The 140,689-nt window shown below is 40.6% G+C and overlaps 6 protein-coding genes and 2 long non-coding RNA genes across 10 annotated transcripts; 5 read left to right on the top strand and 3 right to left on the bottom strand.

Moving 5' to 3' along the window:
• Positions 1–4,247: 4,247 nt before the first annotated feature.
• On the bottom strand, positions 4,248–11,076 carry LOC308671938 (uncharacterized protein C1orf232; the record flags this gene model as incomplete). Its single annotated transcript, XM_081334441.1, has 4 exons — positions 4,248–4,545; positions 7,153–7,250; positions 8,963–9,049; positions 10,990–11,076. The coding sequence occupies 4 exons, from the start codon at positions 11,074–11,076 to the stop codon at positions 4,248–4,250; spliced, it is 570 nt and encodes a 189-aa protein (XP_081190567.1).
• A 3,864-nt stretch (positions 11,077–14,940) lies between these two features.
• ZNF593 (zinc finger protein 593) lies at positions 14,941–19,246 on the top strand. The gene is made up of 3 exons (XM_081335005.1): positions 14,941–15,163; positions 16,383–16,445; positions 16,659–19,246. Exons 1-3 carry the CDS (start codon positions 14,967–14,969, stop codon positions 16,789–16,791), a joined length of 393 nt encoding a protein of 130 aa, XP_081191131.1. The 5' UTR covers positions 14,941–14,966; the 3' UTR covers positions 16,792–19,246.
• Positions 19,247–40,538: 21,292 nt separating this feature from the next.
• CNKSR1 (connector enhancer of kinase suppressor of Ras 1) lies at positions 40,539–67,733 on the top strand. Of its 3 annotated transcripts, XM_081335037.1 has the most exons (22): positions 40,685–40,704; positions 41,426–41,545; positions 42,830–42,987; positions 43,106–43,308; positions 44,327–44,411; positions 47,435–47,476; positions 48,441–48,560; positions 49,964–50,023; positions 50,553–50,621; positions 52,520–52,648; positions 53,664–53,740; positions 55,851–55,987; positions 56,359–56,543; positions 57,119–57,149; positions 57,815–57,987; positions 59,170–59,243; positions 60,079–60,150; positions 61,409–61,482; positions 61,944–62,008; positions 62,589–62,715; positions 63,707–63,888; positions 65,718–67,733. In XM_081335037.1, the coding sequence occupies exons 3-22, from the start codon at positions 42,928–42,930 to the stop codon at positions 65,916–65,918; spliced, it is 2,166 nt and encodes a 721-aa protein (XP_081191163.1). In that variant the 5' UTR covers positions 40,685–40,704; positions 41,426–41,545; positions 42,830–42,927; the 3' UTR covers positions 65,919–67,733. The 3 variants fall into 3 exon arrangements, with proteins under 3 accessions (XP_081191162.1, XP_081191161.1, XP_081191163.1); XM_081335036.1 differs by lacking the exon at positions 41,426–41,545 and having other exon boundaries at positions 40,539–40,704; positions 57,818–57,987; XM_081335035.1 differs by lacking the exon at positions 41,426–41,545 and having other exon boundaries at positions 40,539–40,704.
• Positions 67,734–70,453: 2,720 nt separating this feature from the next.
• On the top strand, positions 70,454–89,832 carry CEP85 (centrosomal protein 85). The gene is made up of 13 exons (XM_081335041.1): positions 70,454–70,542; positions 72,974–73,093; positions 74,809–75,491; positions 77,984–78,117; positions 78,764–78,881; positions 79,560–79,745; positions 80,235–80,387; positions 80,565–80,719; positions 82,563–82,680; positions 83,567–83,617; positions 83,714–83,821; positions 85,625–85,850; positions 86,498–89,832. Exons 2-13 carry the CDS (start codon positions 73,039–73,041, stop codon positions 86,659–86,661), a joined length of 2,151 nt encoding a protein of 716 aa, XP_081191167.1. The 5' UTR covers positions 70,454–70,542; positions 72,974–73,038; the 3' UTR covers positions 86,662–89,832.
• Positions 86,819–91,058, bottom strand: LOC308672275. Its single transcript, XR_014027381.1, has 3 exons — positions 90,919–91,058; positions 89,926–90,686; positions 86,819–86,920 (listed from the first exon to the last, which is right to left on the bottom strand). It is a non-coding gene; the product is annotated as an uncharacterized lncRNA (long non-coding RNA).
• A 52-nt stretch (positions 91,059–91,110) lies between these two features.
• Positions 91,111–95,926, top strand: SH3BGRL3 (SH3 domain binding glutamate rich protein like 3). The gene is made up of 3 exons (XM_081335044.1): positions 91,111–91,560; positions 92,268–92,435; positions 94,976–95,926. The coding sequence occupies exons 1-3, from the start codon at positions 91,126–91,128 to the stop codon at positions 95,039–95,041; spliced, it is 669 nt and encodes a 222-aa protein (XP_081191170.1). The 5' UTR covers positions 91,111–91,125; the 3' UTR covers positions 95,042–95,926.
• Positions 95,927–98,636: 2,710 nt separating this feature from the next.
• On the bottom strand, positions 98,637–130,247 carry UBXN11 (UBX domain protein 11). Its single transcript, XM_081335042.1, has 16 exons — positions 130,112–130,247; positions 128,852–128,905; positions 120,145–120,236; positions 119,655–119,692; positions 118,874–118,984; positions 118,325–118,425; positions 117,126–117,180; positions 116,661–116,749; positions 116,043–116,157; positions 114,691–114,908; positions 108,834–108,911; positions 103,146–103,272; positions 101,542–101,645; positions 101,082–101,152; positions 99,931–100,077; positions 98,637–99,217 (listed from the first exon to the last, which is right to left on the bottom strand). Exons 3-16 carry the CDS (start codon positions 120,207–120,209, stop codon positions 99,064–99,066), a joined length of 1,473 nt encoding a protein of 490 aa, XP_081191168.1. The 5' UTR covers positions 120,210–120,236; positions 128,852–128,905; positions 130,112–130,247; the 3' UTR covers positions 98,637–99,063.
• On the top strand, positions 127,995–135,268 carry LOC308672274. The gene is made up of 2 exons (XR_014027380.1): positions 127,995–128,215; positions 133,909–135,268. It is a non-coding gene; the product is annotated as an uncharacterized lncRNA (long non-coding RNA).
• Positions 135,269–140,689: the final 5,421 nt, after the last annotated feature.

Below are 140,689 nucleotides of genomic sequence, written 5' to 3'. Positions count from 1 at the left end.
CCCTCAAACACAGCCATGATGTCAAATAGGCTGGGCATCTAATTTCACTGCGACCTGGTAGCATTCATGCAGCTGGTCGGGCACAGCTCAGTGCAAACAGCGACACACAAATTGAAGTATATCTTATTGCATTTCTTGCAGCTTTGAGAATAAGGAACACCCTGAGATTCTGCAGCAACAGAATTCTCCCTTCACCTCCACAAAACAGAAAAGGGAACAAATAAATCAACACAAAGAAGTAGGAATATAGTCACAACTCTTGTCAATTTCATCCCTGCTTCATTGGGAAGCAGGGGGAGGATGCAAAGTTGTAAAACCATCATTACCCTTTATGGACCCACTAGAGTAATGGAAGTACAAAGAGCAATAGCTTTTAGGTTTATACAGTATACAGCCCCTTAGTGCTTTACCTCACTCTCTGGGCAGTTTACAATGTAAGCATTATTTGCATATTCTCCCCAACAATCTGGGTCTTCATTTTACCAAGTTCAGAAGAATGAAAGGCTGAGTCAACCTCATGATCAAACTCCAGGCTGTGGGCAGAGTTTGCCTGCAATATTGCACTTTAATCACTGGGCCACCAGGGCTCCTTACAAGTAGCCAGGAGAAGGGAAGACACAGGAATTCTGCTAATAGAAAAATGGCTTACTCTTGGGCTCTTCAAAGTTCCACAGTTTCCAGTGAAAAACTGATTTCAGAGCATTTTTTATTATTTCACAACAGAGCTGCAAACAACAACAAAAACCTCAGCACACCTGTCAAAGAGTCAGGAGTAAAGGTGTGGAGGTGATGCAGGAACTGTCTACATATCCTTTGTAGAACTGTCATGAATTACAACTGCCTGAGTTGGGCAGCCATATACGTTTCTCAAATAAGATCAAATAATTAAATAGTAAAGCGTCCTCTTCAATAATATGGATGCTCAAGATCTCAAATACCATTATGGTATCAGTTTGTGAAAGGTGACTTTTTAATAAATATATAACTGAAGGTTCATTTCAAAAGCAGTGTGCTTGCACAGATCTAATATGGATTCTAAGACAATTGATATTTTCCATTGAATGTACATGAAAAATTGCAGCCTACAATTAATGAATGCTGCTCAACAAACTCTGGATTATTGTTCTGTAGAAAATGAACAAGATTTTAATTTCTGAAGACAGTCCATCTGTTGCCATCTTGTGGTAGCTAGATATATCATAATAATCTAATAGAAAACCTACATTTACTGTGAACAGGCAATTTATTTTAGCCCATTCCGTGAAAATACAAGATTCCATTGAAATGAACAACTGAAGCTACATTTCCAAACCTTATAATTGCAAGCCTATATTTCAAAATGTGTGAATGTGGTCAGCGGCCATGAGCTGAAGACACGGTAGAACATTCCCTGTCCTTCAGGAACCCTATTTTAATGTCATGCTTTCCCCCTTAATGAGCAAAAACAGAATATTTGATCTGTAACATAGGTAACACTGCAAAATTATGCAAAATACCTACTTTCTTTAACTTGAGAATTGCTTATGCATGTCTTTGCTGTATTTGTGCAAAAGGTTTACAGATTATATTATAGTTTTAACTAAGGGAAAATAAGCAAGTTTCTCTCTGCCTCTAAGGCAGGGATTTTCAATCCCAGCAATGTTACGAAGTGTGGACCTCAATTCTCAGAATTTCCAGCCAGCATGCTGGGGCAGAAGAATTCTGGGAGTTAAAGTCCACACTTCTAACAGTTGTTGAGATGGAGAAACATTGCTCTAGGGCTGCATATCAAGAAAATCATGAGTATATTGTGGTGGATCTTGAGTATATGCGGCTGAACTAAGATATGGCTATAGCCACACTATGAGATCAATACGGATACAGATTCCTTTCCCTCTGATATTCTGCTGCCTCTCCTCCAAGCAGCAAGATGTAGGAAAGAGGCAGAGACTAAAAGCATGCACACAACCCAAGATCCGATTCAAATTATTCATTTAATTCAGTGAATTGAATTGATCCAAATTGTGGAATCTGAGTCCAACTATCTGCTCAGAGAAAGGTGCCTGTGGATGCATAAGAGAGTATTACATTGTTGAACTGATTCAGAGACATTGCTTTTCTGTGACTTCAGGAGAAAATAGCAATTTGATTCAATTATCCTATTCAAAGTGGTGATAAGATCTAATTGTCGTTAAACAGAATCTTCACTAAATTCTAACAGGTAGTTCTTTCCAGAAGTCTGAACCAAACTCTTGAATGGGAGAGTTAAAAATTGGCAAAGGACTGCCTAAAATTAGAATTATAACCACATTTAGCAGGTTATCCACGATTATCTATGAACTTACATTTCCATAACATAAAAGACAATGAACAATCTGAAGCTATTTCTGGCTATTAAAGTATTTAATTTTCAACATGCTTAAATTAAACATTACTTGGGGCTGACAGTTGGGGAAGGCAGAAGAGAAACAGAGGACACCGTGTTTGAACAGGCCTCTTCTCAAGCAGTGAAACACTAGACAGGTATCTAGAACATCCTAACAGATTAGGATATTTTTTTAATGATAGTCATCAGCAAAGATTTGAAAAAAAATGAAGATGTTAATGAGGTAGGTATGTCCAATGTCTGTTTGGGCTGTGGACTGGAAGTTCTTCAGAGAACTGCTGAACTCACATGTAGATAGTCTTACACAGCATGACAAACCAGCATTGTGAATCCAGGGATACTGTCTTCTTTAAAAATGATGCCAGCTTCAGCAGAAACATTTTGACAAAGCTTCTTCAATCTTTCTGTTGGTGAGTCTTGGTTCATAGAAGACAAGGATCTCACTAGATGCTTGAAGCTTTATTTTTCCCCATCATGCTGCACCAATAGTCATAAAGGTTTGGGCTGAGTAGTTAGAGACTAATTACACCCTGAAGGTTACCTGTTGTCCATGTGTGTTACAGAAGAAAAACATTTTTGTCCAGGAAGATAGAAGTGCCAGAAATAAGTGAAGGTTGTAGAAGAAACTTGAACACTCTGTGCTATAGTAGGTTTTGCAGCCTGAATTCTCTCTTATTCCACATTATCTAGCCAAATCAGTCTCCAAGCTATTTTCCTTGATACATTTTAGGATTATAATCCTTGTCTACCTGGACTACTAGCTTCCATAAGTTATGAACCTAGAAAGCTATCTTACCCTGATTTGGGACCTGTCTTCCATTATATGATCTGAAATCATCTTCTAAACCAGCCAACCTTGAAACAGGATTTACACTGGAATTTTCTCCAGCCCAGGGATTGAACTGGTAACCTTGTCTGCATACTAAGTATGCGCTTTGCCTCGTAACTATGTCCAGCAGGGATAAAGATCAAACCAGTCCTTTAATCCTTGGTCCTTGGTACCTTCTGTGTTGTTTAAGCAGACTTTCTGGGCTTTAGATCTTTCCCAGCCATTCCTGAGGTGCCAGGAATTGAACTTCACCTCTGGATGAGATGAGCAGCACATAAATCCTACAAATAAATAAATAAACTTGGAGATGACTGGAAAACAGAATTTCCAGGGTCTGACAGCACTGCAAACACCAGCATCAAACACCTTTGAGATCTCCTTGGCAAGCTCGGAATGCCTTTATGGGTTATGGGAAAGCATGAACAGATTTAACTACTTTTGGTAACCAACATTTGCATCATACTTTTCTTTCTGTGAGGAGTTTGGAATTTCCATGCGTGGAGCTCTCCCATTTTATCATCATAAGTCTGTGAGATCTCTTGCACAGGTCTCATCATGGCTGTGAGGGGATCTGCATCCAGGTGTTCTCCATCCAAGTCTATCAATTGCATCACGTTATCACAGAAACAGCTTGTAGGCAGCTATAGATTAGACTCTTGGATTAATCGTTCTGCGACCTCTGTTTTCTTAGAAAGTCATTGTTGGTGGCATCAAAATAAGTGAATGTGGAAAGAGAGAAGGAGATGCTCGTTTTTTGATAGGCAACAGTCTCTGGCAAGGGAGATTTTCCTACAGTAAGTGTCCATTAGCATTACATTTATTCGAAGAACTGTCTTATAAGGGGAAAAGGAGAGAAATGGAATGAAAGCATTGGAGACACGCACTCTGGGAAGGCTTCATAAAGTTACCATCCTTAACAACACTCATGCCTGGAACTGCACATTTCACATTAAGCCCAGAACTTTTTTCAGAAAGCTGTTGGAAAATAATAAATTATATTGTTATTACTGAGAAAGGGTCACTCATTCAAAGTCCTCCATTTCTGTGTCTGTCCTAGTTACTTTTGGGAATATTCTTGTTCTTCAGCTCAGCCAGTTTGCTGGTTAGGAAGCTCCACTTGAAGGCCACACCTTCAGCTTCTCGGAGATCATTGTCATGGCCAAGGTCACTGACTTCCTCGGCTGGCATCACCCCAGACCCCCCACTTCCCTCAACCATTTCCTCCCTGGGGTCCACCTTGGCAGTCATTTTTTCCAGAGCTGAAGTTTGCTGCCACTTAGTAGCAAAAACATCCCAAAGGCCAGCGGTCTTCTTCTCAGATGGTTCTTCTGCTGGTTTTACAGCTAGAGGACTAAAAGGAGAAAAGAATTTATAAAAGGACAGGTACTAAAGCTACACCGGATAGTGGGTTAATATAAGTCCCCCAAATTCTAAGAATAAAATCAGAAACACAGGAAGCTGCTTTAGGCCAAGCCAGATCTTCAATTTGCTCTTAGCGGAAAGTGGCTCACCAGAATTTCAGACATAGGTCATTCCCAGCCCTGCCCAAGAGTAATGGAAATTGAAATAGATGTTTCTCATGTAAAATATATTCTCTGATCTTCCCTAAAACAATATTGTAGTAGTTGATTTAGTTTCATAGGAGATGCTTACCTAAACTGTCATAGATGGAATGTACAGTAAAAAAAATCCTATTAAGTGGGAAACAATTTGCAAACAAATTAATCCAGACAACACGATGTTTATTAAGCACTAATTAAATGTAATAATAGAAAATTAATAAAATTTTCGTAAAAAAAGAGAAAAGAATGTAAGGCCAATAAAGTACTATCTGGACCATATCTTGAGTTTGGCATGTTTGGGAACCTAGCTGTGAATATGGTTATAGTACGATGTGCAAAAGAAGACCTTTCTGATAGTAGATCTCTCTCCTTTCTTATGTTGTTCTCCCTTGTGAGTTTTGAACACCAACTTAGTTATTTCCCCAAAGAGCACTTTTCCCAGTTAGATCTTCACTGTTATATCTGATATTGCTTTGCTGTCATAGTTTTAATAATTGTAGTTTTTACCATTTTAATCTTGTCTGAGCTTTTTAAATGATGAACGGAGGGTAATGGATACCATAAAAATAAGGAGCATATTTTCTAGAGTTCAGTTTAAACACCCATTGGAGTTGAGCAACTATAATAAATATGAATGAATGAATGAATGAATGAATGAATGAATGAATGAATGAATGAATGATGACTCTTGGAGGCTGAAGACTCCATTCAACTGTTGTGTGTCACGTTTTATCTGCCCACTGGAGGGCAGAAGGCCAAAAGGAACAGCTGACTGATTCTAGCTAGCTAGGCAAAGAGAGAGAACAAGGAATGATTGCGATTAGTTTGCAGGGACCCTGTTTTGCTGGGCACCTGAATGGCAAAACCCATATAGAATAATAGGTTGGAATGGACCTTGGAGGTCTTCTAGTCCACCCCCCTGCTTAAGCAGGAGATCCTGTACCATTCCGGACAAATGGCTGTCCAGTCTCTTCCTCAAACCTTCCAATGATGGAGCACCCACAGCTTCCAGAGGTAAGCTGTTCCACTGATTGATTGTTCTCACTGTCAGGAAATTTCTCCTTAATTCTAGGTTGAGTCTCTTTATAATGGTCTTCTACCTGTTGCTTCTTGGCTTGCATTGAAGTGCTTTGGAGAATAAGTTGACTTCCTCTTCTTTGTGACAGCCCCTTAAATACTGCTATCATATCACCCGTAGTCCTTCTCTTTGTTAGACTAAAGTTAAAGGTAAAGGTTCCCCCGCACATGCGTGCTAGTTGTTTCCGACTCATCTCCGTTTCAAAGCCGAAGAGCCAGCGCTTGTCCGAGGACGTCTCCATGGTCATGTGGCCAGCATGACTAGACGCCAAAGGCGCACGGAACGCTGTTACCTTCCCACCGTAGTGGTTCCTATTTTTCTACTTGCATTTTTACGTGCTTTCGAACTGCTAGGTTGGCAGAAGCTGGGACGAGTAATAGGCGCTCACTCTGCTACGCAGCACTCGGGATTCGACCCGCCAAACTGCCGACCTTCTGATCGACAAGCTCAGCGTCCTAACCCACTGAGCTACCGCGTCCCTTGTTAGACTAGACATACCTAATTCCCTTAATCATTTATTGTACAGTTTAGCCTCCAGACTCCTTACCATCTTTGTTCCTCTTCTCTGCACTTTTTCTAGGGTCTCAACATCTTTTTTATATCATAGTGACCAGAACTGAATGCAGTATTCCAAGGGTGGTCTCATATTTGTATGTAATTGCAAAAAGATGCAAAACCATCAACCACAATGCGACAAAAACCAAGCCAACAGTCCTTAATATCAATCTGGTTTTACAAGGTGGGCATGACTAGAAAACAAAAGGCTAAAACTTATTTCTAGACAAATGTAAGGAAGTTGAAGGCCCAGTGCATTTCCTTCCTGATTCTTTGGGCAACAATAGCTTTCTCTGCCAATTGTAGCCAAGAACAGCTCATATCAGAAAAAACATAAGGAAATGAAACCTTCAGGGTAGTTGTGGTTTTGAATGAAGTGCCAAGGATGTGAATTGATTGGTAAATGATATTTTTATTTTGGGGGGCACTCTTAGTTTGGAGGGAGAAGTTCTCCATAAGTGCCTGTTTGACTATAAAAACGAACAGGCATTCTGGGTAAAGGGATGATTCTGTGTACATGCTGTTTCTCTAAGACAGTGTTGGGAAACTTGACAACTTTAGGATATGTGGATTTCAACTCCCTTATATTTGTCTGTCTGGCTGGGGAATTCTGGGAGTTGGTCCACATATCTTAACGTTCTCAAGGTCTTTTATCCAAAGAGGATAAAAAATGATTGTCATTCTTATGAAGGGGTATATCTGCTCTATTCAAGCAATTTGAGAATTGTAATTAGTTAGGGGAAAAAGGAAAGGTATCTCTTACTGGTCTGCAGATGGTTCAGGAGCCAGCAACTGATCTTCATCCTCCCGACTGAACAAAGAAGACATGGTCCTCCAGCCTTTGACTCCAGCTCCCTGGACCTACATACCAAAATCAAAGAAGAGACAATTGGGTTGTGGGTAGACATCATGGTAAGGGGCTTCCTCAAATAAACTTCAGAGCTCTTTCATCAATGAAATTTCCTTCAAAGCATATTTATGATTGGGGGTTTTTTTTGGCTCTTTAATGGATAGTGTGCTGGAATTCCTCAACCCAACTGCTCAAAAAGAATCTATGGAGATTCTCAGTCATCCAGATCATGGTTGTTCCAAAGATGCTTTTTCAAAAGGTAACTAGACTTTCTTCTTTTTTTTCTTGAAGATGTCAGAACTGAAGAAGCTTCTTGGATGAGAAATGAAATGTCTTCAAGGAAAACAACAAGAAAATCCAGTTGTCTTTTGGGGGGAAAAAAAAACCCCTTGGGATGCTCAGTAAGAGATGACTTTTTTTCTTTGGGCTGAGTAAAAATCTCTGAGATGATGGTTAGTTTCTAAATCAGGTCTGAGTGACTCCCTTTGGGCCACAAGTGGTTTCCCCATCCCTCCTTTTTTTGGCCTCAAAGTCCACCAAGATGCTCATCTTCTGAAAACAAGATTGAAAAAAAAGGTCTTCTCCACTGATATGGAACTTGGTAGAAGACATTGGATTTCTGTAGTGATTTTTGCCTTTTTGTGTTATGCATTCCAAATAGTTTCATCCATTGGGTTAATTAAATAGTGAACTATTTTTGCAATTCAAGATATCCTCAACAAGTTTCTCCAGCACCACAATTCAAAGGCATCCACTTTATTTCATTCAGCTTTCTGATGGTGTAGCTTTTACAACGCCAGTTAAAACTGAGAAGTCCATGGCACTGATAATACCCAGCGTCATAATAATCATTGTGATGTCTCTGCCATTTAACAGTTTGAATAGATTTACAATACAATTTCTTTCAAGTAGGAGACATCCCTTTATTTTATGGCATCGGTTCTGAAATGTCCTTTATGTCAATATAAATCTGCACCGGAAACAAATTCCTTGTATGTAGAGCCACACTTGGTCAAATAAAGTATTCAATTCAATTCAATAAATTACCTGTCACTTGGAAGAAAACTACATTTTCACTTAATTTTTCCTCGCTGTGTCTCACTTCCTTCTAATGTGCTCAGCATCAAATGCATATTTTCATACCAGAGGATAAGTATCTCCTATTGGCCCAACTAGCAACTTTTCATTGACAATTTAAGATCCTTCCGACGTGATCTAAAGACCTATTTGTTTGAACAAGCCAGCCTGGTCTGATGGGTTTGGGTTTTATCACTGTTTTTATGTAATTTATTTGTTGTATTGGGCATTGGTTTAATCTCTTCTTAATTTTTGTATTTCTGTATTTTAGTATTTATTGCCCTGTTCACCTCCCTGAGTCCTTTGGGAGAAGGGCGGTATACAAATTAAATTAAATAAATAAATAAATAAAATAAATAAATATTTCTGCACAGTCTTTTTGAAAACTGTGCCGATTTTGGAAATATATTGATGCATTATTGTTATTGATAATCGTAGAGCCTACAGATTCCCCTCCCTTCAAGTTGCCCTCCCCTCAAAGGCTGAGCCAGCCATTTTATTCTCACAGGATGATACCTTTAGTCACAAGTTGCCTTTTGCTTGGACCTCAAAGGTTGCACAGGCATTTTTTATTTTGCTGTGCAATAGCAACTTCAGAAATCTAAAAGGAGGTTTAGCTCTGTATGAGGACAGTGACTTTTCTTACCCGCCGAGCCAACTGAGAAACGGAGTTCAGTCCCTCGTCTGACAGCAGTATGGAGTCTGTAGTTTCCACCAGTTGAGGATTCTCACTCTGAAATAAGAAATCATCTTTTAGGAATTGTTAGTGCAAGAGTAGGCTGGAAACTGTGGCTCCGTTCAGTAGAGAGAGCAGAATAAAGACAGCTGAGCTGCCTTACTCCATTTTGAAATCAAATGTTGCACATCGTCTTTCAACATCTCCCGTCTCGCTTCCCAAATATTATTATTATTATTATTATTATTATTATTATTATTATTATTATTATTATTATTATTATTATTATTATTATTATTATTACGGTCACAGACCAACATTGCAGATAAGAAACATAAAAATAAAATAAAAGTGAAGACAATATATTATAATTAGTGGTGGATTGTCAGTGGCCAGTCAGAGTCTGCCTCATTTTGCAGACAGTATAACAACTTTCTACATTCAAAGAGACTACATCAGACTGATAACAGCAGTTGAACATAAAACAGATTGGTGCACATAAAAAAAGATTAAAAGATTATTTAATGATTTGCAAAGGTGATCCCAGTATTGTCATTGGGCAGAATGGAGCAACTTCATTCCAGATTGGGATGGGTATCAAATTTCCTAAAGTTATGAAGTTTCCAATGCTTTTCTTACTTAAAGGGGTGGGGAGCGTGTTGTTTCTTTTCCTGCATGACTGGGAAATTAGTTCAGGCTTAGATAGGTTGGTAGATGATCAAAAAATCTGATTCAATGAATCAACAGAGATTTTTTAAATCAAGGGACATAACTGCATTTTCAATTAGGGTTGGGGAAGCTTTTGGTTTTAGTATAAAGCAGGGGTCCCCAACCCCCAGTCCGTGGACCAGTACCGGACCGCAGCATGCCAGCAACCAGTCTGCACAGACAAGCAAAGCCCCATCTATGGGATGCAGGCAGCACACAAAACCACATGCTGGCTATTGAGGAAACATTACCCATTCAGAAAAAGCTGCCACACTGAGGTTCACTACAAGTAGTTCTCTTAGCTTAGTGACCATTCAAAGTTGCCACAAACAATCCGAAAAGATATTTATGACCCAGTTCCAGAGTTCTGAGGGCAGCACACACACTCCCACACTGATGGTCACATGACCATGTTGCAGGCACTAGACATCCAGCTCACCATTATGGCCAGTTGCAGCAATCCATGGTTACATGACATGATTTACACATTTTTTTGCTGGAAATCAGACATTTTGGGCAGTTTCCACCAAAAAAATGCCCATTAATACCTCCACATTTGCTTAATGTCTGCCACAAAAAAGATATACTGTAAAATCAGGTCAGTGACATGGGTGCCTCATGTTACAACTCTTGTGATGGAAATTCTGGGCTCCATAAAGTTGAAAGTCAAGGACTATCTGTAGCCAGAAATAACCACTTGATCAGACGTCAGATTAGTTATTTGTTCTTTGCCACCTCTCTTAGCATCCTGTCTCAGGATGCTCCCTACCATCTCATCTTATCCTCGCAGGTTTTTTTACTGATCAAACAGAAAAAAGTCTCGTTTTGAAAGAATCAGTGGGGTAACAGCCTTCCATTGTTGTTCTTTCAAGATGAGACCTGTTATATGTGTGGTCCACCTCAAAGCATTGTTGAAGTTAAAGATGATGTTAGAAGTGATATCATTTTACAGCATCCCTTCTGCCCCTTATTTATTTTTTTAAAAAAATGCAAGAATTAGAATGCTAGTAGATAGTCACATATATCCCACTGTCTTGTTCCTATTCTGGGCTAAAGAATTGTTTCCCATAAAAAAATAGAAAGCAGAAGATATCTGGGATCTTCCCCACCACATTCAAGTTGTGTGGCCTTTACTCCCACCCACCCCCAGAATTTTTGTCAATGGCTTTGCCGGCTGAAAAATATTAGGAGTGAAGATCCCTCCCTTTGGAATGGGTGGGAAAGCTAATGAAGCCTATGTTGAATGACCAAGGAAAAAGAAGAGGTGTGATCATCATGGATTGCTCTACCTCATCTTGAAGCTCCTCTTCCTGAAGCTCTCCACCAAGGGCTTGCAGTACTTTTGTCTTGTAGACTCTCCAGAACCCCTGAGACATTATTGCAACAACCAGTTCAGCTTTTGTGGTCTCGGTTTCTTCAGGTACAAGAGAAGCTTTAAGCTTTACGGTTCTTTCTGCAGTTTCTGCATTGAGCGCTAAGCAAGTTAAGTTCCATTGGCCGTTGTGCCACAGCACTCAGCTGCTTTAGAGGCTCTGCGGGATATTAGTAGCTCAGCTAGAAGCTAGTGTGTCCTGCTACTTCACACCTGTTTCTAGCTGCCTCCTCCTTAGATCTGGTGTCTTCATTAACAATTCAGAAGCATCCAGCATTCATCTCAAAAAACAAAGTAGAATCAGATACGTGGCTGAGCCAGAATAATAATGGATGACAGCTCTTGGAAACAACAGGCATCCCACCCCCAGATAAGTTGTGCAAAAAATATGGTTGTCTTCTTCATCTCACACATGGAAAACTAATGCTTCTTGGCTACCCTTGTCCATTAAACTTTTCTTTATGGGCAAACCCCCTTTTTGTGTAGAAAGCCCCCTCGTCTTCAGCATGTGCCACTTGGCTTCACAAGTTCCCTAATCCCAAGCAGACTGTTTCTCCCACTTTGGAATCACAAGGAAATTGTAAAGGAAAGTGTTCCTAAGTTGCTGCATTACACCCCATTGTCTGCACCCTGTAACTGATCTCCTGCAAGAACGGGCTTTGGAATGTAGGAGCTAGGCAGCAGGCTTAAAATAGCTGCTGACAGATAAATTATTTTGTAGGGGCGATAGCTTGCAGACCAGCGTCTTCTCCTTCCTGGATTTAGTTTCTGCTTTAGGCAGAATGCCAATCTCTCCCCCCACTCTGCCAAATGTCCAAAGGGTGTCTTAAAACCTGCAAGGAAGCTGGTTTTCCAGATTATGCTTTAGCTGTTGAAGAGAAGGCAAGGAGGTGCTCTCTTTCCATCACCCAGCTTGCTTCAGCTGGGGCCCTTCTCCCCTTAGCTAATGACAGATGCCTGTCCATTGCCTTTAAATGTGGGTAAATGTCTTATTATTTCTGAGCCTTAATGAAGTGGCTACTCCTTTGTCTTGTGCTGGCAACCATATGCTAATGCCACAGACTCATTTGTGCTATGCTGCATATAGCCAATCTATATCAAACGTAGGTTCCTCACAAAGCTGAACCCTACTGGGAAGTGTGTTCAGATCCAAGAGTTGTAAAGTGAATTTTGTCTAAACTTAAACTTGGGATCAATTTATCTACTCACGTCTTTTATTCACCCAATGTTTAATGAGCATGACTGTGGCTCAGAGGTCACTGGGAATATTGTAAATCATGGCATTGAGAAATTCTGATGCTTCTTTGGAGATGGTGGGGTGTGGGTGGGGGGTGGGGGGAGATAGAAAACAATTTTCTAATGAACTGATTTGCAAGAAGGGAACGCCTCCTTCTAAAACTATCCTCTCTCCCAAACTGCCCCCAAAACCTGAGCCCTGCCCCTTCATTATATACCGCTACATGCATCTCAACCACTGGAGATTATGTGTGCGCACATGAGCACGTGTGGGTGCTGTATCCCAGCTTCAGAAATCTGTCCACTTCTGCCATAGGGATAAATACTCAGGGTAGTTAACCCATGGCAAGCTATTGAACAGATGGAAAAGTAGAGCATAAACGGACACTAAACTTGAGTGTTCGTGCAAATCTATTAATAAATAATTTGAAGTTCACTCACCTAAAGAGCATGTGGTGTCAAAATTTCACATCTTGAGTGATGCATGATACCCCATTGATTGCAACCTGTAATGGATCTAATTATATTATTTATAATATTTGGATTATCTCAATTCCTAAGATTTATGGGTTGCTAAGAAGGAAAAATCATGTATTTTTCCATACAATTTGTTTTTATCCCTTTGTATGTCATGGAGACAATGGTGTATTTTATTTTATTTTTTGTCATCACTTTAATGAATGGGGAAATGAATGGGGTCCTAATGCAGATTTTAATCAAGAAGGTCCAAGGCCATTAGGCCTTAATCTCCCAAGAGACGTTTTCATCATTCCATCCAAAAGGGAAATGCTACTCATAATTTTGCAGTTAGATCATCTTTCATGATTCTGCAATGCAAACTCCTTTCCCAGAGAAGTGTCATCTGTTGTAACATAAAGCAGTGTTCATATTATAGAACAGGAAACAGAATAGTGTGATCCACTTGAAAGGAAGAAAAACCTAGATCAATACAATGTAATGACCCCCAAATGAAACCTGATCAGGCCAGAGGGATTATTATCCTTTGCTTATAAAATATCTTGATGAGGAATCCTAAGGATGTGTATTTCCTTCACAGAGGATTAGCTAGACATTAGGAAAGCACATACACACAAACCACAATAGTGCCTTAGGTCAAAGGGTTACTTTTTGTGACTAAACATTAAGCAGTGGTGAACTACAACACAACCTCTTAATGGGATAGAATTACATTCTAATTATGTTCATCTTAAAGGTTTAAAGTGGAATTCCAAGGAAGGATAAAGAGCTGGAAAGTCACTGGCTTTTCTTTTCAAAGTACGGTAGAATCAGACCTACAAATCAGAACAGGAAATAGAGGCTGAAACTCTATTAGTTTTATTTTTAAAAAAATCCTCTGCATTACATTATATATAATACATAGTTGCTAACAACAGAAGTGTTACAAGAAACATGAAGTTTAACAAACAGCAACAGAGCAGAACTAAAAAATTCTACCTAGTATCAGTTTAACAACAATCTTTTTGTCAAAACAAATAAAATGTGAAAAGGATATAAATATAATAAATGCACTAAATAATCAGAAATGCATGCAGACATATCTATTGATAGATAGAGGAATTAGAAATATGTCTTTTCATGTGGAATGGAGGTAAGTAGATATCTGGTGGTGGTTCTCTGGACAGGACGCTAATATTCTTTCTTGCCTTCTTCTATTAAAAACAGTGGCGCTTTGGGGAATAATCTAGTCACTAGATTCTAGTGTATTACTGCCCTGAGCAAGACATTGGAGTAGATGACCTCTAAGATATCTTCCACATCATGCATTCTGAATCTTTAAAAAACTGATTGTAAGTGGATTTCAAATGGTTTTATGTGGAAATTGGAAATACTTGTGCTACGGAAATACTCTAGCATTGGGAGAACAGGGTCATATTAAGATATCCTGGAAAAAGACAGTGCAAAGCTAGTTCCATGATTCTGCCAAGGAAACCATATAGATGCAGTCACTTAAGTCAAGATGGCACCTTTATGTTTAAGAACACACCAGTATTTCCAATTAACACTATGTTAAATAAATGTAATTGCCAGCAGCTTTGAATGTTATTCTGTAGCAGAAATACAGTACATCTCTAAATCCAACAAACCAGTATGCTTTTCAGTCCTTTATTTTAGGTCATGTTGCTTGTTAATCCACTATAATTGTTTTTCCTTGAATTTGGTTAAATTGCAAGCTTTTGTATCTTTGTAAATGAGGCTTTGAATTGAAGTGCGCCATTAATATTTGATGTTAGGATAGTTCAGCGTTGTTCAAATTCAGCAACTTTAAGACATGTGCACTTCAACTCCCAAAATACCCCAGCCAGAGTCAACTCTGGGAATTAAAGTCCACACATCTTAAAATTGCCAAGTTTCGCAAACACTTAGTTAATTTATGTCATTTATTTTTCCAGCTATTACATTCAGATGAATTGTGGAAACTTGGAGGTGCATATTAAATATCTAGAAATATATTCGTAGAAGTTATGCTTCCTTGGTGCTTCATTCATAACCACGATTGGCTACTGAACTTCATCTTATCCATACTGAAATTATTTTGAAAACGCCCAGAGGATGGCGCCGTGAGATGACGTCACGCGCGCTTATAGGAAGCGGAAGGGAAGCTTCCTTTCTTTCTACGGCGAGCGTCGGAGTTGCAATATGGCTCCCAAGAGCTCCCGTCGAACGGGTTCGCATAAGGCGCATTCCTTGGCCCGCCAGTGGAAAACGAAGCGACGGCGACGAGATCTGGATCAGATCCACCACGACATGTTGCCCGAGAACGCGACGAAGCTACTGCGCCAAGAGCTGGATCCCGACCTGCCTGGCAATGCCCAGCATTACTGCCTGCATTGCGCGTGCGTCAACAGAGACAGGCGGTGGGGGGGGAAACGGGTTGGTCCCCGTGGAATACCCCTTGCATATAGAGATAAGAATTAGAACCGACCAACTTCCTCCGTTGTAGGATAGAAAACTTTATGTTCCTTCAGACCAGTGTTTCTTAGTCTTGACATTGGTAAGGTGTGGAATTCAACTCCTAAAGTTCCCCAGCTAGCATGGTTGTTTTTTTTTGAGGAATTCTGGAAGTTGAAGTCCTCGGCTTAAAGTAGCCAATTTTGAAAAATGCTACTTTGGACATAAATGAGAGTTGCCTATCAAAGTGTAAGATTTTAGCTGCAGAATGTATCCTGGAAAAGTGAAGAATCTGCTTTTTTCTCTTTCAAAGAAAGAGCTGAAGAAGTCCTATTTTGTGGGGTTAAAAATTAAACTAATTAGGATGCAAAAAACCCTTAGGCAGTTGCTAGGTGATAACAAAGAGCCAGAGATTTCTGCATTATTTTGCCATCCCAGCCAGATTTTTGCAATCCAAACCTGGAGCCCCAATTGTAGACAAAGGGAGCAAAGATGAAGCTGAGCTCTTATGTTTCCTTTCGGGTTTTTTAGAGGGGAGGGGAGAGAAAAGAAAAGAGGTTGTTTCTTAAACTGCAGCCCAAATCTGGTCACTATTTAAAAAAATTTATTTGATAGTCCTGTAGGGCTCATTATTTCCATTTTAGGACAAGCACTGGCTCTTCGGCTTTGAAACAGAGATGAGCACCGGCCCCTAGAGTCGGAAACGACTAGCACACATGTGCGGGGGAACCTTTACCTTTTACCTTTTTATGTAAGTGGGAGCAGCTCATGATAACCCTGTAGCACAGCTCTCTTTTAAGATTCAAAAGGCATAATTCTGCAAATTAATTAAGTCATGCACTAAAGAAAGACTGGAATGATGGGTCCTTACTGCTCTTTGAGCTTGAATATTGGCAGACATTTTATTACCCAAACTAGGTATCATCATCACAGCTAGCAGGGAGTGGGGTTTCCTCTCATTTTATATTCTAGTGGCTTGTCTTGTCAGTTTGGGTGGGAGTGGCAGAGGGTTGTTAACAGTTTGTTTGGCAGTTCCTTGATTGGGGTTTACTTCTAAAGAGTAGAATTCAGCTTTCCCTGCCCATAGCCCAACAACTTAATCGCTGGGCCCAACTGACTTTCCACCAGCTTCCAGCATGCTTTTTTCTTGTTCTCTCTTCTTAGGCGATATTTCATTGACTTAACAAGTATGAAGGATCATTTCAGATCAAAAGTTCACAAAAAGAGGTAATGTTAATTTTACTTATTTTGGGGGGGTGGGGGGGCCATCCTTTTCTTGTCTCTTCTGAATGTCCTACCTGTCGCATATATCTACCAACTGTATAATCAGAATGTCTTCCAATGCAAAGAAGATGGGATTCCATTAAGGTTTTGTGTCCTTCATCAGCTGGAATATCAGCATTTGCAAAACTTTTGGATTTGTTTCTGCTTTCTTTTCAGACTGAAACAGTTGAGTGAGGAGCCCTACACCCAAGAGGAAGCTGAGAGGGCTGCAGGAATGGGGTCCTACATTCCTCCCAAGAAAATTGAAGTCCACACACAACCTCTCGATGAGATGGATGAATGCAGCTAAGACACAAGGATGTTGTGTCCCCATCTGAAAAAATCTGGAGATAGTAAAAGCATCGGTATAATTAGGTGGTTTGGAGTATGCTATTTTTCAAGTTGTACTATTATTTATTGCATTAGGTTTGCAGTATTAATACTGAAATGTATATGCAGATGAGAAAGATCAACCCTCTTGGATGGAAAAAACATCTTACCCCTCGTTCGGTATGGATTAGAATTCAGCAGCACATCGGAGGCAGGAGCCATGCTGCTCAAATGAACTTGCTTTTGATTCTCTTAACAATGGTTTTAAATGTGACTGTGGACTTCAGCTTTTTGTTCTTAATGTTCCACTCTTCCATTGAGCCCACTTAATAAAGGAGCTGACAATAAGTTGGCTAATCCTTGCCTATTTTGCTTTGGGAGTTTGATTTGAATGTGTTGAAGGATGTTTTCTATAACTTGTAAGAAGAGGAGCAGCTGATGCCATTTTGACTTTTTTGGTTTGTTTGTTTGAACTTTTAAAAATCACATTGATGGCACGGATCAGAATTTCTCATTCAGCATGCCTAAAAACTGAAAAGTCCATTTTCTTTCCCTGTTTTAATTTGCACTTGTTGAAAGTAGAGTCAGGTTGTTCAGTGGGTGAATCCTCTAAATTGGAGCGTTACAAGTTTATGCTACTGATGAATCACTGAGGAAGGAAGACAAATTTGGTTCAGGGATAGAATATTGGTTCAGAATTATATTTTAAAACATAATGGTAGAGGTGAACCACCTCTTGATGACTGGGTAGCCATGATTAACACCTGGGAGAAGACGAGAGCCCTGCAGATAGTGTGAACCGAGTGGGCGGATCATGTCAGAATTTCATTTCCTTAGCTAACTCTTGAGACTTTTAAGCCACTACTATTAGCAATTACTCTAAGCAAATTAATTCCTCATTTCCCATACTAAGATTAAAACGCAGTAAATACACTTGATTCAAATGACTAAAATGGTGTTTCTCAATCTTGGAAACTTTAAGATGTATGGACTTCAATTCCCAGAATTCCCTATCCAGCCATGAAACATGTTCTCTTGCAATCTCCCTTAGTTAACTCACTGCTCACTCCAGGAGTTCTATTCCTTCAATCCTGACTGGCTCAAGGTTGACTCAGCCTTCCATCCTTCCGAGGTCGGTAAAATGAGAACTCAGATTGTTGGGGGAAATAGGCTGACTCTGTAAACCACTTAGGGCTGTAAAGCATTGTGAGGCAGAATATAAATCTAAATGCTATTGCTATTGTTGCTTTTCTCCATGATTTATTTAAACCATTGTTCTCACTTAGAGCAGAGAAATGAGTTAGATCCCAGTTTCCAATCCAGTCTTTGAAATTAGAGACAATGCAAAGTTATTTGGAAATAGGCAGTAAATGCGATTGCTTCCTGGAAATAATTTAACAAAACACAGTGCATCATGGCTAGAGATAAAAAGTGTAGGATATATGACCACACAATTCAGTTTAGGGTTAATAGGCTACAATTATAACTTTAGCAAAGTAAGTCGTCTTGTTTTGAATTTTACTTATCTCTAGTTCAGTGTTACCAGTTGCACATTTTGATCACCCTTTACCTACACAAAAATCTTTTCCTGCCAAAAGAAATTTACATTTTAATTTATATAACTTTTGCAGTTTGGTAATTCTATATCATTTTTCCTTGGAACACTTTCTCTAAAATCAATATTCTTAAGTTTTGTGGAAGTGAAGTATTTGGAGAATGTATTTTGAAATTTCTTTTTACAAAGTGGAGATATACAATGCCAACCTGGAGCAGGGAAGATAGATTCTGGGGTGCACTCACACATTTGCAACATGTTGAGTTTATTTCCTGACTACAAGTGGTTTATTTTCCAAGATGTGGGATGTGGAGATCTGCCAGGGCCAAACTTTCCCTTCATAAAGTTGTATTAAATTTGCTACCCATAACCATCTCAAATGAAGCTCTCACATGAAGCTTTCTCTTTATGAGTTGCATAAATAATTGCATTGTTTAGCATTTCCTATCCAGCTTCTGTTGCCTTGATTTTATATCTGGTTGGTCAATTCTGGGATCTGTAAAGGAATGAGCAAACCATTAAGGAGGACTTGACGATTAAACAGCCCAGAGAAAGAAGAAATGATGAGAAAGAAACTCAGCCAGACTTGGATTTTGTTTGATATAAGACTGAGATATTCTTGGACTGGCTTTCAAGATTCTGTTAATATACCTTAACAATGATACAGTAATATTCAATGAATCCTCTGTTTTTTATATGCTGGCTGGGGAATCCTGGGAGTTGAAGTTCCCAAGTTGCCAATTTTGGAGACCCCTGCTGTAGAAGTGCAGGCTGAGTTGGAAAGTGGGGTTAAACATGTCATAAATTTGGAGTCATTGCACTGCCACTAGATTCTTATATAGAAGTAGATGTAATAAACTCTTCTGTGCTTTGAACTGAACGAATGCTTCTGATTATTTGTGTCTGACACTTAGCCTGTCCTAGCTCAAAGAACTAACAGCATCCAAAGAAAAAAATAAAATAAAGATTCCACGTATTCCCCCCCTCCCCATTTCCCCAGGACATTCTTTCTATTCATTCACATTCTAGGCCATGTGGAAGTATTCTAGCAATTCCTGTGCTTGTTGTATTACCATAGTTATTCACAAATAACCGGTTTGATGTATTTTCTGCTGTGGTATGTTGAGCACTCTTAAGATACTTTTCAAATAACAGCCAGAGGAATGGATTTGCATAAGCCAAAAGCAAGCCAAATTATAGTTTAGATGAGTGATCTAGATCACATCTCACATTCCCATTGAATAGAGGATTTGTTCCATTAAAATATTTAGATGATCTAAACAACACACTGGGAACAAAATTAATCCTTGGCTACATTAGTCAGACATCACAGGGTGCACATTTAGCTGTTAACATCTGCTGAAGCAGCATATTGTTAGCTCTGAATCAGCGAAGCTATTTTTCTTTGGAAGAAGAGAGAAAAATGTTTTTCATCATTACTGCACTCCCCTTCCGCCGTGTGATTGAGACAAAGTGCTAAATTGAATTTTGGTTATTGCTTTCAGTGATTAATTCTGTTATCTCCCTCTACACTCCCAATATCCTGCATATTTGAATTTTCTGGTCCTCGTGGTTAAGAAATATTATTTCAGAGATAAAGGTATTTATTGCTAGTTGCTTTGGGGTAAATACACCAACCTATTGCATGAGATCCTTGGAAGATTTTGTAACCCTAAATATGCGTTCAGAGTGCATAATTATGTTCACATAATATGCTGTGCTCAAACCAAATATTTAAGATTTTGCTTGACACATCATGCTAAGACAAACCTATGTAGATTTTTTTTAGCTTAATCTGGCATTGCATAAATTATAAGTACAGCTTTTCTCTTGAAGGCTGTTGTACGCTGGCCTATATGGGTCCTTCTGTTAGAGGCTGCCCAGAAAGTAAAGCTGAAGCAAGCAGTAGGAGGGGCAGACCCAATACCTATTTGGGAACCCCCTTTCTGAGATATAAAGCTGGTTACAAGAGACAGGAGTTTAATCTGATTCCTTGAACAGGAAAAGTAGAATTAAATTACAGACCAGATAAGGAGAAACTTCCTGACAGAACAATTAACCAGTGGAACAACCTGCCTCCAGAAGCTGTGAATGCTCCAACACTGGAAGTTTTTAAGAAGAGACTGGACAGCCATTTGCCTGAAATGGTATAGGGTTTCCTGCCTGAGCAGGGGGTTGGACTAGATGACCTCCAAGGTCCCTTCCAACTTTTTATTTTTATTTTTATTTTTATTATTATTATTATTATTTTTTTTATTATTATTATTATTATTATTATTATTATTATTATTATTATTTTTATAATATTATATTATATTATTATATTATATTATATTATATTATATTAACATCAACTGACTATTATTAATGAACATTATTATTAAGGAAATGGCAGCATAAGACACTCAGCTAGGTGGCAGCAATGAAGCTTGTTTGTTCTCAAACTGCTAAACAGAATTTGACCTGGTTAGAAATCCATCAGGCTGAATGGATTGAGTTGCTGGCCAATTTGAGAATTTAACAAGAAGATATTTCATGTTTGTTTAATTATTTTATATCCCACCTTTATTATTTTTATGTAACTCAAAATGGCGAACATATCTAATGCTTATTTTCCCCACAACAACCCTGTGAGGTTGGGCTGAAAGAGGCTGACTAGCCCAAGATTACCGTGCCAGTTTTCATGTCTAAGGCAGGATTAGAATTCACACTCTCCAGGTTCCTAGCCTGGTGCCTTAAAACATGACTATTAAATCATCAAGAACCCAGTTCTTGATGATTTATATAAAAATGTATATAAAAAGTTTTATAGATGGCACTTAACCACCTGCGAAATTAGCAAAAATGTTTAAAAACATGTCTAGTAACTGTTAGAACTGCAATCAGGCATGTACTACCATCTTTGATGGATGTGCCCTAAAGCAAAAAAAAATGGACAAAAATATATGTCTGCTTAGAAAAGAGGTTAAGAAAACATGTAGATTTTAAACCGGAACTATTTTTATTAGGTATATTATCAGGAAAATATGATAAAGAAAGTGTATATTTAATGTTGCATGTATTAACAGCAGCAAGAATTGTATTTGCTCAGTATTGGAAAAATGAAGAAACACCATCTGAAGAAGAGATAATCAAGGAAATACTGGACTGCAGAAATGGATAGACTTACACTGAAGATTAAAGAAAAAACAGAAAATTTTCAAATATGGGATGCATTTTATCAGTGGCTGGAAAAACGAGGTAGAGATTAGGAATTTAATGTGTATTATTAAGTAAAACAAATGGACCAGACAACATGTTGTTTACTAAGCACTTAGGAATTGTAAAGATCTGGAAGGAAGGGATCAAAAGCATCATAAGTCTTGAATTCCTTAGTGCCCAAAAGAGATCTAAGTCCAGCCCACTTTGGATTCTATTGACTCTTATCTACCACCAATTTGCTTTGACTGTTAGTGCCCAAAAGAGATCTAAGTCCAGCCCACTTTGGATTCTATTGACTCTTATCTACCACCAATTTGCTTTGACTGTTAGTAGTTCAGATTATTGTAAAGAGCATAAGATTTTGCAATAAATCTTTATATTCCTTTGAACTGCCTGGACTTCGGATTTTCCTGCCCTTGACAGGTGGGTATGATCTATGTAAATTTTACTGGGCATGTTCCCTGTTGTGGAATTGGGGCCAGACAGGCAATTATAGCATGCTCTAAATGCCATTGTTTACCCTGCAGCATCAGATTAATGCAAAACTGAGTGCTCGGAATGTAACGTTCAAAACTTTGTTCGCTCTTGATTTTTGTTTTTCTTTGGTGCAAACTCAGAAAAACAAGGGTGTTCCAATTTTCCACTCCACATAGCTTTTGCTCAGAGTAAAATGCTTAGCATTTAGCTGTACAACAGAAAAATCCAACAGCCTGTATAAAGCGTTACATAACTTGTCTTCCCACATGTCCTATTAGCAATTCCTTTTTTTGTGAGTCATGAATTGAGACAGGCAAGGAATTACACAAGACAGAAAATCCCTGGTGTTAGCCTCTGCTTTAAAATATTTTATTAGGCATTTCAAACATTACTTTGTACTCACGTAAGTTAGAAAAAATATATATTAAAAATAGCTTTTAACAACTGCAATTCTTAGGGACACAAGTCAACATTTGTTGACCATGGTCAACAATCATGCAACAAAGGCTGGGTTAATTTCTGAGAGGTCCCCAAATGACACAGAATATTTAAAACAGATTTTTTGGTAAACTATAAGGGTAGAGACCTCTTACTGTAAGCAGGTGCAAAGTGCCCCATCTCAGTTTTTTGGTACTGGGTGCAGTAACCAAGCTGATGGTTGGGGCTGTGGGTTCTTGGGAATTTTGGCATGAATAGTAAGAGCCTGAGATGGAAAGATACAACAGGAGATCCTGCATGAAAGTGGTTTTTAGGAAGCAATCATACCTTTGATGAGAAAGCAATTGCTTTGCCTGACATGGAGATAGACTCGGTCCCCAGCAATTACATATTGAAAGGTAGCTCATCACTGCCGATAAAATAAACTATAATATTTGCAAAGATCTCTGGCTTGGCTGGACCCATTCAGTCATAGCTGACCTTGGATGTAATTGTCCTGATATGGGAGGTTTTTTAAAAAAATTCATGATAGGAGAAGAAACATACAGCCAACCTTCTGTTCATTCCCCTTCCCCCGTTGATGCATTATTCTAATTGAAAAAAGAATATTCTTCTGAATCCCCAGTCTCCATTCTAATCACTAGTTTAATGTTATTTAGGTCACAGATGTCTGGACACATGTTCTCTTATGCAATGCTGGCAGTCTGCAGTTTCCCATAAAGCAGCTTTTCTGCCTAGAGGCACAGGAACATTACACAATCACTTGCTCTGCTGTTCTAATATTCTCTTTCCCTTCTCCCAAAATTTCCCTTCATCACAGATTAGAAGGAAGGAAATGACCCATTGGAAACCTCTTTCTTTAGAACTCCACAAGGAGGTTTTCCTAGGAATTCTCTGTTTCCATCGGTAACACGGAACCCAGGCTTTATCTGATTTTATTTTCTAATTGTCCATCTTTTCCCCTTCTCAGTTCACATCGGATGATATTTCATGACCCTTTGCCTTTTACGTTAGCTACGCACGTTGACTAGAAAATAAAGAAAAATGCACCTAGAGGGCAAGAGATCAAGTAAAGCCACCTCCAAACAATCTCAAGGGAAGCCCAGAAGCACTGCTTTGGTCAAAACACCATTCATTGGATGGAGAGGTAGTTCCCAATCCACCTATTGAAGACTGCAGCGGCAAAGCAGCAATACAATCCAGTCAGCGTGTGTCTAAGTCACTGCTTCGAAAGATGCCCGTATAAGAGTTCCAGGTGAACTGGAGCAATGGGGGATTTGAGCTGGGAGCTGATTACACATGCAAATGGGAAAGTGGTTTGCTTCTTAAGGGCTTCTTTTTCCCACAAGAGGTGTCCAAGGTGTCAAGGTGATGGCTGTGACTCTGATCAAAGCCCTGCCCTCTCCCCCCCCCCACCATTTTTAATTAATATTGCACCTTCAATGCCTGTAGAAAATGCCTAGGGCTTGGATTGCATAATCATCATATTGATCTTTTGACACGCACCCCATAGATATCGTAATTTCCAGCCTTCGGAAATTCAAAACCAATTCCTCCCAATTTGACCATGCCTTTCCAATGACTTTTCTTTATAGCCTTCCAGGAATGAGTTTCAGGTTCTACCTGGGAAAATGGTCCTCCCTTAAAGTAAGATGACCCCTCTCTGAAAGTCATGGAGAGGCCTGGCAAGAGCCTCATGGAGGTTTTGGGCTGCCAGTACCAATTCAGGGTAGGATCCATCTTCTAAATGGGTTTGCATGCATTTAGCCCTTCTATATCAGCTCAGATTATTTCTGTAGGATGCTAATCTCCCATAATCTGAAGGCCCTTCTTCTCCTATTTGAGAGACAAGATGCTATATCCTATCTCCAGATTACTGAACAACAATTCCACTGTTCATGTCATACAACCTGCTAAGACAATTACTGGGTTTCCTCAAACTACTCAACTCTATTTCCCTCATCCTGGTTTTTTGTTTGTTTGTTTCTTTATCTATTTTAAAACTCCTTAGGGATTAAATTACCTGAAAGGTGATGCAGCCAGACAAAAAGAAAGCAGGGTGAGATCCAGGGAGTGCCTTGTGAACCAACCAGATCTTCAGCCAAGACAGTTGTGTGGAAGCCTGCAAGCTTGTAGGTGATGGCCCCACTTGAAGGGGATGGTGTAGGTTTGAAAACATTACGGTCTATCCTTTTGGGTGAGAATTCAGAAAAGCAAGCAAGCACAGAGGAAAAGAGTATCAAGGATTACCCTTCCATTATAGGAGAAGAATATAAAAGGTAATGCAATTGGAATGTGCCCAACTAAAGGCTGCATACAAACTCCACCCGAAATACGTTCATGAGTCCCCAGGTTGAATACAGTACCGGAGACTCTGCCATCTTCAATGGTCTGGGTCACTCCTGTTTGGTGGTAGCTGGGTCTAAAGGTTCTGGGGGAGGCTTGATCTCTTCAGACAGCTGCCGGACACTGTAGTAGGAAAGGCTCAATCCCATAACTGCTAAGATCAGGGCCAACTGATTCATCAGCCGATCTTCAGACTCCGATTCAGAGGCACTGGCCAGCTGCATCTGTAGGAAAATATATTCATGGAAAGTACATTAAAATTTAAAAATAGAAGGATGCAACCATTTGGGGACGGAATCTACCTGGTGCCCCAAATTACTTTTTGGGACTTTGAGAAAGCACATGATAGGCATAGTCTTCCACAGGCTGTCATGGTGTTTGTATGTATATATGCATTAGATTCAGTGTTGATTCCTGATGAATGCTTGGACTAGTTACTACAATTTTCAGAAGTGGTTTGCCATTGCTTTCTTCCTAGGCTAGGGCTGCATTGGCTTCCGGTTGCCCTCCGGGTGAGATTCAAGGTGCTGGTGATGACCTATAAAGCCCTGAATGGCTTGGGTCTGGGTTATTTGAGGGAACACCTGCTGCCAGCATCAAGTTCCCTTCGTCCAGTGCGCTCGCAGAGGGAGGGTCTTCTCAGGGTGCCGCCGGTAAAAGATTGCCGATGGATAACACCCAGGGAGAGGGCCTTTTCTGTGGGTGCACCTGCCCTCTGGAACCAGCTGCCCGTGGAGCTCAGGACTGCCCCTGACCTATGCTCATTCCGCCGAGACCTGAAGACTTGGCTCTTTGAGCTCTCTGACCCAGGCTGAGAATTTTAACTGGGGTTTTATTTTCAGGGATAATTTAAACTTTTAATTCTCTTTTAACTTTGTGTTTTATATTGATGTGATTTTAAAATGCCCTGTAAACCGCCCTGAGTCCTTCGGGAAAGGGCGGTATATAAATCTAATAAAATCTAAATCTAAGAGATAGCGACTGGCCCAAGCTGATGCAGCTGGCTTTGTGCCTAAGGCAGAAGCAGAACTCATGGTCTCCTGGGTTCTAGCCTGGCACCTTAAACCATTACGCCAATAATAATAATAATTGGAATAATTGCCTTACAAATGGCCTAAAGCTTGAGCAATTATGATTTTAATATCTTTGCATTAAAATACGAACAAGCGAGTTTTGCCTCCTTCTTATTAGGAAACATGTTTTACTGTACTCAGGGGAAACTACTCATAAGAAAACCAGGTTTGCGTTGCACATGGACTCTCTTCTGCAAGGATCAGTGGGATGCCCGTAGCACTTTCATAAGGCCCTAAAGACCTGGCTCCAAGTGTGTGCAGGGACCCACTTCCTCCTTGTATTATTGTTTATTTTCTCGACTGATGTATATTTTAATTTTTGTATTGTTACAATTGTTTTTACTTTAATTTTGTACTTGGCCCAAATTCACTCGTTAAGATGGGCAACCCTACAAAATGAATACAGGTAGTCCTCCAATTACGACCACAATTGAGCCCAAAATTTCTGTTGCTAAGTGAGACATTTATTAACTAAGTTTTGCCCCATTTTACAGCCTTTTTTCTGAACCTCTGCTCCGCTTATCTTCAAACTAGATTTAAATTTGATTTAAATGGGGAACTCCATCTAACAGCAAAGTGGTTTCCCCCCCCCCCACAAAACAACACATATTGGCACATGGCAGGTTCCACAGCAAAATGTTGCAGTGCAGAGAAGTCCCCGTTTTGAATTCCAGGGATTCCATCCTATCCCCTCTTTTCATGAGCTTTTCATTCCACTTTTAGATGTCAACCTTCCTTCACCACCAAGCCATCACTGCTTTCTTCCTGGTCTCTCCCCATAGCAATCCCTGAAGACTGTTTCTTCCTAAACATGTACTTAACCAGGTTTACCCTTCTACAAACCTTGGCCTTTCTATAGGTTTGAAGACTTTCCTCTTGTTCACGGATGTTTTAGGCTACAGTAGGATCTGTCCTTATAGCCTGAACATGAGAAAAAGAGGGAACCCTGCTAATTTTTTCCTTTGTCGTCTTTTCCTGGATTGCTAAGGCCCCTCTGAATTTCGACATCGGTTACTGAATAATTATTCAGGATTTTCCAGCAAGATAATTCCTATCTGTCTGCTGTCCTTCTATCGCTCTGATCTCTAACAGAAGAGGAAATTCTGCTTACCTGCAACAGCCGAAAGTATCCTGGGGTCAGACGTCGGAGGCGGAAGATCATAGCAGAATAAAACTCTGCTAAAGAGAACTCCCCTCCGTAACTCTCTTCTTGTGGGTTTTTGAGTTATTTAGGCAGAATCAAGCTGTAGAAGGAAAAGGAGAAGCTTAGGACATGACAGGAGGAAGGGAACCACAGAGAACATTCTTTGGTATCTGGCAGTGAAATGGTCTGCAGGACTTGACTGTGTAGACCACTGTTCTGGTGACCCCCCAAAGTTCTTCTGGCAAAAGACGTGACGTTAATTGCATGGGTTGTTGTTTGAGTTATTCATTAGTTTAATGAGTATCTCATGCTCATCCCTGTCTAAAACAGGGGAACTCCCTGAAATGTATGGTATGTGGAATGCCGCCATCACTCTCTCTGGTGGAACACGCTCCTTGGTTCCCTAGCGTTTTCAACCAATTTCAGCATTCTCCAGCTGGCTATCTTCTGTCTCTTATTTCTTCCTCCGATGTTAAGGCAATGGACATAAATGTACATACCGCTCAAGATCCCGGTCCTTGCGTATCATCTCCCAGCAATAACGCTGGACGATTGTGTGCAAGAGATTTTTTTTTTCATTTTGCCCTCCTCCCTTCCTGCCCAGTGATGAGCCTGCCACTGCTTGCCTTAGCAGCAGCTGTCACAAGGAATCAGCACTCCCTGCTCTGTTGACCGCACGCGATCCACACATCAAGAGGAACGTTTTTCCTGGCTTTCATTGGGGAAGCAAAATTTGGGAGCAAGGTACATCATGAGAACCTCAGTCTGTGAGAACTAGTTTCCAGTGTGATGTTGTAAAACAGACCTTCATGGAGAACCAGATATTCTAGATCACAGAGGACAATCCATAACTAAAAGAGTCTTTCACTGCAAGGGTAGTATAAATATGGAGGGAGGAGGAGGAGGAGGAGGAGGAGGAGGAGGAGGAGGAGGAGGAGGAGGAGGAGGAGAAGGAGAAGAAGAAGAAGAAGAAGAAGAAGAAGAAGAAGAAGAAGAAGAAGAAGAAGAAGAAGAAGAAGAAGAAGAAGAAGAAGAAGAAGAAGAAGAAGAAGAAGAAGAAGAATCTACCCAACCAACCAGACCAATCATTGGGCAACGTTGGAGCTGAAGTCCAACAACTAAAATCTCACTGCTGAAGTTCATTTGGAGGTCCATGATGGTGAGCAGTAATGCATTTCAATAAAATGATTATTTTTAGATATTCAACTCACAAGAAGATATGCAAATATTAAGTGCAGGAAAAGATGCAACTTTATTATTATTATTTTTTTAAAAAGTGGAAAGTATTTTCCCCCAAAAACATCATGGAAAAAGCATTCAAAAATATTATTAATTGCTTTTCAAAAACAAGCAATAACTTCAGAACGAATCAGAGAAAGAAGTTAATTGAGCAGCTTCAAGTTTTCTAGAAGAACATTTCCCCGTTTCTCCTTCCAGGGTCTCCTACCTGGAATAGCTTGGCCTCAAATTTCATGAAATATGTCTGAATTAGGATTTCACAGAACTCTGGGGCATAATTATATTGGGTTTGGCCAACACAACCTGAATCCAACCCTTGTGGTAATCAATGACATATTGCTTATAGTGCAGCTAACTGTGATTTAATCAACCAACCAGGCAAAACTACAAGGCATAATCCCAAATAGATCATCCCCTAGTTGTTTTCTATCAATTTTTGGTCCTTTCTCCTTTTCTTTCTTTTCTTTTTATTAAGCTTTTAGTAAAATTGTAAGAACGTCACACCAAAATAAAGATACAAAGAACAAAGTAAAATAAAATATAAAACCTGACTATAAGCATTGCGAAAAATGTTTCACCAATGTATTCTGCGTTTGTTTTCACAACTACTAACCACAACTTAAATATTTGTACTCTACACTGAGGGTTATTGCTAGTCTCTGTTCTATTTGTTTGTTTACATCCCATCTTTATTATTTTTATAAATAACCCAAAGCGGCACCCATACCTAGTGCTCCTGCCTCTTCCTCCTGTTTTCCCCACAACAGCAACTCTGTGTGGTGGGTTGGGATGAGAGAGTGCAATTGGTTCAAAGACACCCAGCCGGCTTTCGTGCCTAAGGCTGGACTAGAACTCACAGTCTCTAGTCTGGTGTCTTAACCACGAGATCAAACCAGCTCTCCAAATCTCATTTAAGTGATTTCATCTGTTGTTTTTTTTTATCTGTCTCATTTTTGTTCCCTACAAACCAAATTCCAAATGTCTAAAGTTACCTTGCTGTGTAAGGTGTAGTATATAAGGGAGCCATTCATGCTTAAATTTAGCCCAGGGGTAGGCAACCTTGGCTCTTTTATGACTCGTGGACTTCAACTCCCAGAATTCCTGAGCCAGTGTTGGCTCAGGAATTCTGGGAGTTGAAGTCCACTAGTCATAAAAGAGCCAAGGTTGCCTACCCCTGGTAGACTTTTCTTATAGCTGCATACTGCTAGTTTTACCATTGCTGCATTTTCTCCCATTTTAGCTCCCATGGAGCTATTTTCTACAACACATTTTATATCATTTTCCTTTAAATTATAACTTTGAGTAAATTTTATTACCTATTGCCCATTGTTGTGCTCTGATTACTTATTTGTTTTATGTCAATTTTATCATACAACTTTTGATTTGTTCCATCTTTACATGCTATTTCAACAATTTGTATATATATCCTAATAAGCATTTTTGGTTTTATATAAGTATTTCAAATTCTGTCATCCTTCTAAAATTGCTCTTTTCTTTAGATCACTTTTTCCCCCCCAGCAGTTTGTAAATACTGTACAACATCGTAAATTCCTACTTTAACTAAGCAGTTCTTACTGTGTGTTTAATCTATTTTCTGATTTTCACGTACCATACTGGCATAAGTGATTTGATTTTTCTTGCTGTAGTTATCCGTGAAATAAAAATAATTTATCAGTAAAGCTAATGGTGAGGTCACTGGACTTATTTCTTGTTTTTAAATGATTCCATATTTTTAAGAAACTTTGTTTTACAATTTTTCCTTCCTTCCTTCCTTCCTTCCTTCCTCCCTTCCTTCCTCCCTCCCTCCCTCCCTCCCTCCCTAAGTACCTATAAACTGGCTGCTTTTCGATATTTATCCTTTGTTTATAGATGTTTTTATGCTCTATATTTTATTCTCTCTATATATCAGTAATAATAAAAATTACCTTGCATTCTTTAAAACCATTTCTCTTTCTCTGGTTTTACTCTCAATGCTGATCACAGTTGGGATGGCTTTTAATAAGAAGTTAGACAAGAGGATAACAAATATAGAGAGAGGATAAAATTAATTATGTACAGGAATGTAGATATTTTTTCTATTCTCTGCCCTGACCTTCCCACTGTTCAGCTTCATTGGTTTGATGTGAAATGGAGAAAGCCTTTTTCCCCACCCATGTTTTCCATATCATGCATTATTTATCCCTCCGTTGTATCTCCCTCCTTTTTGTCTTTTTATTTATAACTTAGCAATCTTCAAAAGGCAGTGGTTCCTATTTTTTTTCCTTCATAAGGATCACATTATCATTGGATGCTTTGGAAGACCATGGCATACACCAGAGTTTGGCAGTGGATCATCTGCAGGTACATGTTCAAACAAAAGAGAATCTCTGTAGGTTATGGTGTCCTTGGTGTTCTCTAAGCCTGGTCATTTGCTTGTAGACATTTCATTACCTGACTAGGTAACATCATCAGCATTGCAATCCACATAGTACATTTGTCCACATCCCTAATGGTGTCTAATGGTCTAACGAAATGCAAATATCTAAATACAAGGTGAACTGCTGTAAATCAAGGTGTAACTGTCATTTTAAATTACAGAGATAGATTCCCCCAAGTGTGAAGACAGCCTGGTCTGATCTAGGTATATAGGAGAGAGTGAGGAATGTTGTTTTCCTCAACCCCACCCATCCAAGTCAGTTAAATAATTAAAATGGCAAAGCTCAATTAGTTTTTATTAATTTGTTTTCAGTGGCTTATAATATCATACAAAGGCCCTCTGGTTCCTTCAGAGTTCCATGCTGAGCGCAATCCTCAGAAATGGATTAATTCAACAACAGTGTGTTGAGTGAACCCAACTTTCAAAACAGACAGGAAATGGGTCTAAATTAACCCCTGGATGACGCTATCTGAGGAAGGAGATGAATTACTCTTGAAATTTCTAATTTCTACTTTTGGCTGTAGAATTCTTCAGGTTGTGGAAGCTTCTTCTGCATTCACTTTCCCTATCTTTCTTTGCATTGTACGCGTCTTATGTTTCTGAAATGTTCAGAAGGTTTTCAGCTTTTCTTTTTGGGCGTCCTTGATTCACTTCTAAACTGACAGGCACACAACTCCTGAAGTGGCTCTTAAGGACCTCACCTTACTCTCCCATTGTCTAGTAACAGATCTGTAAACCAGCAGAGATGGATTAGGTATGGAATTCCTTTCTGCTTTGTTTCCCTCTAGCGGTGGTGAAGGTTCACATCGGCATTTCCCATGCACGATGTACTGTTTTTCATGAATATGTCGCTGAGCCAATGCTTGGTCAGTCATTCTGAAAGCTGTAGTCCCGACAGGACTATAAATATTTATATTGGCAACGGCTATTGATGGTGTGCAAATATTTTTCTTTTAAACATATTAACATGTGCGTGCCTGCAGCTTTGAAAAGGGAGTTGCACAGGATCTTCTATCAGACTCATGAGTTTCCATTAGAGTGACTAAAACCCCAACATTGTTGTGCCTTGACAATGATGCATCATCATTGAATAATCTTTGCGCTGCAATGTGAGTGCTCTGGAATGCAGAATTCTTGTTTATTCTCTGGAACAGTATTTCCTAACCCTGTTCACATTTTTCTTTTGACTTGGAGGTTGTACAGGAAGTCTTCGAATTACGACCACAAACACACAAAAAGGTAAAGGGTCCCTGAAGATTTTACTCCACTGGTCCTTGCTGATTATAGGGGTCAGTGCTCATCTCCATTCCCAGGCCATTGAGCCAGCACTGTCCAAAGATGTTTCCGTGGTCATGTGGCCAGCATGTGCTGTTATCTTCCCACCAAAGTGGTACCTATTTTTCTACTTGATTTGTATGCTTTTGCACTGCTGGGTTGGCAGGAGCTGAGGTGAGGACAGGAACTCACCCCTTTGCATGGTGCTTGGGTCTCAAACCTGGGCTGCCAGCTTTCCAGCCAAGAAGCCCAACATCTTAATCGCTGAGCCACCGTGTTACCCACAGTGGGGACCGGAATTTCTGTTGCTAAGCAATTAAGTGACTCATGTCCAATTTTACAACCTTTTCTGCCCCAGTTGTTAAGCAAAATCCTGTAGTTGTTAAGTAAATCACACAGTAAGCAATCCCAGCTTCTCCTCTTGACTCTGCTTGTCAGAAGCCCCCTGGGGAAACTTCCGGTGGCGGCGCGGCGCCGAAGACAGCCTCCCCTGGCTGCCCGCGGCTCAGCTGTTTGTTTTTTCGCCCGAAACAGCGCCGATCAGCTGTTCGGGCGAAATTGAAGCCCCCTCCTCGGGAGAAGAGGAGGGGGTGAGGCCCCAGGTAGGGGTAGAGTTCTCCGAGGCCGCCTGAGCTTGGAGCTTGGGCGGCTGAAGGATCGAACTCCCCCGAAGCCTGGGTTGCTCCCAGCTGGCCGTCGTCTCTGCTCCGAATTTTTTGGAGCAGAGCCAGGCGTCTGCGAACCATCCCTGCCTGAAGAAAGGACTATGATTTAAAGGAGCAGGCAGAGCGGTACAAGAGGGAAAAAGGTGAAGAGGATTATTTTACTATACTCTCGAACTTGTTGGACTTTTTAAACTTTAATTAAAAGTGCGTCATAATTGAGGATTAAAAGATGGCGGCTAAACCTCCCTCTAAAACTCTCCGGAGTGGAGGATCCTCGCCGGTGCAACAATCATCATTACAGGCGTTGCACCCTCCTGAAGTGCTGACATCGAAGGATTTGCGAGATGCTCTGGATAAACATGCCCAGGTACTTTTGGAATCAATTAATCAATCAATTGCTGATAAATTTGCACAGATGGAGGAGAAATTGGAGAAATTCGAGGAAAGAATGGAAGAGAGGATGGAACAGAAGTATAGCGTGATGAGGGTAGACATTTTGACTTCAGTGCATAAAGTGGCGGAATGTGTGGAAGATTTAGATGAAAAAGTGGATGATTTGGCTCAAAGGAATGCTATATTAGAAGTAAAAGCACGGGAGAATGAAAATGTAAGAGGCAAATTGGAAAGGGAGTTAAGCCTTACCCAATATTACCAGATGCAGTTTGCTGTCAGAATTAGAGGTTTAAAAGAGAATGTTAAAGAAGATTTAAAGCAGCTGATCTCTGAGGCTCTCGAAGGGGTATTGAACCAGCCAGCATCTGAAATAAGAGCAGCTATGGACAAAGTGTTTCGGGTGAATTCATGGATTGCTAGACAGAGAAAATTGCCTAGAGATGTGGTGGTTTATTTTGCAAAAAGAGAAATTAGAGATCAAGTTATACAAGCTGCCTATGATGCTAAGGTCGTGATTGCTGAACAAGAAGTCTTGGTTTTAAAGGAAATTCCTCCAAGGATTTTAAGGGGAAGAAAGGACTATACATTTCTTGTGCAAGAGCTTAAGCAAAGAGATATAAGGTTCAGATGGGAGATTCCAGATGGGCTGATGGTGATGTATGAAGGTAAAAGGTACAGGTTGATTACTGTGAAACAAGCGCGTGATTTCTACAATAATGTCTTAAAAGCAACCCCATTAACGCTTCTGGAAGCTGGAAAGGGATCTGGAGAAGAAGAACAACAAGAGGAGGAAACAGAGGAAATTGGTGCTGGAGGAGATCAAGCTATAATTTCTTTGGATGATCCTAGAGAGCAAAGAGTGACACGTGCTGCTTTAAAACGAGCAAAGAAAATAAAAGAACAAGATCAGCAAAAGCCTTCAGATTCTTCACAACGCATTCATAGCCAAGCTGTGGGAGGAGCACGGCCTAAGGAAGCTAGTCCTATCAAAGCTGTGGTCCAAGAGCTTTTCGAGGATATACATGGCAACTAAATTTTTAACCTGGAATGTTAATGGACTAAACTCACCGCAGAAGAGGAAGAAAGTTTTTCAATATTTAAAACAATTTAAGATAGATGTTATATGCCTGCAAGAAACGCATATTAGAGTTTTGGATCAAAAGTACTTATTGAACTCGAGGCTGGGTACGCAATTTGTTGCTTCTGCAGAGAATAAGAAAAATGGAGTGGCTGTTTATGTCAAAAGTGCCTTAACAGCGGATCTAATCGAAGCAGATAAGCATGGAAGATATGTTATGATCGAGCTGTTGTTAGCAGGTAAAAAGACGCTTTTAGTTGGATTATATGCACCGAATCAACAACAAGCTGACTTTTTTAGTTTACTTCATACAAAGCTTACCCAGTTGGATTATAAATCCTTTATTTTTATGGGGGACTGGAATGGAGTTATGGATGTACAGTTGGATAAGGCTGGAGCCTTTAAGCGCATTCCAAGTCACGCTAGACTGCCTAAATCTTTTTTTGAAATGAAGGATGACCTGGAATTGCGAGATATTTGGCGTGAGAGACATCTGCAGGAGAAGGATTATACTTTTTATTCTGATAGACACCAATCTTTTTCGAGGATCGACTTTATTTTGTTGACTAATGATTTTATTTTGAGAACTAAAAAGGTGAAGATCTGCGCAAGAACTATCTCCGATCACAGTCCAGTGTGGTTGGAGATTGATAAGGAAAAAGGAGATAGGCGCTCATGGCGCGTAAATGAGAATTTGTTTAGAAATCAGAGAAATGTGGAAGAATGCAAACAGCGGATGAAGGATTTTTTTGAGATTAATATGAATAAGGGTACCTCTATGGATATGGTTTGGGATGCTAGCAAGGCCTATATGAGAGGGGTGTTGATATATATGAATAATAGACATAGACGTGCAGTGGAAACTAGAAGGAAAGAACTGGAGAATGAAATAAAGGAAAAAGAAAAGGCTTTGATTTTGAACCCAGAGGATGTGAAGATCAAGGAGGCTATTAGATTGTTAAGAGGACAATTTGATAAATTAATGGCTGATCAAGTGGCGACCAATCTGCGGTTTGCTAGGCATAATACTTTCTGCAATGCTAATAAACCAGGCAGATGGTTAGCTTATAGACTGAGGAAAAAACAAAGGGCATCTAATATAGATAAGATTGAGTATAAAGGAAGGGTTGTGTATCAACAGAATCTTATTAAGGATGCCTTTGTGGATTTTTACTCGAAATTATATACTAAAGAGGACATTAATGCAAAAGATATTGATAAGTATTTGGAGAAGGCTAGCATCCCGGTTCTTACGCAAGTACAAAAAGAGGGGATTAATCAACTGATTACAGAAGAAGAAATTTTTATAGCTATTAAGGAACTGAAGGTGGATAAAGCACCAGGCACGGATGGCTTGACTGCGGCCTATTATAAAAACTTACAATTAGAGATGATAAAACCGTTAAAGGAACTGTTCCAGACAATCCAGAGGGGGGGAAAGGTGCCTCCGTCTTGGAGAACAGCTTTTATCTCTTTGATTCCGAAGGAAGACCAGGATGCTACTTTAGTTAAAAATTACAGACCGATATCGCTTTTAAATACAGATTATAAGATATTTGCTAAGGTTTTGGCTAATAGACTGATGAGGGTTCTGCAACAGGTGATTCATGGGGATCAAACGGGGTTTATTAGTGGTAGGCAAATGAAAAATAATGTGAGACATATAGTTGATGTGTTAGAGTTTTTGGAAAGGCACAACCAGATCTCTGCAGCGCTAATTTTTTTAGATGCTGAAAAGGCCTTTGATCAATTGAATTGGCAATTTTTGTTGAAAGTTTTAGATAAAATGGATTTTGGGGAAAAATTTTTACAGCCGATTAGGGCATTATATCAAAAACAAACTGCCCGAATCATAGTTAACAATAGCCTGACAGTAGCATGTAATATTGAGAAGGGCACAAGGCAAGGGTGTCCGTTATCGCCCTTGTTATTTGTGTTAACATTAGAGATACTATTGGTTAAGATTCGGAACTCGGAAAAAATTAAAGGGATACAAGTTGGGGATCAGGACTATAGATTGAGAGCATTTGCAGATGATCTGGTTGTTACAGTGACCCAGCCAGAGAACTCTGTTGTGGACCTGATGGAGATAATAACACAATATGGGAAGGTTTCTGGATTTAAAGTAAATATACAGAAAACTAAAATTTTGGCTAGAAATATGACAGTTTCACAGAAGGCTCTCTTAGAAGGATTAACTGGATTTGAGATTGTTAAAAGGGTTAAATATCTGGGGGTGATTTTGTCGCCCTCTAATACAAAGCTATATAAAAATAATTATGAAAAACTATGGGGGAAAATTCAAAAGGAATTGGAGAGTTGGCAAAAATTGCAATTGTCTTTGCTGGGACGGATTGCAGCAGTGAAAATGAATGTCCTGCCCAAATTTTTATTTTTGTTTCAAATGATACCGATTCTTAAGAAAGATTCTAATCTGGAGGAATGGCAGCGAGGTATCAATAAATTTGTGTGGGCAGGGAAAAAGCCACGAGTTAAACTTAAGATTATGCAGGATACTCGTGAGAGAGGTGGCCTTAAACTGCCTAATCTTAAATTATATTATGAAGCTGCTGCATTAGTAGGAATAAGTGATTGGATTAATTTGACGCAATTGAGGTTATTAAATCTTGAGGGCCATGATTTGTTGTTTGGCTGGCATGCATATTTGTTGTATGATAAGAAGGTAGATACTGTGTTTAGGATGCATATTTTAAGACAGGCATTGCTGAGAGTTTGGAAGAAGTATAGACATAAGCTAAGCAGCAAGATACCATTGTGGGCAATTCCAAAACACGCAATAGAAAATATACATGCTGGTTTCAAACATGATGTGACTACGTACAAGGAAATTTTAAGCCTGGAAAGGAATGTTTGGTGTTTGAAATCATATAGCCTCTTGCGAGAAGAGAAGGTTGTTCAATCTTGGTTTCAATATATTCAATTACAGGCCAGGTGGAAAGAAGACCAGAAAAATGGATTTACAATGACTGATGGAAATTTGATAAAGCAGATTAGAAATCAGGGGTTAGCACATATTAAACGGATATACCTTGCATTGATAGAGATTGATTCGGAAACAGAGCTTGTTAAGGACTGTATGATAAAATGGGCCCAAAATATCCAGGAAGTTATTACAATGGACATGTGGGAAAAGATTTGGGTGAGGAACGTAAAATTTACACAAGCTCAAAATTTAAGAGAGAACTTTTACAAAATGTTTTATAGATGGCATCTAGATCCTAAAAAGCTTGCAAGTATGTATCCGAATTATCAGCCTAAGTGTTGGAGGTGTGGTGATGAAGATGCAACGTATTTCCACATATGGTGGACTTGTAAAAAGGTTAAGGCTTTTTGGATAAAAGTCTGGTGGAATATGCAGAAGATTTTTAAACAGAGGATAAAGTTTTGTCCGCAACTTTTTTTGTTGGGAATAATTGCAGACGCTACAGTTGTGGACACTAAGCTGATGTTGAACTTAGTTACGGCGGCAAGACTTTTGATAGGCCAATATTGGAAGAAAGAGGAACTGCCGACCATAGAAGAGTGGACTTTAAAGGTTTCCGACCTGGCAGAGATGGCGAAGATTTCGGCTTATTTGAAAGATCATTCGCAAGAACGCTATATTATGGAATGGAGAAAATGGATTGAGTTTATCCAGAACAAGTATAGGGTTAAGAAGTTTTACGTAGCATTTGAATAAGTCTTCTTTCGTTTTTTTTTCGTTTTTTTATTCTAGTTTTTTATATATATTTAATATTGTTAAGGTGTGTCTTATCCTATATAAGCTAGAGAGTGATGGATTTTAGAACTTATAGTTGTTAGTATATGATTGTTTATGATTGTTTTATATATATATACCTTGTATTTAGCTCTGGGAAGTCGGGGGGGGGGGAGGGGGAGGGTGGAGGGAGGGGGGGAGGGAGGGAGGTTGGGGGGAGGTAGGGGGGGAGCAGGGAGGGGGAAGGGGGGTTTCTTAAGGGAAAACTGTATTTTAAAACTTTTCAATAAAAAAAAAAAAAAGAAGCCCCCTGGGAAGGTCGCAAATGGTTATCACATGACTCCTCCACATCGCAACTATTAAAAATATAGGCCAGCTGCCCAGCACCCAAATTTTGATCAAGTGACTGTGGGGACACTACAATGGTCATAAGTGCAAAGACTGGCCATAACTTTTTTTCACTGCTGCGGTAACTTCGAACAATTGGTAAACGGATGGTTTTAACTTGAGGATTATTTCCAGTGGCAAGATTCCATGTACTATTATATCTTTTTTTAAAAAAATGGTGATCATGCATATATTTATACAGACATCTTGGTGTATGTGTTGGATTTTTTGAGAAGAACCTAACAAGAGAGTAACCAAAGGGGTTGTAGTTTTCTTGGGTCAATGAGCCATTCAGATCTGAAACTTGTTCGTTTATGTTTCTCTACTCACTTCATTAAAAGGATACCATAAATCAGAGGTCCCCAACCTTTGGAGGACCAAGGACCAGTTCCGTGGAGAGAGGTTTTTCCATGGACCAGAGGGTGTGTGGTTTTGTGTGTTGCCTGCATCCTGTGAATGGGGCTTTGCTTGTTGTGTGGACCAGTTGCCTGCATGCTGCAGCCCAGGACTGGTCCACGGACCAGAGGTTGGGGACCGCTGCCATAAATGATTCAGAGCAGAGGTGGGCATCATATTTGCAGTCATAGCTCTCATGGTAGGAAAGTCACCAAGCCTGGTCTGCAGAAATCCAGAGGAGCATTGTTCATATTTGTGACTTCAAGTCATTGTTGACTCCTGATGACTGCCTAGAGAAATCCCTACACTTTTTTTGGCAAGATTTCAGAAGTGGTTTGCCATTACCTCTCTCTCGGGGCTGAGAGAAAAGAACTGGCTCAAGGTTACCCAGGTAGCTTTGTTCCTAACCTGGAACTAGAACTCACAGTCTCCCAGTTTCTATCCTGGTACCTTAAATCACAACTGTACATCAACCTGGCTCTCTTTATCTCAATTTTTGCAGCCCAATCCCAAAGAAGGAATGAGGACGTCAGCAGATTTGCAGAGAGCCACAGAGATGACCTTGGAGAAATTAAACAGAGGTGGTTGCAACAACATGTATAAAAACATGCTCTAATCCTGGGAAACAAATCAAACATTAGGAAGGAGCTCAGAATGGCTCCACCTTCATTCCCTAGGAGATTAAAGGGAGAGAAGGAAAAACACAATCAGGCTTTTAAGATTCTGTTACTATAGCCTAAATCAATAAATTATACTGCCAGTCAAACTTGGGAGAACCAGTTTCCTCATCTGAAAGGACTGACAAACTGGAATCATCTGGGCTGTTTTTTTTCCTCCTTTGAGGTTTGGTAGCAATTGATTGACTGAGGAAAGGAAATTCCTTTTATATACTGCATCAAATCTGCTTGAGGATTTAGACCACATTTTGCAACAGGATGCAGTAACTGGATTTTTTTGGAACGATAGGAACGTGTGCATTTACACACGCATGCATAATTACTTACAATTTGTATAATCCTCTCTCAGTATGCATGTGTGTGTGCATGATTTTTATTTTTATTTTTTTTTAAAAATGGAAAATATAACACCAATTCTATCACTTCTGGCCGCAGAACTAGCCCAGATTTACTAAAAGCTCAACTCCTGGGAAGATAATGAAAACTGCCTTGAAGAAGATCCCAATCGGAAGATCCCAATCGGAAGGGGGGGCGAGAGACCCCCGACCCCCGACTATCTGAGAAGCGTCTTTCTGCTCCCCCCGGGGAATTTCTCTCCCTGGCGAAGCGCGCTTAGGATCATCGCAGCCCGTCTTTGCCGAACCTCCGGGCGATGAATGGCCCTGTGCCTTTAAGGCAGCGAGCGAAGTTGAGCCACTAGTTTTGTTTGTGTTTTTTCCTCCTTTTCCCGACCGTAACCCAGCAAGGTGCGTGCAGAGGTGCGCGGGGGCGGGGGGAAGGGGAGAGGAGGGGGCCTGTTTTGGGAAATTAGAGCAGGAGCATCGCCTGAGTGGCCTGAAATAATAATAATAATAATAATAATAATAATAATAATAATAATAATAATAATAATAATAATAATAATAATAATAATAATAATAATAATAATAATAATAATAATAATAATAATATAAGTTGGAAGGGACCTTGGAGGTCATCTAGTCGAACCCCCTGCTCAGGCAGGAAACCCTATACCATTTCAGGCAAATGGCTGTCCAGTCTCTTCTTATCCGCATTTGAGGGCTGGCGAAGGAGGGCTTCAGATAAAGAGGGCAAATTGTCCCCCCCCCCGAAACTAAAGAATATTTCAGGTCCAGGTGTTGGTTTTTTTTTATAAAAAACCTCTCTCTTTCAAGAGCGAGAGAAGTGGGCGGGTGTTTGCCGTGATTGACAGAAGGTTTGGGCCAACCAGCCAGCCGGCTGACGACTACCTGTTGGAATGTGCAGGTTCGTCTCGGGCTCTCGCCCCGATTCTCCGAAGGCGGAAGCCTCTAGCCGGAACAGACCGGTCCCCGCAGGGAGGGGCCGAGCCCGGGGTCCGAGTATGGAGCCGGTCTCTCTCTGGACCACCCAGACGGTGCTGGCTTGGATCCGAGGTAGGGGGAGGCGGCGGCAGGACCTGGCGATTTCTGGGGGGGCTGGGGTGGGGGGATGAGGGCCCCCTCCTCCAAAGATGTGCTTTGGTGGAACTCTCTCCGTCCGTTCTGTGGCTAACCTGTTGCGGCCCCAGGTGAGAGGACCCCACCTGCCAGGGCCGGGATGGCAGCCGGAGAGGAGGCAGGTGCCCCTGCATTCCTGCAAAGGGCAAGGTTGGTCCTGCCCAGCTGGGTTTAGGAAGGGAGGCTTGTTCGTGTCCAAGCGCAACTGGTAGTGGTGCGATGCAGGCTGGGGAAGAGGAGTTTTAGCCAATAACTTGGGGGTGACAAGCCCCCACCCCACCCCTTGTTCCTTTTCAACTCTTGAAACACAATGGCTCTCTCTCTCTCTCTCTCTCTCTCTCTCTCTCTCTCTCTCTCTCTCTCTCTCTCTCTCTCTCTCTCTTCCTCCTCCTCCTCCTCCTCCTCCTCCTCCTCCCCGCCCCTCCTGTGGCAGAACAGGAGAAGAAAGTTAGGGCAGATGCTTCAGAATTAACTTTCTTGGAAGGCATAACTTTAAATCTTCGAGAGAATTTGATTAGATTTAATAGAACATGTGCAACTCTGAATGGGCTGGATGACTGCTGATGCTTGCTCTCTTCAATATAATGATGAAGACCGAAGTATTATAATCTTCCCTCTGATTCCCACCCCACCCCATACCCTTATAATATTGAGTTAGGACTGATGGGACTGAGACTAAATCAGCACTTGGCAACTCTCAACCTACATTTTTGGGAAGATAAAATAAAAGCCCCTTGAACATTCAGAGGAAGGATATAAACATAATACCATCCTAGGGGTATGTTTATGCAGTATGTGTGTGCGTGTGACCTTAGCACTTTGCTGAAATGGCTTTAATATGTCATCTGTTGCATCCCATTATCCTCTGACACTTTCTGTATACTATTATTTATTGCCAGTAATTCTTTGCTTTCTTTCAAGGCAAAAAGCTTGTTCTGCTATACCCTCCCCATTGCTCAAGCGCAAACTCAGCTAATTTAAAACTGCAAATCTTAACCCAGCAATCTAATTCAGCAAATGCATTTGAATAGAGCAGTCCTAGTATAAACAATGATTAAAAACAATCTCATTGCTCAGGCTAATGATAGAATGAAAACTGCCCCTAGCAAAGCTTGTTCTTATTCCATCCATCAGTCTAATGCTGGCTGGGGAATTCTGGGAGTTGAAGTCCACAGGTCTTAAAGTTGCCAACCTTGGGAAACCTTGTCTAATGGTTCTTAGAGCTGGGCAGTGAATGGGGCAGCTGCTAAGTTTGGATAGGCTCAGGGGATTGCGAATGGTCTTTCAAATAATGGCAGTATCTGAAGAGTGTGGTCAAAAAAGCCACGATGGTCATCATGAGGGTGTAATCAAAGTTTTTATGGTCACACATAAATAGCTTTAAATGTAACATCATGGCCATCTTCTTGACTTTTTTTAACCACACCTTGTGAACATTTCTGAGTAGTCTATTGGCATTTTCAAGGATAGAAAGGACAAATGATGGTAGTGGCCAGGAAAGGGAACTCGTGTATCAATTTTAACTGAAGACAATACCAGTGGATGATCAATGGGGTAGCCAATTTAGGATCCTCTGGATATACCCTAATACAGTCTACTACATTTACCCATATAGTAGGGCTGTATTGTTATTATCCTTCTCATCTTTCTCGTCGTCTCATCTTTCCTACTATCTTCTTGATATCGTATGATTTATCACTTGTTTGTAACTTAATGATTAATGATTGCAACTATGATTTATGATCTATGACCTATCACTTATGCACTGGAGACAAATTCCTTCTGTGTCCTATCTCACTTGACAACCAAAATCAGTGTGGGAAGCCAGTTTCACTTAACAACTGCAGTTAACAACTGTGACAAAAGGTTGTAAAATGGGTACAGCTGACTTAACAACTGTCTTGTTTAGCAATGGAAATCTTGGGCTCAATTGTGGTCATAAGTTGAGGACTTCTGGAGGGAAGGTGTGTGTGATGACCTAAGTTGTGGTTCTTCTCAAAATGTTTGGGCTAGTTTGGTAAAATCCAGGAGATCACTTCCTTGGCTTGTCTCTTCTGTACAGGTCTGGATCCAGCATTACAAGGTTACCCAGTTGAGACGTGGGGGCTGACCGGGAAGAGGCTGCTCCGGTTGTCCTATCGGGATTTGGAGAATCTGGGCATGAGATGCATTGGCCACCAGGAGCTCCTTCTGGAAGCTGTGGAGCAGCTTTGTGTTTTGGTGGGTGCCTGCAGAAAAATCCCAGCAAGCCTTCACTGGAGGGCCAATAGCTCTGGGAGAGAAAGGGTGAAACGTTGCTTTCCTTACAGAACATCTGGGCCTCTACTCCTCTCTCTAGAACTATGAGCTGACCACCTCCAACCTGAGGACGCTCACAGAGAAGCTGCAAGGGATCATTCAGACAACCGAGGTCTGCATTCTGAGTCGCAGGAAAGTGAGCACTTATCACGGAGCTGCTACCGGAAAGTCCAGTTTAGATCTACTGGCATCTGTGGTGGAGTTGATCGGTGCTGCTAAAGGCCTCTTTTTGTGGCTCAACAGGTACTTACTTATTTGCCTAGATGTTGGGAAGGGTGTGCGAATCCAAGCTTGCTCTCATCTTGATAAAACAGGGGAGGGCAGTGTGTGGTTGCTCACACTTTCCTGCTGCCCTCAATAAACAATCCCAGTCAACTTCTTGAAAGTGCAATTTGCTTTAGTCTCTTGTCGAGTGGGTGGGAGAGGTATGTAACAGAAGGTCCAAAGTGGGATGTCAGAGAGAAAAGAGATCAGATGGCTCTGTCAATTTTTAGCTATGGCCCTGACCTTTGTTTTTGTAAGCCCCACCCATTACTGACATGTGCCTCTGTAGATCCTCTTCAAGAAAAAAAAGCAGTTGTCCCCTCCTGAGATAAATTATGAATTAGAAAACCTTTCCCAACCTGATGTTTCCTGGATGTGTTGGATTGCAAATATGAATGCCCATTCATATTTCAAAACATCGAAAGAGAATCAGTTTAAGAGTGGTTTCATGTGAACCCAATCAAGTTCAAGTGTCCCTTCCTCCTTCCTTCCTTCCTTCCTTCCTTCCTTCCTTCCTTCCTTCCTTCCTTCCTTCCTTCCTTCCTTCCTTCCTTCCTTCCTTCCTTTCTTTCTTTCTTTCTTTCTTTCTTTCTTTCTTTCTTTCTTTCTTTCTTTCTTTCTTTCTTTCTTTCTTTCTTTCTTTCTTTCTACACCTGTCTGCCAGAAAAACACTGATAAATGATCGAAATACTGTATATTGAAATTAGCATCTGGCCTTTAGTACACTTTACCTAGTTTGTCAATTGACGTCAAGAAGGCAGGTTGTTGCTTTGCTTTTACTGCATGAGCAGTACTCTACTCTGAATTTGAGTGCCCTAGAAATATAGTTGTTTTAGGCTAACCTGTGAAGTGAATCAGTGCATGTGAATAGGAGTCTTCCTGTTTAAAAAAAACAAAAAACCCATGCAAACAGAACTTTTAGCCATGCCCACTCCCTCCATCTGGCCCCTAGTAGTTTGCCTGTATAACAGAATCTTATCGGAGCTTACTCTTGCAGGTATGTCTTCTCCCACCTGCATGATTATTCAGCCAGCCGAGACATCATCTGGCTTTGTGGTGATCTGGCAGAGACTGTGCAGAAGGTAAGTAGTAGTGGGTAGCACTTCAGCCAGGGAAGAATTTTACAGCCCAGAGATGGCTTATGGCATGCCCACCATGCAAATTAGTTGGAACAAGAGCATTTTAAGAAAAATCTATTTTCACTGATTTTCAGCAGATTTTGTGATTTATGGAAGGTTAAGTATTTCTATTTTGTGTGGCTAATGGGGTAATTTGCTTTATTCTGTGACGGTATTCATATACCATTGACATTTGTAAGGATATATTCTTCTCACCGTTAAATGTGTTGAAAGAGGAGAAATAATCATATTGCCGGTATCTCTCCTCCCACACATGCATTGTCTATTAAAAATTCTCCAGTTATCAACAGATGGAACCCAACTAAATGCTCTTTGGGGAAAGAGACATCCAGGTGATCCTATGTCGCTGAACTAAGCCTCCCAGCAACTCTCATCTTTGAGAAAGCTGGCTGGTGCTGTTGGGAGTTATAGATGAGCACGATGTGATTGGTTTATGACCACGAGAGTACAGAAGCTGAACTTGAGTGAACTGACAGAAATGGCAGCTGACCAGGAAGGTGGGAGGGAATAAGGCTAGGAGAAAGGGGTAAACAAAGTTGGAAGGGGAGACCAGCCAGTTGTCTTTTATAGAAGTCATCTTGTGACTCACACTTTGGGATCGGAGGCAGGGCTGGCTTGCTGGGGTTCTCAGATGTTCCTGCTGAAAGGGAATGAGCAGGCTGAAAGTTACAAGCTCTTTAGGAGGGAGAACTACAAATTACGGTAGGTTCCTTAGTAGCCATTCTAAAAATATTCGTTGGGTGTTCCTGCCACCTTGCTTGCCTCATACATATATGTATGTATCTCTGTGTGTATGTGTTGTTCTTGCATGGAATCTGTGGAATTTGCTGGGGAGATTTCACAATAGATAGCCAGGCTGGAAATGACATTCAGCCAAAGGAAGGAAGCACGAGAAAGAATATGAGTGTGCATAGAAGAAAATATTAAAAATTGCCCAATGCAGGACAATGTGTAGCTTAAAATGGGCAGCAGCGAGGGTTGGGGGGGGGTGGGGGGGTGAGAAACAGGAAGTTTGTCCAGTTTCACCTGAAGATGCAGAGATTAAACTTAAGATAATTGTATACAAATCTTAAGCAGAGTTTCTGTATCTTTCCGTCTTTAGGAAGGAAGCTGTTTTTGACTAGATTTGTCCGTTGCTCTGTTTAGCCATTTTCTGCATCCCTGGCAATTTCCAGATTAGTGAAATTTCTACAGTTGATATCTACATGTCTAGAAGTTGCCTCAGCTAGGAAATCTGATTTAGTTCGATATTATTGGCACTAACTATCATAACTGGATGGGCTTCCTTTCTAGTTCCACTTCTTCCCCCCCCCCACTATTCAATTGGAGACTGCCTGGATAAGCCCATGCTATTTTCTTGGCAAGATTCTGAAAAGTGGTTTGCCATTGCCTCCTTTCTGGGGCTGAGGATGGGTGACTGGCCTAAAGTTACCCAGCTGACTTTGTGCCTAAGGCAGGACTAAAACCATCTTCTGGTTTCTAGACGGATGCCTTAACCACTGCACCAAACTGACTCTACTGTATACTAAATATCTTTTATGTTTAAAGTACTAGTGAGCTGAAAAAGAAGTGAAATCTTATATCATTTTATTCTGTTAAGTATGGTAATTAATATACTCATGGAATAAGCCATTCAGGCTTCAACATTCTTCCCAATGTTATTTCCTTTCAAATTTTTCTTCCTCTTCCTCTTCCTCCTCCTCCTCCTCCTCCTCCTCCTCCTCCTCCTCCTCCTCCTCCTGTTTTTTGCTATAGAACCCCTATTAGAATTGTGAAATTGACTGGGAATAACAGAAATTGACCAGATTAGATGTGAAATTGACAGGAAAACAAGAAGATTAATGGGAGGGACGAAGAGCAACAAAAATGATTAGGGGACTGGAGGCTAAAACATATGAAGAACTGGCTATTGGATATGTCTAGTCTAATGAACTGGGATAGCGTGATAGCACTCTTCCAATATCTAAGGGCTATCACAAAGAGGGGGTCAACCTATTCTCCAAAGCACTGAAGGCAGGAAGAGAAGCAATGGATGGAAACTAATCAATGAGAAGACCAACCTAGGAATAAGGAGAAATTTCCTGACAGAACAATTAACCAGTGGAACAGCTTGCCTTCCGAAGTTGTGGGTGCTCCATTACTGGAGCTTTTTAAGAAGACATTGGACAGCCATTTGTCTGAAATGGTATAGGGTCTCCTGCTTGAGGAGGGACGACCTCCAAGGTTAATTCCATCTCTGTTATTCTTTATGAAATCTTTGCTTTGAACAAGCAAGAGCTAACTTTAAAAAAATGCTCAAATGTGTGATATTAGCTGATCAAAATTGGACTTAAAAACAAGTATGGTAACAACTAAAACCTGAACTTGTACTCCTGGATGCCAAAACATTGTCACCTTTTATAATTTCCTGTATCTCCCATGGCTGAGTGATGGTATTGTTGCTGAGGGGTTTTTTGCCTTTATTTAAGTAAAGAAAATAAAGGCAAAGACATTAAGTGGAAAAGAGAGCAATAACAAGATTAAGGGCTGCTCTACATATACAGTATATATATGAATAAGTTGCTTCCAGACACAGATTATGCATGGATGATCATAATGAATTATGGTCATCCTTTATGAAAACAGTTGTGTAAAACTTCATATACATATTTCCCACAGTTATAAGATGCATGCCTCCTGTTCTTAAGCTGATAAAGTGACCATTTTAAGATTAAACCAGTTTCCTCGTTGACTTTATTTAAAGCTTTGGGTAATGCATGGGTCTCCAAATTCAATGTGCCGCTCTGAATTGGAATTGGAATGAATCCAATTAGAAGGAGGATTGGAATGCCATCTGAATTTCTGTGAATTCATCATACCTTTGATCTTGGTGAAAAGTTGTCTAGTTCAACTAGAAAAGGTGGTCTAGTTTGAATCAGCAACCCCAACTTCTATCAATGTACCTTTCTTTGTATTTGTCCCTATAGGAGTGCACTGTGTCTGAAAGAGAGGACCGAATTTTGCTGATTGTAAGTAGTGGAAAGATGTGGGTCCCCACCACAGTGTTGAAACTACATATTTCCCAACCTTCCATGGGTTAATAGCCATATAATTGCCTTATATACAGAATGTAAGTCGGTTCATCTGAAAAGTCATTGGTGGAGACGCGAGTGTCTTTCTAACTCCTCCTCTTCTCCAATTAACACACAGAAGAAACTTGTGGGATCAGACCAAGGATAATCTAGTCCTTTAGCCTCTAGACAATCTGGCCAGCCACATGTCTATTGGAAATACTTCATTTCCATACATCCATTCCCAGGCAGGCATGGGCAAATTCTAAAGGATTATGGCCACAACTATACCTCTTGACCTGATGAAGATCATAAGAAGTTGCCCTAAGGTGTTGTAGTAACATTGCCAGAAAGAATGGTTTTTAGTTTGGAGGCCAATTTTAAACCAGTCACAGTACTGGACTGAGTACTGAGCCACAAATGGTGTAAGCAAACCCTCCTAACAGGTGACCGTCACCATAGTAGGGAGCATTGTTTATTACTACATAAGAGAGATTTACCTTTTGACTGTTTCCTGTTTTGACCTGAAAAGTTCTGCAGAAGGTCTATAAAAATAACTCGGTTGCATTTGCCAGGTTGTAGATAAGGACATTTCACAGGTCCATGGTTTATATCAGGGGTCCCCCACCCCCGCTCCGTGGACCGGTACTGGGCCGTGGCATGCTAACAATCGGTCCACACAAATAAGCAAAGCCCCATCCGTGGGATGCAGGCAGCACACAAAACCATGCACTCTCTGGCCCATGGACAAACCTCTCTCCACGGAACCAGTCCTTGGTGCCCAAAAGGTTGGGGACCTCTGGATTATATGTTAGGGTTCCTTGGATCTCACTTGTTCTTAGAGTGGTCACTCTTGAGGACACCACTGTACAGGGCAGTTCAAGCTGCGCTTTCTCAGAGGCTTTGCCTTTTTACTCTGCAGGGAAGACACATCTCTGGAATCTGTGAGCATATCTTGCAATGCAGCCCAGCTAACCACCTGGATCAAACAGCCATCTTGGAAACGGTGGAACTTGAACCTGCAGGTCCAGAAGATAATTTGGTGAGTCTGGCACTGTCAGTACTACAGCTCTTCTGGACAAAGAGAGCTGAAGGCAAAGTCCTCAAACTTAATATGTACCTTATTCATTCTGCAACAGTTCTTGGCTACCAATACCCTTTTTGTCTCTTGTGGGACTCATTGGGGGGTCTTAACACTGGTTTGTGGGCATGATCAAAACTACTAGTGAGCAGAGCCACACGCTTATTTTTTTCACACGTATTTTCCTCTCCAAGTAATTGACTCAGTTCCACACAAATCTTGTGTGATAAATAATATTTGCCTTGCAGATCTGAAAGGGTCTGGAACACACTGGCAAATCTTGTAAGCTCCCACACCAAAGAGAGAGGTCTTTTGGGAGTCTCAAGTTTTGAGGAAGTGCCTAAAATGTCTGAAGAGGGAAAACATAAAAGGAAAGAAAGAGGCAAAACAGCCAGAATGTGCTTAGGAGACAGGAGATGCTGAAGAACCATTGCCAGGGCAGATGAAGAATGAGGTGAAGGAGAGAAGAGTTTAGCATGGAGGAGTTGGCCTCCTGAAGAACGTCTTGTTCCAGGTCCCATCATGTGATTGATACCATGAGAACTTACACAGATGCCTTTATGGAGTCATTCTCCCAGGGTTTCAGAAAAAGGGCCTCTTTATCAATCTTATCTTGCTATGATTGGAACAGGAATTTCCCCAAGTACCACACAAATCTGAAAAATATTGGACTCCCACATCTATCATTCTCAGCCTACGCAGCTGATCCCTATGCAGACATCCCCTTATTTTAGGGTTCTTTGCTAAAAAAGAACAATGGTCAATGGTTAATATCCCAGCTTCAGGTTGTCAATTCCTGGATAGTTTTTTCCATATGTAATTTATAATTATAATTTTGTATAGCTATACATATATAAAATTATCCAGGATATATATATATATATATACTCGTCATCTTCAGGCTGGTGTCTTCAAAGATGACGAGTGGGACCTCGTCGAAACATCGCCAAGACACTATCAATCTTACATGGGAAAAGACCCAAATACGCCAAGACCTACATACCTGTACCCGTGAAAATCTACGAATGTGTGTGTGTGTGTGTGTGTGTGTGTGTGTGTGTGTGTATTTTCAATGTCACAGCTGTTTACATATAAAACTGGGTCCATCTTGGCCAGTTTTGCATCATCTGGCATTCTTCAACCTGGATGTTTTGGACCTCCTTCAAATGCTTTGTACCTCCTACCATCCATGAATGCATTATCTGTAGGGTGTTGCATTAGGAAAGGCTGATCTCCTTTGATGAGCCATTGCTATCCAGTGACTCCTCGGAGATGCCAGGAACTGAACGGACAAGCGAGGCAGCTGCCTCTTGCAGAGCCAGAGTTGAGCTGATAAGCTTGTCTCCTAAATCTTCTCTCCACAGGGCCTAGAGATTAAGTCCTTGCCCTCCTGTCTCCATTTGATATCAGGGACTGCCCAAGAGGTGAGTGTGCAGTGGGAGCAGGTTTAGTTCATAGCTCTGCCCCTCCCCCTCCAATGCAATTCCCAAGCCTAGCAGAGCTACCATAACTCCAGTCCTTAAAATAGACCTTCCTTTGCAACAGGCTTGCAAGGCCAGTTCATCTTTCTTTTTCAAACAGTTGCCTGTGAAAATGTGGCTCAGTCCAATTGTCATTATTTCTTCTCTTCCGTGGGGACTTTGCATCATACTTGGCTAATTACCATTTTCCCCCTCCCTTCCCCTCCTCTCCCTGGCACGGCTGCCTCCTTCGTTCCCTTGCATTCTTTATTGAGCTAGAATTAACCAAAAGGTCAAGCTTGAAGTTAATACTTAATCCCCTGGTCAGGAATCTCTCCTCCTCCTCCACCCCCAAGAGTTTGGCTTTTCTTGTCCAAAAAGTTTCTTATTAGAATTATATAAATCCTTGAGACTGTCCGTACTGCCTTTTCAGCCCTTTACCTCCAAAGGCAGTCTTTCCTTGAGGGTCTCTTGGTTTTTTTTTCCCTTCCAGGTTCCTGTTGACCAGTACAGCAAGGTCTTTCCAGGCGACGAAATAGTCCAAGTTAATGACCAGGTGGTGGTAAGTCAGAGCTTCTTCTCTGCTTGGTTCCTGGGGCAGGATGAACTGTGATGCTGAGTTACCCTATAAGGGAGCGATCAACCTGTGTGGGGCAGACCTTAATTATCACTTGCCTTACTTTTTCTGCTGCATGAAATTGCTTGGCTGGATGATGGGGGTGGGGGTGGGTTCATTTATGGCCACGAAAAGCATCTCTCCCTACTTCCGAAGGAGAAAAGATGGAAAAGTTTCCATGTGCTAATATATGTATATAAACATAAGCATCAAAATAATTAAATTAGGCTTTAGCTCCTTATAGTGTGAGAGAGACTTTGAGTATTGCCCACCTGCTGAGTGGTGATGGGTGCCTCGAACTTTCCTGACTTCTCTTCCTGTGATTGCACATCTTTAAGCTGAAGTAAAACACGCCAACTCTTCAAATAAGAGAACGGTCCTCTGTAAAACAGCAGGCTTGACTGACTGCAACTCATGAAAGCTGCTGCCTTTTAATAAAATTCATCAGTCAGGAAAGACTTGCTGCGATGTTTTTGCTCCCATGGACTAACACAGCTCTCCTCCTACAATAGCTGTCCAGCATAGTCTCTGCATTAGCTCATGTTAATAGAAAGTGCACTGCCCAAATAAATTCTGCAATGACTCACCGAGGTCTAAGGCAGATGTTTTTTTCTACCAAAGGTGATCATATTTTTTATTGAGGGATATCATTGATTACAAAAGTAGTTAATTTGCTAATGGACGTTCTGGCACTATCCAATTGTGATTGTGTTGGGGTGTTTGTGACTCCGTGGGTTTGTATTACTAGGTTTCTCACATAAAGTCCCAAATACACTAAAATCTTAGCAAAATGACATGTTGCATGGGCTAAAACGTGAACATTACCAAATTAGACTATAGGGCTGTGCAAACCCTTGCAAAGAGATGCTTTAGAACACAAAGGCTCATGAAATGAAGCACCTCTCATTGACTCATGAAAGCAGCCATGTCTTCTTCCAGGTTTTCATGATTTCATGTAGGAAGCTGCTGTCAGCTGTCTCTGTACATGTGCATTCATTTCGATCTACCTCGTATCAAAGCATAGACAGTGATGTAATAGAGATTTTTAAAATACGCCACAAAAGTAATAGTAATAGTTTCACAATAAAATTAACCACAAAAAACAATGTTCAGTTGCTCTTGAAAGCAAATTGCATCTTTGTGACCTGAAAAATATAAAGTCATTTCGATGGCAAACATTGGATGTTTTTGCTCTGACATATAATGCTGTATGTACCAAACAGGTCTGCTGAGGGGGTGTTTCATAAATGGAGGTCACTGCCAACTTTTATGGTCACTCATCTGATTTGGAAAGAGAAATTCACAGCCATATTTATCTACAGATAGTCCTCGATTTACGACCACAATTGAGATCAGAAATTCTGTTGCTAAGCAAGATTATTGTTAAGTCAATCATGCTCAGTTTTATGACTTTTTTACCACAGTTGTTTAGTGAATCACTGCAGTTGTTAAATGAATCAGGCAGTCATTAAGTGAACCGGGCTTCCCCCCATTGATTTTGTTTATTGGACGCTGGCTGGGAAGATTGCAAATGGCAATCACATGATCCTGGGACAACTCAGCTGAGGTAAATACATGCTGGTAGCCATGTGCCTGAATTTTGATCATGTGCTGCTGTGATGGTCATAAGTGTGAGGACTAGTTCTAAGTCACTTATTTCAGTGCCCTTGTAACTTCGAATGGTTGCTAAATCAATGGTTGTAAGTCAAGGAATACCTGTATGTAAAATGATGCTTTCTATCTCACTTCACAATGCTGTGTGCATAACCAATGAGTCAAAACATAACAGCAATCAAGCGCACCATTCTTATCATTAAAAGTAAGGCAAATGGTTGATTGTGCAGGTAGGGTGGACCCGCATGAATCTCGTGAAGAAGCTTCTGGAATCCAGTCGAGTGACACTAGTGCTGAAGAAAATCCCGCTGGTTTCTTCAGAGTCTCCCCGTTCTCCAGAATCTCCTTCTCACCAGCAAGTAAGTACGAGCCAGGTCAATTTCCCCAACCTGGCGCTTCATGTGGGGAAAACTTCAACTCCCACAATTTTCAGCCAGCACAAGTTTTGAAGCGAATGTTACAATGTCCAGATAATCAACATGCCAATCATTGCAATGTCCACCGATGCCAGATCCTGATTAATCCAGAATTCTGCTTCATATGGAAGAGCATACATCTGTGTGCCGGAAGTGGTCCTTCATGTATGAAATCACCACAGTTATCTTCTCCACTTTCAGTAGGGAAAAGGATAAGGGATGATCCTTCGAGCATCTCTTATCTTTAAAGCAGTATTTCTCAACCTCAGCAACTTTCATGCTGGCTGGGGAATTCTGGGAGTTGAAGTCCACACATCTTAAAATTGCTGAGGTTGAGAGAAACAGCTTTAGAACCTCTTTAGGGTTAAGGGCAAACCCTGTTGTGTGGTAGATTGGAGTGGTTATCAGGGAGCAATGTAGTACCTGTGGTGTAGTGTGGTAGTGGGGCATCCCTGGGATTCTCTTACCCTCCCATTCCTAAGACTCATTTTCCCAAAATCAGGGATCTTGGTTCCCACCTACATTTTGTTAGCCATGGAATAGATTGGCATCTTTTAAACCCCTCCCCGCCCAAAAAAATAATGGAGAACCCCCAGCATCATTATCCTACTTCATCCTCCTTGCTTAAATGCCTTCTTACCATTTGCCAACCCCTGAAAATCTCTCTGGACTCTCTCCTCAAGATTTTAGGTCTTAGGCCAGCCCAATAACAACAACAACAACAATAATAATAATACACCATGTTGATTTTACATTAGAAAAGCAAGGCAGGCACCTTAGAAATTCCATTGTCCTCTGTTTCCAAATATACCAGTGATTCATCTCCTACTTTTACAATTTCCCAGGAGTTTCATTGTGACTCAGCGGGAAGCTGAAAGTGGAGATCAGTTGGCAACAGGAAGCGTTGCTTCTCACCTGAGACAGATACTGTCCTTAACTGGTTTTGTTTGCTCCCCAGCAGGCAAATGCTTTCTTAGAAGTCCTGGGCTCAAGAAGTGATGACTCTTCAGCCAGCTCTGCGTCACCAACATCCAGGTCAGACATCCACCGAGTGCAGGGCTTGTTTGTTGGCAAGATTGCCACGGGGCGTGGTTGGCGATGTGGGATGTGAGCTGTGGACATCTGAAGGTCCTGCTTGTGGTCCATGGCTTAGGGAAGAGAATGCTAAGAGCAAACAGAACATTCCTGTGATGCAGAGAAGGCTATGTTTAGAGTTGGGCCTGACTCAGATTTTCTCGGCGGGGGGAAGAGAGAAGAGTTTTCTGGTCAAGTCTGAGATGTTTTCTCCACATATTGCAAAATATGTGTGTGAATGTGGAGTCCTTGATGCCCTCTGAGCCTAAATGTTTTCTTGCAGATGTTTTATTGCCCAATTAGGTAACATCTTTAGACGTGCTAGAAAGAAGCGGGATTTGCTTTATATTTCTGTAGAATGGCTTGCCCCGTCAAATGTCGTTTTCTTCTAGTTCTTGATTACAGTCTTGTTTATTGTTTGTTTTTCTGGGTTGGGAGTTCCTTGATTGGGGCATGGCTTATTGCTTGATTGGAGTTAATCCTGGTTTTAATCTCTGCTTGTCTGGATGTTGTTTGCGGGTGAGGAAGTGTTTGGGTCTTTTTGTTTCCTTTTAATCTTTTTGCTATCAGACTCCTTTCTAGCCCTGAAGATGTTGTTACCTAGTTGGGTGATGAAATGTTTTCAAGAAAACAACCAAAATATTGATGTATGAGAATTATGTACGTTCAGCCTAATTGATTTCTCATCTGTGCTGACACCTACCCAGTAACTGCTTAGGAAATGACTATGTAATAGATGTATTCTACCCCACCTCCCAGAATTAGAAGACGTGATGTGTGCAAATCATGGTTTCTTTCTTTTCTTCTACCTTCTACCTTTTTTCTACCTCTTGCTAGTGAAGTAGATAGCAGCAGAAGGCACCAGAAACTCTTTACAAATTTCCTGGTAGAGGCTGGCTTCCTGACTTTCCTGCAGACATGACTTAGTCCACCGTAACAAAACACGCAATGCCATTTTCACTCAACCTTCCAATAGAAAAGAAACCACAAATGAGAATTTTGGAACATAAGGACATGCTCTGGTTCAATGAACAGATGGAATATCTCTTGAAGAAATTAGTGATCTTCCCCCTTCCTATTTCTCAAGCTACAACTTGGCTGCACTTTACACTTTCCAATAATAAAATGTTTTCTGTCTTTTTATAAGGGTCCCCCATGTAACTTGTGGGAAGTGGGAGGGATTGTAAATGTCCTTGGGGATACTGGCCCAGATACTTGACCTATTTGTCCTCTATCGTCATCAAATCCAGCAATCCTTCTGGGCCCCAAATTGGCATCATGAGCTCTCATAGAGAATTCAAGGGTTGGGACGTTTTCACCAGGAGCTTGGAAATGTCCCCTCCCCCCCCAGCCACCTAGAAAAGGAATAAAAGTAGGCATACAGGAGGGAGAGTAGCTAATATCCTGGTAAATAGATGTTTTGTACCTAATTATGTCCAATCTAGCTCTCATTTGGTGAATAATCAACCCTTTTGTCCAGGATGTTCTCAACTATTGTTCTCAACTATTATTTACCCACCAGTCTAAAACTGATGGGATGCTCCCCTTGCTGAATTACACATTATTTTTCAAATTCTCTTGCTGCTTGGGAGATAAAATGGTGCAAAATCACCCAACCATTTGCTTGTTAAAACAAACTTTACAGATTCATTCATATGATCTAATGATTATACAGTCTTCCCCTGCTTGGCAGTGTCTGATATGCTGAGACTGCAGTTCCCACAATTCCTAGTCAGCATAACTGGAGGCTGATTAGGGAATAATGGGGTTTTCAGTCTCAACTGGAAGGCATCTAGTTGGGGAAGGCTGGGTTGGAAAATAACTAGGATTGATAAGTTGAAATGGAGATCCAGTATTTCATGACGTTTGGTGCCAAGAGAAGGGACAGTAGCCAATATTTTAATTCTCAGTGCCCACAAATACTCAGAGGTTTTCCTTAATTGACATTAAATGCATTCATCTTGCAGGAACACCATTTGATATCTGGCGGGGTGTGTGTGTGTGTTCTGGCAAGCAACATGTAGTTGTTATGTAATAAATGATTATGTATTTTTTCTCCTTCACATTAAAGCATGACTGCCGAGTTCGAGGGAACCCAGAATTCTGTCCTTGATCTCCCCACCGTTCAAGAGGAGCACAAGAGAATTGATTGCATCACGCATCCTGTGGACAATATCTGTGGATTGGAAGAGGTCCTTTGTGGAGTAGGTAAGGAGCCTGATCTGTTGAATCTAGTGAAGAACTGTAGAATTGTCTCAGCTTCCCAGAGTCTTTTATCCAGTTGTTGATTTATATATTACCTACATTTTATCTTACCTGATTATTATCTACCCAGGAATCATCATGATGATCCCTCCCCCTCCCCCCAAAAATACCCCAGAATAACATTAAAAAAAATCAAATGTAGCAGAAAACCAGACTCATTGCCACTTATGGCATTCTCTAGTTTAGTACATCTGGAAGTAGCCAATGGATTTGCTCCTCATGCCTGCCATGTATAGTTCTCCCATTTGACCATCCTGCCAAAATGGCCTAATGTACTGACTGCTTTTGTTTTTTTTCTGTCTGTTTTTTTCCAGAGGCATTAGCTGACCCTGCTTTGGAAAGGCAGGACTTTGGAGCAGATGCCATGGGGCCTAAATCTCCAGATGCTGCTGTCCCTTCCACTCCCAGGAAGCTGGACCATCAACTAGGAGACTCTTCAAGACACGAGAATGGATTTGTCAGAGGGCAGCAGAGACTGGCACCAGCGGATTCCAAAGAGGTAAGGCTTTTTTTTTTTACTAACTTATCGGTTTGTTTAGGACTAACATCTTCACAGGTAAGATGCTAATATAAGCAGCATTTTATGTGAGATTTATTTATATTAGGACTGTGCAAATAAGGCTAAATTTTAACTTTTGATTTACAAAATGGATTGAATGCAGACATCCAAATCCAGTCATTTAATTAGTTGATTAGTTCCTAGGCACATATAGCACTGCCTTGCCCAACCTGTTGCTACTCAGCCTCAGAAGAACTGAGTTTGGGAGAAAAGGGTACAGAAAGTTATGTTTTTGAAAGGCAGCTGGTTAGCAAGCAGTCCCCAGACCTCTGGCACCAAGGACCAGTTTCAGAAGGAAAATGGTCTTTGATGGACCCCAGGGGGATAGTTTCACATGCAACCTAGATCCTGTGCATGCACAGATGAAACTCACTTGCCGCTTGTGCGGCCCAGTTCCTAACAGGCCATGGACAGGTACCGGTCCTTGGCCCGGGTTTGGGACTCCAAGTTAGCATATTTCAAATTCTTCATTGATCATTTCACTATGTTTTCTTCTCCCTGGGTGATCCCTACAGGGTAGCGCTGAAATTCGACGGAAGCAAAAAGGTAAGTGATTACCTTTCCGTATTCACCATTGGGCAGGTTGCCTGGATATCAAGCTACAGGTAATCATCAGCTTAGGACCACAGTTGGGACTGGAACGTCTGTTGCTAAGTGATATAGTCATTAAGTGAATCATCACATGATCATGCCTGTTTTTATTACCTATTTTGCCACGGCCGTTAAGCAAATCCAACTTCCCCCAAATAGTGATCACATAACTCAGACTCTGCAACCCTTGTGAATTCATGTCAGTTTCAAAGCACCCAAATTGTGATCGTTTCACTGCAGGGATGCTACAACCTTTGTGAGAGGACCAGTCAAAAATCTCTCTGTTCAGCACTGTTGTAACTTCGAACAGTCACCAAACTAAGGGTCGTAAGTGAAGGATTACCTGTATGCTTTTGATTTGCTACCCCATGGCTGGCAGGGGAATTCTGGGAATTGAAGTGCACAGGTCTTAAAGTTGCCAAGGATGGACATCCCTGAGTTAACTCCTTCCAAAGTCCATCAAGACTCAGTACATGCGTCTGGATGTGCACATCCAGATCAGGAGCTCTTTCAATTCCTGTCCTTTCATTCCATCAATTGAATTTAATTGTGGTGTGGGTGCCCATTCAGAGCTTTTTAAAATATGTTAGGTGACCTTTTTTAAAATTTGCTTTAATGAGGAGCCACCACCCGACTAAGTCGACGACGCATCTCCTGCCAGGAGCTGGGACAGGTGGACTGTGACGGTTGGCTCTTAAAAAAGAAGGACCACGTGGGCTTCATGGCCCAGAAATGGAAACGGTTTTGGTTTGTGCTGAAGGGGCACAACCTTTACTGGTACAGCAACCACAGTGTGAGTAAATTGACACTTATGGCAACAGCCAACTCAAAGTGACGCTAGACTTCCTTTGCACGGTGTATCAGTTTTCCATTTATTTTTTTAAATACTTTTTAAAAAAAATAACAGTGAATTAATACGGTAGGCCAAGAGTGAGGGCCAGGACAAATGAACAAGGCCATTATTTTGGAGATGTTAGAGGTTAAGCTCTTGAACGATGCTATGTTCAGGAAATTATAAGCCCTGCAAAATGTCAAGGTCAGGAGGGTATGTTTTCTCAATTCATCTGGCCCTGATTTAAGCTGACAAGTACACACTACGTGGATTAGAAAAGCCACATGAAAATGCTGCTCTTCCATTACCAGAGAGATTTGAAGCAAATACAGGAGGGAGGGGGGAAGCAGGGCAGGGCAGAGAAGAGGGGAGGGAGGGGGGGCCAGCCTCCTGTCTCTCAGCCCAGCCTCCCTCACAGAGTTCTTGGTGGGAAAATAAATGGAAGCATTATGCATGGTGCTTAGAGTTGTGCAAAAACAAAGTTGGGATATAAGGCTGATAGATAATCAGTGATTGTTTTAGCCTAGCCTTCACCAGCCTCATGACTTCCAGTTAGGTTGTACTTCAGTTAGGTTGTACACCCTGTTTGCTGGTTAGCCTGCATGGGTTTCTTGCACAGCCAGTGTGGTAGAGTGGTTAAGGTGCAGGAATATGACTTGGGAAGTTACTTGAGTGACTCTAAACTGGTCACTATGCCTTCGCTCATAAAGGCTGAGGTGGAAAGTTGGCAAGGAAGTGTATGCTTGCTGCTTGCGTTCTTGGTGGGGTGCAAGCATAAAAAAAAGAAAGTGAATTTTTAAACAAACTTCTGATCTGGGTCACCAAATATTTCGGAGCTGCTTTATACAAAAGGCAGCAAAGGGAGCGGTTTATTGCATGAATAGTTCTCAGTTGTTCCTTTAAGAGTAGTCAGTGATATGGTATCACAAGCTGCTGTAGAACAAATCCTCTTAAATGAATGAACTAGTCTTTTCCATAAATTTGACAAAGACTGGCTTTATTTTTTTTTTAAAAAAAGTGTGATAAATTAAAAGCCCTTAAAATGTTCCAAATATTTTTGTTTATGGCCAAAGATTAATACTTCTACCTCTTTTCTTCTTTTCTTGTCAACGGACTCTTTCCTGTTCCTCTTCTGAAAACTAGGATGAGAAGGCTGTGGGATTAATCAACGTGTCTGCCTACAGATTGGAGAGCACAAAGGAACAGAAAAAGAAATAGTGAGTGCATACTCAGTAGCTAATGTTCTCTAATTCTCCAATGCTGAAGTCCTTCAAATATGTTAAATTCCCATAATTCCAGCTAGAAGAGACCTTTCAGCAGTTTGTGGGCAACAACATATTTGATTTGTTAATTGATGAGGTATACACATTGAGAGCAAACTCGATTTCTGTGTTAAATCCTTACATAGCCAATAGGTTACCATTTGTACATCCGAGGGTATTATAAGTAGACTTGAGGGAACCATAAGCTTTGCAGAATTCAGGAGGGGAAAATCACACTGGTTACACAACCCTTATATCAACGCTGCTAACATCGGATGTTTTTGCTTTGACAACATATGGAGATGCAACCATTTTTCTTCTTATGTTTTACTCTTAGAGTTAGAGTTAGAATTAGATGATGCTGGGGGGGGGGGAAGGAGGAATGTGCATGGGAGTTTAGCTAGACATAACAATACTGTAGCTAGTGGGTGAGCCAAGGTTATTGAAATAAGAGATGATAAGAATTGGTGGGTTGCAGAGCTGGAGGGAAAGCCTGCATTTCAAACTAATTGGAGAATATGATTTATGACTGTTAATTAGAGGAGGGAATTGTGATTCAGATTTTGGCTTCGGCTGTGTAAGTGCCGATGTTATGCTTCTCGAATAAAGATTCTTTAAGGTAAACAATGCCTCGAAGTTCTTTAGAGAGTTTCATCTGTCGGAACCATGGCACCTTTCCAAGTTAGATATACAGCTGTAGCCATGCAGATTGGTAATTGGATACAGGTATGATTCTCAACACCAAGGCATTGTGAGAAATCCTGCTACTGTCACTGTTTTTCCTCTCCAGTGTTTTCCAACTCACCCACGAGAAGTACAAGCCCTTCATCTTTGCAGCAGAAACCCTGGCTGATCTGAGCAAGTGAGTAGCCAATTTGTCTTCCATCCTACAAACTATCTCAGAGACTAATAGTCTCTAATGCATTTGATCCACATTCGTGAAGAGCTTCAGATTGTTCCTCAAGAAATATTAGCAGATCCCAAAGTCTTGAATGCAACTCCATCTCAGAGGGTCATAGGAGCAGAGAAGAAGACCTGACCACTTCTTGTCCATCTCCCCAACTGGCAGGACCTATGAATTTATATACAATTTATCAGTTCACCTGTGCACAGAATTCCTTTTAGAATTGTTTTGGAAAACTTATGGAAAGCTGTAATACTGTACTTCATGAGAGCAAGAGTGGAAATAAATTTCTATTCTCAGCTATGAAAGGGATGATAGAGGGACTGATCTAGGAAGAAAGCCACCCAGAGACACCTTATCAGAGAGATGGGTGGCATAAAATTTAATAAATAAATGAGACAAACTGATCATCATTATGTCAAGTTTCTGGGGTATGGGCTTTTCAAGTGACTCTGAGGCATTGTTTACCTTAAACGTCCTTTATTAGCCTAATACACCAGCAAATGCTTGCTCGAAAGAAGCTGGAATCTGAAAACTCTGCCCCTTGCACAATATATTAAAACACAATTCTCCACCTTTCTAATTTTGTCATTAGTCATATTCTCCAATTAAAGAATCAGTTTCCCTTCCATTAGAAGACCCGCCAAAGCCTTATCTTCTTAGTTAGAGATAGCCTTGAAAAGTCCAATCCTACTCATCCCCCCTCCTAACCTTAAACTAAAACAACACGCAAGTCTTAAAGCAATACACAAGTTTAACATATGAAATAGCTACTTCTTCATCTCTTGTCAAGCAATAACATTCGATGTTAGCAGCGTTGACACATTACCTCCATCAAAACCTGAAGTGTCAAAGAGCTTCCCCAACTTGACTGGCATTTTCATTCTGGATTTTCCTGTTTAAACACATTATTTCTGATGAGATAAAACGCGTAAGGAAGGCACTATAAATAGGCAGCTTTCTCTGAAAGCTTTGCTGATTTGATTCCAGCCAGAATTAACCAAAGATATAAGGGAGTGCCCATTATCAGTAAATTTTGTAGACAATTTTTTGAAGCTGCTGGACTTTTACAAATTCCAGAAGCATAAAAATTTGGCAAGGGACCTTTAAAAGGGAATTGCTTTGAAGACAGATTTGTTTTCAGCATTTCCATATTCAACGTTGCAAGGAAGACACCTTGGAATCTGGGAAAATAACAAACTGTTTTTCTTCCCAGGTGGGTCAGTCATTTGATCACATCTATGACCAAATATACAGCATCCCATAAATCTGGGCCACCTAACCAAGAAGGTGAGTGCCTGTTGAAAGTAGCTTATTTTCTACTGGTCTGCATCACATATATTAAATAAGGGAATAACCTGAAAGCAAGAATCAAGATGGCCTTGAAGCAAGATGACAATTCTATAACACGCCCCCCACCCTTGAAAAAAAATCAGACAAAAAATCTGCCTCCATTATAATATTTTCACCTAATATTAGTATTGGTATCTACCTGGTTTCACTAACATGATATCAACCTGGATATGGATAATTTCTCCAAGTCCTTGCCTTTTTAACCTGGGGGCAGTGGGAATATGGACATACACAGATACCAAGGCAGGCATAGTTAAGATCAGGGGAAAAGGGAAGGAACATGGTGAGTGGGGATGATAGAATCCTGAGGATGGAGGTAGAAAGCTGGTGTGGTGCAATTCATCCTATTTCAGAGTTTCCATTCTAATTTTTTTTCCTCTGGGCTCATCCCAATTTAGATTGCTACAGTGAAACAGAAGCAGAGGATCCGGAGGACGACTCTCCTAGGCATAGCTTTGATCAGGTCAGTATCTTCTTGATGGAACATAATTGTAAAAATAGTGGGTTGTTCTTAACTTTAAAATATTTTGATGCCTTTTATAAAGTCATTTGGGACTTTATTATCTGGGGGGAATGAGAGGCAACTACAAAAGGCATTTTGTGATTTCCAAAGAGGCCCTGATTCCAGCATGCAAACTTAAGGATCCATGCATGTGGCTGTGTTTGGAAGGGATTGCAATAGCAATACCACTTAGACTTATATACCGCTTCACAGTGCTTTACAGCCCTTTCTAAGCAGTTTACAGAGTCAGCATGTTGCCCCCAACAATCTGGGTCCTCATTTTACTGACTTTGGAAGGATGGAAGGCTGAGTCAACCTTGAGCCGCTGAGAAACGAACTCCTGGAGTGAGCAGTGAATTAGCCTGAAGTATTGCATTCTAACCACTGCGCCACTGTGGCTCCTTGCAACCACCGAATGGCAATGCAACCACTGAAGAGATCACTGCAGAAGAATGTTGGATGTGATGAGGTTGAGCTCAAGGGGGTCATATTCACTTATATTTCTTCTGCATCCATTATTTTTTTTCTTCATTTCTTACAGACAAAGCAGAAGGAATTGGAGACAGCTCAGTTGCCATCAGGGGCTACAGGGCATAGCCCAAGCCTTCCAGGCAGCCCACTTTTCCAGGACAGCATAGATGAGAAAACAGCATCTCCCTCTTCTCCAGGTGAGCTCACCTTTGGTACCACCTTTGGAAAGAATGTGGCAGATGAGATGTTGGAAAAATCAACTATAATTGTGCAGAAGGATGAAATAGTGCAAATTTCTCTATAGGTTTTCTTAAGTGTTCCCTTAACAAAAGCAAATAAGAGAAAGGCAAGCTAGAACAGTTGAACAGTTGAATATCCAAACTGATGGACTGAAACAGGAAATATGAATAAATGGTGCCATTCTGTTCTTGAAAATCCCCCTTTCTCCCTCTTTCCATCATCTTTTTTCTCTCTTTTTTTCTTTCTCTCTTTCCCCCAAGTAACAGGCTGGCTTCATGGCTCTTGCCGAGGTCTGAGTTGCTAGTCTGCACAGAAATAGAGGATGTTTTTAGTTCATGGAGTTAGCAGAGATGGCCAAACTGACCGCTCTGGTTAAAGAAAAGGAACACAATTTTCTTTCTACTTGGAAACCGCTTCTGAACTTTGTGCTTGAGGTGGAAAAACAAAATGAAACTTTGATTCTGGGTTTTGCCAATTAGATAGGTTTGTTGTTATAGAAATGGCTAGTTTATGCTATTATATAAAAGTAAAAAGTTGAGGTTTGTTATTATCTTATTCTATTGCGCCAAAAGGAGTTAAAAGTCAATGCCTTTTCTTCCCCTGCCCCTTTGCCCTACACCTTCCCCTTCCTCTTTTCCCTCCTTTGTTTTCCCATTATTTTCTTTTGTATTTAGTACTATATATTGTAGTTGAATAAACTAATAAAAAAAATTGAATTACAAAGAAATAGAGGATGTTTTTGGGCCTCCATATTATGGATTTCCTTTTGCAATGTTAGTCGGTGCTCCTTAGGCACTTGAAATGAAACCTCTCAGGATTCTGTTATTAGGTGGTTAAACTCCATGCCGTAATGTGCAATTGCAAGGATGTTTTCATTTCTTTGGATTATTATTCAGTTGCATCCTGAAAGCTGTTTTAACTCACGGTGGTATCTTGTATCTTATGAAGATCCAGCAGAAGAAGAACTTCAGTCACTGATCAAGTGTCTGAAACAAGGAGGAGTATCGCTTATTGGGAAACAGCAGGTGTTCACCCGTGAATATTACCGGAAATCCTTCGTCAAACGTAACAAGAACCCAGAGATCAATGAGAAAGTACATCTGGTTCGGACGCTTCAAAGCACACTCAAGGCAGGTGGAACGTAACTTTGTGCTGGGAAACAGCTCCGTTTGGGGGGTGAATGCCTCTAGGTCAGGGGTGTCAAACTTGCGACGTGTCACGACGTATCTCAACTTTTTTTTCCATTGCCGGCAATGGATGGACACGGTTTTGGCATGATGCATCTGGCCTGCAGGCCAGCAGTTTGACACCCCTGCTCTAGGTGATGGTGGTGGTGGTGGGGGGGGGGTAAGTAGGGTTTCTTTTAGGTTTTATTTTTTGGCTTACTGAAAGAAAGTTATGGAAGATGGAGGTAAAGAAACCAAATTACAAATGTAATGTACTCCACTAAATAGGCACAAAAGATGAAATTCCTTTTTTTTTAGTTTTAATGGCTACTTTTTCTTGAATCCTAGCCTGCAAAATGTATGAAATGTGGAATTTATTTTTATCATATTTTACTTTATTTTTGCAAAGACAATGGGATAAATGATTCCATCTCTTGCTTTCTTGAGCCTCACAATAATGCTTTTGAGAAGTAAGGAAGACAGAACATAATTAGCCCACTATCATCATTACATAGAGATTTAACTCAGGATCTCCCCAAGACCCATACAACACACTACCTGTGAAGTGTCAGTCTAGGTCCTGAAAAGATTTCAGAGTAACTCTTTTTTTTTTGAAACCTTAGTGGGGCTTAACAAGTGGAAAGTAAAATCTAGTCATCAAAGTTCTCAAAAGTAGCTTCCATACTGCTGATACATCACTGTCAACATGTTTCTGGATACAATGTGAGGTTTTGATGTGCTCCTTTTACAAACCAGATCTTTCTGGGACCAGAGTATTTTAACTATCAGAGGAGATTTTTATGTCATGTCTGGTGTCCATCTGAGCTCTTGTCTAGTATCCAGGCCAGGTGTCCGGCCTGGATACTAGACAAGAGCTAGTATCCAAGAGGCAGGTCTTTATAAAAATTTCCTGAACTGTGTGGGCTTAAACATACCTGATTCCCATAAAAGGTAAAGGTTCTCCCGCACATGTGTGCTAGTCGTTTCCAACTCTAGGGGCTGGTGCTCATCTCCGTTTCAAAGCCAAAGAGCCAGCGCTTGTCTGAGGACGTCTCCGTGGTCATGTGGCCGGCATGACTAGACGCCAAAGGCGCATGGAACGCTGTTACCTTCCCACCGTAGTGGTCTCTATTTTTCTACTTGCATTTTTACGTGCTTTCGAACTGCTAGGTTGGAAGAAGCTGGGACGAGTAACAGGCACTCACTCCATTACATGGCACTCGGGATTTGACCCACCAAACTGCTGACCTTCTGATCGACAAGCTCAGCGTCCTAACCCACTGAGCCACCGCGTCCCTCTGATTCCCATAATAATGTCTTTTTACTCCAGGGAAAGACAGTCCCCTTTTATGTATTTCTAAGGCTTAATAATGTAAGAGAATGATCCGCTCTGGAACAGTAGATTTTGTTTCCTGTGCTGTTTTTGAGTGGCCTTTTATTTATTTATTTTTCCTTTTAAAACTTCAGGAAATTTCAGTAGTTTAAATCCTTTTGGAATCTGGCCAGATGCCTTTGGCTCTCCGATGCATTAGAAATACAATGAATAAAATTAATACTTACCTCAAGGGAGAAGGGTTTGTAACTGGAAGGTTATTAATATAACGGTGTTTTGCTGCTCAAGGGAGCAAAACATTTTGTGACAACTTTGTGATGGTGGTGGGCCCTTGTCTCTCTCAAAAGGGATCTAGCAAACCATTTAAAAGCCACTCCAAATGCTTGTGCTATTCTAGCCTCTGTTGTCCTTGTGAAGGTGAGTCACGCACCAGCCTTAGAACATTCCTTTCCTTCCCCAGGCCAAAACTGCTGAGCTCCAATTGCTTGACATTCTACTCGAGGACACCGAATTGAACGCTGAAAAATTCAGGAGCTGGAAAGAACAACATCAGGAGTTATACCAGGAAATACAGATGTGGTGGGCTAAAAAACTGAACCAAGACGATGGCGCAATAGATTCAGGTTTTGACCTCAGTTTGGAGGCAGCTTCAGATCCGTAGCATCTCTGAGAACTGAGCTAAAATGTACTTTCCCTAGCTCCATTTACACAGCATCAGACAGAAGTGCGGTTTTGTCATTTCAGAATTTTGGATAGGAATGTTTTACGGCAAGCTTCCTCCTCAGAAAGCATTGGGATTACAGTTGTGTTGGTCTGTAAGTTTTATCCAGACAGCAACAATGGCTCCAAATGATTCTCTCATTTTAGAGAGATGGATTACAAAAATGGTGGCAACTGAGAAAGGTTGTGGGCTTTTTATGTAACAATGGAGAGTTCCTGACTGCAAAATAGAAGACCGATGAAGAACAAAGTGGCTTTTGGTGACTAAGCATCTGGGAAAGAGCAGGCATTGACTAGCACAGACTTTGTGCCCTTCAGATTTCTTCAAAACAGCCATTTCCTCCAACATCTTTTAAGATGAAACGTTCCTTTGAGTATATTTAGCACCTGAGAGACATCTGAACAAACCACAGTTTGTGGTTTTCAATGATGATAGCTTATATTGAAAAACCAGCTTGCATTAGAAGCTGGATGCTGTAAACATGTAAGAAATGAGTTATATAAATAAATGTTAGAATATGTTTCTAAAGTTAGTTTAATGATTTTTTCCCCTTATTTTTATTTTCAAATGACCATTTGCCAGCAATCCAGCTGCAATACAACAGAATGAATAGCAATAATAATGCTTAGACTTGCATACTGCCCCATAGTGCTTTACAGCACTGCCCAAGTGGTTTACAAATGTCAGTGTATTACCCCCAACAATCTGGATCCTCATTTTACTGATCTTGGAAGGTTGGAACGCTGAGTCAACCTTGAGCCCCATCAGGATTGAACTCCAAGCTGTGGGCAGTTAGCTTGAAATACGGCATTCTAAGCATTGCGCCTCCAGGGCTCAGTAGGCAAGAGGAAAAGTTGTTTGTTAATTCAAAATTGTCAACTTTTAAAAATATTCACATTTTGATTTTTTTACAAAATCTTTGCAGTTATTTAAAAATGCTCAGCCCTTCAGAGTCTCTTTTTTAAAAAAAATGAATTATAATACTACAAACTGTTACCCCCCCAAATGTATTAAATTGAATCTGCTTTTTAAAAAAGCTATTTCTTTTTCTCTGTCCATACATTTTTTTAAAGGAAACTTGATCACTTTTTTTGGGATCTGTTGGGGCGTTCTATGCCTTCAATGTAGAAAAAAGTTGTTATTGATTTCCCCCCCCCTATATATATCTCATGTGTTGCAAGGTGCATTGAATTTTTGAGTCCATTAAGTACATTGAATGCATTGTACTGTAAAGTTGTTTCTTTTATTTGGTGCATGCCATAAATATGTACCATTCTTCTCTTTGGATTCTGAACCATCACACCCAGCATAGCAGCAAAGTTCCTTTGAAACTCATTTTTGCCATGGCCTCTCCAGTTAGCTTTAGTCAAATCATTTGCAGTGAAGCTGAGTACTATAGCTTAAGCTTGGGAAAGTGCTTTTCATGGTTTGTACTGGAATGCCTGCTTTGTTTCTCTTCCAAATGAGATATGGCTGACCTGAGTTTACATCCACACCATCAAAAAGAGACCGTTGCAAGGCCTCATTTGCCAACATGAATTTGTGCAAATTGGATAAGTGTCTGGTTTGCATCTTGCCAACTTTAAGGTGTGGACTTTAACTCCCAGAATTCCCCATCTAGCCTGCTGTGTGAAGAATGAAATCCACACGTCTGTTTTTATTTTTTATTTTTACAACTTTTAGTTCCCAACAATAAATGGAAAGAGGAAAACACCAAGGTAATGATGGAAATATGTACGATGTCAAAAAGAAGAAGAAACAAAAAGTGCTTTAACAAAAAAAGAAATGTAACAAATTAAAAAACATAGTATGACATGTCATTATATCAGTAAATGGTTACAATTCTATATATGTTTATCTAATACAAATATTATTCAAATACCAGTATATATTTCTAACATATATGATTACCATTTCAACCTAATATATTTTGTATAAATAAGCCCCATATTTCTTTGTACTTGTTCATATACAGTCTACATCTGTAGACAATCTGCTTTTAAGTGGCAAATTGGATCAGGTCTTCTCAATCCACTGAATAAATGAAGCCATATCTTTATCTTTCCAAAGGTAGAACATCAGCTTTTTTTAGCCACAGTAAGGGCACTGACAATCATTTACATTGTCCAGTTATCAAATTCCATGTACTATGTATGTAATTCAAGAGGAAAGCAAAAAAAAAAGTATCTGAAAATTTTAGCTTTGGTCGCACTATCATATTTATATAATCCACTACTTCACCCCAAAATTCAAGAAGTATAGGATATTGTAGAAACATGTTTTAAAGAAGGAAGTCCACCCACCTTAAAATAGCTAACGTTCAGATATACCGATTTATGAGAAGCTGACTTATTCTTAGATGTATAGAGGGTAATGAACCTCAGTCCTTTAGATCAGGGCTCTCCAAACTTGGCAACTTTAAGACTTGTGGACTTCAACTCCCAGAATTCCCCAGTCAGCATGACTGGATGAGGAATTCTGGGAGTTGAAGTCCACAAGTCTTAAAGTGGCCAAGATTGGAAACCCTTGCTTTAGATCGATTTCTCTTCCTCTTTGGCCATGTTGGTTCTTCAGCAAGAATAAACTTGGAACTTACCTGTATTCAATCATTCAAGATGTTAAACATTCTTCAACATATCTGTCGGAGGAGCTACAATCAGCATCTCCAGATTTAATGTCCATTGCTCTCAAAACTGTCCTGTAGCTTTGGGTAATGGCAGCTCTATATTTTATACCACGGAAATGCAATGGGGCAGGGGGAAATGTTATGAACACAGATGACTTTTAAGTAGCATCATAACTGCACTCTAAATCAAGCCAGGATAACAATTATATTTATTTTAAACTAGCTACATTTAATACAGCTGAATACAATCAATAGAATTTGTACAGAAGAAACATTTATAGACGAGAACTGTCCTCAGCAAAATAGCATGTCTACAATAAGCACAGCATCACATCTCGCAAATCCTTTTGTTCTAGATTGAACTTCTATGGAAACAACAAGCTAAGTTTACTTACTGAATTTTCTTGTATGTACAAAGCCATCTTCCGCTATCATAACTGGCTTGAAAAACACCAGCATATTTTGTTCGCATTGTTTCTTTGTTGTCCCCAAATCTTATGTACTTTAATAATCTGTAACAGGGGTCTTGAAACTTGGCCCTTTTATGATTTGTGGACTTCAACTCCCAGAATTTCTCAACCAACTAATAAACTAACTTGGTCTCTTCATACATTATCAAACCAGTGTTTGCATTTCTTGTGTCTGTTGAGGAGAGCACATCTTTCTCCTTCTGTCGTGGCCACTTTTTACAGAGGCATGATTTAGAGTGTTTTAACAAATTCCATCAATTTTGGTTTGGTAGTAATACTGCCTCAGATAGAAGGTCAGTACAGAGAATGGTAAGAACAGCTGAGAAGATCAAAGGAAGCTCGCTTCCCATTATTCAGGTTACTGCTTATAAGCGTTATGTGCTTAGAGCTCGAAACATTGTTAGAGACTCCACACAGCCACTTCAGGGTCTGTTTCTGTTGCTCCCCTCTGGGAGGAGGTTTCAAAGTATTTCTAGCAGATCTACTAGATTCTCTAACAGCTTTGATCCTATGCCATCCGTTTTGTATATTTGCAAGATTTCCCACCCCCATGTATATGTATACATTCAAACTAGACTGTGATATTTCTGTTTTATATGTATGTGTATATGGATATTTTTTGAGAGCTGAATGCAACGAAATTTCATTTTAATGTATGCTGATTAATATACATTTAAAGGTACAATAAAGTTTTTATTCTATTTTATTCTATAGACAGGCAGAATAAAAGCCTACTAATTCAGATTAACGGAATCACTCATCTATAGACCTCCTTCCACCCCAAAACCCCTCTTACCCTTGTCCTTGTCACCCCACTGCCCCTTTTTAACTGTTTAGCTGTTCTGCCTTTTGTCCAGCAAAAATTGATGGCACTGACAGAGGAGAGTGAAGTTCATCAAGCAACAGACTCTCGGTCATACATACCATCTCACCCCGTCCTAAGAGAGCAGCATCACCACCTAAACAACCTCGGCCAGTTCTTACAGGACTTACAGCAGGGGGTCTTCAAACTTGGCCCTTTTAGGACTTGTGGACTTCAACTCCCAGAATTCCTCAGCCAGGCACGCTGGCTAAGGAATTCTGGGAGTTGAAGTCCACAAAGGGCCAAGTTTGAAAACCCCCGACTTACAGTCTTCCTACGGCCAGCGGCAGGGAACAATTTTCTTCCGCTCTCAATTTGAATTGGGGCGGAGGGGCGGGGCTAATGACTGAAGAGAGTTTCCATTGGACAACCACAGCCAGTTCTAATGTGAAGCTGAAGGCCAATAAAGAGACAGCGGGCCGGACGCCGCGAGCTGTTCACGGCCCTCGCGCGCCAGGGATGTCGTAAACCTCCTGCTGGCAACGGTTGCCGCGCACGCGCGGTGGCCACGAGTCCTGGCAGGCTTAAAGCCGTTCTGTATTTCGCTGGCGGTGGTCGCTAATCTTTTAAAGTTCTCTTAAGTGGAGGCGCGAGGGTCCCTTGGAGGTAATAATCAAAAGTTATCTTCTCCTTCTGGTTTAAAAGTTCCAGCCCTGAAGAGTTTCTCGTTTTCCTCCCCTCGGTGCTTCTGGAATTGACATCCTTTTTTTCTTTTCTTGGGGGGCGGCGAGAACTACAGTGCCCATCTTTCCTAGCCTGGGCTTTCAGTCTGGAGGTGACGGGAATTGATGTCCGATGGGTCAAAAGGGCTCCAGGTTGGGGAAAGCTGCTTAGTTTGGAGCATGGTCAGAGCTGGTGCTTAGAAGAGCTGGTGCTCTTTTTCCCAACGCAACAGGTTGCTTTGGGGAAGCACACAACACACACACACACACACACACACACACAAACATAGTTTGTCCCCAACTTGGGCCATCAAGCTCGTTGGAGAGCTACTCCTGGTATAACAATGCCATGAACGAATGATTTATACAAGGGGTCTTCAAACGTGGCCCTTTTATGACTTGTGGACTTCAACTCCCAGAATTCCTTAGCCAGCGTGCCTGGCTGAGGAATTCTGGGAGTTGAAGTCCACAAGTCATAAAAGGGCCCAAGTTTGAAGACCCCTGATTTATACTTACGACCACAATTAAGCCCAAAATTTCTGTGGTTTTAAGGGAGACAGTGGTTAAGTGAGTTTGGCCCCATTTATGATCTTTCATGCTACAGTTGTTAACTGATGTTAAGTTAGTTACCCGGTTGTTAAGTGAATCTGGCTTCCCCATTGATATTGCTTGTCAGAAGGTCACAAAAGGTGATCATATGATCCCGGGACACTGCAACTGTCATAAATACATGCCAGTTGCCGAGCATCTGAATTTTGATCATGTCACCGTGGGGATGCTGCAACAGTTGTGTGAAAAATGGTCATAAGCCAGTTTTTTCAGGGCCATTGTTACTTTGAATGGTCACTAAATGAATAGTTGTAAGTTGAGGTCTACCTGTCTTTATTTTATTGTATTTAAATGTATAGGCCATTCAATTCCAGCAAACTCTGGCTGTAGCACAAAATTAAACACATAAAAAGAGCTAAAAATATGGCCATATGTGTATATACTACTTTTCTTTCCCAAATCAAATCCTTATAGTTTTTCTCCCCACAATCATCCTATTGCTCTGGTCTCCCCTCCCCACTCCCCACTCAACTTTTTCTGGGTCCATAGAAGATACTCCAAATAAGTATGTATTATGAAACTTGAATTATTCAGTGGCTAGGTTCACACAGCATGTGTTAATTTATATAACACTGTAGGAGCTAAGCTTTATTTTTTGTTGATTGGGGCAATAAAAGTACTTTGATTATTTGATGTTTAGTTCAGTGGTTCTCAAACATTTTGGTCTCAGGACCCAATTTACATTCTTAAAAAAATCACTGGAAAGAGTTTTATTTAGGTAGCTTATATCTATCTGTATGCACTTTATTAGAAATTAAACCAGAGTTAAAATATTTTTTTGACTTTGCAGACCCCCTGGAAGAGTCTTAGGTATCCCTAGGAGCACACTGTGAGAAATGCTAGTTTACTATATTGTAGCAGTGTGAACTCAGTAATTGGATCAATGTGTTTTATGAACACAGCCAGTAAGCCACTCAAAGTGGCCCAGAGTGAGATGGGCAGCAAACAAATTTAATAATAATAAAAATGTTTTTTCAAGTTCAGTAGGATTTAATTCCGACTAAGTTTGGACAGAATTGCAGGGTCAAACAAGAACAGAAGACAACAAATTTTTCTGGCAATTATATAGATAATATACAAGCAATATTTACTCATTCCTTCCTTTCATGGATTAGGTCTATGTTGTCAGATTCATGAAAGGTTCATCCTTAGTTGAGAGAAATAAGTAATCTGTATATAATTAGCTGAATAATGGGGAAAGAATCCAAAAGTGTTGCCACAAGGTATAATACTGAGTAAATTGCATTGGGAGGAAAAAAGCTGTGATAATGATACAATAAATCTGTTGGTCTTTATAAACTGACACAATTTTAGCCATTTTTAAAAAACAGGACACTAAACAAATACCTTGGCTCATGATGTTTGCTATTGCATATTGACATGTTTTGCTATTCTCTGTTAATGTGATTGCAAAATTATGAGCCAGGGTTTTATCATCTACAAATTCTGTTGCGGAGTAGCAGACCAGAATTTAATTCAGAAGTCAGCTGATATGTAGCCTTCCTGAAGACTTTTTGAGTTCTGTACATTAATAAAAGCATCCTAGTGAAAGTGTCTTCCGGACATACATGAGATTTTGGGAAGGTTTCAGACCAGTTGGAGTGCTTTGATTCAGCTGCCCTGACCTTGGTCTGATTGCATCATAGCTTTGAAGAACAGATCCAAACAGAAATCTATGAAACAGTTACCAGAATTGAAGCTTGACTCAGGAAGATTGTTAGCTTTTTATATTTATCCAAGTGTTGCTCTTACGTTCAACTCCCTAGGTACCAATCTGAAAATTCCAGATCGATCTGTGGTTCTAGAGAGAACCTTTTATCAAAAATCAAGAATGGCTGCCTCTGGCGGAACATTTATTGGAGTTCCCTCATCAAGCAATAATGATGGTAAAATTTCACTTTAATCCCTTAATTCTTAGAATCCCTTTAATTTATTTTACTCCCCTTATTAGATGAAATTGTAAAAATCTTGAGATAAATAATGCACTCAGTGAGGACCAATAAATTGAAGAACAGCCCCAACAGTTTGTGCAGGTTACTACAGATTAGTCTGATCAGTTAGGTAGATCACATTCGGAGATTCATCCTCACAATTCTGTCTCCTCCATATATTATTAAGGCATGGAGATCTGAAAGGCAGTTTAATTTCATGTGTACAACTAAGTCTCTAAAAGCATTGTCTCCTTCTGCATGTGCTAGCCTTTTTTAAATATTTGGATGCCTTTCTCCAAATACTATTAGACATTAAGGAGCAAGTACTACTTAGTGCCAGGGATATTCTTCCCAGGAAGTATTATTTAGCGTCCCCCCCCCCCACAAATTTTGCTTGTTTTTCCTTTCAACTTAGAATTGATTCCTGGAATTGACACCAGTAAGTTCATGCAGTTTTCTTGACAATTTTTCCCCCAGAAATGGTTTGCCATTGCCTTCTTTCTGGGGCTGAGAGGGAATGACTGATCCAAGATCACCCAATTGGCTTGTGTGGCAGGATTAAAAGTCAGGTTTCCATGTTCTTAGTCCAGTATCTTAACCACTAGATCAGGGGTAGGCAACCTCGGCTCTTTTATGACTCATGGACTTCAACTCCCAGAATTTCTGAGCCAGCCAAGCTGGGTCAGGAATTCTGGGAATTGAAGTCCATGAGTCATAAAGGAGCCGAGGTTGCCTACCCCTGCACTAGATCAAACTGCCTTTCTCTAACAAATGTAGAGCACTAAGCTACTTTTCTGCATTGCCTTCTTGGACAAATTTTTGATCAATCCATTTTTCTCACATTTTTAAAATGGATTTTAGCAGTTTATCTGAAGTTAACTTCACAATCAACTTGCATTCTTAATAATCTGATTTGGTGTTATATATACATTTGAAATTCATATGGTGAATCTCGTGAGAGGGAAATACTGTGAGAACACCATGCTCCTTGCAGTTTAGCATAGCTGCTGTTGTTTTTCCTGTACTGAAATCTGAGAGTTGCTAAGAATAACTTCATACATCCATTTAGTTAGCTCTGGTATTCCTATGTCAGTATTTTCTGCAGTCAGCTCCTCCTTATCCCATATAATGATTGGCAAAAACATACCCTTGTTTTCAGAAGAGCCTGATGCCAACATAGAACCATTTACTGCATTTTCATAACAGTAACTAGTTAACTGCTTCCTTGGAATAGCAGCCTGTTCCTTTATATATTTGAAAGAAGTGAGGATTTCAATTCAGTGGATGAGAATATAATTAAGATCTCAGTTCCTGATTCCTAAGTAAGTTTTGACATTTTCTAAAGCTTTGTGTTTTATGAGTAACTAGAATGCTACATGATTACAAAGTCTCATTTAATCTTAAAGGCTTAATCTGATTGCCTGTCTAAATTATTATTATTAAATTTATTAAATTTTGCCTGTCTAAATTATTATTATTTATTAAATTTTATTATTAGTCATAACACTTTTGACATTAAGAAAGCTAACTATTATTATTATAATTACTATAAGCAGTAATTATCTATTCTGAGCAATTTTCTACATACAAAAGCCAGGGTAAATGAATTATCAGCTGGTCTGTAAAGTTTTGTTTTTAATTCCCGGATTGTTTTTCTTTTTCTTTTCTAGCATCTAGCAATCTCAACTATGGTTCTTCATTTCAACCCATCAAAACCCAGGTGGCCATTCCTACAGCTCATGTCATGCCCTCCACATTGGACAGATCACCTTGTCTAGCAAGTGAATCAAGCAGTCCTCAGACCACTTTGGCGTCCTCCCTGCCAACTTCACTGGGTGACACAGGAGGACTGATGTCCAGCTATGACTCTGATACTCTGAGGCAATCCCAGGTGATCAGCCGGAATTCTCTTTGTCTGAATCAGACTTCGGCAGAAAATGGTTGCAATCAATCCTTGTTTGGTAGTTCTGGTCAGTCAGGTGTGGAATGTGTTCAGAAACCTATCAGCCTAGATGCTGAAGTTACCCATTCTGCTTTTCTGGATAGGCATTCTCTTGGTCCTTGGTCCCAACTCCAGATGTACACTCCGGGCACTTCAAATAGCACTGTTGCTGGCCTAGAAAAAGAATCCAATAAAATACTGCAGAATACTAAATGCTCAACAGATCCCAACAGAGTCTGTGGAAAGCAAGTATCCTTGGGACTTAATGCTCCTAGTATGTATTCCACCCTTTTGGCTGCTGAATCTCAGACATCGAAGCAGGAAGCTTGTACACTACATCCACATGAGAATTGTGCACACAGTGCCTGGAAACATCTGGATTGTGTTCGACTGCAACTTGAACAGATGCATGTAAGTTATTTTAACCTCTGTCTGCATGTGTAGGTTTTCTCCTTGTAACTTTTCTGCTAGGGCTCATCAGTATGTGGACCAGAGCTAATGCTGTTGCATATAATTCAAAGAGAGCAAATGCTGATGGAGGAAAGTCCTTAGAAGTATTAATTAATTTAAAAGCCTAATTATGCTCTGGAGAAATAATCCCCTAAGTGCAGAATCAAACCTTTAGGAAAGAAAACAAGGACTTAACGGTTATTACAGTACTACTATGCTGTAGATTTAGCTTTATAGGCTTTTGAAAAGTGGTGGCGCTGCACATTTTCAAGGAGAGGTTGCAGGTAATATGGGCAATAAAATATCATTAAACACGAATCAACAAAAAAATACAAGTATACAAGATAAAAAGGACAAGTATAAGAAGTGGAAAGAGGGGCACATAACTAAGGCAGAATATCAGCAAATAGCCCGTGCCTGCAAAGATGAAGTGAGGGAAGCTAAGGCTCAAATGAACCAAGGCTTGTAACCAAAGTCAAAAATAACAAAAAAAGCTTCTTTCAACATATAAAAAAACAAGAAAAAAGTTAAGGAAATGATTGGTCCATTAGTGGGGGAAAGTGGCAAGAAAGTGACAAGCAACAGGGATAAAGCAGAACTATTTAACTCGTTTTTTGCATCTGTCTTTACACAAAGGGAAAAAACAGTCCAACCTACCAAAACCAGTGCCATAAAAAACAGAATAGAAACACAAGTTAAGATAGGCAAGAAAATGGTAAGTGAGCACCTGTCAGCCTAGACGAGTTGAAATCACCAGGACCAGATGGATTACACCCCAAAGTTCACAAGGAACTGGCAGACGTGATCTCAGAACCACTGAACTATATTTTTCAAAGATCCTGGAGCACTGGGGAACTATCAGAGGACTGGAAGAGAGCTGATATAGTTCCCATCTTCAAAAAAGGGAAAAAAATAGATCCAGGAAACTACAGACCTATCAGCCTGGCCTCAATACCTGGGAAGATTCTGGAAAAGATAATCAAACAACAAATCAGTGCATTTAATTGGCTTTTATTGACTTATGAGAGGAATTACAGAGGTGGATAACTTTCTCAGTTAGCTTTTCCCCATACATCACTCTGTGAATCCATGTATTGATTTCCAGCTCTCAGTTAGAAATATGAAAAAATAAATGCTATTTAACTATTTTACTGAAAGCTGTCATATGTTCCCTTTTAGACTTTCCCTTGGTTGAAAAAAAAATCACTTCAAATGTTAATAAAATAGTATCAAGAGTGCATCACTGGAAATTGGATATAGACTTCTTTTACAGTGTTGTACAGTAATTATTTTAGCCAACTTCATATATAGATAGATTCAGCTAAGAGGAACATTCACCTGCAAAATCCAGTGATCGGTCCAGAGCCATATTAATGATATTATTTATATTATTGTACATTATTACAATTTCATTTTAGATTGTATTTTATTACAATTTCATCTTAAATTCTATTTTATTTTAATTCCATTTTAAATTGCCTTTATCAAATTTTAGTAACAATTTGTTGCTGGAACTTTGCACTTTGATATGGCCCAAGGGCTAATCAACGATCAATAAAGACTAAAAAAGAAATTATTTATGTCAGCCCAAATGCAACATTAATAAGCCAGAACCGAACTATTGAGAATTAGATGTAGTTCAAATGAATTCAAGATTGCTTTATTGAGTTAAATGTTGCTGCTGTTGACTTTTATTTTCTGGACGGAGTGACTTATTAACTTGTTTGAAGGAGCCCTGCCATATAAAAATGCATTATCTTCTAGATATGCAAGGTAATTGTTTGGTGCTTTATAGTGGCACACAATGATGTGAAATTATGTCTGAGAGATTATATATGCCTGATGGTGTTTGGATGTAGACTGAAATAAGAATTTCCATGTTTTAACACATGGAGGAGAGAAATATATATATACATACAAGGCATATAGCAAGGCATATTCAAATGACTTGACAAATATTTAACACATGCATAAAGGTAAAGGTAAAGGTTCCCCCGCACATGCGTGCTAGTCGTTTCCGACTCTAGGGGCCGGTGCTCATCTCCGTTTCAAAGCCGAAGAGCCAGCGCTTGTCCGAGGACGTCTCCATGGTCATGTGGCCAGCATGACTAGACGCCAAAGGCGCACGGAACGCTGTTACCTTCCCACTGTAGTGGTCCCTATTTTTCTACTTGCATTTTTACGTGCTTTCGAACTGCTAGGTTGGCAGAAGCTGGGACGAGTAACAGGCGCTCACTCTGCTACGCGGCACTCGGGATTCGACCCGCCAAACTGCCGACCTTCCGATCGACAAGCTCAGCGTCCTAACCCACTGAGCCACCGCGTCCCTTACACATGCATATATATATATAAATATAAACATAACCTTCCTTCCCCCCTCCCCGAAGAAATATCTAACGCTGACTTTCTCTTTGAGAATTGAATCTCATGCCTTGTCTCTGTCATAATTCCAGCTGCAAAATAAAGCTGCCTGTTACTATCCTTTGGTGAACAGTACTTCGCTGCACACACTTGATCCAGCTCAGTGGATTGGCATTGCCAACACAAATGAGAATTTGCTCCTGGAAAAAGAAATTGTCATTGACAGGTAGGAAATTAAACATTAGTTTACTTTCTAGATTTTCTTCACTAAAAAGTAACAATGTTTAGATTGTATTTCATATTGATAGAAAAGCAAACATTGTAATCCTAGGCACAATAAACTTCGCTGAATAGTCTTCAACTTACTTATGAGTGGCTAAACTTAGGCTGTTTATTTCCGTGGAAGAAATTAAATGGTTCAAGACTATTTTTGCCCCAAAACCAAACAGTTTTGGTGTTTGCTGTGTCAAAGACCTACTGGGGAAGAACACTGATTTTTAAGAGAGGTTTTCTTCCTTCTCTCTATTAATTAAAAAGGACGTGCGTGGCTTCTTCTGGTTACACTAAGATGTAGCTTGTCTTTTAACTAGGATAACAAAGCTTTTGCTTCTAGGGTGAGTTGTGATTTCTCTTGAGTGCATTTAATTGGCTTTTATTGACTTATGAGAGGAATTACGGAGGTGGATAACTCTTTCTCGGTTAGCTTTTCCCCATACATCACTCTGTGAATCCATGTATTGATTTCCAGCTCTCAGTTAGAAATATGAAAAAAATAAATGCTATTTAACTATTTTACTGAAAGCTGTCGTATGTTCCCTTTTAGACTTTCAATTTTGTCAGTGTTAACATACTGCACGGGTTTATTCTCATAGGCAGAGACAGCACATTTCCCAGCTGGAGCAGAAACTGCAAGAAAGTGAAATGCAAGTCCACAGTGCCCTCTATGGCCACCCTGCTCCTTATGGAGATATGTATCTGTTCAGAATGCAGGTAACCCCTTATAACTGGTGGTGCTGGAAATATGCTATTGGGAAAAGAATTTTAAATTAAATGTGGGATTGGAGGAGGCATGAGTGAAGAAGAGACATGATCTATAGCTGCTCCCTCGGGAATCTTTAATTTCTGCAATTATTTTTTTTCTTTTAAAATCCCTTTTATTGGGGTGGAGTCAGGGTGACTGAATGGAGCTGAGAGTTTACTGGCCAGATGCCTTTCCTGACACTTATGCGGAGTTCGCAGTGGATATTTTCTCTTTGTGCCTTGATAGAGAAACATCTGCCACTGCCTAGGATTGAACTCTTAGCCTCCTGAGTATGAGGCGAGCATCTTCACCTCTAGGCCAACGTGCCGCTCTTTAATTCCTGCAATATTGGCTAAAAATTTGTAAAAAAAAGTTATCTGCTGACAGGGATGTAGAGTGCTTTTTTTTCTAAAACAGTGTACAGGTGTTTCTAGTTCCCTGAGCATTGGAGTCTGCTTGATTTTCTGGTGAGCACACAGGAAAATCCGATATTTTGTTTGTCCTTCAACTATTGATGTGTTTCTCTTCTTGTCCCCAGTACTTATTGAACTCACATTGAAAGTTGTTTGAACAATTCTTCAGTGATTATGAGTATGGACTTTAGAAGACGTTTGGGCTATTACTATTTCATTTAATATCTTTTGCAGGAGCTACAGAGAGAGAATATATTTTTACGGGCTCAGTTTACCGAAAAAACGGAATCTCTCAATAAGGAAAAGATTGAATTGGAAAGGAAACTGGCTGCCTCAGAAGCTGGTATTAAACAGATCCAGGAGAATCACAAAGAGATCATACAGAAGCATACAGTAGAATTGAAGAAACAAGAAGAAAGGGTAGGCTTTTTTGGATGAAGCCCCAACAGGTCTCCCAGTATCTGCTTATTTACATAGGAATGCAATTTTTTTTGTGATATTTGATTCTTCTAGTATTCAAACTTCAAGCTTTGATTCATTTCACCTCCTATTGTATAATAAAGAAGTGCTATGGGAAGTGATTTGTAGGAGCTAATAAAGGAGCAAAAGGTAAAGCATTAACATTTTCCCAATATGTTTGCACTAAAGATAGACTGGAGTATTACAGTTCTTCAGGTTTTTAGCAGAAAGCTAAATCTCTGCTCTTTATGTAATGCAAAATATAGAGTTGAGTTCCACAGCTATGTTTCTGCAAAGTATGATTTTTTTAATGTAGGGTTCACTTCCTTTTGTTTTACATAATAGGTCCATTAGGTACTTGAATAGTTTTGAATTATGGGCAATGCCTTTTTGCGTCCGAAATTAATAATCGAAAGGGCTGCTACCTCCCTCTGATATTCTATCCTGCAGGTCAAGTCCAGAGACAAGCACATTGAGTATCTGAAAAAGAAATGCCAAAAAGAATTGGACCAAAAGCATGAGAAGCAGCAGAGAATTGAGACTCTGGAACGCTATATTGCTGACTTCCCAGTATTGGAGGATCATCGAAAACAAAGTCAACAGGTAAGAGGGCACCTTCTGCATGCAGCCGGCTTTGAAGAGTAGCTGGATAGTGTAGACCTGCAAGCTTGAACAGAATAAACGTGTTAGCTTTGTGAATAGACCAACTGCTAGAAGGAATTTCTTTTAAGTCTGATATATGTGTGTGTTCTCTCTTCCCCCCCCAAAAAAAAAAATTAGTTAAAAGAATCTCAGCAGACAGTTAGCACTTTGCAAGAAACAGCGACTACACTTGAAAGGGAGCTAAGAGATGTTCGCACTGACTGTCGAGAGAAGGAGCTACAGCTAGAAGTGCAAAAACACAAAGAAATGGAACTGCTTTCCACAGTGCGCAGGTAACACCAGGAAAGTGGGGGGAAACGAGCGTTGGCTTCCAGGATAAACTAGAAGTACATTGTGCTGCTTGGCATTGAAGCTTTCCTACAAATAAGCACAGCAGGTCCGTACAGGAGAGACTAAGTAACAGGGAAAGAGGTGGGAATAAGAAGAGTGAGGTTCTTGACAGGAGAATATCCTATGAAGAAGAGTGACTGAAGTATGTTTAGCCTTAAGGAAAAAAACGATAGAGGAGATGCGGTAGCATTCTTTAAACTCCTTCACTTAGAAGCAGATCAAGAACTATTCTCTCTCATTCCAGAGTGCAGGATATGGAATGATGGTTTTTAAGTTACAGGAAAGCAGATTCATTGGCATTTTAGAAAAGATTGTTAATGGTAGTTGCGGTTAAACTGTGGAACTGCTTATCCAGAGAGGTGGTTGTCTCCATTTCGTTGGATATCTGTTCTATGCACGCAGAGCCTAGACAGCTCACCTGTTAATGGGGATTCCTGCACTACGCGGGCCAAATGGCCCCTTTCACTCCTGATTCTTGGGGTGGGAAGTGTACTGAGAGGAGAAAAGAGCCTTGAATGCCAATTGTGACAAGCAATATATGCCTCATGAATCTATAGCGAATAGTCCTTGGACAGAGGCATTCACAGAACCCATCAGATTTATCAAAATGACGAAGGGAATGGCATGGCACAATTCCCATCCGTTTTGTAAGTTGTGTGTCATCGTGGCCTATGTACAAAACAGGCAGAATTTGCATTGTTTTGGCATGACGCTTTATTTCATAATTTGTCCTACTTTGTATGGATACCTCTCCCCAGAGAGAGGAAGGCAGAAAATGACTATAAAGTCAAAAAAGCATGTGGGCGTAGCAGTCCCAGAAGATATTACAGGTAGTCCTTGACTTACAACTGTTCATTTAGTGACAGTTCAAAGTTACAATGGCACTGGAAAAAGTGACCTATGACAATTTTTCACACTTTCACACTTATGACCATTGCAGCATCCCCATGGTCACATGATCAACATTCAGAAACTTGGCAACTGACTGATATTTGTGACGGTTGCAGTGTCCTGGGGTTATATAATCACCTGATAGGCAAAGCTAATGGGGAAGCCAGATTCACTTAACAACCTTATTACTAACTTATCAGCTGGAGTGATTCATTGAAAAACTGGCAAGAAGAGTTGTAAATTGGGGCAACATTCACTTAATAAATGTTTCACCTAACAGCAGAAATTTTAGACTCAATTATGGTCATAAGTCAAGAACTGCCTGTATTATATATGAGTTTTTTTCTCTGGGGAAGGATAATTCTTTTGGGGGGGTGTTTATCTCTCCTTCTAGCACATGCTTTTCCCTAAACTGGATGCCCCTCCTATTTATTACACCTTTTAGGACTCACTTCTTTCTGAGGCATCTTACAAAAATCAGCCTCAGGGCATTTGGTTTGGGGGGTGGGGGAGGGGGAGCAACCAAACTGTGGATCAAGCTTTGATGGCATCTTTATTGCCTGCTTTCACCACGTTTTTCCTTGAATAGAGTGGGAATTCGGTAACGCTGGTAAGAGAGCCTGCCTTGTTGCTTAGGCTTGATTGTGAGAATGGATGGGCATAGCTTTAAGACAGTGTTAGCTTTTGGACAATTTCTCACAGATATGAAACTTCAACATGCACAGAATCAGGACCAAAGAGTCTCTTCAATCATTGGGGTTTCTTTGCATTGGCTCGGGTTTTTGGAATGGAGCAGTGTTTTTAATTCGTTTTAGAGACATAATTATGAAACCCCCTTTCAAAGGACCAGCTTCTAAAGTTCATTTCGTTTAATGAAAACTTCCTGTTTCTCAGCTTACAAGATAAAATGCAGCAGATGAAGCCCTCAGTACCTGAAGATTATGCCCGAGAGATAGAGAGAGAGAAAGAAGAAAAAGATGCTCTTCACAAAGAACGTGATCTTCTCAGGAAGGTAACCCCAAAGATGAGATTGGAGCTCTTAGGTGGGCGTCTACTCTGTATTGAGTAGAAGACCGGCATTTCTTCTTTATAGCGATATTCTATATTACACTCATTGATCAGGCTGGGATGTACTTGGTCCATTCAAAAGGACCATAAAGGATCAAAATTTATACTCACATTCACTTAAAATAAACATACCTGGGTTCCACATTGTCTTGGAAGATTAGCCAGTGTCTTGAGTGGAATGTCTGTCTAGTTTATTTTAACCCTTTTAGAAAAACCATAAATAGGTTTTTTCTCTGTTTCCTGGTGGTCTTCTCTTTATATATCCTCTTCACCCAGTTTTGTTCTCCCTTCCCTTCCTCAGTGCATTTTATAGAAAACCTGATTTTAAGTCAATCTTAATAATAATTCAATTATTATTAAACTGCCTTTTTAGTATAGCTTCTGTTGGATGTTTATATATGCATTCACATACGACGCACATTTATGGGAGAGGTGAATGTTTTTAGGAGAATAACGTAAAGCTAAGCATTGTATAGATTTGATGTGGGTTTTTTTCTTTGTTCTTTCTCTTTGGATAAATATTGTTTATATCTGTTTTCTGTGGTGAACACAAACGTTTGGCAGCTTACCTTTTCCTACAAATATGATTTTAAACTAAGGCTACATTTCATGGGATTTGCAGTAAAGTATCTTCTCTGAAAGGATCCATCTGTTATGCTACTTAGCATTTTGAGTATGTGGAATTGTCCTCACGAGTAAAACTTTTCAAGTTCTTTAGGCTAGAATGATCATGCACAAATGTAACACATGCTTTTGAGCACATTCCTTCAACAGTAGGTACATCTGCCGGAAGATGTATGGGAACATTTGATCATTTTAATTCTTTTTAGATTGTGGAAAATCAGAAGAAGAAGCTGGATCATTTATCTTCACAAATAAAGGTGAGCTCCTTATTGAAGCATTAAAGGTGAAACTTCTAGTTGAAACAAAACACAGCCAGGAACATAATCTCAATTTGTCTTCGTTTTGTGTTCCAGGATCTGGAGGAACAGGTTGCCCAGGATGATGGTACAGCCCAGGCTCTGAGAGCAGACGCCTTGAAGCAGGAAAATGCATCGCACCAGCTACGCAGAGCTGTGAAAGAGGTAGCTTTTTTTAAAAAAAACATGTTGGCAGTTTAACAATTCCAATAATCAGATTGTCTGATTCTTCACACTAGTTTACCACTGTAGTTTTTCTTTTTGCATAGTGTGTTTCTTATCCATCTTGATTTTTCCCTCAGTTCAAATCTGTAGCCCAATTTGAACTTTCCCTCCTAATTAGTTCAGAAGTGCATAACCTTTTCTCAAATTAATGCCTGCGCTTTGCCTTTGAGTAGGATATTAGGGACCATACTATGAAAAGAGTAAAGCAAAGAGGAAAAACTCCATTTGATTTAAATTTAATTAAAACAGAATTAAGTTAAAAAGAATGCTATTTCTCTCTATGTGTTAAATAATTTCTGTCACTTCAGAGTAAAAACGAACACAGTTTAGAGGGATTACATAAGACTTGGAAAGTGCATATAGTCCCATGATTCAAAGTCTTTTGACCAGCACATGCACTATCAGTGTTTTGCATTATCGTAAGTAAGGTTGTGGTTCTGCTAGGGCTTGTTTCCACAATTTTGTTGTCCTTATGAGATGTGATTTACATCTAGTGCCATCTTGCTGCTAGATTTTCTTCTTTGATAATACAAACAACGTAGTAAAAGAAAGCTGGGTGGAGATTCTTTGATCTCCTGGAGATGCGGATCTCCAGCTGAATCCAGCAAAAGTTGGATAGTGGATGAAGCAGCACAATCCACATTTTGCTTTTCCCCGCTGCTCTAAATAGTTTGTGGGAGGCAAGGGGTTGGACTGCAAACATCTGTGGTCCCGAACCATCTGAATAAGTGAAACAAATCAATCGCAAAGATCCATAGAATATATGCAAAGCACCTGTAACTCCTTCATTCTCCTACATTTTGTAAGCTAGGACAATCTATACCAGTGATGGCGAACCTTTTAGAGACTGAGTGCCCAAACTGCAACTCAAAACTCACTTATGTATCATGTGCTGGGTGCGCATGGCCCATTGGGTGGGCGTGGCTGTGATGGTAACGGCAGACTGGGTGGGACTAAAAAGTTCAATCAATCAATTCCAACTTTGCAAGATCTTTTTTTTTCCCCACAAGAAGTTGAAATTGATTGATGGAACCTATTTTTGCACATGGTGGTGGAGGTGTAAAGTGTAAAGGTTTTATAAAACCCAGCTGAAGGCCTAGGACTGGGGCAACGGCGCACGTGCCCACAGAGGGGGCTCTGCGTGCCACCAGTGGCACGCATGCCATAGATTCGCCACCACGGATCTATACCAATTCCCTCTTCCTTGAAATGTATCTAAGGAGCATTATTAAAAGTATGCTAAATTAACTTTCCTATTATAAGAAATTTTTTTTTGTATCTTTGACCTCATTTACCCATTAATCAAAAATAGATTGCATTTGCTTCTTGGGGTGGGGAAAAGATGACAAATTAAACTGTCTCCAAATTGCAAGTTCTGTTCTGTGCAGCAAGGCATAAATGTATTGGAATGTCTCCTGTCAGAATACTTACAATAATTTCCACTTTTCTTTGTAAGACCACTATTTTCTCTGGTAGCACAAACACCAATAATCTAAACTTTGTGTTTTTCCTGCCTTGTAGAAACCAAATATCCTGTTCCTGCAGCTGTAACTTTTCATTCTCCCAGCAGTGTGATGGTTAGCCTATAGCCTTATACTATGCTAAAGAGTGATCTCAGAACTAAAGGGAAAAGATACAGATGTACTTTCTGATGTGCAAGTTCCAAAACATCCTGTGGAATCATGACTAGTGAAGAACCAGGGAACATTTTTGAAAGTCCTGATTTTTTACATCTAATTTCAGCTGTCTGCCCAGAACCAAGCACTGATGGAAAAAAACCTGACTTTACAGGAGCATCTCCGGCAGATGGAGCAGGGCCAGATGCTGTCAGGTGAAACAGCCAGCCTGACTCAAGAGCTGCATAGTGAACTAGCCAGCTGCCTACAGGACTTGCACTCTGTCTACAGTGTGGTTACTCAGCGGGCTCAAGGGAAAGATCCCAATTTGTCGTTGCTGTTAGGCATTCACAGTAAGTCATAGGAGCCTATGTCCATAGTGAGAGGTTATGTTTGTAATACTTTGGGATTGTAATACCCTTGTAGCTTTCTCAGCATGGTGTCCACAGCAAACCATGACACCACCTACCCAGTGACACCCTCGTGCAGCTCCTCCCATGACTTACTTGGGTCCTGATAATCTGACTCAACTCTCCTAAGTCACGGCACTTGGATGATTACGTCATCATATACATTTTCTCACTTGCTGTTCTTGCCCTCCACGTAGACACCCTTATGTCCTACCTTGCCAATTGATGTTCTTTAATCGCACCTTATGGAAGTTAGGTAAAATCTAACTGATAAAATGTTCCCTCCACTCTATTTAAGCATGATTGCTTCTTGTGGATCTCCGTAGATTTTTCCCCTGTGTAGTGTTTCAAAATTGTGATGTAATAGTTACATTTGTGATATTCTGCACTATCCACCTAACTCCAAACTACTTGGAGGTGGTTCCCATGATCATTAATAACAGTTTTAAAAACTGCATTTAAAAAAACCAAAAAAGGAGAAAAAACCCCAACTTCATAGCTGTTATAGGGATTTGATGCCAAATCCCAATGCTGATTTTTCAATGGAAAATTACTGTAATTAATCTGAGAACCTTCCTCTGATTTCACAGCTGTACATTGTTCTGTTCAACAAGAAGCAGATTTGTCGAAACCAGACACGCTGGCAAAGAAGCTGGAGGATGTAAAACAGCTGCACAAAGAGATTGAAGATTTGCGGACTGCTATCTCAGACAGATACGCTCAAGATGTGGGTGATAACTGCATTACACAGTGAAGGCCAAAAAAGCGGAAGATGAGAACTAGGTTTGTAGATCAGTGAAAGCTGCTGCAGGGTGAGTTTTCAGAAGATCTTTATAACCTGTTGAGGTGAAGATGCTTTTCATAACTGGAAGTCAGATGTTCTTGTGACAGGAAAGCTCTCTGAGGAAAACGAGCCAGTAAGGGTATGGCGAAAATGTTTTTGTATATCTGCAATTCTGGATCTCATTCCTGTTAGCAGCTGTAGTCAGGAAAGTGTCTGCCAGCATTCATTTCTGTAATTTATGGCAGAAACATTTTTTCAGACACTACAATCATGGAGACTCTTTTTCTTTGTAATGTAATTGCTGCAAGGTTGCGAAAGCTTTGATGAGTTTGGATTGAATATAAAATGGCAGAAAAACTGAATTGGCTGTGATAAAGGAATTCTGAACAGTGAGGAAAGATCTGTCTTGGTAACAGATTTTTGAAATTTCTAAGATAATCTTGTACGGTACTCAATTCCCCCCCCCCCATTCCTTCCTGAAACTAGAAATACGATGAAATTGCAGAAGGCATTATTGCATTTCTCCTTAAATGTTTTAGATCTCCAAAGCCTGTGCTGGTTCCCCAGGTTTCAGGATATGATCCCTGCTAATGGCATGGACACTTTCAATGTCAGTGTGCCCTTATGGGTTCATACGTTTTCAATGCAGATGCACTTTTTAAACTATATTTTCATATCACTGTTCTCTATGCAAACATTAACTTGACATTCTAGAATGTATGAATTCAAATGTTGAAATGCCTTAATTCTCCTAGAAATAAACCTTTGGAAAGAGAAACTGTATTTTCATATTGCTGCAAAGTGGGCAATCAGGTTTGTACACAGTAATAGAATTACAGGTTGATTTTAAAACTAATCCTTCTGTGAAACAGGAAGGTGCTAATTTAAATGGTTTGTCCTTATGACTGAACAGATTAATGCTCATTTTTCTACAAGGCTGTAATATGGAAAAGTCTCTTTAATGCTGTGCCAGCATTAATCAAGCATTCTTCATTCTTTTGATCACATTCTTTTGATTACAATCCCAGCGTGTAGTATTTATTTAAGTTTGTGAATATTTGGGTAATTTAGTAAACAGATTGCTTATGATAAACTACTTCATTTAGTGGTGTATCCTCTAGGCTGGCTGTAATCAATGCTATTTTTTCTTTGAAACAATTTATTTTTGACAACCCCTTGAATCTTTCTTCATATAATTAAGGTGGGTATTTATCATTACCCTAGGGCAGGGGTGTCAAACTGCCGGCCCACAGGCTGGATGCGTCATGTCGAAACCACGCCCACCCCATTCCTGGCAATGGAAAAAAAGTCACAATACGTTGCAACATGTCACGTGACATTGCAAGTTTGACACCCCTGCCCTAGGGTCCTAGGTATTCCAATTTCCTTTTTTTGAATGAAATTCACTTTTTCCCTATCTGCTCATTCTCTGGAGGACTTTCTTAACTTATATAGATTCAACCCATGATATTTTAAGTATCTTTCAAAATCTTTATTTCAGACCCTTCTATTCTGATTGTTATTTAATCGCCCATAGTTACTGAGGGTCAAGCAATATATAAGTAACATAATTAGATAAACAAAAAACTAAAATCATGCCTGCCAATTCTTTAGCTGGTGCTGACCTTCATAAACATGGAGTTCTTTATTTTTATTTTTATTTTATTTTAATCCCATTTATATCCCGCCCTTCTCCGAAGACTCAGGGCGGCTTACAATTTAAGCACAAACCAATGTGCTTAGCAATAGCCTTCATTCTATGTATATGCCTGCTTATTAGGGCTTTCCCCCCGCCCCCAGCGGCATTATTACAAAGTCAGCTTATTGCCCCCAACAATCTGGGTCCTCATTTTACCTACCTCGGAAGGATGGAAGGCTGAGTCAACCTTGAGCCTGGTGGGACTCGAACCTGCACTAATTGCAGGCAGCTGGTGTTACTTAAGGAGGCATTAGCCCACTGCTCCACCAAGTTCTTCCCAAGAGTTTAAAATGTCATAATATATCGTAGTAGTTTGTATAAACCCAAGCAATCTGTCCTTTTGTAAGTATTATTTTACATGTTTCTTTTTTAAAAAAACATGTGAAACATAACAGCTTATAAAGTTCTAATCTTAAAGCTGGGAGCAAATATATTATTTTTCCAAAAGTTACTTTTGCCTCTTCAATCCTACCCTTTATGCCCGTGCTTCAGTTCCATCCGTCATTAAAACAGAACCCAAGTATTTGTACTGCTCCACTTTCTGTACTTACTTTCCTACAATTAGTTCATGGATTTAATTTTTGCTGAATAACTATTTTTGTATTAGTTTTATTCAGTTAACCTAATTCAGTACATTTGTAAACAATTGTTGCTATTTGGTAGTAAACTATCTGGACTGGTAAGTTTATTTTGCCACTTATTTTGTCTACTTTATTGACATTCTTCTAAAGCTTTAGAATATATATTAAATAGGGTGATAATGCACATCCTTGTCATAGTCCATACAGTAATTGACATTTGTTGGTTTGCAGACAGCTACTGTATTTCCCAAATGCTGATACACTCCAGATGCAAGACAATTGTAATAACTAGTATTCTATAGTTTGACAACTACTATCGTTTAGTAAAAGTTTAATTTAAAAAAGAGGGAAAATTTGTAAAGCTATGAGCAGAAATTGTGACAGAAGCTGCTTTTTTTGTCAGCATTTGGCAGAAAATTTGACCTGAAGTTTCTGTATAGGGAATATTTTAGGGATATAATATTTCATTGTGCTTGCAGATAAGGAAAAACTGTTTATATGCTGGTTATTTTTATTACAAAGTAGAGCTTTTTTCTTTTTTATAAAATACACCCTTAATACAAGGATTGCACTGTGAAATTGTTGTTTACTACACAATTTCTACATTATGTTTTTACCAACCTCAAACTAGGAATATTTCCTTTATGGAAAAAGTACAACTGTGTTCATTGTTTTAACATATTTCTTTCAAAAGAAATTAAATTTATTTTAAAAGAAAAAGAAACAAGTTCTTTGTTTTGGTAGAGTTTACCTAGTTGCTTTTAATCAAAGTACATGGAATGTTGGACCTAATGACACTCTTAAATGATAAATTTAAAAATGTATTTTTATTGAAATTGTACATATTTTTTATTGATGCAAACTCAGTATAACAATAAAATTGCTGCAAATAAATTCAGATTCGAAATATTTAGGCAGGAAAAACCAAAGGTACAAGTACAGATAAGGTGAGACCTGGCTTAAAACAGCAACGGAGGGACCTTGGAGTCCTAATGGACGATCACTTGACTATGAGCCAGCAGCGTGCAGCAGCAGCCAAAAAAGCTAATACAATCCTGGGTTGTATAAACAGAGGCATAGAATCAAGATCACGCAAGGTATTAGTACTGCTTTATAAAACCCTAGTAAGGCCACACCTGGAATACTGCAGCCAATTTTGGTCACCATATCACAAAAAGGATGTTGAGAGTCTGGAAAAAATTCAGAGAAGAGCAACTAAGATGATCCAAGGTCTGGAGATTAAAACATAAGAACAACGGCTGCGGGACTTGGATTTGGTTAGTCTAAAGAAAAGAAAGAGAGGAGACATGATAGCAGTGTTCCAGTATTTGAGGGGCTGCCACAAAGAAGAGAACACGTTATTCTCCAAAGCACCAGAGGGCAGAACAAGAAACAATGGTTGGAAACTGATCAAAGAGAGAAGCAACCTGGAATTAAGGAGAAACTTCCTAATAGTGAGGACAATTAACCAGTTGAACAGCTTGCCTCCAGAAATTGTGGGCGCTCCATCACTGGAGGTTTTTAAGAAGAGGCTACAGTCACTTGTCTGAGATGGTACAGGTCCTCCTGCTTGAGCAGGGGGCTGGACTAGAAGACCTCCAAGGTCCCTTCCTGCGCTATTCTAACGGCGAACGTATAGTAGTAGCCTAGTTACCTAAGAAACAAGTAAAATAAAGATCCCACCGTGGCTATTTTTACAGCTGCCATCAGGTTGACTCAGCCTTCCATCCTTCCGAGGTAGGTAAAATGAGGACCCAGATTGTTGGGGGCAATTAAGCTGACTTTGTAATAATGCCGCTTGGGGGTGTGTGTGAAAGCCCTAATAAGCAGGCATATACATAGAATGAAGGCTACTGCTAAGCTTGTAAGCCGCCCTGAGTCTTCGGAGAAGGGCGGGATATAAATGGAATAAAAATAAATAAATAAATAAATAAATAAATATTCCACCTTTGCTAATAAAACGAGCTGAAAATAGGGAGGTGGGGGATTGCTGAGCAGATGCAACAACCAGGGACACAAATAAGCATCAAGAATTTGTCAAATAATAAAAAAGCAAAGCATTTGCAGTACAGACTTCGCGATTAGCGGAACAACGACTTTGCATCCACCACGGCTGACTTTCTACACAAAGGCACGGAGAAGCGCCGCCAGTTGATGGGCCGGAGACCTGCCGCGCCTGCGGACGCCCCCTTCCTTGGCCGCCAGCCCAGCGGCGCTCTGGGCGGGGGGGGGGCGCTCCGGAAGAAGGGCGAGGAGGCCGGGCCCGCGGCTGCAGCTGCGGCAGAGGAGGACGGCGGGCTCGGCGTCTTCCGAGAGCCCTCCGGCGACGGAGACTCGAGCCTGGCGCGCCGCCCGTTCCGCATGCTCGCGGCCGCTCGCCCCATTGGCCGGGCTGCGATCACGTGCCGGCTGGGCTCGGGGAGAGGGCGGAGCCCCGCCCACCGCTTCGCTTCCTTCCCCGTTCGTCCATCCCTCCCTCCGTCCGTCCGTCCGCCCACCGGGCAGCCTAGCGAGAGGGAGCGGCTGGAAGCGACGAGCGCCATGGCCTGTCTCACCATCTACAGCACTTCGGTGACCGGCTCTCGGGAGGTAAGCCCGGCGCAGCCCCCCGCCGCCGGTGCGAGAAATCGGTGCCGCCCCTTTGCAGCATTGCGCTGCCTGCGAGGGTGGGGGGGGTCTTCTTCGTCCCCTTCCTCCGGTGGCGGCTGCCTGCGCCCTCCGCCCCAAGCGATCCTGCTCTCGCTGCGCTTTCGCCTCCCGCCAGCCAAGGTCTTCCAGATGTGCTCGTCTCTTCCTCCTCCCAGCCAGCACATCTGGAGGACGGGGCTGTCCGTCTTTCCTCTTGGCTTCAGACGGGCTCCTCTTCCCTTTAGGCTCCTGGCGAGGGTGGCTCCCTGGCCCTTCCTCCAAGTGTAAGGGGAGCACTCACTCCTTCTCGGTTCCAAATTCCCCGCCCACGCCAGTGGAGACACTCGAGCGAGTCGAGGAGAATCTGCACGGGAAGAAATCCGATGGTGTGACAAAAGGGAGAGAGGGTGGGTCTTCCTTTACCGAAGGCTCTTTCCCCACCCCCGAGGCGTGGGGTCTTCCTTGCCTCTGCTGGGGGCCTGCCATCTCCTTCATCTCTAGTGGAGGATTCTGCCTCTCTTTAGCTAGGATGGGATTCACTCACTGGAAGTATGCTGCCTCTGGTTCTTACTATGACAGTTGCCTTGATGCCGTGGGATCAGTGCAGGATGATTCACCCTCTTTCCCCTTTTCTCTTCCTTTTCCCCACTGGTGTGTGTGTCCCACAGATCAAATCCCAGCAGAGTGAAGTGACCAGGATCTTGGATGGAAAGAATGTCAAATACATCCTGGTGGATATCTCCCAAGACAATGCTCTTCGGGAAGAAATGAGGACCAAATCAGGCAACCCCAAAGCCATTCCTCCCCAGATTTTCAACGGGGACCACTACTGCGGGGTGAGTGGCCTCTGGCATGGGGTGCTAACAGGTGCTGTATTTTACATGACAGTTTGGGAAACTTTTCCCCCCGGGACCGTAGTAGCAGCTTTAATGTTTTGCATCTCATTACGAAGGAGCCACTTGGATGCATCCTGGTTCTTGTGGCTATTCACTGTGCCTTTGTGTTAATGTGTTAATGCCAACAAAGCTGCAGACTTGTCCAGGCAATCGCCTGGAGTCAAAACTGACTCAAAGGTAAATACACACACACACACACACACACACACACACACACACACACACTTAGAGGTGCCCACTAACTCCACAACAAAATGGGCTGGCTGGTTTCATGTTTAGTTCAAAATAAATGTACTTTGAAATAAATGTTTAAAGATGTTTAATTGACTTAAATGTATAGTCAAGGATTTCTGGCTGTCTGGCCTTCAACAAGAACATAAAAAAATTGGAGGTGGATAAAGGACCAATCACAATCGTGGTAAATGTGTCTTTGAGTCACTCTCAATCTCCTGGCATGGGAGTATCTATGGATTTGGCTACAATACAGCTGTGGTTTTGCCATTGCCATTAACTTTTTTTCCAGGGTGTGTTTTGTTTTTAACTTCCCAGTCTTGAATTTCCTGGTGAATAATATGCCCATCCCTGCTTGATCGATTTTTTTTCCCTTTTGTAAAGATCAGCCAAGTTTGTCTAAGTGCTGCCATCTGGTGTCTCTCACTATTGTTTTACATTAATTGCTCATTTCTTGGCTTCATTGCTTCTTTTGCTTTTAACCTGGACTTTGTTCAGTTCTGTTGGCCCTTTAAACCAGAATTAATGTTGCCCTTCTGGCTGTACTCTCCATGCATGTTGGCGTTGTATTAACCAGAATTACAGCCAGACTCTTGGCTAAGCAAGCTGGAAATTCTGGCTTTTAATAATTCTTGTAGTTTTACATAGAGGCTAGTCTACAATCATACAATGGAATACTGGCTCTGGTAGCCTCATTTGATGACTAGGCCAAGATTTCAACATTAATGCTAAATGAATGAATGGCCTGCATGACAAGAGCTGTGCATGAAGTGGCTCAGAGTAACAACTCCTTATGTGTCATATAACCGTGCCATTTTGTATTATTTACAATGGTGAAAGGAAGCTTCTATCCTTCCAAATATTGCTAAGTTACAACTCCCAGCATCCCTCAATATTGGCCATGCTGGTGGGGCTGCTAGGAGTTGTAATTCATCAACATCTGGAGGGGTTCTGCATCTGGAGGTTTAGGCTCCTCCAGCAAATGTTTAAATGACTTTTTGTCAACAGTCCCTTTTCAGATATGAAGTGTAGGGCAACACTTGCTATTTCCAAACATTTTTAATAGCACCTGCTACAGTGAAAGGCCTTGAAGAAGTTAAAGAAAAGGTGTAATCTTGCTGAGATTGGCATGAAATTTGACAGGGAATATTGCTAAAACAGGGAGGGAAAATCCCACTTCTTTCTGTACATTTCCATACCCTTTTAGGTGCTTATTACAAAATGTCTCAGAATGTAAAATGAATAATTAATGTAAGGGCGATGAAGAGTCATTTGGTTTGCTGACAGCAGGAGGAAATATTAATAGACTCTAGTGATGCATCTCATCGAGAGGAAAATGAATATTGACTCGTCTAAATTGTGTTATGCTCTTCAGCCATTTCCTGACAAAGTCAGAAGGACATTTGCAGAAGTAGCAACCCTTTGGGTTTAAGGATACTCTCCTTTTCCCTCTGCCTGAAAGTATCTCTAAAAATCTCTAATTCTGTGCCTTAATTTGGTGACACTTGATACTGACAGGTGCCATAATGCAGGTTAAAAAGCATTTACTGTCATTTGTGGAAGTATCATACCAGAGTGATTGCTGGCCTCGTTCTATGGAAAAAAAGGATTTTTCAGACATTGCCTAGTATTTATGGACTCTTATCAATGCTGAAAGATGCAGGCCTGTCCCTGATACTTGGGCCACATCCTGGGGCATAGTTCATAGTGGGGAGTGACTCAGTTTGTATCAGACAGAATAGCTATGAAAGGAAGACAGCAGAGAATATTCGTGGCTTTCACAGTAGTTGTGACTGGATACACACCCAGGCTGATGTCTGAGCCAGAAGACCAACAAGCCATTTAGTTGAAGGTTTCAGGTGTTTCTCCTAGGGATTCTGCAGATGTTTCCACCAAATTGTTGTTTTCATATGATAGAAGGGGAAGAAATACATGAAAGCAGTAGCATCAACTGTACTTAAGCAACTGTAAGTATAATTGTATTACCTGAAACGTTACTTTTGACTTGTGATTAACCTCTCAGTTGTTAAGTGAAAATAAGTATCTGGAGAGGATTACAAAGGGAAAGGGCTATATAATCAGTTCTGATGCACAAGAACTGGTCTTTAGCTGAGCTTTGAATATTCTGTAATGAGGGCTGTTCTCCTGGTTTGGCTCCAGAGGCAGTTTTTGGTTTGATGCTAAGACATTCTTAGCCTTTCATTGCATATGTCCCTATTTTTTTAGTTTATTTCTCTCCCACCTGGCAGGACTACGAACTGTTTGTGGAAGCAGTCGAACAGAACACCCTGCAGGAATTCCTGAAGTTAGCCTGAGCTTGCTTCTTCCCTGTCCCACATGACAACCATCCAGGACTTGGAAATTCTGCATTCCAGATGGATCACCTCCTCAGTGATTGTCAGCTCTGTGCGACCAACTTCTTCTCCAACTGCCTCTGAATTGCGTTCCCTCTTTCACTGCGGTCTCCAAAGACCTGGCTCGTTCCTTTGAATGCAGCTGGGCCTGTGTCCTCGTGCCTATGGGGGCAGACTGATGCTAATCTTCTAATTAAGGACCTTGGAAAGCAGAGCTTTCCCCTACCTTTCTGTTCCCCCCACCTTCCGCCCCCTTTTCTTTTTCAAGCTCAGACTGCCCTGAGTGTTAAAAGGGAAGAGCTGGTTGCTTCTTCCCTTCTTATCACCATACGTCCTTCAATATGCAAAATGTCGGTTCTTGTAGTTCCTCTTTCATTTTAACCCAGGAAAGAGAACAGCAGATATCTGCTCTTAGTGGGATTACTCTTGTCTAGCAATGCCAAAAGTGCTGCAGATGGTTTTGTGCTCCCGTTGCCTTCTCTGCCAGTGGTTAGTAGGGTGAGCAGGTGTATGTATCTGTCTTAAAACATGGTGATGTGGCTCAGTCTTTCTTAAAGTGGTTCTCGAGGGGGTGGCAAGAGCATTTCTCCCAGTCCATTAGTGCTTTTTTCCTTATGTCCCAACTGGCAATGGAAAACTCTTTCCTGCTCCCCAAGAGGGGAAAGTAATTTCCACTCTATTCTGGCCTTAGCTGTTTCGTGCGTCCCCTTTTTTGGAACTGGCTTTCTGCAAACTTGGACCAAGTGCATTTTCTTTTCTTTTTTTCTTTTTTAATTTCTGAAAGCAAAATTTATAAACAGCCATGTTTTTGTTAAGATGCCATTAAATATTGCTAAAAACCTCCCATCACAGTGGTTCTGTGCTTTTTTTTTAAAAAAAAAGTGGTCTAGTTGGAGACAGAAATTGGATGCCACTCTGTTTATTTATTTGGAAATCTGTTTTCTAACTCTTAGCAATTCAATTACTTTCTTTGTTATACTTGGGCAATATTGGGGGGCAGTGGGGGCGGTGTTTTAGAAAAAAAAATCCAGAATGTGTCAGAAGAATAACAGAAATATAACGAAGTGTTTGGTGCAACTGCCTCCTACAGCAATATGCATCTGAAATAGGGCGTTTTGCAATCATTAGGGGCAAGAAACATGGAATGTAAGACTAAATCATTGTACTGTTTTGTGGTGTGAAAATTGTCCCCTGTGTCTAGGGTTCAGTAGCCAGTTTCATTTCCAGAAAAGAGACTTTCCATATTTCTCTAGCGCTGAAGTATGAGGCAATGTGCGAGGTTGGCTTTTAGTGAAAATAATGCAAAAGGGACAAGAAATAGGTAAATACTTGACAGCATTTCTCAAGGTCCTTAATGCATCCTGCCCTCTTGCTTTAAAGACCAATCACCATCATTCTCTTTGCCTCCTAGAGAGGGGGACCTAGTAAATATAAAAACATCAGCTGCTGTTGCACTTCACAATTGTATAAGTTGTGAAAAAGAGCTCCCTTGTTCATCGATGAGTACATGTTACAGTATTCATTTTTCCCCACCCATACTAAGTGTAGGTGGGAAGCTCAGTTGGACTATGACTAAATTGGCTTACTACAAATTCCCTCTTGTATGCAGACAACACTGCTTTGGTTACATACAGAAAAACATTCAGAGAATGAGTCTATTGTTCGAGTAGAGAAAGGGGGGAAAAAGAATCACATTGGAGTACAACATGCAAAACCAAAATTTTAAATCATATTGGGCTTGGCTTGTTATGTAAATTCAATTAAGTTATTCAGAATACCATGGTTGAGCAAATTTTGGCTGAGCATGCTGTATTAATGAGGGCATTGTCCAGTAGGAATATTTTGGGTGTTTATGGTCCAAATAGCATCACACAGAATACTTTCTAAAAATCCTGGTGAAAACCCAGCATCACTATTTTTGAACATCAGGAGATTGGCGTCGGGTCTTGGACACCAGAAGCCAATTTACTGGGCAAAATACAATGGCAAATGGCAAAATACTTGCTCTGGCATTCTTAGATTTTTATGGATTCTAAAGCTTCACCCTCAATTGACTATTAGGCTTAGCACATCTGTTCTGTAAAAATCCAGATGACACCCACATGGCAGCGATCGGCCCCAAATCAGTAGCCCTAATGGCTACCACAATTGGTCAAATTTTATGGATCCATGGTAGTGGGCAATTTTAGAGACATATTCTCATGACAATGAAGCATTTTGTCCACCCCACTGCTCTTTTAAGTGAAGATACCACCTGAGTTGACCGCAAGCATCTTACGTGTGTAGAATGCAGTTACGGTAGCAAAAGTAAGTTGCTGAAACAACTGGTTTAGTAGCACCAAAACTGATTTTTAAAGTTCAGGAAAAGCATCTAGCATATATTTTGTGTAATGAATACCTGCAACTTTGTGGCAGGCTTAGGAAGAGTGGTAAATGTTTAAGATATTCTTTCTGGTCAGAAAGGCCTTGCACACAGAGTGCCTGGGCTTATATAAAACCATACCACTATAGATGCTGTTGCTGGCAAAATGTGCTTTGAATTATTAAAGCCTTCTATTTGCTCATCTAGCTTTCTGCATGAAAGGAACTGCTGCTACAAGGAGGGGGATTTAATGCATAATTCAACCCCTATCCTGATATAATTCTGTAAGGTCCAAACCCCAAGGGAGGAAAGACTGGGCATCAACAAGACTTGGATGCTGAAGAAATCCAGCCTGCCTTCTTTTGAACTTCTACAAAGACTCAGAAGGTGCCGTTTGCTTAATACTTCCAAGTCTTCATCCAAATAGACAACACAAAGGGACAGGTAAATTAACCCGTTCAAAAAATGGGACCCAATGGGCACAAAATTTGTGACAATAGTTAAGAAATAAGCTTACTTTGGGACCTAAATTAACAAACTATCTGGATACTTTGTGTTACATAATATCCACAATGAGTAATAAAAGACGGGTAATAAAAAAAAAGTAATAAAAGTCATAATAAAGCACTTTCTGCTGAAAGACAAGGCAAACAGTGAGAAGGAAGTTGGCTGGAACTGGCTGCATTATTGCACTCGGTCACTCCCACTCAACTCCTGTTCAGATATGCTGACTTCTCATAATCTCCCAGCTGGAAGAACCAAAAGATAATGGAGTAGGGGGCAGTTGGGAGCTGAATTTGTGACATCCAGAGAGACACAACTGAGGAAAGCTCACAGTTAGCCCTTGCAGCCACAGCTCTTCCAGAAAAAAATAGCCAGACCACTCTGGTCCTCCTTTGCTTCGGGTACTTGTCTGCTCCATACGTTAAATCTGAGAGAGAGAAAGCTCGCTCTCCCTCTCCTGCCCCATCTCCTTTGATGATCCAGAAATGTCCACCTTTCCTGCTTATGATTTACAAAGTTGGAGTACAAAGTACAAAGAAAATGGTGCAATATCTTGCAGGGGGTGGGGGTGGGGGAGGGGGATGCAGGCCCCAAATGGATATTGTGTTTTACAAAAGCTTTACAATGCTCAAGACCTTGCCAGCTGGCATTGACTACCCAACTGTTTTTCTTGCTGAAATAGTCTGACATTCCTAAAGGAATGGTAATAAAGGCTAATTTATTTTAGTTCCTTTCGGGCTGGGTAGAATGAGACAAGTAAGGCTAAAGTCTTTACCTCTCTTAGCACAGGAAATAAAATGTTGCATAAAGCTCTGTGGCTGGATGGGGAATTCTGGGAGTTGAAGTCCACTTAGTTTAATGTGGCCAATATCTAAGCCGTTCAACATTCATTTGGTTTGCCCTGGCTTGCTTACTTGGGGGACGGGAGCGGTAGGGAATACAGTGGCTAGTTCTAACCTGTGTGGCTGGAACCACAAGTATTACTTGTTTCCATCTTGGACCCGCTCGTATACTGCTAGACCTTTGGCTCGTATCCGAGCAGCTACCTTGGAGAAACAGAAGAAGGCACACAACGTCCTAGCTGAACGGCAGCCAAGTCTACTGTGAACCATTACAGCTATTCTTCTCCTGCTTTGGTGGGAGAGAGTTTTTTCCTCAGCAGAAGGAATGCGTTGGGGACCAGCCCACATTCCTCAAGGCTCACAGCATCGTCGTTATACACCCGAAGGGGAAACGTGCTGAGGATCTCGTATGGCTCCACTGCTTCACCCCTAGAAGAGAGTAGAACCAGGTTTGTAAACAGATTCACTTCACACCAATTCAGCGACCTTTCTGAATTCAGATTTAAATGATCAGGAATGATTTTTTTAAAACTTTTTTTTAACTTTTACTTTACTATTTTCAATTAAAAATTCAGTTACAGGTGGTCCTCAGCTTGCAATCACAACTGAGCTCCTAATTTCCATTACTAAGCAAGACAGTTGTTAAGGGTTTTGCCCTATTTTATGACCTTTTTGCTACAGTTGTTAAGCGAATCACAGCAGCTGTTAACTAAATTAGATCTGGCTTCCCCCATTGACTTTGCTTGTCAGAAACTGACTGGGAATGTGATCACATGACCCCAAGACAGTGCAACTGTCCCAAATGCATACCAGTTGCCAAGTGCCTGAATTTTGATCACATGATTCATGGGGATGTGCAACAGTCATAAGTGTAAAACGTGGTCGTAAGTTACTTTTTTCAGTGCCATAACTTTGAACTGTCAATAAATGAATGTTTGCAAGTCAAGGACTATCTATACTTCAGATTTATTGGTATCTCTTAAATCAATCTGAAAGGAAAATATTATCAGATCAATAAAATCCTTTTTGATACTACTTTTCTCCTGCGTGCCAAATTTCAAGTAATACCTCTGTCTTTTGGAGAACCGGTGTTTGCCATGATTACTATCCTTCTCAAATTTCCCTGGAATCATTCATCCTACCTGTTCTGAGCCAGATGTTGGCGCAAGTGTCCAATGGTCTCTGTGAATGACATTTTGACAATGTATGTCTTCTCTCCATCCTCTGATTTTATCCGAAGAGTTGAAATGTTGGTGCCAGGCCCCTCTGTTTTCTGCTTCCCTTCCAGTCTAAGAGTTAAAGATAGATGGTGATGGAAACCATGGCTTCTCTAAGGAGGGCAGAATAACCCAGGCACATTGGTAGGTGTGGTCACCCTTTTTTTTAAAAAAAAAAAGGCAGCCTGTCCTAACATTCTCCAGATTATTGGGTCTACCATTCCCAGAAAACAGAGATTTTAGTCATGCTACAATCCCAACACACATGGACTGAGGAAGGTTACTAATATATTTTCTTTATTTACCTCATGCTGGTTTTGTTTCTGGCACACAAATACTTAGCATCCATAATCTATCACTCCAGCATGCAAAAGAGTCTCGAGAAGAACGGGCCTGCACATGTCTCGGGTGGGAGTGGTCACTAAATTATAAAATATGGGAGACTCAGCTTCTCTGGAGCAGTTAGGTGCATAATCGGATTAGAATGGAAATGGAAGACATATTGAGGCTGGCATACTAACACCTCAAACTGAAAAGGAGTCAGGCTTTCTTAAAAGTGCCCCCAATTCTTTCAGATTTGTTTGTTTGTTGGATGAATTGATTATAGATCGATCAATTGATACCAGCTGTTCTCTGGAAATAATAGAGGATGATGTACAAAACAGAAGGGGAAAAAAACAACAAAGTTAACATTTCTTTTTTCACACACACACAAAAGTTTTTGGCAACTTCACGCGAGATTTATGTTCTTATAAAATCTGGGATATGCAGGGGAGGGGGGTTTCAGACCTCCAAACTGATCCATTTAAGTCCATTTTATCTACATTTACTATCAACACCTTCCACGGTCTCAAGCAAAAGGACTTCTCCATCATCTATTTCATCCCATGTTAATGCAGACACCAGAACCATATCTAAGGGGGTTCTACTTGTAAGGCACATGCTTCATCGCCTGTGATTCCACCTCAAAACAAGGCTAAAAGGTGCTCCAGGTTTTACTCTTGCTCACTCCAGGCTTGGATTTCTGGCATAACGAGGTGTACTCGGAGGAAAAGTATCAGCGAGGACTTGTTTACCTCTTCCTCAGTGCTGTAAGGCTGGGCGTCTCCACCAAAATCACTTCATGGCTTTGTGCTCCATCCAGGCCCTGGAAGCAAAGAGGAAAATGTAGGCCAATGTTTGAATGCCCTAAGACAGGGGTAGGCAACCTTGGCTCTTTTAGGACTTGTAGACTTCAACTCCCAGAATTCCTGAGCCAGCACGGCTGGCTCAGGAATTCTGGGAGTTGAAGTCCACAAGTCCTAAAAGAGCCAAGGTTGCCTACCCCTGCCCTAAGAGAAATGAAGTCAGGCGATGCCCTTCTGCCCCTCCAGCTCACACATTTAAAGATCAAAAAGAAAGGAAGCTTTCTTTACTAGAGCTATTTAGAAAAGAACAAGAAGGCTTGGTAATAACTGTAAAATAGCTTTTTGAGATCTCGGTTACATTTGTTTTCTTTGGAGCTTCAAAGAGGAGGATACAAAATTAGACCCTTACCTGAAGGGTCTTTTTAAGATCTTCCCGGATATCTATTACTTGCCCATCTCGAACCAGTGACTTTGGAAGTTTGTTCAAAAATTGTTCCATGGTGAGTTTAGGACCTGTCAAAAGGTAGGATTTCACAAGCAGATGCTTTATGAGGTATGTGGACAATAACAAAGCCATGCTAAGATTTCATTTTAATTAACTTAAATTTTATCTGTAGGCTTCTTTCCAGGGGTACAGGTAGTCCTCAACTTGCAACCACCATTGAGCCCAAAATTTCTGTTGCTAAGTGCATTTCGCCCCATTTTATGACCTTTCTTGCCACAGTTGTTAAGTGAATCACTGCAGTTTTTTTAAGTTAGTAGCATGGTTAAGTGAATCTGGCTTCCCCGTTGACTTAGCTTATCAGAAGTTTGCAAAAGGGAATCACATGACCCCAGGACACTGCAACCGTCATAAATATGAACCAGTTGCCACATGTCCAAATTTTGATCACATGACCCTGGGGATGCTGCAACGGCTGTAAATGTGAAAACAGTCATAAGTCTCTTTTGTCAGTGCTGTTGTAATTCAAAAGGGCACTAAATGAACTGTTGTAAGTTGAGGACTACCTGTATAGTTGTATTAAAACCACCCACAATCATATGAGAAATAGGAAGGAGCGCTATACATGTCAGCTTGAGTTCCTGAAAAAAATTGGGATATATATCTCATACAGAAACATAGACTTTTAGCACAAAAGGGGATTCCAGTGGTCATGTGGTCCAGCTCTTACTCAATATTATCTATAGCTATTGCACATTCTTTTTCAGCCTTCCTTATGTCCGATTATTGTAGCTATCTGCACAAACAAAAGTCTCTACTGTAAATGGACATTTTAAACAGTGCCTTAACTCAGTCCTTCAGGGGTGTCAATTTCATTGAGGGCCGCATCAGCATTGCAGTTGCCCTCAGGGGGCTGGGTGGGTGTGGCCAGGGTGGCCGTGGCCTACTGGGTGGGCGTGGCTAGAGTGCGTATGGCCTACTGGGTGGGCGTGGTCAGCTCTACATCGTTCATATCAAGGGTGCCTATGGGGGCCTGGGCAGGAGTGGGACAGATCTGGGGGTCTCTGGCAGGAGGAGGGTCTCTGGGCCAGGGCCAAGGCAGTGGGGGCCGTTCCCTCACTGTTTCCAGGATGGCTTCGCGGGCCGCATGAAACCATTTCGCGGGCCGGATCCGGCCCCCGGGCCTTGTGTTTGACATGTCTGCCTTATCTGATGAATGAGAGATATCCAAGTTACAATTAGGATGCTATTATCTGGATACAACCCGTTTAAGCTCTAAGCATAAAATAAAATGGTTCTGTGCAGAGGACAGGACAACCTTTCGGACTTTCTCTCTCTCCAGATGTGTTGGCATCGGGGAATTAATGGGAGTTGCAATCCCATGCACAACTGCAGGGCACAACAGCTGGGAAGGTTGGGACAAGCTTGAATAGCAGAACCAACTAATAAATAGGTATTTGTAGCACCAGACTCAAACCACAGTTTTGGATTTGCTGAACTCCAAATGAATCCGCAATAGTTATAACCACCGGAGTTGGGTGGCTGATAAATTTGAATAAAAACCAACCAACCATCAGCTGAGATTTCACTTGTCTCCTTTACGCCACTTGGTTTGGAACGCCCAACAGCCTGGCCAAAGCCGGGAAAATACCCTGGCAGCTTCCTTTCCCGAAAGAAGACATCTCTCTTGTCGGTGACCTGTTGAATAAATCCCAGTGCTGTTAATTACTCTGATTCCAGACTCCAGAGGTCACTGTGAGTCTGAGAAGCAGATGAAATTGGGTGTTAGTAGCAACAACAAACACTATGGAAGCAACCTCTTCCTCCTCCTGTCAAAATTCAAAGGAAATACCACATTTCAGGCACCAGAAACGTAAGCATACCTGATAGCGCTCCATCACAGGAAACCATCTAAGAGTTGCCTTGAACTGACCCATTCTGACACAATAATTCTATTGGTCTTTGAAAGGAAGTTACAGAACGACTTTAAGAAGCGTTAGAAGCCAACAATGGCAGATGTCTAATAATAATCAAGATGCTCAAATAACGAAAACACACTCTCTCCATTTATTAAAAAAGCAAGGATTTCTCGTCGGATGTTTGGAAATGAATGCTGTGATTGCTGTAATGGAAACTGGTAGAGAGGACTTATTCAAAGTTTAAATTCTTAATTCTGTTTTCTTTCACCGGTCTTAACACAACCCCCAATCCTGATAAAATCAACATAATCAATACAAAATGACAGGTCAGCTACATTTTTCAGCTACGGTGGAGAGAACGTTTTCTTTTTTTCCTGTTCTTTTAGCGGGAAACGATGAATATATTCCAGACATTATGAACAGAGAAAAGTTTCATTTCGTAAATGGGTAACTATCTGACAGGCATTTGCAGCAGTGATGCCACAATCAAATTATATCGTGTACCATGCAGCTAGTCCTCAACCTATGACCACAGTTGGAACCCGAATTTCCACTGCTAAGCAAAAAGGTTAATTGAGTCGTAGCCGATTTTACACCCTTTCTTGCCACGATTGTTAAGTGACTCACGCAGTCAATGTCTATGGAGATTCTCAGTCATCTGCGTCGTGTTTGTCCCAAAGGTGCGTTTTCAATGGGTAACTATATTTTCTTGTTTTTCTTTTTCTTTGAAGACCTTTTGCTTCTCATCCAAGAAGCTTCTTCAGCTCTGACTGGATAGTGGGGAATGGAAGGATTTGTATTCCTTGCAGACAGCTGATCCTTTGCACTCTTTTTAGAGAGTCACTAAAGCTACTGGGAGGTCTCTCTGTGTCCTCAGGGTCACCTAAGTAGTGAAAATGTGTGTGGAGCCATCCTGTCCCTGTGTCCCTTCGCTGTTGTAGACAGGAACACAGGCTGTTGGGGATGAGTTGGTGTTGTCTGCCTCTCAAACTGAAGTGCAAATGGTTGCTGTAGTCTGCAGTGTTTTCTGGAAATCTGTTCATACTCCCTCGCCATTCGAAGGGTGTTCATCCCAAGGTGCATAGATAATTAATTGTCTATGAAGATTCTCACTCATCCAGGTCAGGTTTACCCAAAGAGGCCTCTTCGGAATGCAACTGGACTTTCTTGTTTACCTTTTTCTTTGCAGGCGTTTTGCTTCTCATCCAAGAAGCTTCTTCAGCTCTGACTGGTCACTGACTCACATGGTCATTAAGCAAATCCAGCTTTCCCCGTGGACTGTTTGAGGGAAGCTGTAAATGGAGAGTCATGTGACTTTGGGATGCTGCCACTGTCACAAAGCCGTTCAGGTTGCCAGGTGCCCAAATTTTGTTCACCTGACTGTGGGGATGGTGTGAAGATTGTGTGAGGACTGGTCTGACGTAACTTTCTTCAGCGCTGTCGTTAACTTTGAATGGTTACTAAACGAATGGTTGTAAGTCAAGGACTACCTGTAGGACACACAGAGCCCTCCATGGCAGGGGTAACATATATTTCCAGGCTGACCGAGTAGAGCAGGGGTCTTCAAACTTGGCCCTTTTATGACTTGTGGACTTCAACTCCCAGAATTCCTCAGCCAGACAAGCTGGCTGAGGAATTCTGGGAATTGAAGTCCACAAGTCATAAAAGGGCCAAGTTTGAAGACCCCTGGACTAGAGGAAGGGGAACTGCATACTTGGAAGCCTCATTCGTGAAAATGAAAACACACCCTCAGTTTGCATCTTAAGAGACCCAAATATCATGCATTCGGTTTGCTGATCTGATGCAGCTCTGAAGAGACCTCAGTTTGGGATAATAGGAGCTGTCATCCAAGACGTCAAGAATGCACCAGAATGCTGGACTTTCACTTTGCCCCTTTCTGTTTCCCCCTGTCTGTTTCCTCTCTAGAACTAACCAAGCATTCACTTTTCGGGCCCACACCCCAACCCTCAACTGCTAAAGAAGCAGGTGTTTTCCTCAGCCCAATTTGCACACGGGCTGGTTTTAGAAACAGTGGCCCACATTTCTCTTTTTTTTCTGCAAGACTTTCCCATGCATCTTTAAACAATGAAAGTTTTAAAATGTAATAAAATTCCCCCACCCTTGCGTGTGAAGCAAATACCCTACCTAAATGAGGCTTATCTCTTAAGGATCAGTAAAATAGTGTGTTCTATTTATTCTAGCTATGTTCTATCTGATAACATGGGCAAGGAAGTTCAGAAATAAATTCCAGGCGTCAGTAAATGGCCTTACAATTTTTCCTCCCTCCCTTGAAACTTGCTTACTGTCTAAATTGTTTTGTCTCTTTCATGTCTCTTTCATTCTCTTTCTCTTTACTCTCCTAACCATCCGGTAGGAGATACAGGAGTATAGCCAGCCGTACCAACAGGCTGAAAAATAGCTTTTATCAGTGGGCTGTTAGGCTTTTAAATGGGACATAATCTCTGTGAAGTTATGCAGAATTGACTTGGGAGGCCGGTGTGTGTAGTTGGTTCACATGGTGTAGTAGGATGGAGGGTTTGTTGTCACTGTGTGTTGGGGGGAGAGAGCACGGGGGGGGGGAGGCTCAGCTAATCTCAATGTACACATGTTGTACTTTGACAATAAAGGTTTATTATTATTATTATATATCTCTTTCAAGAGGCAGGGAGGGGTAGATTTGTTAAATAAGACACGCTTTCTAGGACATTATTCAGATCTCCAATCCTCCTTTTTTTTTTAATCCCATTTATATCCCGCTCTTCTCTGAAGACTCAGGGCGGCTTACAATCTAAGAAGCACAAATCAATGTGCTTAGCAATAGCCTTCATTCTATGTATATGCCTGCTTATTAGGGCTTTCGCCCCCCCCCCAAGCGGCATTATTACAAAGTCAGCTTATTGCCCCCAACAATCTGGGTCCTCATTTTACCTACCTCGGAAGGATGGAAGGCTGAGTCAACCTTGAGCCTGGTGGGACTCGAACCTGCACTAATTTGTGTAAGATACGCATTTCTTAGTTGAAGGCAGGATGGGGTACCTAGAGTTTCAGGACCACATGAAGCCCCTCCAAAGCTGCTTTCTCTGGGATACCAGAATCTGCCGTGAACAAAATGGGCAGGATCGTTTCCCACCCTTTGGAGATGGGATACACAAATTTTGTAGAGTAAAATCTAACACAGACTGAACACAGTATAAAAAATAAAATCCCTAAAGTGAAAAGAAACTCAAAAGCTCCCGGCTCTGCTCACATAGAGCTGTTGATTATAGAGAACAGGGGTCCCCAACCCCCCTGGTCCATGCACCGGCACCGGTCTGCAGCATGCCAGACACCGATCCACGCAAAGAAGTGAAGCCCCATCCTTGGGATGCAGGCAACATGTGAAACCATGCTCCCTCCGGTCGACAGAAAAACCTTTCTCCATGGAACTGGTCCCTGGTGCCCAAAAGGTTGAGGGCCTGCCCATATACAGTAGAATAAGCTTTTCCAATAAAAGTAAAACTCCAGGACTTTCCAAGGCTCTGTGGACTTGCCACAGTTCTGAACTGGTGGCACTGAGACCAGTCTGCAATGTTCTGGCTGTTGCAGCATCTGTAGTGGAAAGTAAGAGTGACCTTGGGGAAAGAGAGAAGGATATGCTGCCTAGGAAACAATTAGACAAGAGGGGCAGGAACCCGCAGCCACTTGACGGAGAAAGAAATTTAGGAAAAACCTGCAGTGACGAATCAAGGAGTTAAAAATGGAGGCAAGTTTGGGCCTTTGGACTTGCAAGATTTTGCTCATGTAGCTTTACAATAAGGTAAAATTAGTTTTGCCATGTTTCCTGTCTGGTTTGTGTGGGACGGCTGGAGGGCTGGCCAGTGATTGCAAATGGAGCACTTGGCAACCGGCCCGGACTTTTCACTGTCGCAACATGCCATGATCATGATTTGCAACCTTCCCCATTGGCTTTCCACGAAACAAGTCATTGGGGAAGCCGGCAAGAAATTGGAAGTGGTGGTCAGAAAAGGTCACAACCAATGCAATCCTTTCTTAAGGGACTACCAGAATTGCTGTCACTAAGCAATGTGGTCACAAAATGAGACTAGCCTGTTTTCAGACTCCACCAGGGAACAAGAGGGGCAGCATAGCTGTTAATAACATTACTTTTTGTACTTTTGGTATACCAATGTCATTTTACTTTTATTTTGGATTTGATTCCAATAAATAAAATTGTATTTGTATCTACCTTGTGATAATTGTCATTATAAAACAAGGAAATTACATTTCATGCTGCTTGCTTTATTAAATTGGCAAATGTCTAGCTAGACAGTAGCACTTTGCCAATCTTCACCAATCTTAAAAAAAAACAAAACACCAAGCAGTGGTAAACCTAGATAATTTGGGATGAGAGATCATCAGGAACTCCGGAGATTTATTACACTAAGAAACTGAAGGCTTAATTTATACAGATTCCTGCAATTCAGCTGCACTTGTTTCTTCTAAATTTTTTAAAAAATCTATTTGCTGTTTAACTTTTTCTGTTCCAACTTGTGGTTTACCTTTTTTCATTCTTTCTAAAGAAACTATCCTAATAATCTCCAGTTAAACTGTATTTTTATTTATTGCTTTCGGTTTTTTATTTTAAAAAATTACATTCTGATTTTTATTGTTAATTGCTCTGGTAAAGATGTTTGTTTTTTTTGAGAGTCAATGTGCTAAATAAAAAACAGTGAATATCATGGTTTTTTCCATGTGGCTTCTTTGAGCCACATAATGAAAATATAAACTAATTTTTCCGATAGAATTTGAATACTAGTGGTATTCTTAAACATTGTTTTACCTATTGAAAATCCTTTCATTAGTGGAAACTGCTACCACTAGTAGTTTTTAAATTTTATAATCTTTATTTTTATAATAAAACAGGAGTTTTAAAAAAAGGAACCTTAAATAAAAGCAAACTAAGAAGGAAAAGAAAAAAACCCTAGCATTAATAGAGTTACTTTAAAGCAGAAATGACGATTAAACTGTTCTAAAGGTTTTAAGAGAAAAATTGTTCCAGTTTCTGATGCAACAAACATTCTCAGTTCCTCAAACGGACTGATATTTTTTTTTTAAAAAAAGCCAATAAAAACCAGTTGTCTGTTGTTTGAATGAAAGAGAAATTAGGTACAATAACTTGACCAGAAAAGTATTCCATCCATAAGTCAGTGACATTTCAACAAACCTCATAGAAGCTGTGTTGTTTGTATGGATCCATTATCATAAAACCACGCGGTCAAGATCTTAAATTGAATTAGAGTATCATTTTGTAGGCAGTATAAGAAAACAAAAATTCAAAAACAGGAAGCTATAAAGATATACCTGGAATGGGACACCATTGGGGTAACGCCTTTGCAGCTCAGAAGGGAAAAAGCCATCCAGGATATCTTGCAGGCAACGCTGAAACCACAAGCACAGTCAACTCATTAGATTTCCCCAGGGCTTTTTTTCCTCATAGAACGCTCAGAACGGAGTTCCGGCACCTTTTTTGGATGGAACCTTGTAGGGTAGGCAAGGTGGGTTGTATGACATGTGTGAGTTCTGGCACCTTTTTCTTTTACAAAAAAAGCACTGGATTTCCCCCATAGTGACAAAGCAACCACAAGGGAGAAAAACTCAATTATTTGCCTGTTGGCACCTTGCCTATTTCCATTTATGTATTCCCCTTTTATTGGGGTTTTAAATATTCTTAAAAATATTTTAAGAAAATATTTACTGTTCCCCCACCATTAAAAAAAGAAAGAAATTAAATGGGTCAACATTTTCTGTGGGAAAATTTATGGACTCCATCTGAATTTAGTAGCAATGGCAGATAGGGACTCTCCGGGGAAAAACAGCAAACCAAGCAATCTAAGAAACGCAGACTTGGATGTGTGAAGACCAATGAGTCACCCAGTCTGAAATTAGACTAGGTTACTGACGACCTGGTAAAAACTGCACATCAAGGGCGGAAACCTAACAAGCCCAGCAATGACACCAACCAATAAAGAGCACAGACGAGGCCAAGAGTAAAATAATTCCATAAAAAGGAGGGCTGGAGAGGGACCGGTTTGGGAGACACTATTTCATCAACTGTCTAGACCAGGGATAGGCAACCTTGGCTCTTTTATGACTCGTGGACTTCAACTCCCAGAATTCCTCAGCCAGCACAGCTGGCTGAGGAATTCTGGGAGTTGAAGTCCACGAGTCATAAAAGAGCCAAGGTTGCCTACCCCCGAACTGTAATTAATCTCTTCAGGTTTCTTGACTGGTTATTCTGTTGAGGTTTGTTGATCAGGTAAGAGATTATTACACTAAGAAACCAAAGGCTTCATTCATATACATTCCTACAATCCAATTACACTTGCCTTTTCTCAATTTTTTTTAAAAAAATTCTACTCTATGCTCCCTTCCTTTCCATAGTGGTTAATCGAATTTTATTTGAATTTTTTAACTGTGTGGTTCTTATTTATTGTTTTAATGTTTTATATGGTCTTTTAATTGCACGATTGTGAGATGCCTAGAGCCACCTCGGTGAGATGGGCAGCACAGAAGTCTAATAATAAATAATGAAAATAATAAATAATAATAAATAATAAATGAATTGGCCTGAAGTCACTTAACTGGTTTCACGCCTAAAGTGAAACTAGAACTCCAGTTTCTAGCTTAGTGCCTTAACCACTGCATCCAACTGGCTCTCAGTTATTCTAATAGTGAAATGTTAATCGCAGAATTTAAATATGAAACCATAACCACCATCCCTGCATATATAGAATTATAGAACAGGTTACAATCTGGCAAGGACCGATATCATCCCATCCCTTCAAGAAATGGGAAGATTATCCTAATGAGGAGAATGAAGAAGAACACAGAGTCTAGCAGAAATGTCATAAAATGATAATAAAGAATGCAAAAACTTTATGTTCAAAGCAGAAAATCGCACAGGGGCCTTTTAGACAACAAAGATATGAAAGGTACAGAGATTGCAGAGAAGTTGAAATGATTTTTTCATGTGTTCTGTAATGGAAAAAGGAGACTAGATGACAGTGAGTTTGTGCTGACTTTCTCAGAATGGAAGTTGGAACAACTGAAGCAAATTGGGGCATCAAAAAAATCTTTTCTAGGAGGTATTCAAAGACAAATCACTGGGTCTTGATGGCATCCACCTAAGGGGTCGTAAATAACTCATTTGAGAAATTTCTGACCTCCTAGCAAATATCATCACTTTTCATTCAGATCAGGATCAGTGCCAGAGGCCAGTGTCACATCACTTTTAGAAAGCAATTAAGTGGAAATCCAGGAAAACTTAGGCCAATCAGCCTAGCAGCTGTTCCATGTAAATGGGTAGAAATGATAATTTTAAAAACTAAGCATACAGAACAAATCTTTCTGAAAGAAAATCTGAATACAAAGGAAACTCCTGCCCCATCTTGATATTTTTTTTTAAGATTTTGAGTATCAACAGGATATGGATGCAAGTGTCTCTGTTAATTGGTGAACATAGGATAAAAGGACTAGGGGCACTAAATATATTTTCTCCATATAAAAATGTCAAATCTAGGCAGATATAAAATGGAGTAGTGCAGCAAACAACTACAATTCTCAGCCAATAGTTGTCTGACTTATTTACTGTAAGGCAGGGGTGTCAAACTCGCAATGTCACATGATGTGTCGCGACATATTGCGACTTTTTTGCCATTGCCGGCAATGGGGTGGGTGCGGTTTTGCTATGATGCATCCGGCCCGCAGGCCAGCAATTTGACACCCCTGCCATAAGGCAACAAAATATGAGAGTCAATTTGATCTAGTGGTTAAGGCAGGGCTCTTCAAACTTGGCAACTTTAAGACTTGTGGACTTATTCCTCAGCCAGCGGGCTGGCTGAGGAATTCTGGGAGTTGAAGTCCACAAGTCTTAAAGTTGCCAAGTTTGAAGAGCCCTGGGTTAAGACATGAGAAGCCAGGAGACTGTGAGTTCAGGTCCTGCCTTGGCCATGAAAGCCAGCTGGGTGACTTGGGCCAGTCACACTCTCTCAGCCCAACCCACCTCACAGGGCTGTTGTTGTGGGGAAAAGAGGAGGAGTAAGATGTGTTGGATATGTTTATCGCCTTGAGTTGTTTGTAAAAAAATAATAAAAATGGGATACTAATAAATTAAATAAATGAAAGAAGCAATTGGTAGAGGTTGCAATATCTTTCTGTGGAGACTTTTTAAAGGTCACACCAAGTTCTAGGATTTGCATGTGGCAAAGGCCCCAGACAGCTTGATTATTGTGGATAGAGAACTGCAACGGGCTGAAACAAGAAGTGGCTTCCATTCATGGGAGATGTGCGACAAGTGACCTTGAAATGCTATAGAAGCAACATATAGATTCTTGTGCTCGTCTAAAAGGGGAAGCCAAATGGCTTGGCCATGAGACAAAGGGCCCCTTACACTTCGTTTTCACTTCCCCCACCTCCCTTTCAGAATGAGAGTCAATATGCTGTTTAAATATGAAACTCTCCTGTTGAAAGGAGCAAACAGATGAGAAGTGATAAAACCCTTGTTTTCTGCAATTTTTCATTTTGCAATTTAAGTTCTTCCCAAGACAAACAAAGCCTGCTTTGCTCTCAGCCAGATTCAACATCCCAATACTACAATCCTCATTTCCAAAAGTCTCTGGACAGAGAGAGAGAAAGACTGTGGGAGCTAAGCCACAGGTGGAAGGGAAAGGTGCTTTCCCCACACATTACCTTTTTAAAATCAGTACCCAGCAGCAGGTCTCTTTCATGATTAGTGATGCATTCATACAGCCTATGTTACTACAGAGCCAGGCTCAGCTTGCTAGCTGTAAAAGAATATAGCTCTGCCTTTCAGATGGGAACGGTGAACCGTTAAGGAAGAAGAAGAGATTTCTCAGTTCCAAAAAGATGGAAAGTGTTGGAAAGGACCTTAAAATGAGCTTGCTTTGATTTTCTATGGGATGGGGCAAAGAGAAACTGATGAGCTATCAGGATTCTGTTATTCTAGCCACAATGAAGAATGGAATCCCTGCAGCTCCTGTTTCTCCAAGGATTAACATCAATCTTGAAAAGCTTCTCACCATCAGGCTGATACCAGCCACAGCCCAGAACAATTCAAAAAAGTAGTGCAAGATCGGAAGAGGTGGAGACACCTGGCCCACAGAATCACCAAGAGTCAGACACAGCTATATGAATAACACGTAGATCATCATCATGATAGCTTCTAATCCAAAAACTTTCCTGGAATTTCCCAAGCAAGTATTTTGGCATGCTTCTGGTTTAAATGAAGTGCAGAGAAGAGCAACTAAGATAATTAAGGGTCTGGAGACTAAAACATATGAAGAACGGTTGCAGAAATTGTGTATGGTTAGTCTAGTGAAAATAAAAAATAAGGGTGACATGATAGCAGTGTTCCAATATTTGAGGGGCTGCCACAAAGAAGAAAGGGTCAACCTATAGAATCAAGATCACGTGAAGTATTAATACCACTTTACAATGCCTTGGTAAGGCCACACTTGGAATACTGCATCCAGTTTTGTTCACCACGATGTAAAAAAGATGTTGAGACTCTAGAAAGAGTACAGAGAAGAGCAACAAAGATGATTAGGGGACTGGAGGCTAAAACATATAAGGAACAGTTGCTGGAATTGGGTGTGTCTAGTTTAATGAAGAGAAGGACGAGGGGGGACAGGATAGCAGTCTTCCAATATCTCAGGGGCTGCCACAAAGAGGAGGGACTCAAGCTATTCTCCAAAGCACCTGACGGCAGGACAGGAAGCAATGGATGGAAACTAACCAAAGGGAGAGGCAACCTAGAACTACGGACAAACTTCCTGACAGTTAGAACAATTAACCGGTGGAACAACCTGCCTCCAGAAGCTGTCAATGCTCCAACACTGGAAGTTTTTAAGAAGAGACTGGACAGCCATTTGTCTGAAATGGTATAGGGTTTCCTGCCTGAGCAGGGGGTTGGACAAGATGACCTCCAAGGTCCCTTCCAACATCATCATCATCATCATCATCATCATTATTATTATTATTATTATTATTATTATTATTATTATTATTATTATTATTATTATTATTATTATTATTATCATTATTATCATTATCATTATCATTATTATCATTATTATCCAAAGTAACTGAAGGCAGGACAAGAAGCAAAGGACTGAAACTTCTCAGGGAGAGAAGCAACATAGAACTAAAGAGAAATTTCCTAACAGTTAGAACAATTGATCAGTTGAACGACTTGCCTCCAAAAGTTGTGGATGCTCCACCACTGGTGGCTTTTAAGAAGAGACTGGACAGAATTTGTCTGAAAATGTTTAGGATCTCCTGCTTGAGCAGGGGGTTGGACTGGAAGACCTTCGAGGTCCCTTCCAACTCTGTTATACTGTTCTGTTAATTTCTGTAATATTTCTGTTACCCAATCCACTTGAGATGGGATCCTTCTTCTTTCTTTTCTCTAACTGGATAGTTGCTAATTCAATATTCTTCTCAATAAGTTCTCCCTATCTTATTCTCCCATTTCCCCTTCTGTGCTGCTATTTTGAGTCTCCAGTGCTTCCTTTTTGTTTCAGGTTTGCCCTGCCAAGTTCCGTATTCTTATTTGCTTTCTTTTTCAAGCATGGTCATCATCATCAACCACAACAACATTACAGAACTCTTGTTTCTGGGAAACCTAAAATTACATACCATTCACTATTTATGTTGGGAACTGCTTATGCCAAGGCCAAACTTTCAGAGATGTATGTCTTTGCCCAACATGGAATAAGTGCGGTTCCACATCAGTTTGACAACTACATGTTGCATTGTTGTGGCTTCTTATCTTATTACTCTTTTCAAATGCAATGATCAAAATGTCCAATGATCCGCTAAAAGATAAGATTCTTGCCATTCTCTGCCACAGTATAAAGAAGGGGAGGGGCTTGGCAATGGTTGTGGGAGAATGTTACTGTCACAAAAGGCTTAATCTATACATATAGGTAGTAGTAACTCTCAGATTCCAATAAAAGAGAATATTTGTAGCTCAGGGTTGAAATGAGAGGTCTATAAGCTTGGTGCTCTGTAAGCCTGGTTGTTTTCTTGCAGACGTTTTACTACCCAGATTACATCACATCATCAGTGCTAATGCTATCGGCTAATCTCAGATTAGCTGCTAGTCAACAATTTCATTTCTTCGAAGCTTGATCCCTACCTGTGTGGAAGGATCTTCATATGACCGGAAAGGTCCATTGAACATGACAATCCCGTTCTGATAGAAGGTGATCGGAACTGAATCCAAGGGCTTCAACCGAGCTCCACCTGTAGTGTGTTTGATTTGGGATATACCTTCTCCAGCCAGCACATTCAAATCTTTCAGATTTTTTAAAATCAAATCAAAATTGATTGGGGTTTCAGACATGGTGGCTTCACCTATATGAAAGGAGAAATGACTGTGGGAAGGCAAGGAGAAACCATCATCCAGCCCGTGATATTTAGCTTTGAGTTTTAGTGCAAGCTCAGTATTGGAACTGCATCGTTGCTAAAGCAAAATCAACATTCCAATGCAACCGTTCCAATCCCAATGGCAAATAAATGGAATTTTATTATCTGCATTTCTATAACAAAGGCATTGTTTTATCTAATAGGTTTCTCATCACATGCTACAGGTATAGTGATTCCCCCCCCCCGCCCCTGGCTAGGGAGAGATATATAGTACAGTCTAAATACTAAGATATGTTTTAAAAATATCTTTTAAATTTTTACAGTAATTCTCACTGCAAAGCCTCCTCCAAAGGATCTGTAATATAATTAAAATTCTATAATTAAAATAATCACAACATTCAATTGAATTATAAACATCAAAAATAAAATATTTAATATTCAGGAATTTGATAGAATTTTCAAACTCATCTGAATAGAAGAATGAGTGGAACAATTTCCCGAGGACTAAAAAGGGCAATTTTTGTTTCCTAGTATATAAAACAAATCGGCTTCGATAGGAGCAGTCAATAAAAGCTTTCTTCCAAGACCCACCTGAAAATCTTATTATTTGTTACCACAGGTCTATCAGCAGGATTGTCCGAAAGGTGCTTTTCAAAAAGCAACTGGACTTTCTTGGTTTTTGTTTTCCTTGAAGGTGTTTCACTTCTCATCCAAGAAGCTTCTTCAGTTCTGACTGAATGGTGGGGACAACATTCAGTCAGAACTGAAGAAGCTTCTTGAATGAGAAGTGAAATGTCTTCAGGAAAAAACCCCAAGAAAGTCCAGTTGCTTTTTGAAAACACCTTTGGGACAACCAATAATCTGGATGATTAAGAATCTTCATAGACATATCAGCAGGATTAAATAATGAATATTGACAGGGAGAAGTGATCAAAATACATAGCTATTTTATAAACTTTTGCAAAGAAAAAAAGACTATTTCCTCTTCCAAGAAACTGATAATATATCTTTCATTATTCATAAAAAGCAATAGAGAAAGGGGAGAAGAAAATGAGACTAAAATAAAAGATGAAATATATTTTTATGCTTCTTAAAAAAAGACAGTCATTCCTTCCAGCTAACCTGGTTTCCGGAAAGTCCTTGATGTTGGACTCTCTTCTTCTTCTAGGGACTCCAGATCCCTCAAAGAATCTGGGTCTTCTCCAACCCAGATCAATCCATAGTCATTCAGAAATCGCTATATGGGAAAATGAATAGAAAATGTAGAGGGGATGGCAAGAAAATTGATAGTATTTATTAATTGGTATATTAATCTTTATCTGCAATGACAAAATATGTACATTCCAAGATGGAATAGTAAAACGAAGATTGTTAAAATTTAAAATTACTCATTAGCAGGTCAACTAAGGCCATTATAACTAGAGGGATGAATTTTGCAAAGCAGGCCTCGATGGAACAGAAACTTGGAATTTTAATACATTTTAAAATGTTTGGGAAGAAAGTCCTGATACAAAGCCACCTCTGCAGATGCAAAGTCTACTGCCTAGAGCTACTATAAAGCATAAAGGGTGGTAGCTGTGTGTGTGTGTGTGTTTCCCATCTCCTTTCCACTATTGCTTGCAATAGACAAACTGTAGTTTTCCAGTTCAACAACTGTCAGTTTTCCTTGAATGCATGAAAAAGCTCAGATACCTAGAGAAAAAAGGAAAAAATTTTATTTCTTTCCATTAAGTAGCTAACCTCCATTTCCCAAACCTGACGTTGCAGCTGAAGGCATAACATTTCCAGTTCCTCAACTCGGTTTGTCCTTGATGAAGTTTGACTTTTTTCTATAGGGAGAGAAGAAAAAGAATTTGGAGTTCCTTTTTCTTTTTCTTTTTTTTTAAAAAAATATCAAACTATACCAAACGAAAAAGAAAAACCACAAAAAAGGGGAGCTCTCCTATCAATAAATGTACTGATTCAGAACAGAAAATCAAACAAATTTTACTTTGGGATATATATATATCTTTCATATTATTTTTCCACATTTCATCAGTTTCAGATCTTAATAGTCTGCAAAGTCTGCAAAGATAGATTTTATCTCTCTATTAATGCTAAGGATGAAATATGGTCTTTTGTTTCGCATTTCCCATCTTTACCAAGGCATTCTCATTGCCTGCTGTTGAGGACTAAAACAAAAGGAAGGGTACTCCGATATGTTACCTGTTCTCTTCTGAAGGGTTTTGATCTGCTCCTCAAGTTCTCTGATCTTCTGATTCTGCCAGCCCAAAAGAAAAAAGCCAGAGCAAGTTGCATTTTCTATTAATACAAACTCAACTTCATTATTGTAGATATACAGCCAGACAATTTTCTGAAACTTGGAAAGCACAATAGTCCCCTTATGTTTTCAACTTCATTATCGACATTGGAAAAATTCTCCTATCCTTGACTATTTCTATTCCCTCTGACAGCACAAAGGATCAGAACCATACATTAAGTTGCAGCGCAGAAGATTTGTTCAAGCCTACACACAAGACTCTAGTCAACTAATGGCCCACACTAAATTGGTGCTCAATAAGGGTCAAAGAAATTCAAGGGGAGGCCGGACTTGGAGCGTTTGTGGATACATAAAGATTCTAAGCTAATGACATGTTTTATCTCTACCCCCTTGTCCTGCCTGCTCTTCTACAGAAGCTTTCAAACCAGGTATGGCATTCCATGGTAATGTGACTGATTCATGATGTTTTTTGCCCGTTTATGGGGAAAAATGCCCATTCAAAGAATGGCTTTGCTTAACAACTGCCTGACTTGTTTAACAACCCCCATATTTGTTTAACAACCCTCCCCCCATTCATTTAACAATCACCTTGTTTGCTTAATAACTACTGCAAACAAAATCAGAAAATGTAGTGCCTCAACCTATAACCATAACAACATAAAACCAAATTTCTGGTCCCAATTAGTCATAAGTCAAGGAACTACCTGTACTTCTTTTCAAGTATATCTATTCAGGTTTTAAGACTGCAATCTTCCCTGAGTGCTTTGTCAAAGGAAACGTTTCTGAGTATTAACCCCAAACATACCAATGTAACAGCATCTATAGAGTAATGCCCTTTTAGCACACAAGTTTTTTTTATTGCATATCTTGTGCCAAACTCTCTACATTTATTACTGTCTGGTCTCTTCCAATGTGTTGTTTTGATCTTAATATATTACTTGTTTTATACTATTTTTATTGTAATTATGATTCTACTTAATTTTGCTGTTTATCCGGTATACGCCTAATGAGATTTTTTTTAAAATAGCATAAAAAATTAAAAATAACAAAATGGTAAGTGAAATCTTAACAAAATTTCAACCGTTTCCAGTCTGAACTGTTACGAATAGTTGAAGGGCAATTCCTGCACTGGTTGTGTTGTCACCTTCTCTTGGATAGCTTGTGCTTGGCTCCTGACTTTCTGCTCCAAAGAAGCAATCTTTTGCATCATAGAAGTCATCAACTCCATATCAGTCGGAGCATTCCCTGAAGATGCAAAATCAGCAGAATGTGAGGGCAATTGGAGGTGAACCTTCATACTAACAATCGGTTTAAGGGCAGTTTGTATTGTTCAAAAATGGGGCAATACTTCCAGAAGACTTGCTATGTTGCCTGTACTGTATGTTCACTTTTCATGAGGAGAAGCAATCTGAGTTGGGGAAGAGGGGCTGTTTATTGTGTTTTTTTTAATATACCCCAAACTGAGGTTTTTAGGAATCCAAATTCTGGTCCAAATCTATAAGGAACCACAAAGTATTCTTAGCATAAGAACACAGGACTCATTAACTCTGAGTCAGCTATTTAAACTAGACAGTGAATTATGATTTAAAGTTTACTCTTATCCATTGCAAAGTGAGACTCTGTGACTAAATGTAAATGCTTAGCATTATCCAGTACAGTTATGTAATTCTATGTCCAATTCTTGGACTCATACCATGCATGGTTGATTGTGCTGTAGCTCCATTTGAGCAAGAAGGCAAATTAATTTGGACTGGAATTTGAGCTCCTGGCCCTAGAATTTCATCCATCATAGCAGCTTCATCTTCTGTGAATCAAAGGATAAACTATTATCAAGAGCAAGCCTAGGGCATTCTCTTTATCCTGCTTGTTTAGAGAGCGAGCAAACCCCACACTCTTCTAGCCCTGATGATGTTATTTCGTTGGGTAACGAAACGTCTGCAAGAAGACAATCAAGCTCAGAAAGTACCAAGGACCCCACTGTTTAGAAAGAAATATCCATTGCCACATGGTGTCAATTGTATCATTTCTCCACACTGAACGATGTAACACAGTGGAAGACTGATTTTTATTTTCCAGGACAACTGGGTAATACACTAAAACAACATTAACTGTGTAACACATAAAACCGTATTGATTAATTGAATCTATCATTTTTCCCCTCTTGCTAATTGTCATCTATATGGCTGTAATCGACAATCAGATCAAATCAACCGGTCAGATCAAGCAGAACTTTCTTAGTTGCATATTTCCTATATACCCCCCAAAGATTATTTTCATAGCATAGTTTGTTTGCTAGTCTATTTTTAAAATCTTTATAGAAATATGTAACATTAACAATATGGTATTTAAACACAAGCAATTTTTATGAATTTTTATGGGGTGTGAAAATATTCCTATGGATCATTAAAACTATAAGAGTAGCTTACAATGTTTACAAGCAGTATTTAAAATAAAAGGAATCTTTGTTAATTTACCATTCTGGATATTTATCTGGCGTGGTACTGCCTTTTTCCTAAAAACCAGAAACAAATAGGAAAAACATTTTTTTTAAAAAAATAGAAGAAATTCATTCAAATTATCCTGTCAAATACTGTATATCACATTTGCCATACAAATTATTCTTTGGAATGTTTTAGTTCTTTTTTAAAAAAAAAAGTTAGAGCATACACATAATTCAAACAAGAGTTTAGGATTTCCTGTATGAATACGTAACATTAAAATAGGAAGAAACAGAGATATAAAACGTCATGGCTAATAACTTGCAAACTGTGGTAAAACTGAATAAAACTAAGTGTATTAGAAACATTTAATGATCTCTCCTTTGTAATGCTCTCACCACTGGAATAAGCTTAAGGGCCATTTTATTCATTCAAAAGAGAGATTGTTGTGATATTGGAAGCCAAAATATGGGATTTTTTTTCTACCACAGATGTAGACGGTTTCCTCCAATAAGCCCTCACTTACTGTGTTGGCTGCAACTGAAGTGGCATTCTACGAATCTTGCTGAGAGAAGAGAAAGGAGATGACATTTTTTTTCTTGAACACAGTTTTAATTCCTAGGTGGAGAAAAGAAGTTAAAATGTTTTACTTTCGGAGACCATCGTGTAACATTATACTCCATTTGCTCAAAACAGCAAAAATATCCTCAGGGGAACGATTCTCATGATTACAACACATGAATACACACTGGAATGCAAAGGAATTAACAGTAGTGCCAGGCAGTCCTGAAGTATAATTGTCCCTGCAGAAGAAAAACATGAGCAATATTCTGTTTGAAGCAGTATCAGCCCACTGAGCGGTAGACTTGATTCCTGCTTTTGCTAGTTTGGCAGCTCCTACAGCTCCCATCATCCTTTAGATCAGGGGTAGGCAACCTTGGCTCTTTTATGACTTGTGGACTTCAACTCCCAGAATTCCTGAGCTGGCTGTCATAAAAGAGCCAAGGCTGCCTACCCCTGCCTTAGATCATTATTGACTATGTTGGCTGTGAATGATGGATGTTGAATTCCAACACATTTGGAGAATATTGGAATGTGGAAGGCCATTTCAGTTCACATAAGAAATAAATTACAGTGCAATCCATCCACACATTCAGAAGTTAAATTATCCGCTCAGCACCAAACTTAAGCAAGCTGCATGGTCTTTCTTGAAGACATTATGACTTACTCTCGCATGGGACTGCAGCTGAATACAACGCTCCCCATCCTTGCACGTGCCAAAGGTGGGACCTCAACTTCCACAGGCTCCCATGATCCAACACCTCTCTAAAGAGCTCCCAGAGGAGAAGGCCAGATCAGCCTTATTCAAAATCCTTATCCTGAGGTGAAGCTCCCTATTAAGACCAGGGGGACGCCGTGGCTGGATTCAGACAATTTCTTAGGCTAGATGAGAAAGACATGGGGGAATTTAAGCTTCAGCACATGCTTCCAGGGACCCAGCCATGGTCTGAACCTTGTAAAGTCAAGGTTATGTTTTATGAGAACAGACTACCTTGAGAAAGCCCAGCAACTGGGTACCTTTAGCTAAGGAGTCAGCTGCCAAGGCCTAAAGGCGACGCTTTTCTGCCATGGACCAATGGAATATCACCATCTCTTCCCCCCCCCCCCCCCATTAAATTGGCCCTATCCCTGTTGCCCTTTCACATGGTCTTGAAAACTTGGTTTCATGCCCAAGCCTGTGACCCAGGGCATCAGCCCATTTCCTGGTTGTATGAATAATTATAATAATGATAATTTATTTTATATATTTCATTTACAGGCAGGTCATGATTATAGTGCAAGTTCAAATAGTGTGAAATTTGATTTAGTGTGATTTATAAATTGATACTAGGTCACATTTAATGTGAGCCAAAATTCAGACAGTGCAAGGCTAAGTGCACATGCAGTTGCTGTTGGGATTTTAGACATTAATTCTTGGTGCATGATAGAGAGAGGAAGGTTCATTTCAAAGGCAACTCCAAAAAGAAGAGGCTCATTATGAAGAACTACAGCAGAATAGAGGAAATACTTTTTGGATATACATTTACCCTCTTTAAGAGTAATAAGTATTTCATTCATAAACATGTAAATATTTAAGTTTAGCTACTTTCTTTGCCCTTGTTGGTCGAACTGGAGCAGCTGCCTAGAGTAAGGTACAGGTAATCCTCAACGTACGACCACAGTTGAGCCCAAAATTTTTGTTGCTAAGCAAAACATTTGCTAAGTGAATTTTGCCCCATTTTACAACATTTCTTGTCACAGTAGTTAAATGAACCACTGCAGTTGTTAAGTTAGTAACCTAGCTGTTAAATGAATCTGGCTTCCCCGTTGATTTTGCTTGTCAGAAGGTCACAAAAGATGATCACATAACCCCAGGACACTGCAACCATCATAAATATGAGTCAGTTGCCCAGTATCTGAATTTTGATCACGTGTCCATAGGGATGCTTGCAACAGTCGTAAGTGTGAAAAACGGTCATAAGTCACTTTTTTTTCAGTGCCATTGTAACTTTGAGCAGTCACTAAATGAATTGTTATACATCGAGGACTACCTGTAAAAATGAGGGGGGAAGCTATAAAAATCAAACAAATAAACAAACAGTCCACCCAATTTTGATCATCCAGGTTTACACATGGTGTGAAGCCAACCCTTCCTTGCAAAACAGGCTTGGGGTGCAACTGGTGACCTGCAGGACCAAGGGGGGGGAGGCCCCACCAACTGCAGCCTCTCCCCTACTGCAGCCCCACCGAGCTCAGGGGAAACCGCCTCGCTAGGAGGAGAACCAACGTGCCCTGCTAGTTTTGGGGGGCACCGGGGATTTTTCTGGAGGTCCTTCGCCGGAATGAGGCAACCTTTTCAGGTGGGAATATACGGGGCGGGGGAGGGAGCGCGCCCGCTCCCAGCGTGCACTCACCGACCCCTTCGGAGGCTTCAGACAGGCGCCGCCATCTTGTTTACCGGCGGTTGTCTAGGCTACCTCCCCAGCGTGAGCTCCGGAGACTACATTTCCCAACATTCCAAGCTCGGTCAGCCGCCTAACTTGATCCCTTTTCAGCCGGACTTTTTTGTATTTATTTTTGCAGAGGCCGGGCAGAGTTGTGGCAATGGAGTCTCCATCTCTCGCATCGCTTACATTTCCATGGTTATTTGGCATTGTTTTCAGAGGAGAGAGAGAAATCAATGCAGCCTCGGACGCGATCTGTCTCCTTCCGGATGAATGGATGGAGTAGATGGATGGAGTAGATCAAGTGTCTTCAAACTTGGCCCTTTTATGACTTGTGGACTTCAACTCCCAGAATTCCCCAGCAGGCGTGCCTGGCTGAGGAATTCTGGGAGTTGAAGTCCACAAGTCATAAAAGGGCCAAGTTTGAAGACCCCTGGAGTAGATGGATAATATGCCATCAAATAATTGTTGACTCTTAGCAAGCACGTGGATAGAACAGAACAGAACAGAATAGAGCTGGAAGGGACCTTGGAGGACTACTCCAAGACCATCTTTCCCCAAGGTGATCCTTCAGTCTTTCAAAGGTGTTCCCATTGAGCGCCTCCACCTTGCTGCTGGTCGTCCTATTCTTTCCATCCACTTTTCCCATCATTATACAGATGGGTCTTTGCAGTATATGCCATAAATGGATAGGTCTACCATCAATTGGAGACTCTAAAGATAGACCTTTTCATGACTGTATGTATTTAACGTGGTCCTTCAGTTTTTCCAGCAGCGCCCCCTCTGCACTTTGCTACTGGCCGACCTCTTTCCTTCTACCTTTCCCAGCATCGGACCATTTTCCGGAGAGTTGGCTCTTCTGAAGTAGCCTGCTTATGTGTGCCTGGAGTAACAACTATGGACTGATTTGTCCATTGATCCATTGGTTTGTTTTCTTGGCTGTCCAGGGACTCCAATTCTCATTAATCTCAATCAGCTTGCCCCATGCAATACCAAATATCTGGAAAGCCCAAACTGCCTATCTGTGATAATGCTAAAAGCCACATATTTTGAGCGTATTCACCTAATGTACTATGCCATAAACATAATTATGGATTTATATAAATCTAGGCATTGTGGTTTGTAAAAATCCTCCTTCGCCTTTCAACTGACCTTGTGCAAACGTTTGTATTTTCTCTGCAATGCTGTAAAACAAGGGTTTCTTTTCAAGGAAGATTTTGGCGGCTGCTTCTAACTCACTGACTTTTGAATAGCACAGAGATAGATGAAACTGGAATTCACTTTATTAGGGCAATTTTTTTTAGCATGTCTATATGCAATAACTGTGTGAAAGGACAAAAGAGGAAGAAGAAAATGAGAAGATTCTGCTAAATCAAACAAGCCCCATCTAACCTAGCATTGCCAGTGATCAGTTAAGTGTCTTGGGGAAAACCCCAAGCAAGTTAGGCAAATGTAAACTTCCTGTTGGCATTTTCCAATTCTTGGTACTAAAAGGCTCTGAAGGTAGCATAGACTCTGCTATACATTACAGAAGCTGTAACCATTTTTCAGGTTTATTGGTCCCTCCCAATTTACAGTCAATATCAGTAGAGTGGTGCATGCTTTGAAAATTGTTCAGATTATTTCCTCTGTTATCTGCAGAAGCCTTACACAAGCACTTGTTTAAAGTATCTGTAGCTATTAATATGTGCATATATCAACACATCCGTGTGTTTTTTTGTGGAAGCTTGAAAAAAGCACCCGCTTTGAAGAGGTACTGCATTCACACCCTTTGCATTCTGAAGAAACTCTTCTGATCATTTTTGAAGAATGCATAGTCTTACTGTAATCATATGGTCTGCCACTTTGGCAGTCTAAGCATTAGCACATGCACACTGAATAACAGAAAAAACAGCAACCAGGAGATTTATTTTTGCAAACAAATAAGAGGTTTCCATAAATCCTATCCCCCCATCCAAATTATTTTATTCTGTATGCATGGAGGTGATTAAGTTAATTACCATGTCAATATATCCAAAACCTATAGAAAATCATAACATGCTGGGGAACAAGAAAAAATCACTAACAGCTTCACTAGGATAAGTATTTAAAACATAATTCAATATAAGCATCTAAGCATAAATGCATATATATTTAATGTTTCCAATCAGATTTATCTTAAAACACATGGTAATTTTCAATAGATATATCATGACTGACATCCTGTTTCAAATATTAATTCCATCAAGAAAGTCAAATATTGGTAGAATGTCCTTTCTGCTACATGTGCTCCATAGAGAATAGGGAGAAATTGTTTTGGTTTGCCTTTTTGAGATCAACATATTCAATTTCCATTTCTCAAATCTACATACAAGCTAGGATGCTAATTTGATCTACATGACTCACATTTTTCCTATCAAGCAGCTCTTGCGTCTGCAAAAGGCAATGACTTTGGAGTCTTCCATCTTACAAACATGCAACTGGACAGCCATTTGTCTGAAATGGTATAGGGTTTCCTGCCTGAGCAGGGGGTTGCACTAGATGACCTCTGTTATGTATTGGGGTCAAGTGTAAGACCACGGCTCTCCAGCAACCCAGACTCCAGGTCTCCAATGCTGCTATTGGCTGCCCCTAGGCGGCAATGGGTTACTTTAAATCTATTGGCTGCCACCTAGGGGCCAGGCTATAAATTGCTGCAAGCTGCAGCCCAATTCTCAGTTCACAACAGTACACAACAACCTCCAAGGTCCCTTCCAACATTATTATTATTGTTATTATTATTATTACTATTACTAACCTCATAGCATACAGGATTCTCCCAAGATACTTTGCAGCTTAAAGCCAAGAGAAAGGCAGAGTCCTTTCCCTTCTTCCACCTGTAAAAGTTAACTGGTTGTCATTTGACAGATTCTGCTATACTTGAGGTCAATAGGCCAGTTTAAAGGATGAAGACAGACTATAGATAGTCCTCAACTTATGACCATAATTGGAATCAGAATTTCTGTTGCTAAGGAAGGGGGGGGTGTTAAGTGAGTTGCACCTGATTTCATGACCATTTTTGCCATGGTTGTTAAGTGGAATCACTGCAGTTGCAGTTGAGAACTTTTCAGGCAGAACAATTTCTCAGTGGAACAGCTTGCCTCCAGAAGCTGTGGGTGCTCCATCACTGGAAGTTCTTAAGGAGAGATTGGCAGCTATTTAACTGAAATAGTATATGGCCGTGGTGGTGAGCCTATGGCACGCATGCCACAGATGGCACGCAGAGCCCTCTCTGTGGGCATGCGTGCTGTTGCCCCAGTCCTAGGCCTTCAGCTGGGCTTTATAAAACCTTTTTGCTTTAGGCCTCCGCCGCCGTGTGCAAAAAAAAAAGGTTCAATCAATCAATCAATTTCAACTTCTCGCGGTTAAAAGAAAGGTCTCGCAAAGTTGGAATTGATTGATTGAACATTTTAGTCCCACCCAGTCTGCCGTTACCACCATAGCCACGCCCACCCAATTGGCCACATCCACCCAATGGGCCACACCCACCCGGCACCCGACAATACATAAGTGGGGTTTGGGTTGCAGTTTGGGCACTCAGTCTCTGAAAGGTCCGCCGTCACTGGTATATGGTCTCCTGGTTGAGCAGGGGATTTGACTAGAAGACTTCCAAGGTTCTTTCTTACTCTGTTATTCTGTTAAGTAAATCATGCTGTTGTTAAGCTAATCCAGCTCCCTTCTTTCATTTTGCTTGTCGGAAGCCAGCTGGGAAATTCATGAGCTCAGGAGACTGCAACTATCATAAATAAATCCAGGAGACTGCAACTATCATAAAGAGTCATGGTGGCACAGTGGTTAGAAAGCAGTACTGCAGGCTAACTCCACTCACACTGCCAGGAGTTCGATTCTTTTGAACCTGACCGGCTCAAGTTTGATTCAGCCTTCCATCCTTTCGAGGTTGGTAAAATGAGGACCCAAATTGTTGGGGGCAAAATGCTGACTCTTTAAACCACTTAGAGAGGGCTGTAAAGCACTATGAAGAGGTATATATGTCTAAGTGCAGTTGTCGAAATGAGAGCTCTTGGTGCAATGACACAAGCTGCTAAATGTTAGGCGTTGTTTTTTTTTTTTGCAAAACTTAAAGGTAAAGGTAAAGGTTCCCCCGCACATGCGTGCTAGTCGTTTCCGACTCTAGGGGCCGGTGCTCATCTCCGTTTCAAAGCCGAAGAGCCAGCGCTTGTCCGAGGACGTCTCCATGGTCATGTGGACAGCATGAGTAGACGCCAAAGGCACACGGAAGGCTGTTACCTTCCCACCGTAGTGGTCTCTATTTTTCTACTTGCATTTTTACGTGCTTTCGAACTTCTAGGTTGGCAGAAGCTGGGATGAGTAACAGGCGCTCACTCTGCTACGCGGCACTCGGGATTCGACCCGCCAAACTGCCGACCTTCTGATCGACAAGCTCAGCGTCCTAACCCACTGAGCCACCGCATCCCTCTGATTCCCATAATAATGTCTTTTTACTCCAGGGAAAGACAGTCCCCTTTTATGTATTTCTAAGGCTTAATAATGTAAGAGAATGATCCGCTCTGGAACAGTAGATTTTATGTTTCCTGTGCTGTTTTTGAGTGGCCTTTTATTTATTTATTTTTCCTTTTAAAACTTCAGGAAATTTCAGTAGTTTAAATCCTTTTGGAATCTGGCCAGATGCCTTTGGCTCTCCGATGCATTAGAAATACAATGAATAAAATTAATACTTACCTCAAGGGAGTAGGGTTTGTAACTGGAAGGTTATTAATATAACGGTGTTTTGCTGCTCAAGGGACCAAAACATTTTGTGACAACTTTGTGATGGTGGTGGGCCCTTGTCTCTCTCGAAAGGGATCTAGCAAACCATTTAAAAGCCACTCCAAATGCTTGTGCTATTCTGGCCTCTGTTGTCCTTGTGAAGGTTGTTGTCCTTGTGAAGGTGAGCCTTAGAACATTCCTTTCCTTCCCCAGGCCAAAACTGCTGAGCTCCAATTACTTGACATTCTACTCGAGGACAGTAGACCTTCTGATCGACAGGCCTAGTGTCCTAACCCACTGAGCCACCATGTCCGTTTGCAAAACTTAACTACAGTGAAATCACTGGTTCATTACACTGTCATATTCATTTAGAGGAAGAGGAAGAGAAGAAGGAGAAGGGGTCTATTTAATAAATGACAGTTGTCATGCCTGCAAATCCCCCCTTTCAGGCAGTAAGATTTACAAAATGTCCTGTGACTCATCAAAGGTTTGCTGTCCCTTGAATGCACTTCAGCGAGCCCACCTATTGCAGCTATAGTCTTCTAGGCAAGCAGATAAACTCTGGATGTGTCAAAGGACCAACCATCATAATCCCCACCCATCATCACCCACACAAAAGCAAATCAGAAGAAGGTGGTTGTGATGGGTGAGTTCCTTCTGCTTTTGCCAGCCTGAGCAGAAGACCTTCTGCATCTCTTCTAAGAAGTTGATTTTCCTAGACACTCCAGTGTTGAGAATTTAACCATGAAGGCCACTTTGCTTCTTGGTGCCATTCTCTTGATGAGCCTGGTTATGGCTAATGACCAAGGTAATTCTTCACCTGAAGACAAAGGTAAATCTGCACCTGAAGTTAAACCAGTTGAATCGGTGAGTCAAATTAGAATCTGCTTTTTTCAAACAGCAGCATTTTATTGAAGTATGTGTTTGTGAACTGGGTACGGGTTTTCAGTAAGGGATGTATTTCTTAGACATTCTGCTAAACATGGAAGAACTCATTCCTAAGTAATAATCTCATAAGACCTCTATGGTTTATGCCTCATAATTGGCATTAGTGGGTTTCTACTAATAATGAAAATTCCTAAATTTGCTGATTTGCTGATAAAAATTGTATAGGAATGTACAGTGCTTTTTTTGTAACAGAAAAAGGTGCCGGAACTCACACATGTCATACAACCCTCCTTGCCTACCATACAAGGTTCCATCCAAAAAAAGGTGCCGGAACTCCGTTCTGAGCGTTCTATGAGAAAAAAAGCCCTGGGAATGTAATTGAAAGGGCATGTGCTTCAAAACTGATTTTAAAGAACAGCATCCAAATTATTCATAACCCCAAGCAGCAATTCCAATACATGCCATGTTGTGGTTTGTACTGACATAACTGTATTTTTATTTAAGATTAGGTAGATGATAGAATAGAGAGAGAGAGAGAGAGAGAGGTAGATAGATGAGACAGAGATAGACAGAGATAGAAATAGATGGACAGATGGACAGAAAGATGTTACCAACCTGTCTTCCATCCCATTGAGATTGCTATTTGGCCATTGAAAACTCCTTCTGCTTCTGTTTTTTTCAGGAGAAAAAAAAACTATTCAATGTTTGTAGATGAAGTAGTGTAATCTTCTGAAGCATATTACAAATGAGGTGATTCATCAAAGATAATTACCACAGTCAGTTGAAAAAAATGGCACAATTTCATTCCAGTTTCCAGAAGGAATCCTATTAAATTATTATTATTATTATTATTATTATTATTATTATTATTATTATTATTATTATTAATTATTATTATTTGCAAATGCATCAAATTGTATTCTCCCATTTGGACTGTTCCCTTCCTTCTTGCCCAACTTTTCTGCTTCTCCTTCCTCTTTTCTATGTCTGTCCTCCATGGGCGGTTTAGAGCAGGGGTCCCCAACCCCCAGTCTGTGGATCAGCACCAGGCTGCAACATGCCAGGCTGTGCAAATAAGTGAAGCAAGCAGCACATGAAACCATGCCTGCTCCAGTCCACGGAAAAACCCCTCTCCACGGAACTGGTCCCTGGTGGCCAAAAGGTTGGGGGCCACTGGTTTAGAGCACCCTTCCTAGTTGGTTTTTACAAGCAGACTGTACCTATCAAGGCTTCCCAAATTGGGTAGCAGAAATCTACTACAATAGGGGTTTTCCCCTCTAGTTCTTTGCTGCTGTATAGTGGTCATTCCAATGGTTGGAGGCTTAGTCTAGTTGAGTACTTGGCAATTATTTTGACTTTACCAAGCGCACATTCAACTATCTAGGGCTGTTTCACATCCCATTCAAGTTAAGGCATTGAGCATATGTGCCCTATCATTTTAGTGCTTCATGTGAGATAGGAACACATTAGGGCATCAAAGGCTTTGGAGAATTCTGTGTAAGGTGAAAAGTTTGTATCCTCTGCCCTATTTTCCAAAGCATCTGAAGGCAAGACAAGAAACAATGGACGGAAACTAACCAAGGTGAGAAGCAATCTAGAACTAAGGAGAAATTTCCTGACAGTTAGAACAATTAACCAGTGGAAAGGCTTGCCTTCGGAAGTTGTGGGTGCTCCATCATTGGAGATATTCAAGAAGAGACTGGACAGCCATCTGTCTGGAATGACATAGGGTCTCCTGCTTGAGCAGGGGGTTGGACTACTAACTAGAAGACCTGCCAGGACCTTCCAACTTTGTTATTCTGTCTTATTGTATTGGCAGCTATGCTATATTAAAGTAAAACATACCACGATGTGATAACAAACTTTCAAACTTACAGAAGGACAGGAAGAATGACAACTGAAGACAGTTGCCACCGTTGCCGCTTCAGTTTTCTTTCTTTTGTGGCTGCACCGTTAGGCACTGCAGACTCAGGCACTCGGCTGCCCTATTCTTTCTCCACTTCAATTTTCAACTTAAGCAGATGGGTGCAAGGCATGTCAGCTCCCTCTTTATATTATTTCATTTTAAATTGTGTAAGGTTCTCTGTTCCCTTCTGCAACAAACACATCCATTTCCCATTTTTTTCATTTGGCTTTTCTCAGATTATTTACCTGTTTATCTCTAAACGCACGGTGATTATTGCATTATGGACCTTATATCATAGTATAGTTTCCATAGTATTATCTTTATTAAGATTACTCCTCATGCACAAGGTCATTGCAATCTTCTCTTGATATGCCTCGGCTGTTGTAAGACAACCAAGCATTGCTTATCTACTAGGATTAATTAATCTTGGAACAATGATTTTACACTGATGGATATTATTTCCACCTTTTTTTATAAGCTACCTGGATTGTTTAATAAAAAGATTTAAGCATTACAGACTACAAACCGTGATAGGCAATATCTAAGAATACCCAACCCATGTGCTCTCTTAATCATAGGCACAGTTCTCTATTCTGAGCTCAGTTACTTTTGTGAGCAATTGGACCAAAAAAAGGTTCTTTATAAAGATCTTTTTTAAAATTAAGAGGTATCTCTATAAATGATTCAAATGTTTTCAGTTGCTTAATTTTCCTTTAAAGGTAAAAGGTAAAGGTTCCCCCGCACATGCATGCTAATCGTTCCCAACTCTAGGGGCCGGTGCTCACCTCTGTTTCAAAGCCGAAGAGTCAGCACTTGTTCGAGGATGCCTCTGTGGTCATGTGGCTGGCATGACTAGATGCCAAAGGCGCACTGAACGCTGTTACCTACCCACCGTACTGGTCCCTATTTTTCTACTTGCATTTTTACGTGCTTTCGAACTGCTAGGTTGGCAGAAGCTGGGACGAGTAACAGGTGCTCACTCTGTTATGCGGCACTCGGAATTCAACCCGCCAAACTGCCGATCATCTGATCAACAAGCTCAGTGTCCTAACCCACTGAGCCAACGCGTCCCTAATTTTCCTTTAGAATCAGCTAAACACAGCAGCCATGATTAGAGTTGTTGTTTTTTTCTTTTTTGTACAAGCAGATGTGTTTATTGGGTTCTTCAAAAAAAATCCCAACTGATCATTTGGTATTAGGATAGCAGAAGCAAATTCCGTTGCTGTTATTGGTAGGCTAAAAATTAGAAAGTCAATAGCTTGCAGTATCTAATTTATAGTACAGTATCAGGACTAGCATGGTTCCATTGTATTTTGCCCTTTAAAAAAATGGGAAGGAAGGAACAGGTGCAGACCAATTTTCCTTGAGATTTGATCTTCCAGACCTGCTAAATTTTACTAACATGACCGAACGCTACTATTTTGGGAGTTAAATCTAATCAATGCAGCGTTCTCCAATGTTGGCAAAGCACGCATCATAATGGAGCAGTTACTTCTGTCCAAATAAACCAATTCATATTGCTGCCCAAAAGGAGACATTTGTAAGGTTTTAAATCCTAGCTGTCTGCTGCCTTATACCAAATGTTGCCTATTTTTAAAAAACTATCATTGTCATCATCATTATTATATTTATGTTCCACTGGGTTGCTGCCAGCCTTATGAGATACATTAGGCTGAATCTAAACCCAATCACTACAGAAGAGATCAATCTTAAGATTTTCTAAGGCTATCTGACTGATGAGTGTGGAACACTTATCCTTTAACACTTGAATTGAGTCCAAATCTAAAACTTCCAAGCATTAAATCACATATATGCTCACAACAAAGATTATATAATCTTCTACTGTATTAAAGTTTGGCCAACTTTTTTTAGAATTCAGGTAAAATCGTGCAACCTTCCACTACCTCTAGATACCTCTTGCTCTCTCAAAATCTCATTGATTTCAGAGAGGTTAGAGATTGCAGCATTTCTTTTTCATTCAATGACTTTTTTAACTAGAACAATTAACCAGTGGAACAACCTGCCTCCAGAGGTGGTGAATGCTCCAAACACTGGAGGTTTTTAAGAAGAGACTGGACAGCTATTTGCCTGAAATGGTATAAGGTTTCCTGCCTGAGCAGGGGGTTGGACTAGATGACCTCCAAGGTCCCTTCCAACTTCTTCTTCTTCTTCTTCTTCTTCTTCTTCTTCTTCTTCTTCTTCTTCTTCTTCTTCTTCTTCTTCTTCTTCTTCTTCATTATTATTATTATTATTATTATTATTATTATTATTATTATTATTATTATTATTATTATTATTATTATTAACATTTTAGAGAACGTCTGTTCAACTTAATTCACAGTTTGAACCGAAATAATTCTACAATCCTGGGTTTGGGGTGACATTTGTTTGCTTGGAGATATGTGCCTTAAAACATTGCTTTCAGCTATTTCTGCATTTCCTTTTCTGTCCTCTAAAATAAGATGCAGGAGCAGGCGCTCTTATGCAGGAACAGGAAACCATAATATTTTAAGCACAACCAACAGGTTTCTTCAAGTGCTAATTTGTCAGTTGCAAAAGTTGCACTGGTTTAACTGATAAATTAGACAACTGGTGCAGGGGCCGGGAGAAGGGGGGGGCGGGGAAATGAGGCATTATTAAAGTATAAACAGAAATGTAATACAATGGGAATTTTAGGGGGTCTGTGGAAGAGCAAGCCATGGAGAAAATGGGGGAAAATAACGGCTTAAGCAGGCAATCCTTGTGCAGCTTTTTTCCCCATGAAAAAACTTCTTCCCAAAGGAATCGTGTATATTTTCAGGTGCCAGTTAAGATTCATGGAGCCATTTGCCCCAGGGCGAGAGTGATACACAACAATCTGCCTTTTCCACAATTTTTCACCCATCCAGCTGCTTTGAAGATCTTTATGCAATTTCACGATTGGAGAGTCTGAAGTGCAGGGAGTTTTGAAGCTAAAATGCACTTAGATGTTCTTTTTCAGACCTTACTTAAAATGCACAATGAGCTCTGAGCTGACTGGCACACCCGCTTCCTCTTTGTGGTTTGGAGCCATCTGTCCTGCAGTCAATGCCCACCTAGACCTTTAGCCTTAATGGAGTGGATGGATAAAAGGGAACCCTTAAAAGTATCCTTTCCATATACAGTGGTACCTCGGTACTCCTGCTTATTTGGTTTGGGGAGGAGTACTAAACACTTTTTTCCCATAAGGAATAATGTAGTGAGTCACAAGGCAGCCAACACTGACCAGTTCTAGCTTGTGCACTGAGTATCAAACAAATGATGAGTACCGGGACAAATTTTTCATGTCAAAATGCGTTAAGTACCAAATTTGATGAGTTTCAAAGCAGTCGAGTACCAAGGTACCACTGTATTTCCTATTAAAAATTCTTTACTGATTTTTTTATGCCTTTGCTTCTGTAATCATATTAGACTATGATAGATACTGCTGGGAGGGAAGGAGGAATAGATGTTAACAATATTTAGGAATAAATGTCCCATGTTCTTCTATTGTGCATATGTTATTTCATTTTTATTTTATTTTTTAAATTTACATGCCACCTCTCTCACTATCCAAAGCGATTCTGAATGATCCAGAGATCTATCTCTCTACCCTGGAGGGATAAATAGATGTCAAAATCATGGGTATATACAGGACAAACGTATGTTCCAGCTCTGTGAATGGGAACATGTGTCCGTGAATAAAAGTCAGGCTTGTGGACACCCTATTTGATGCAAAATAAAACACCTTTCTCAATTTCTCTTTCAGGTGTCCAAACCAAGTACTACTACTGTTCATTCTTCTGGCATAATGGTCTCTGAGGGTCCACTTTTCTTTTTGCTGCCACTTGTGTGGATGGTGGTCCATCTTGCTCACATGTAATGAACCTGAAGCTTCACTTTTTGAGAGAACATGGAGGTCCATCGGTCCTACCCAAGTTTAAGGAAGGGAGTTCCTTCCCATTGCTAACCGCTTAATAATCCAGCTGGCATCCTGCTCTTGCTGCAACTAGTCCATCATGTTGGACTATCCACGATTTCATTGCATTACCCAATTAAACAGGAAGATGAAAAGAAAGCCAGGAAAATGTCTGATGTCAGTCCTAAAGTGCATGCACCTGTATGCAATGTTATTATATATGACTGTCATTGTTCAAAGGAAATCTGCGGAAGAAGAGTTGTGAAATATCCCAGATGCATCTCCTGTGGCCTGAGAGATAATCCAGATCCTACTTTCCTACAAAAGGCACAAGATTCTTTTGCAGAAGCTGTCTAGGAATGGACATAAGCCACATAAGCAGATACAGTCATCATGCCTCATCCATGATGGTGTCCCATCCTACTGATACACTTTTTATATTTGGTCTCCCAAGCAACTATGATGTTACCTCTGGAGAAATGCTTACATCTCTTTCTATGAATCTGCCTTGTGAGAATCCTTCTCTTGTCTCAAAGAAAGAAGTAAGTCCTCTATCCAGGAGGCTTCATCTTAAGCTTCAGCATTTCAAGACAAGAATACCAGTATTTGTACAGTAAAGTAACATCTAGTGTGGTGGATCCACCAGATCATCCTTTTTTTTTAACAGGACAGGAGAGGACAATTGTTCATCAGACTGGAAGTAACCAAACTGACAGAATGTCATTGATTGTAATTGCATCTACGTTTATGTGAAATGTAATCTAAATGTTTGCATTTGCTCCAGTGGCGTAGCGTGGGTTGTCAGCACCCGGGGCAAGCACCCGGCCGCTGCACTGTCCCTCCCCCAGATAGTCCCTCGCTCTCTCTCCGCACCGCACCGCACGCCTGGCACCCCCCCTCCACAGTGGGCGGCGACCCGGTGGCTCAGATCGGATTCGCACAGCCAGCACTGCAGTGAGAGTGAGTGAGTGAGCCAGGCCGGGGCAGAGAGCTGCGAGTGCGAGCGCGCCCCCCCCAGATGTTGCACCCGGTGCGGCCGGCCCCCCCTGCACCCCCCACGCTACGCCACTGATTTGCTCATTTGCAGAAAACAGCCCAAAGTGAAAATATTGGCACAAGATAAAAAATTGGTTTATATAATTGGTTGCTGTTACCTTCTGTAATGTATGCGCAGGTTGATTCAAATAAAAGCTTCTTGCTAGCTGGCAAAGCTGTCTTTTTTTAATTGTCTGGGCTATTTAAGAAAATCCTTCAAGGCAAAGCAGCTTAGTAGCTTCACAGAAGTGCAAAATAACTGAATTCTTTGAAGAAAGTAAGGCAAAGCAAGAAGAAACCCTGGATGATGGAGTTCATTGCATATATATCAGTTTGATCTCACCTTATAAAACTCAATTTCTAACTTTTTTAGGCAACTCATAGGGAGATAAAAATGTTGGGCTGAGTGGAAAGAGACTACTATATCCTATGACAGGGGTCTTCAAACTTGGCCCTTTTATGACTTGTGGACTTCAATTCCCAGAATTCCTCAGCCAGGCACGCTGGCTGAGGAATTCTGGGAGTTGAAGTCCACAAGTCATAAAAGGGCCAAGTTTGAAGACCCATGTCCTATGAGTTGGACTTTATAATCCCGTATGAGTATTTGCTTTATTTAGCAGCTGTGTCTCCATTGGCTCACATTAAGCCTGTAGTCTACTTTCTCAACCTTGGCAAGTTTAAGATGTGTGGACTTCAACTCCCAGAATTCCCCAGGCAGCAAAGCAAAGCTAGCTGAGGAATTCTGGGAGTTGAAGTCCACACATCTTAAACTTACCAAAGTTAAGAAACACTGGTAAAACACTGGTTTCTTTTTCACATGTATGACCTAGGTCTCTCTTCAACTTCCTATACTTTTTCACCCCAGAAGCAGAATTTCATTTTTTTCCCTGCTAAATTTTATCCTGTTGTTTCTATTGGCCATACTGGATCCTTTTGAATATTTCCTTTCTCTTTCAAAGTGTTGGTCCTTCCTCTTAATTTTACAACATCAGCAAATCTGATAATCATTTCCTCAACTCCTTCATCCAGGTTGTTAATAAAAATGTGCCTATTGTGTCATTTCACTCAATACTCCTCTTCAAGCTGATGTGGAACATAAAATAAATAAATCCATCAGGATGAGGGACATGCTCGCAAGCAGAGAGTCCCACAGTATACAAGGCCTTTTAGCAATTCTTTGCAAAAGTCCCGACTGTTTTTCAGCTCCGGACAGAAGGATTTTACAGGATCTCCTTCCCCGGTTTGGTTTTATTTCTATTTGTAGATCCAAGCAATTCCTAGGTCTCTATTCCAAAGGCATGCAACTTCTTTTTCATGCAAAAGTACTGCTTTCTCTTTCAGCTCTAAACCAAGACGTGTATTTGTATTTGTTATCTTGATTTGTATTATTTGCATTTGTGTTTGTATTTTTGTATTTGTAGGTATTTGTCTGAAATAGAATAGGGTCCCCTGCCTGAGCAGTGGGGGTTGACTAGAAGACCTCCAAGGGTCCTTCCAACCCTTGGGTTTTATTAGAACTCAAACAGGGATCGATATTTCTCCTCCTCCAGTCTTCTGAGACCACACCAGTTTCTGGTATGGTACTCTGATACATGTATGTTGTATATATGTCCCTGGAGGCGCCCTGATTAGCTACTTTATATTTTCAGTAGACTGACGCCTCCCACTAACAATTTTTTTTATTTTTTTTATTTTAATCCCATTTATATCCCGCCCTTCTCCGAAGACTCAGGGCGGCTTACAATTTAAGCACAAATCAGTGTGCTTAGCAATAGCCTTCATTCTATGTATATGCCTGCTTATTAGGGCTTTCGCCGCCCCCCCAAGCGGCAAGCGGCATTATTACAAAGTCAGCTTATTGCCCCCAACAATCTGGGTCCTCATTTTACCTACCTCGGAAGGATGGAAGGCTGAGTCAACCTTGAGCCTGGTGGGATGCGAACCTGCACTAATTGCAGGCAGCTGGTGTTACTTAAGGAGGCATTAGCCCACTGCTCCACCAAGGCTCAATAAAAATCCAATCCCAAAATTAATGTTATTTCAGATTTAATCCTAAACATGTGGCCATTGTTAAACACAAATATGCCCCCCCTTTTTTCGCCTTATTTATTGACTGTGTTCCTACTTAAACTGGCAAAAAACAGCTATACTTTTTTTGTTTTTTGTTCTTTGCAAACATTCTGCAGCTTCTGAGTGTCAAGATGCCTAAAATACCTGCTCATTTTACAGAGCCTCCTCACTTCTGGTGACAGCCACAAAGCCTACAAAGCTGGTAATCTTACACCCACTGGAGCCGAACAATGCACCATCCAGGAAGTGGGTAATTTTTCTATCTTCAACTCTTATCACCATCAGTTCACGGAGACAGCATTGGGAGGGGAAGGGAGTGCATTGAACCATTCATTTTGTGACTGTGTGTGCAGTACATGTGCTAATTTCTCAAGCTGGAGCAAAACCCCGCAGTTGGAATTTTATTTTCATAGCAAAATGGGAAAGTTTTAAGAAATTTAAGAAAAACCAAGAGGAGGATACACTAAGCCAGGGGGTCTTCAAACTTGGCCCTTTTATGACTTGTGGACTTCATCTCCCAGAATTCCTCAGCCAGGCATGCTGGCTGAGGAATTCTGGGAGTTGAAGTCCACAAGTCATAAAAGGGCCAAGTTTGAAGACCCCTGCAAGCACTAGCATAATACTCTGGAGGTTTCTCTTTGGCATTTATTTTGCTTCAGTGTTCGAAAGAGGATGTATGTGTCCCTCGCCCACTCTGTTTTGATACATACATCATGCTCCATTGCCTATAAAACATGTGAACCTGATGTTTCAGATAAAGAAAGGAAACAGTTTCCTGTTATCTACCAGAGTGCTTACCTCAGTCTTACCTCTTCTCTCTGTTCAAAGACGCAGACGGAGAGGAAGTGCCACCTTTCAGTTAGAGTACTTTGGTTATCCCAACCCACCCTGTTGAACACACACACACACACACACACACACACACACACACACACACACACACAGAGTGGGGGGGAGAGGGGGAGGGTATTAGGCAGCCTCATGAAACCCTGGAGCAGGGGTCTTCAAACTTGGCCCTTTTATGACTTGTGGACTTCAACTCCCAGAATTCCTCAGCTAGTGTGCCTGGCTGAGGAATTCTGGGAGTTGAAGTCCACAAAGGGCCAAGTTTGAAAACCCCTGCTCCAGGGTTTCATGAGACTGCCTAATACCCTCTCCCTTCATTGACGTCTGTTGGTTCAAGGACAGATGCAAAGGCTTCCATATTCCACCTGTTCAGCTGTTTGGGGTTAAAGTACACCAAAGGGCCTGTCATAACCAACTTCACATCAAGGAAAACTTTTCCCTCCTACTTCTGATGTAATTTCTTCCCAGTGTCTGGCTGGGATGCTGGCCGGAAGTAAACAAGAAAGGGAACCAATGTAGCTTGCTGTGAAATGTCTTCTCCACAGCTACTAAAGTGAAGATACTCTCTTGTTTTGGGATCTCAAGCCACTAAAGCAATGGGAATTTCTCCTTTTCCTCCGAATGGAGCCCCTTAAAAATTATTCCAAAGAAAGGTGGGAATTTGATGGGTTTATGGGTCATTTTGAAGATATGTGACATCAGTTTAGATACATTTTTTCTCATTATTCCAGGGGTCTTCCACATAGCATTTCTGGATACCAATAAGCCAAGCATTCCTCTATGAGACTTCAGAATCATTTCCAATATTGTTTGTAAGCTGCATAAGCATTTTTAGAAAAGTAAAGTGGAAAGACACTACTATATTGTGCCCTTCTGGCCAGAAAAAGACAAAAGCAATTTGAAGAGTTGATAGGACTCTGCAATGTTGAAGAGGAGGAAAGAAATTTTTTTCATTACTTTGCTTTCTGCTAAATTGGGAATCTCCAAACTTGGCAACTTTAAGACTTGTGGACTTCAACTCCCAGAATTCCCTAGCCAGCATGGCTGGCTGAGGAATTCTGGGAGTTGAAGTCCACAAGTCTTAAAGTTGCCAAGTCTGAAGACCCCTGTGCTAAATCAGCGTTTTGTGCCAAGCCCTCTATGGCAGCTACTTTATCAAAAGATAAGTTTAATAGTAGGACAGAGGGGGGTTTTGGGAGGGGTTTTTTTTGAGTACCCAGGAAAAAGTATCCATTATTTTAAAAAGGATGGAAATCCTGCAGTGTTCTCCGTAGCTTCTGACTTAAGTCGACCATCTGAGCACTGATCTGGTTCTCCTCTGAAAGTAAGGTCACTTATTATTATGTGCAGGAACATTTTAAAAAACTCATCAGGACAATATTTTTTTTTGAAAAAATGGCATAACTAACCTGTAAGGCAGATACCACATGCATCCTTTTTTAAAATATACATATATAATTATTATTAAAAACTTTTAAACAAGAAGATAAAAGCTAACACAAACTAAAAGAAAGTAAGGAAGAAAAAAAAGAAAAAGAAAACTCAGAGAAAAAGCTAAAACGTACAAGAAAACGGGGGGGCGGGGGGAGAGAATTGAATTGAAAATAAAAGCAAATATAAAGAAGTGGTTTTTGCAATATTCTTCGTAGCAGTTCTATACGATACATTATAGAAAGAAGAGCAAAGTGATGTCGCTTTAGAAAGATTTAATTGTCAAAATATATTTGTACCTAGTTTCTCACATATTCTTCTGAAGAGCCCCTGTCAGTTATGGCTCTGCTGAATGTGGCTCTGGGCAATGTCATATGTGAATCTCTCTTCCTTAACAGAAGACATGGGAACTGATTTGCCATCAAAACTGCAACATACAATTCAAAGCAAACATTGCCCTCCCATGGCTAAAACTATGATGAGATGCAATTATTTCTGTAACTCAACTGTAATCTTCCACCAAGGCTTTGAAAAATCAAAGCGTCTGTCTAATGATTTGATAGAAAGAAATATAGATTATCAGTAGCTCAATGAGCCTATTTACAATTGTATAATGTTTTGGACCCCAGCTAATTACTAACTGTGTGGACTAGTTCTGTATATTTTATGTCCTTACAGGTGTGTGCCAGCTAACTTAATATTATTGATACGCTGTGGGAAGATTTCAGATATACAGTGCATGCAATAAAGCAGGGGTGTCAAACTTGCCATGTCATGTGACGTGTTGTGACATATTGCAACTTTTTTTCCCATTGCCGGAGCTGGGGTGGACACAGTTTCAGCATGATGCATCTGGCCCACGGGCTGGCAGTTTGACACCCCTGCAATGAAGTGAAAGAATATTTCTGAGCAAAAAGAATTCTGTGAGAGTTGGAAAAAAGAATTCTAAATGGAAAAGTACTACAGAAAGACTTTAATCTTGCTACAGGAAATGTTTGTTACTCTTTATTTCTGCCAAGGCAGATGCTACAAAGTGCCTAACCGTTTTCATAACCCTGTATAGTTACATAGCCATCATATCCCTGGAGCCTATTTCAGTGGGAAATAAGAGAATCAAGCAAATCCACCAGAGAGAGGTAAGTTTATAAAAGCATCTTATGGTACATAGATACATAAATAGAATTTTTAAAGGTAGGAAGGCCTTTCCCTTAGGAAAAAGAGTAAAAGCCACAAGCATGATTGTGCATGC

The sequence above is a fragment of the Vipera berus genome (assembly GCF_964194415.1).
Source record: "Vipera berus genome assembly, chromosome: 9".
In the NCBI taxonomy this organism is placed as follows: Eukaryota; Metazoa; Chordata; class Lepidosauria; order Squamata; family Viperidae; genus Vipera; species Vipera berus.
The sequence above is the reverse complement of the archived record's forward strand: the minus strand, read 5'-3'. Positions and strand labels throughout refer to the sequence as shown.

Bases quoted from the DNA above. Each gene is read 5' to 3' on its own strand.
- ZNF593 (XM_081335005.1), top strand. From the start codon at position 14,967: ATGGCTCCCAAGAGCTCCCGTCGAACGGGTTCGCATAAGGCGCATTCC. The intron at 15,164-16,382 runs GTGCGTCAACAG...CTCTCTTCTTAG, and splicing joins CATTACTGCCTGCATTGCGC to GCGATATTTCATTGACTTAA. The intron at 16,446-16,658 runs GTAATGTTAATT...CTTTCTTTTCAG, and splicing joins TCAAAAGTTCACAAAAAGAG to ACTGAAACAGTTGAGTGAGG.
- CNKSR1 (XM_081335035.1), top strand. From the start codon at position 40,548: ATGTGCAGGTTCGTCTCGGGCTCTCGCCCCGATTCTCCGAAGGCGGAA. The intron at 44,412-47,434 runs GTAAGTAGTAGT...TTGTCCCTATAG, and splicing joins TGGCAGAGACTGTGCAGAAG to GAGTGCACTGTGTCTGAAAG. The intron at 60,151-61,408 runs GTGAGTAGCCAA...TTTTCTTCCCAG, and splicing joins ACCCTGGCTGATCTGAGCAA to GTGGGTCAGTCATTTGATCA.
- CEP85 (XM_081335041.1), top strand. From the start codon at position 73,039: ATGGCTGCCTCTGGCGGAACATTTATTGGAGTTCCCTCATCAAGCAAT. The intron at 80,720-82,562 runs GTAACACCAGGA...CCTGTTTCTCAG, and splicing joins CTGCTTTCCACAGTGCGCAG to CTTACAAGATAAAATGCAGC. The intron at 85,851-86,497 runs GTAAGTCATAGG...CTGATTTCACAG, and splicing joins GTTGCTGTTAGGCATTCACA to CTGTACATTGTTCTGTTCAA.
- SH3BGRL3 (XM_081335044.1), top strand. From the start codon at position 91,126: ATGGGCCGGAGACCTGCCGCGCCTGCGGACGCCCCCTTCCTTGGCCGC. The intron at 91,561-92,267 runs GTAAGCCCGGCG...TGTGTCCCACAG, and splicing joins CGGTGACCGGCTCTCGGGAG to ATCAAATCCCAGCAGAGTGA. The intron at 92,436-94,975 runs GTGAGTGGCCTC...CCCACCTGGCAG, and splicing joins ACGGGGACCACTACTGCGGG to GACTACGAACTGTTTGTGGA.
- UBXN11 (XM_081335042.1), bottom strand. From the start codon at position 120,209: ATGTCATCTCCTTTCTCTTCTCTCAGCAAGATTCGTAGAATGCCACTT. The intron at 118,426-118,873 runs GTATGAGTCCAA...TTGCATCTTCAG, and splicing joins AGCACAATCAACCATGCATG to GGAATGCTCCGACTGATATG. The intron at 100,078-101,081 runs GTAAACAAGTCC...TTTAACTCTTAG, and splicing joins CTTACAGCACTGAGGAAGAG to ACTGGAAGGGAAGCAGAAAA.